We start from the raw sequence: 133,769 nt of genomic DNA, 5'->3' as shown, positions 1-133,769 counted from the left end.
CAAATGCAACATTGCAAGCACCTGAGCTGCGTTAGGGTCATTCTGCCAGATGAAGTTTCCTCCGCCAGCAGAGGAGAAGCTTTGGCACAGGGGGTGGTGGAAACACCTCGTGCACAAGCAGAGCGGGTTAGAAACCACCACAGCTTTTCGGAAATCACCCACCTTTTCCTTTCGGTCTCTGCAGACCCTTTCTTCGGGCAGCGCTACGTCCACGTGCTGGGCCGGAGGAAGCTGTGCCACACCGTGCAGCACGCTGGCGGGGCCGCCGAGCTCAACTTCTTCGTGGAGGGGCTGCGCTTTCCCGACGACTCCTTCCCCGGGCTGGTCTCCATCCACGTCAGCCTCCTGGAGACCCTGGCTGAGGTCGGGGGCTCTGGGGAAGGGGGCAGAGGGAAGGCTGCAACAGCCCCAGGTTACAGGGATGGGGAATAGACCATTAGCTTACCCCAAAAATGATTTCAGGGTAGGGTATTGGGGGCGATAGGGGTAAATGGGGAGTGGGAGGGCCCTGATTTCTGCTCGCCTCCCCCAGGGCATCCCCCACACGCCGATTTTCACCGACACGGTGGTGTTCAGGGTGGCACCGTGGATCGTGACCCCCAGCACACTGGCACCGGTGAACGTCTTCGTCTGCAGGTAAGGGCCGAGGGACGAGACCTCCACGGCCAAATCGGCACTGGCCCCATGGGGTCACCGAGCCAGGGGGCAGATGGACAGAGTGCCTGGGCCAGCCACCCATCCTCCAGCAGCCCTCCATCCCTTCCCTCCCACCACCCGCTCTCCCAGCATGAAGGACAACTACCTCTTCATCAAGGAGGTGAAGAACCTCGTCAACAAGGCCGGCTGCGACCTGAAGGTTTGCTTCGGCTACATCAACCGCGGGGACCGCTGGATGCAGGTAGGTGGGCACCGGGCTGGGGGGGCACAGCCTGCCCTCCCTGATGGGCTTTTCTCCCTGCTTTAGGATGAGATTGAGTTCGGTTACACCCAGGCACCCCAGAAAAGTTTCCCGGTGGTGCTGGACTCCCCGCAGGACAGAGGGATGGAGCGAGCCCCCATCAAGGAGCTGCTGGTAAGAGCAGGGCAGTCGCTGGCGTTGCCCTAGGAGCAGGGGTTTGTGCTTGACCTCTTACCCCAAATGCATTATAACGAATTGGCTGAAAGACAGGAGTACAGCACTGCTTCGTCCCTCTGCATGGAGAAACCACCCCGACACCAACAGCCTCACCCCTGAGCATGGATCAGGGACAGGTCCGTGCCCCGCTGCCAGGGAAGCCCCCACCCTGGAGGCAAGGGGGAGCTCGGACCCCAAGAGCAGCAGGCTCCAGGCAAGGGGTGCATCCCTTCACCCCAAATAGCTGAGCAGCCACAGAACCATTCAGGCTGGAAAAGACCTTCAGGACCATCACATCCAGCCACCGACCTGTCCTAGCGAGCCCCACCACGAAACCACATCCCAGCTCTTAAGTTTTCCAATTGCGAAACGAGGAGTCTCAGCGGGCTGGTTTCTCCTTTCCTCCTCTGCACATGTAGCTATGCCTCAGCGCTCGAGCAGAAGAGGAAAGGAAGGTGTGAGAGGAGTCGATTTACTTGCTCGAAAGACTGCAAGACACAGGCAGCTGCCAAAATCCTCCCCACAGGGCTTGGCTGCCAAGGCGAAGGGCAGGGCACGCGAAGCAAGCTGCTGGGAGAGCAGTGACCCCGACCAGGGCATTTCAGGAGAGTCCCGCAAAGACAAGTGTGGAAAAAATGACGTTTTGAATGATCCCTTTGAGATCTGACCGTGCAGGAAGGGCAGGACAGCCCTGGGGAGCCACCAAACCCTGTCCCGTACGCCCAGCCCTGCTCTGCTCCCCAGCAGTATTTTGGCAGCTCACTTATTTTTTTATTTTTTTATTTTTTTTGCTGCATGCCAGTTTGGGGAAGGTTCCTCACTTTAAAAAAGCATTGAAAGCCACCATTCCTCATGCCAGCAGTGCATGCAGTCCCAGATTTATCAGGCAGGATGGGAGTGCTGTGCTGATCCACTCCTTTGTGAATAAGCTGAGCTCCTACCAGCCCTCCTTAGGAATTGCTTTGCTTCGTATTCAGAGGAGCAGTTTCGGCCTCTGGAGCTGCTAACACGCTATACACCAATTTCTGCTTTCAAGCCTCCCCTAATCCCCAGCCCTATCTTTCCAGTCTCATTTTCCAGCTTGGACCACGCAGCCAAAGGCAGAGCAGGTCCTCCTCCCGCCCAGCCAAGCCCTAAGCCCCCGGGACCCTGCACCAGGGAAAAAGGAAACCACGGGGAATTAGCCCCTCAAAATCCGTCTGGAACTGATAGGGCTCGGATGCTGCCCACAAACCTGGGATGAACCAGTGCTCAGACAGCTGAGCCTCCGCTGGCCCTGCTGTTTATTAAATTGAAATGGGTAGGGGCAGGTGTTTCGTGCTCAATCCCTGCTGCAGCTCCCGGCTTCTCCGAACACCCTTGATTTTTTAAATTTTATTTTTCTAAGCGCCTCCTAGATCGCTTTTTCCCACTTTTTTCACACTTTTGGGTCTTCTCGCTTGTTTTTCCCAAACCGTACATTTTTGCCTGTAACCGCGTCCCACCTCCCTGCTGCGTTTCTGTCCCCCTGGGGCAACACCGAGGGCTTTGCACCCGCGTGCAGCCGAGGCAGGAGGATCAGTGCAGGTTGGGTGCGGACAGGGCAGCACGTCGAGGACAAATCCACTCACTGCAAACACCGCCGTGCCCGCCCGAGTGAACTGGGAGACAGCCTGCAGGAAACCTGTCTCAATTGAAGCACCCCCATGGTTTACCCCCGAGGAAACCCGACACTAATAAGTGATTGAGGTTTAATGAAAAACAACAGGTATCGGATTGTGGCTGAGGGGCTGTGCAGGAACTGAGCTCCAAACCCACAGCGACTTGAAACAGAGAGCAAGGACAAGCAGGATTTGTGTCCCTAGTGCCTTTTTCACCTTGTTTGTAACATTACAATCTCTCGCTCGGCACATCCCAGACATGGCACCAAGGGTTAATCTCCCAACACCTCAAATCCCAGATATATTCAGTCCTGAAAATCAGGCTTAGATGGGATTTAAGCGAAGCCCAGCCCTTCAGGTGGTTCTTATGCCTGGGGAGGATTTACCCTCGAGGGCCACAGCTCATCCCGCTCCACTCCAGCCATCCAGAAACTCTGCTTCGGGGCTGCCCCAGAAACTAATTAGCTTAACGTGGACACTTAAAAAGCAGCTGCGAGATAGCAGAGATCACTCCTGGACTCCATACTCCAACTCTGCTTCTGGCACTTGCCATTTATTGCTGAGCCCAGATGCCCCGGAGACTTTCATCTTCCTGCTTTGCCTTTAGGGCTGCCTCTTCCTCTTCCCCCATCCTTGCTATTTTTACCCACCAGAGCAGGTCCAGGCCCAGCGGGAGGAATAAGGGCACGGATGGACTCACGGCAACGCTCACAGCCGTTTCTCTTTTTGCAGGGCCCTGATTTCGGCTACGTGAGCAGAGAGCCCCTCTTTGAGGCCGTCTCCAGCCTCGACTCCTTTGGCAACCTGGAGGTCAGCCCTCCCGTCACCGTGGCAGGGAAGGAGTTCCCCCTGGGGAGGATCCTCATCGGCAGCAGCTTCCCCACGTAAGAGACGGGAAAAGCACACATTGGGGATGCAAAGGAACCACGGGTGCCCCTAAATACCACCAAAACTCACATTAAGCACCTTCACTAGCCAAATTTTGTCCTTTCTATGGAGGGGGTGCACCCAACCCCATTGTTCCATCTCCGCCTTCTCATTTCCTCCCTCCCTCCTTTCCTCCACCCTGGCTGCAATCTATGTGCATGCATATGGGGACGGATAAAAATTTACTCCTCTTACACCCCTCTCGGGGGTTGTTTTGCCCCCAGACCCGCAGGGAGGAGGATGACCAGAGTAGTGCGGGATTTCCTCTTCGCCCAGCAAGTGCAGGCTCCCGTGGAGCTCTACTCTGACTGGCTGGCCACGGGCCACGTCAACGAGTTTGTCACTTTTGTGCCCAGCCCCGACACAAAGGTACCCTGAAACCTTCTGCTGCTCTGTGGTTTCTCTTCGGGGAAGCTAATCCCTTTGGGTCAGCTCTAGGGAAAATCCCAAAGCTCATTTCCTTGACAGCCCCAGCTGGTGCTTGCTTGGCTTCTCTCCCATGCCCCTAGAAGTGCTCTGAATGCAGGAAGGGATTTTCTTAGCTGTTGTCAACCCCAAGAGATCAGGGAAAAGGTGCCTGCAAAGGGAGACTCATATGAGCTGCCCAGGGCTCGCTGCTGCTCAGCATCTCCCAGATGGGCTGGAAACAGGGGGGAAAAAAGACACAGGAAAGAGCTAGCCTCTGAGAAACAGACTGTTCCCTCTGGGGAAAACCCTTGGCAGGATGGTTCAGAAAAGGTTTCATTATGCACACACACACACCAGGAACCCTCCTTTTGCCTTCATCTAGGTTGTGCTAAGCCCCTGTAGAAGAGATCACCAAGACCAGAGCAAGCTGGGACACCCACAGGGCTCAGACTATATATTCATGATTCCCCCAGTGGCACGGGAACAGCTTAATGCTGCTTTTTCTGCCTGCTCGTGAGGCATCAGAGCACTTGCTCCATCCTCCCTGGCTTCCCCCTGCCTTGTGACACCCGCCTGGAGACAAAAAAAAATCCACACAGAGGTTGAAATACCAACACAGCCAGCAGCAGCACTCCCCCTGCCCTCCCCAGGGCTCATGCACCCCACCAGGGGGGTGGGCAGGATTGGACCCCGCTGCATCCAGGCTGCAGTTGCCCCTCTGCCCCATCCCTTCTGCCTGGGGCAGCCCCAGCAGCATTTGACCCCTTGGGTTAGGTATTTCCCTTCAACACCAGTAGCAGTAAATCACCCTCCTTCAGGTGTATTTTATTAGCACTGTATTAAATACCAGCAAGGACCTCTATGTTTAAGAATATAACCTTAACTACTTCGCAAAGGGCCAGAAACAAGCCAAGGGCAGCTTCCCCAGGGAGGGGTATGAATGCAATGGTTTTGGATAAGCCCCTTTCAGTGACTGTTCTCCCTCCCACCTGTCCCAGAGATTTCGGATGCTGATGGCCAGCCCCACGGCGTGCTATAAGCTCTTTCGGGAGAAGCAGAAGGAGGGCCAGGGCGAAGCCACCATGTTCAAAGGCAAGGGGGCAGCAGGCAACCCAGGGGGAATTGTGCAAATCCCACTGGGGTGGGTGGAAGCGTGCTGATCCCTGTCCCTAAAATAAAGGCTGAGCTTTGATGTAGGGTGAGGCAGCCTGAGGGCGGCAGCACCCGACATGCCTGGAGTGACATGCGGGTGTTGGGGGCACAGGGAAGGGGACATTTTCCCAAACCGTTGCCCTTCAAGGCTGGCAAGAGGGACTGGCATGCTTGTCCTTGGGCAGGATGCCTGCCCACCCTCGAGCCCTATTTTGGGAAAGTGAGTGGGATGTGAGGGATAAAGCCCTCTGCCCAGAGGAGATGCTGGTGGGGTGGGATGGAGCATCTCTGTAAATACCAGCTCCAGTGGAGAGTGACACAACTGGGGGTCTCACGTCACCCCAATGACATTTCAGTCACTCTGGACTGGTAGCCAGTTTGGGCAGCCTCTGACTGAGGTTTTGTTTGGGATAATACTCATCTGTCTGCAATTAAGTCAGGAAAGGACATCCATGCCACCACAGGGCCCTCTGGGACTATGCTATCTGCCTAGGAGCCGAACGTCCCAAAACAAGAGGTGGCTTCTGTGGAGGGGATACCTCTCATCTTATGGAGCTGGGAATTGGGACAGCATAGAAACTGTTATCCTATTAGCTCTATCATCAGGAGGATGGATGATACAAACTTTCCAATGCTCTCCAGGTCAGGTGAAGATATTGTGAAAAAGGCAAAGCTTTCCCTCTTGCTTGGTTTCCCAGTAAGCTAAGAAATGGGATTCCCAGCAGCCTCAACCTCAAGCCAAAACCTTAATCCAAGCTCGGCAAATTGGGATTTTGGGGAACTTTTCCATATCTGTGCCACATCTTAAGCCAGGCTTCTGCAGGCATCCATTTCACCCATCGGGGTTTGCATTTGTAGGATATTCGGGGACGGACACAAAACGAGTGACAATTAACAAGGTCCTTTCCAACAACATTATGGTGCAGCAGAATCAGTACGTTCAGGTAACAGCTGATATTTCTGATGATAACCAATATTTCTTGTGATAACGGCCCCAGGGTGGCATGAACTTTCAAAGGAGGTATTGCATTTTGGCATGTTCTCCTCCTGCATGAGAGTGTCCACAAGGCCACTTGGGGGAACCTTGTTTGCCTGCCTGTCCCCCCAGTCCCTTCTCCTCTCCTTCTAGCGCTGCATTGACTGGAACAGGGACATCCTCAAGAAGGAGCTGGGTTTGACAGAGGAGGACATCATCGACCTGCCAGCGCTCTTCAAGCTTGACAAGCAAGGCAAGGCCATGCCGTACTTCCCCAACATGGTGAGAGGTGTCCCTACTCCTCGCGTTCTCTCCAGTCAGTGGCTGTGTGTTTTGAGCTGTGGAGAGGAAAAATAGCTAAGCCTATGACCATGATCCTCCCATCCTTAAGGATGTCCAAAAAAGCATAGTGCTTTCCTGCCCAGAAAGGGAAAATACCTCCATCCGAGCTCTGCAGGTTGACTATGGTTGGCTGTAACCTTGTGTCTCTGATGCATGTTGCTCATGGTTGGGTTAACCTGAACAGCTTTGAGGTGAAAACCTTTCAAAGTGGTGAAATGGCAAGGTTTAAATATATAAAAAAATAAGGGAAACAGTGCTGGATCTCCTGAAGGGAAGCTACAGAAAGTAACAGCCATAACTCAATTTTGGGAGGATCACCAACTGTTTTCCTTTGGCTTCTCAGCTGGGGATGCTGCTGGGTACCCCTAACACCCCCCGTGTCACCCCACAGGTCCCCATGATCATCCTGGCCAAGGACCTGGGCATCCCCAAGCCCTTCGGCCCAGTGCTGGGTGGCGAATGCTGCCTGGAGCACCATGTCCGCGGCCTCCTGGAGCCACTGGGGCTGCGGTGCCACTTCCTCGAGGACGTCGCCTCGTACCACGGGAGGCTCGGGGAGGTGCGCTGCGGCACCAACGTCCAGCGCCGGCCCTTTGCCTTCTGCTGGTGGCACGCCACACCATAGCCGCGCCGCCACCTCCCTGGCCCGTGGCCGCCTTTTTTGGCGTGTGTTGTTTGCACTTCAGTTAACTAATAAATTTGCTGTGGGAAACGAGGTGGAGCGTGACAAAACGGCGGGGATAAGGGCAAGAGAAGCAGAGGAGGGCGCTCAGGGGGATGCTGGGGCGGGGGCGCCATCTTGGCACCCACCATTTTGCCTGGCCGAGTGCTGAGGCTTTGGAAAAAAAAAAAGAAAGAAAAAAAAAAGAATAAGGGTGGGGATTCAGCACGAGGAGGGCCGTCCTGCTCTGCCAATCCCCAAAAAGGGGGAGGGACGGGCAGCGCTATCCCCCTGTGCCACAGAGCAACGCCACACTCAACATGGCGCCTCCCCGCGCCCGCCGCCACACCCAAGATGGCGGCCAGCACTACCCCTCCCGCCTCCCTTCTCCTCTTTGTCGGCCTGGGCGGCTCCTTCCGCTTCCGGGCTGGGGGGCGGAAGTGCGCAGCGCCAAGATGGCGGCGGCCGTGGTGGGAGTCTCCTTGAGGCGCGGCGTCCCCGCGCGGCTCCTGCGGGCCGGGCCCAGGCCGGTGAGGGCCCGGAGCCGCCCCGGGGCTGCGGGGAGACGGGCGGCGGGGCCTGGAAGCTGGGAGGGGCCTCGGGGTGCGGGGAGGGAGATGGGGAGGGAGCGGGAGGGCGTTGATGGGGGCCGGGGGGAGCTGGAGGGCAGGAGGGGGGTGGAGGGGTCTGGGGGGGGCGTGGGGGTGGCAGGGAGGGTCTGGGGGGGGGCAGAAAGGGGTGAGGAGGGGTCTGAGGGGGATAGGAGGAGGGCAGAGGGGTATGGGGGGGAGGTGGGGGCGCGGGGGGTTGGAGGGGGGCTGAAAGGGTCTAGGGGGCAGCAGGACGGGGGGAAGAGGGGTTTGGGGGGAAGCTGGGGGGCTGGAGGGGGGTGCAGGTGCAGCAAAGGATGGGAATGGGGCTTGGGGCAGGTAGGAGCAGGGGGAGGGGATCTGGGTGCTGGGGAGGGGCTGGGGGTGAAGAGGGCTGGGAGAGGGGCTGGGGAGGGTTCTAAGGGGGAGGCGGGGGCTGAGGGATGCAGGGGGTCCAGGAGGGGATAGTAAAGGGCTGGGCACGGGGACAGGAGCACTAAAGACACAGCCTGTGGGGTGAGCTGGTGCAGGGGGCCTGCAGGGGAGAGGGGCTCCCAGGGGAGCACTGGGAGAAGGGGGCCCTCAGTCCAGGGCAGGGGAGGGCCACGGCTCTCAGGGCAGCTGTGGGGCTGGCACAGCTTTCAGTGTTGTCCTTGAGTTTTGGGATTGTGCCCCCTGGTTCTTGTAAGAGGGGAGAGCCCCAGGACAGAGGAGTGCCAAGGTGCGCCGCCCTGGCAGATCCTTGGAAGGGTTTTCTGCACGTGTGCCCGAATGCAAAGCCAGCGATGGATCCTGCAGCTCTCGCCCCGAAGCGCACAGCCTGGAGACGTTTTGTTGCTGGCTAAAAGCCGCCCAGAGGGACCTAAGGGCCCTTCTGCTGCTGTTCACATGCAGATCTGTCGGGGAGCACAGACAGCTGCTGCGGCCGCGCCACGCATCAAGAAGTTTTCCATCTACAGATGGGATCCCGATAAGCCTGGGGACAAGCCCCGCATGCAGACGTACGAGGTGGATTTGAATAAGTGAGTGCACCTGATTAGGGAGAGGGCTGCTCAGCTTCCCCGGCAGGGAGGTGTGCCAGGGCCGCGTGTGCACGCGCGTTATCTGACAGGCGATAACGCAGGGTGCTGGAGAGGGTTCCAAGTTGACAGCTGAAGGTGTCAGAAGTCTCATTAGGCCTCAGGGATCGTTAAAACGACGTTAGAGCAGTCAGGGAGGCAGCGCCTCAGCCGTGTTACGCAGTACATCAACGTGGGAGAGGCCTGATGTTATTTCTTGATAAATCTTGCTGTGAGCAGGTGGGATTGCTGCCACTCCCTCACCCCGTGGTGACAGCTGTGACAAATACAAGTGTCCCCTGAATGCCAGCGTCTCAGCAGCTGTCAGCAATACAATGGTCACTTCATTTTGTGACTCTGTGAGGTTTCACCTGGGTCCCTGATTGATGTTGAAGACCTCAGTGAATTCGTGGCTGTAATGAGCTATATTTATACGGCAAATTTGGGGGCATGTTCCAAAAGGAAGCAGTTTTAAGCACGGCTCATAGTCCCAGACCTTGGAGATAAGGTGGAAGTTTTATTGTCTCACTTAATTGCTTCTAGTCGGCTGCTCGTATTGAGCTTCCGGCTTGCACACTGGGGTAGCTACACCAAGGAAGCTCGCGTTTCTCCGTGATCCCGCAGGAGGGTACGGGCTGCCCTGTGGTGTAGAAACCTTGGCAGGGGCACACATGCCTTGACTTCCTTCAGCTGCTGCCGTGCTCCTGCCGGAGGAATTCACCTCGGGCCCTTCCTGAAGCGTTCAGATTGAGAGCCACGCAGCGCTGCTGAAGCACCACGTGACAGCGAAATCGAACTTTGCTGCTTTGACTTGCACCAGTTAATAATTTCTGGGTGTTGCCTGCCGTCTATAACATTACTGAAGTTTTGTTTGCTTTTGCATGCAGCATTGCCTCCTGTGACTAATGAGGACAGGCAGACTTGTCAAAACCTGATTTAAGAGGCGAGAAGGGGTAGAGCTGCACGTTGTTTCCAGTTGTGCTGTCTGAACCCTCTCCAGCTGAGCCAAATCTTCTGGGCATCAGCGAAATAAATGGCTCCTGTCCCACTCTGACCCTGGGGTGAGCCGCTGTGCCGAGGCGGGTGGGTTGTGCTGCTGATCAAGCGATCTCTATCTTGTTGCCTGGGATTGGCAAAACAAAGTGTATATTTAATTGTATCCGAGATGAAAGTCCTTTTAGGTGGCTCTGAGTTGGTGCTAGAGATAAAGCAGTGAGGCTGGGGGAAATTATACAGCTTCACTGAGTTTGTTTTCTGCTATAGATGTGGGCCCATGGTACTCGATGCTCTGATCAAGATTAAAAACGAGTTGGACTCCACTCTGACCTTCCGCAGGTCATGCAGGGAAGGTAAGGAAGATGTTTAAGACTGCTAAACTGACTGTTTTGTCCAAATAAAAGCTAACGCTGACAGTGTGTGTGTAACCGGTGGAAAACTTCGGGGCAGACTGCAGCGTACCACTCTTCTCTTCCAGATGTTGCCCATGAAATCCCTCAGTGAATCAAGCAGGGAAGGTAGAGCTCGTGTTCGCAGGGTGTAATCACACAACGCCGAGCTGCAAGCAGTGTGCTCAGACAGCCCCAGTCATTCCTGTTTCTGTCCTAATCTTGTTCATCTTGCTGCCCTCCAGTGACAGACTGCGTAGGGAAGTTTAGCAAGAGAGGTTACAACAGCAGAACTGGGGGGAGAAAGACGTGGCAAACGGGAGTGAAATGTAAGGGGCTGCTTCGCGTGGTGCTGCTGAGGAAATAAGTAGGGGTGGAACTGGAAGAGTGTGAATGACTTCTAGGAATAGCTTCAGGAATCTTTTTTGGCCCTTTGACTAAGCTGAACGATTGAGGAAAAGGCCATCTGGTGGTTTTCCACAGCAAGAGTTCCCGGCTGGTTCTCAGGCAGGTACAAATCAGCGTATTTGTTTAACTGCACTCAAACTCGCCAGTCCGGGTGACGTTCTTCCCTGGGGAGAAAAAATCCTAATTCATGGGTAAGGTCGGTATGCTGAGCTTAAGATGATTGTGGAAACGCAGGAAGGGAGGATGCCTTTATGGAACGACTTTTGATTTAATGGGGTGGGTTTGCAAGTACTGGAAACTTAGGTCTAATTCTCTGATGCCTACAGATATCTTGACACAGATCTAAGTGAAAAGCATCCCTCAGTGCAGCCGTTTCCTGTAGAATCTGCATAGCAGGCAGAGGAATTTTATCCAGTGTGGTTGTTCTCAGTGTCTGATGTTTAGATAGCAGACATGGTTCCTGAGCAGCTGGACATAATTGCACTGAATAGTTTTCTTTGAGAATCTGAAGACAGATTTTTCAAGCTGGGCTGGTTTGGTCTTCTCTTTTTCTGCCATACGAGGGAAAAAAAAAATCTGATCACGTGTTTGTGTTGCTTGCTCATGGGCCCATGTCTGCAGTCTCCAGTTGTCTTGGTTCTGTCTCAGGGTGACTGAGAAATGCTCGTAACCGTTTCTCTCATGGTGGGAACAGCCTTGTTCCATTGCCAGTCTTCGCCTGGCAGTGAGGGCCAGGTTGCCAGTGCCCCAGGTGCCACGGAGGACTGGCTCGCTCAGCACGAGGAGCGGTGGCGTTTCCCTGACTCACGTCAATTGATGCGTGTCAAATCCTCTGAAATTAGTTACGCCCTTCAGCACTTGTTGTCTTTCGATTGCAATGTCTTAGGCATGGGTCTGATTTGGATGCCAGAGCTAGCTCCTGACCTGAGCAGGATCTGTGGCAGTTCTGCAATGTTTTTTCTTGTGAACCTTGCCCTTTCCTGGGCTACATCTGTTCCTTGTATTACCGGGCGATCACGAGCAGTGTCACTTAATCCATTTGTTGAGCTATTTATATGCTGTTTGTTGTGTGAGTGTCCTCTCACCTTTAGGAGTTAATGAAAGCAGTGTATGGCACGACTACAGCCTGCTACAGAAAGAATCTTCTGCCTTGGGAACTTATTTTTGTGCTCCTGACCTTTAGGGATGCTTTTGACCATAACTGTGGGGCTGGTGGGGGACGCATCTGCCTCCTGTGTTACGGTCCCAGCGTTAGCTGCCCCGCGTCAGGCCCACATTTCGAACTTGGGAGCAAAGCTGAATGTTTTCCCCACCCCAAGTAGCACGTACAGCTAGTGCGTGATGTGAAGTGGTGAACTGTCTGAACCACTTGTTTTGCTGTGGAAGGAAGCTCAACACTGAGAATGTGTTTAGGCATTAATGAAAGCGACTCCAGCATTTGTTCTGTGTTTGAATAGCAACGTGTTTGGCTCAGTGGCAACTTCTGGCGTTTTCCTTGTCACGTAGAGAGTTCCTTAACGACAACAGAATGGAAGACAAGCCAGGGGCAGGTTTGGGGCCAAGAGGATCTTTCTCAATCGGGATAAAAGAGTAAATAAACATCTAATGCTTTGTTCTGTTCTCCCACTCAGGCATCTGTGGCTCTTGTGCTATGAACATCGCTGGCGGAAACACCCTGGCCTGCACCAAAAGGATTGACCCTGATCTGGGCAAGATCACTAAAATCTACCCTCTCCCCCACATGTATGTGGTGAAGGATCTTGTTCCGGTGAGTATCTGCCCTCTTCAGCTTGTGACCAAGAGTGACACCATCCCAGGCGGCGTGGGGTTTGGGTTGGATTAGGAGGGATAATGTTGGGAGATGGCAGCAAGATCACATCCCACAACTCACGTCTTAACTCCTGCTGATGCTCTCTGGCTTGGGTGGGTCTGCTTACCAGTGGTGACTAAATCTTGCCTCGTTAGGAGGAATGCGGCAGGTTGAGGTACAAAACACCTTCTGTTGGAATGATAGCAGAAGTTTGGTCTCTCAGACATCAATCCCACTTAATAAATGTGATCTTTTTGCCTTTTGGCTTCTAGGACTTGAGTAACTTCTATGCACAATATAAATCCATTGAGCCTTACCTGAAGAAGAAGGATGAGTCGAAACAGGGCAAGGAGCAGTACCTGCAGTCCATAGAAGACCGTCAGAAACTGGTTACCCTTCTTGTCTACCATTGAAATCCCTTCCAGATAAGAGCAGGGTTAAATGTAGTACAGTAGTTTCTAGTTCCTTTAATGACAAAGCTGTCTGGTACAAAGCCTGATGTGGGTGGAATGTGGTCCCTGAAATGCAGTGTCATGGCATGTCTGCATTGCTAGGGGTAACATTTGCTAATGAAATGCAGAACACAGTTGTGCTGAGGACTCTGACCTCATTTCCACTGTCTGTGCTGCGAAACTTGTGTGTTTGTAAAAACATTGTGATGGGTAGAGACTTGTAATATTCCAGTGGAGATCAGACGCTGCAGCTGATGCCAGGATGTAGGCTGTCAAGCTCAGCACTGTCTGCGTTACCTAGCTGCAGCATGCTAAGCAGTGCTGTCTTGTCATTACTTGCTGGGTTTTACAGCCCTGAAACTAATGGCAAAAGCTAAACCTGCTCAGATGTAGAGACATGCATGATATTGGTAAGAGTCTTTGGATGTCTGTCGTGAGCGCTGCGTTATTTTCAGGGGTGTTCTGGGAACTTGGTGTTCTTGGTTCAAAGCTGCTGCACAAAGCTGAGGGGGCTCTAAGGAACCATCTGAAGAGGTGGGAGGGGATAGTATTTTAAAAAGAGCTTATAGTGCAGGTAAGTTATTGTCTGGATTACCTTGGCTGCTGCAGGAAGTATTGTTAAATCAGCCATTTCTCTTCTGTCTCCAGCCTGTCTTGATGGATCCTTCGCTTGGCAATTTGAAGCTCAGCCTGTCAGTGCTCTGCTGTGATCATTGCTGCAGCGCTGCCACTGAGGAGGCTCAGAGTGGGCAGGCAGTGTAGATTTTGGCAAGCGGTAAAAGGGGTGAATATAAGCAACAGAGAGGAAGGCTGATTGAAGGGGATTTAATGGAAACACATGAGCTGCAGCCTAATTCTCTGCAGTGATGTTTTAAAATTTCCCATTCTGTGTGTTTGCTGTGAAGTTAGCATCCGATGAATAGACTTGTCATGTGCCCAGAACGTCAGTAGCACCATGCAACTACTGCTGTGAAGTCTTAACAACCACAGGATTTTAGTTTCAAATAGCTTCTATCCAAGGGCAGCACTTAGTTTTTCTGCACTGCTTCCTAATGTTATCTGATGGCATATGTAAGGACTAAAGGGATTCTCCCACGCTTTTTATAAAGCAGCATCTTTGAAGTCACCTTCTCATTGAAGGAGAAATAAGCAAACCTACGAGTAGTTGCAAGAGCTGTCTGTGAATCTTTCTGACCACTAGTAGAGTTGATGCTTCTCATCATTTAACTTCCTCTTGCTTTGGGAATAGCTTGTGTGCTCAAGAAACTGTTGGACACAAAGGCAACCAAAAACTCTCACCTTGTTCTTCAAATCATCAACTGTTTGCAATGTTACAATTAAAAATGAGACAAATTTAGAGCAAAAGGTAACCGTGACTTAACTAGTTTGGGCAAGTCCCTAAGTATACTGGAGCAGTCCTTACAATGCAGTAGATTTGCTACAAGTTCCCAGGAGCTTTGTGTGTCTTTTTAAACTAAGTGAGACTCTTATCCTAAAAAAACAACTTTCAGATACGTAGTTTAAGCCAGACTGGACTCTTCTAGGTTGGGGAATTGGTTGAGATAAGACTTGGGAGACTTTTCTGCCCCGTGGTACTTCCATGTACATCTACCTTTCATTTCGTCAGTACCCAAAATAAAAAGGCCTTCAGCCCTGTAGAAAGCACACGATGGCCAAAGGCTCACTCCATTCCCCTTCTGTAAGTGATTGGGGATCCCCTCAACATACATGCTAAGTGATGAGCTCGTCACTTCTCCCCTGGGCTCCTAGGTGGATTTTGCTTGTGTAACGTGGCCTGGAATTGCTAATTGGTTGTGCGTGTGTTCTGTTCTTTGGCCGCTCATTGGGACAGGCTGGAAGCAAGGCAAATTGGTCGATTTCCACTTTTTTCCTCAGTTTTTACTTTTTTCTCTGATTATCACAAAAAATACATATTGTAGGGGCCAAGGGGGAGGATTGTGTGCCTTTTGTTTCAAAGGACCCATGTGTAGGTTTTGCTTTCTGCCAGCGGCAGTTCTTCAGCGTAAGGCTTTCAGAGTCACAGGATAGCATTGGGCCGCTAGAGAGGAAAGTGGTGAAGGAAGCACGTGCTTGTGTAAATCCCCTCTTTAAAAACAAAAAAAGGCTTCATCGTGTTTTTTCTGGAGTGGTTTGACTGTGGTCTTTCATCTGTGTGCAGGACGGACTCTACGAGTGCATCCTGTGTGCCTGCTGCAGCACCAGCTGTCCCAGTTACTGGTGGAACGGGGACAAGTACTTGGGTCCTGCAGTACTGATGCAGGTAAGGACAGTGCCTCTGCATCCCATGGGACTGCTGAGGGACTCCTCAGCTAAAAGCCCTACAAATATCTGCAAGCACAAGTGGGACAGCATGACGTAGTCCACATCTTGGACCAAAATTCCTGGGTTAGGTGTGGCTTTTAAAATATCACACTGATTACTTCACCTTGAAGAATCATTTGGTGTGTCAAATGACACTGACTTTCAGGCCTATCGCTGGATGATTGACTCCAGGGATGACTACACAGAGGAACGCCTGGCACAACTTCAAGACCCGTTTTCTCTCTACCGTTGTCACACTATCATGAATTGCACAAGAACTTGCCCAAAGGTATGTGTTCTTCTAGCATATGTCCGTTCAGGGATTGCTGGCTTATTTCCAAGCACCCTGTTTCAAACTGGTAGGAAAATGCCCCCTTTTTGTTTTCCTTGAGCTCTCCTTGGCTTGTGTGTTTCTTTCACCTTTTGAAACAGTGAGTTCTCAGCCGTTGTGCTTGTGACAGTGACTGTACAAGAGGATGTGGCAAAGTTTTTGTTAGACTTCACAGGAACATCTCTGTTTCCAAGATTGTAAGATTGTGACCGTAACGTGATTATGCAAGGGACGCTGCCAGGAATGGTATAGGGAAGATTGTCCTCTGTGGAGTCTGATCAGTGCTGTTAGCCTTGTGAGGAATATGCTTAACCCCAGCACGGTGCTAGCTTACACTCCAACAGCAGCAGCACTTCCCTGATGTATTGTGCAACTTGCGTAACACAGAAGATTATGGCAAGTTTTCAACGCCTTTGGGGGATGTGTTTTATGCTGACATCCTGCTGTAAGGGCTTTTCCCAGAAAGTCTGTTCTGTCTAGTATTTCAGTTGAGAACTGAGCAGCCTTTCCCAAATCAGAGTGTGCTTCTTCCTCATCTTGCAATGACTTTGGGCCTGTGGTTAGGCAGATAATCAAGTTTCATTTTCCTGCTAGCCATGTTATATTCTAGTCAGATGCTGCTTGCACCTAGTGGTAAAGCAAAATTCTTCTCAAGCTGTGAAGTAATATGAAGACAAATGCTTGAGTGGATCACGGATGTGGAAAAATAAGGTGCTTGAGATCTGGACTGATGAGTGTTTGTCAGGAGCACTGCCTGCTGCTTCTGTGTATTTAACGTGATTCACTGACTACCGATAATCCCCCTTTTGTCTAGGGTGGCTTATTGTGATCTGGTGTCAGACGTAGTTCAGATAAAGGTGAAGGTTCAATCTGAAGATCTGGCTGTACCTAGTGTAGGGAAATAGCACAGTGGGGCTTGGTCTGTCAATTAAGAGATACGTCTATGGTTAATAACACGTTTCCCCTCACAAGCTGTAATCCTGGCTGTTGTCTTGATCAGCTCCGTACGACTGCGTGGTGAGCTATGCACCAGGGTAATTTCCTGTTCATGCTTTGTCTCGTAGTGCTGCTGCTGTCCCTGCAACAATATGGCAGGGTAGTTGTGATCCCCCACTCTCATTTTGAGATTAGGCATGCTTGGTTTGCTAGCACTGCCGCAGGATTAGGGGCCTCTGTGACATGTTTCACAGAAAAACTTTTTTTTGGAAGACATGGTTGCCTTTTGCACAAGGAACATTTTTATCTTGTGACTTGGTATTCTTGCCCACTTCCCCTAGTGTCCTCAAATACACAGGTTTTTTTTTTGTTTCAGGTTAGGAAAAAAAACAAACGCACTTCTTGTGCTATCACTGTCAAGCAGTTTCCTGCCACCAGAAGTCATCTCATAATAAATACCCTTAGAAGTCCTGAATTCAGTCCTGCTTGAACTTCAGAGTTCCTATCACTCAGCCACTTACTCTTCTCTCTGATCCTTGCAGTGCTGACTAAAACCAGTCCTCTGTAGTCAAAAGAGCATTTTTCTTCAAGCACTTCTGGCTCAGCCTCCAGGTGGAGGAGGTGTGCTCCAAGCTGTGCCCGCTCCCAGCTGGAGCAGTGCCAGTCTGACCCCGGGCTGGATGCTCTTCCCTTGTGCATCGAGGCTGGATTGCAGCGAACCTGCATCAGCACGCCTTATCCCAGGGGGCTCTGCGTGCTGCAGTGCCCAGCCTGCCCTCAGTATCCTGTACGCTGCCAGCACTTGAAGTGCAATGCTGGGCTGGGCTCCAGCTTCAAAAAATGGTTGCTGAGCACCTCCTCTGTCAGCTGTTTTTATGAGTAGAGGTGTAGCTGAGAGTTTATGGTGACTTGGGTTGAAGTAAGGTGAGGGAGGATACTCTAACTTGCTGATTTCTAAACTAAGCAGAACTTTCTCTTTTTAGGGTTTGAACCCTGGCAAAGCAATTGCTGAGATCAAGAAGATGATGGCAACTTACAAAGAGAAGGCAGCCGCTGCGTAATGCTGTTTCCTAACTGGAAGTGTAACACGGACATGCTTTACCTGAAAGTAATTTATACCTGGTTGAGCAAGAGAAGTCTCCAGTGGGAATTTTTGATGGTTTTTCCATAGGCTTGCATGTACAATAAATACTGTAAAGAAAAAATAAGAGTTGCTGCTTTACTAACAATGCTGAACCAGTGCCTCTGCCTCTTGGACAAGTGGGTAAGCCTGTAGTTGAGAGTCCCAGACCTTTCTGGTTTGCAGTTCTGAGTGTATCAGAGGATGGGGTCACCTCAGGTTCTGCTGTGGGATGGAATTTAGAAAGTGGCCCCACAGCAGAGATGAATGGAGACATTTCTGTAATGGGCTTCATCCAATATGAAGTGTTGAACTTCAGAGGGAACACAGTGTTCAGGGAGGCCCATAAGCAGTGAGTGTTGTGGTGATGAGCAAGGAGAAAACAATGGCAGTGGCTGGGAAAGAGGGGAGGTGTTGGAAGAATCTCACTGTTCTGAAGTGTACTGGGGCTCCTTGATATGAAGCAAAGCAAGGCCCTGGTGCTCAGAGTGTGCAAATATGTGGCAAAATACTGGTGGCAGTGGCAACTGCCACTGGGAAGGTCTTTGTGTCCTTCCTGAGGTTCCTTACAGCACTGCTGTTGCAGGGGGGAATCCCAGTGAAGTCAGTGGAAATGAGCTGTCTTGACATGGCCCTGCTGAGAAGCTTATTTTTTTCTAAGTCCTAAAATAGCTAAGATTTATCAGAGCATGAAATGGTGTTGATGCTTTCTCCTTCCTCTGCTTTAGCACAAGTGGTTTTAAGCTCCAGATTTCTCAAGCTTGAGATACCCAGAGTAGGGTGTTACTTCATGCAGCCTTTTGCAGTCTTAGTGCTGTGCATGTTAGGGGGAAAAAGAATTTTTGAGTTGGATTTACCCTGATGTGGAGAGCCCAGTCCAGAGCCCTAGCTTTGATGAAAAGCCCGGCCGTTAACTTTCAGAGAAATGTTCTCTAAATACCAACTGTGGGTAGTCCTGACATCCTGATAAGAATGATAGAGACTGGGAGGGGTGGTGAGATGGGAAGGGCTTTCTGTTTCACTGCTTAACAGATCTTTGCCTAGATGAGTAAAGTTCTCTAGAAGTGTCATGATGGTGCACTGCTGCTGAGGTGTGGTCTGGTAACAGCTAGTGAGCAGCAACAGGTACTGGGGTGGTGTAAAAATGCTGCTCTGTACAGCTCTGGAAAGGCTTACCCACAAAATGATTTTCTTTTCCTTACGTTTCTGCCTGCAGTACATGTAAAAAAGCCTTGTGGGTTTCTTAAGCCAGGCTGATCTTTCAATACTCACTTGCACAATTACAGAACTTTTTTCTTGGAGCTACACATCAGTGTTCCTGAGATCTGATGTGACACAGAGTCCCATAGGTCACACTTTTAACACCTACTAGTTATGTCTGACAGGCTGCCTTTCCTTGTCCCTGTTTCCCCTCCCTTCTGCGCCTTGGGTGAGCTGTGGTTAAGGTTGGGTAAGAACCGGTGCTGTACGCAAGTCCCTGCTGCAGGGCTGTGTTGTTATCACTTCCACGACACAGATGTTTGTTTGCTTTGCATCTCGATGCTTCAAAATGTCAACTTGAAGCCAGGGCATTGCCTGGAACAACTTGAATTAAAAAAAAAAAAAAAAAAAAAAAAAAAAAAGCTTTGCAACCAGCTTCCACTGGGAGGCCAAAGGGCTCCTCTCCCAGCGTGTCCTTCTCTTCAGTTACATGGGTTTGGAATACAAATAAACCGGATTTTGCTTTGTTTTGGTTAGAAGTTACACACTTTTGTAGCGGGTGGGGACCTAAGAGCCCAGACTTCAGTAGGTGCAGCCTGCTGGGGGGGCAGATGTAGGGCTGCTTCCCCCGCCTGAGGAAATTTTGGGGTTACTGGCTTCAGCACCCCCATCCCTGGAGCCTTCCCTGAGGGATGCTTGCTGCAGGAGGGGGTGCGAGTAATTCGGGAGGGGGGGATGCAGAGCCTGGTGTGGGTGAGGGCACACAAAGCCTTTTGGGGACACAAAGCCCAGTGCGTTTCCTCAGAAGATGTGGGGACACAAAGCCTTTTGGGGACACAGCCTCGTGTGTTTCCTCACACGCCCCTTCGGGGGCAGACCCCATGCATTACGCTGTGGGGTCACACCGCTCCCCCAACCCCTCCTGGAGCCACGCCGGGCTCTCGAACCCCTTTCGGGGACAGCCCCGGGGCCATCTCCTCGCTGAGGGAGAGGACTACAACTCCCGGCAGCCCCCGCGCGCCGCCGCCATTGCGCCGCCACCGCCTCCCGGTGCGCGTGGGGCCGCGGCCCCGGGGCGGCCGCCTCAGCCGGGGCCCGCCATGAGCTCAGGTCAGCGGGGGGGGGGGGGGGGGGGGGCGTGAGGTGGGGCCGCGTCGCGCGTGGGGGCCGCGGCGCCCCGAGTGGGGCCCGGGGTTGTGCCGGGCACAGGGACACAGGGACGGGAACAGCTTCAGGGATGCTGAGCGTGGAGCCAGGGAGCAGGAGGGGAGGCAGAAACCCCCCCTTGTGGGCTCAGCCCCGGCTCCGTGTCGGGGGCAGGTGCCGGGTCCCACGGGGGCAGCCCCTTGGCTTGTGCCCGCCTCGTCCTGCAGCCTTCGGGGTCAAACCTCGGCTTATTTTTTTTAATTTTTTTTTTTTTTTTACCCAATCTGGGAGGGGAGAAGCGGCTGCCAGGAGATGCGCTGCTCCTGGCTCAGCTCCCTGAGAGGAGAGCCCAGGGGCAGGTGGGCGCTGGGGAAGGCAGGAGCCCTTCACCCACACGATATTTGGGGAAATGCAGCGGGTTGGTGCGGATATATTGATTTTATTCCCCTCGCTGGGCTTTCCCAAGTGGGTGCTCCTCCACCAGAGCCCCTGGGTGCCTGCCCTGGGCTCGGCAGGCGGCTGTGGCTCTGGGCCGGCACGAAGCACGGGGCCATGAGGAGAGATCCCCCCAGTCCCCAATGGGGGAAAACACCAGCGCTGTGCAGACAGGCTTCCTGGAAGGGTTTTATCACCGCCAGCATCGTCAGCACGTGGCCAAGCGAACGCTGCCCGTGCCGCCGCCGCCTTCCCGCTCCTGCGCAATCCCTCGTTGCAAGGTGCGAGCCCAGCCGGGGGGAAATAAACCACCAAAATCCACCTGGGGTAGATTTGGGGCTGCTGCGGGGGCTCCTCGCCTGCTAGGATTTATTTTTCCACCCATCTCGAGCGCTTGCAGGTGGATGAGAGCGATTTGTCCAGGATTACCCGCAACGGCAGAGCGTGAACCCCGTCTTCCATGCACTGACCCTGTTGCTCTTGCTGCTGAGCCCGTCTCACCCTGTTGTTTCTGCCAGCCTTGGGGCTTTTTTCTGTCTGTGCTCCCGCAGCTGATGATGCCACGTCTGGGTCGGACCCGACCGCCTGGAAATACACGTTTGGCTCCGGATGCGCGGCAGGCAGGGTGTCGTGTTTCCCTCCGGTAGCCTGCACAGGGAGTTTATGTTGGAAAAAGTGCTGGAGAGAGACTTGATGAGATCTCATCAGCGTTTAACCCCTTGCTGGGTCTGGCTTTGGAGCCACTAAATATTACTGCGTGTGACCCACACGCTGACACATTCAGTTTTCCAACCCTCATCCCTCCTTGGCTTTCACCTCATCCTGATTTTTTCTGTTTCCCCATCTCCAAGGGCCTGGATGGACCTTGCCAGCCCCCTCGCACCAACCAGCGGGTGCCAGACCTTGTAGGCTGGACCTTCCTCATCTTGAGTGCAACTTCCAGCCCGCTTGTGGGGATGGAGGGAGGGAAGAGGATGCTCAGGAACCCCTGCGTGGAGCAGGGAGCATCTGGTGGGGACCGTGAGAGCAGAAGGAGATCTCTAAGTCCCCTTGGGGTTTGCTTCGAGAAATGTGCACACAAAAAAGCTGCGGCTGCAAAGGGAGCTTGCAGAGGTCTCTGGGACCGGCATGCATCTGGTGTCAGTGTGCGTGTTGCTGCTGGGCAGAATTGCTTTCTCTCAGGGTGAAATTTCAGGGCAGGACCAGCACTGGCATGTGCAAAATGTCCCCAGCTGGGGTTGGTTTTCAGGGGGGCGTTCAGAGCCACGAGACGTGTAGGCTTAAGGTGTCCAGCTCTGGTCTGGTGCAGGACTTGCGCTGGCTCTCAGGGTGCCCTGAGCACGTTTCTCCCCTGTTTTCCCCCAATCCTCAGCAGCAGGAATTGTGTGGCTTCTCGGAAAGGTGCCAGGTGGCACCTTAGAGCAGTGCTTTGGGGTCGGCAGGGGTATTTTGCTCCCGTTCCCTTTGCACCCTCAGCCCCTCACAGTGGTGCTCAGGTGCTCCTGCTGCTCCCTCCTCACCTGGCTGAGTTTGCGACCGCTCCAGAGAGAGAAGCAAGCACTTCCAGCCTTCACCACGGGGGCAAAACACTGCTGCGGGGGCAGGAGGAGGAGGGATGCGGCTGCCCCCGCGCTGTGTTTGCAGACGAGGTGTGGCCGCTGTGATGCAAACTGGTCGCGCAGCTTCGCCGCGCTCTGCCCTCCCTTCTCCCCGTGCCGGATGCGTCCCGGATACATCCAGCAGCAGGCAAGGTGACGAGGGGCATCCCGACCCCGTCCCAGCCCTGCAGCCAGCGGGGTGAGGCTGGGTGAGTCAGGCGAGAGCCTCGCTCGCTCACGGTCTTTGGGAAGCAGCCAGGATGGGTGCAGGAGGTGAGAAAACCCACGGGGATGGGGACGGGGTCGTGCAAGCGTTGGGCTGCGACCAGCTGTGGCAGCGCTCGTGCACTCCTGCCAAAGGTCTGTGGTTTGCAGGGAAGGGTGAGGAAAAGTGAAGCGTTGCTGCAGAGAGCAGGGAGGCGAGGTGGGAAGGCAGCGGTGCTGCGGGGAGCAAACGGGTCGGCATTTTCAGCCATCTCCCCTCCTGCAGCCTGCTGGGGAACAGTCCGACTTTTCCGCTCCTCACAGGATGCACAGCCCTTCCTGTGAGGGCTTTTATTTGAGCTGAACCCTCCCTTGGGCTTCTCGTCCCCAGCAGACGAGCTTTTGGGGCCGGACAGAGCCCTGCGCAGGGCTGCCGGCCGCGCCAGCAATCCGGATGGGGTGGCTTTTCCAGAAGCTCCTCGCAACACCCGCCTGCAGCGAACAAATCCTTAACGGTGCCCTCCTGGAAACCTGCGGCCAGCCAGGAAACCATCCGCTTGCTGCAGGGCTGCGTTTGTGCCACGTGGTACTTCCCCCGCTGCCACTCGCTCGAAGAGACCGCGGCCGCTGCGCCCCGCGGGGCGACGCCTGCCTCTGCAAACAGCGCGGCCGCGGCGTGTGGCTGGGGCATCAACCCGGCCCCGCTGCCCTGGCACGCCGCCCGTTTCGGTCCAGGGTGGATTTTGAGGCTGTTTTAGGGCTGTGAGGGCGTCACACGGCGGGTTGCTGAAGCTGCGGATGAAGTGACAGAAAGCGGCTTTTGTGGCCGTTTCCCAGCGCCCGGCCCACGTCCGGCAGGCGGGAGGAAACGCGGGGAGCAAATAAGCGTGAAAAGCGGCTCGGGAAGGCTTGCTGAGTGCTTGACCTGGCTCTGCACCAGCTCTGCTCCCTTCCCCCTGGCTCTAAGCCGCTGTTTGTGCCAGCTTTTCTCCCCGGGCTCCCTTGGCATCGCCCGCGTGACGGTCATGTGCGGCGGGAGCTGGCACGGGGGTGGCCGGGGACCTCTGGGGTGTCCCCTGCCCACACGGCAGCTGCGACCCTGAGCAGCTCCGGGTTCCTCCCCTCCCTCCATCCAGCGGGGATCTGGAGGCAGGTGAGGCTGCAGGTCCCGGTGCTGGCACTCCCAAGGATGTCTCATAGCGGTTCAGCACGAGGACCTGCCTCTCTGCCTCCTTTTGAGCCACTGCCACTCATCTGGTGAGGCTCTCGATGCCTGTCGGTAACGTGTTTTCCTCCTCTTTTACTTTTCAGACAGCAGCAGGCTGCTGGGCAGCCCACGGCCGGGCTACGGGACGCTGCAGCAAGACGCCGACAAATCCTGCATGGTACGTCCGAGCTCTTCGGTGCGGGGAGGGAGGTGAGCTGGGTTCGAGCTGGCAGGAAACCATTTATTATCAGCAAAAGACGGCTGATTGCAAGCAGTTGAACAAGAGAGCTGTTTCCCGTGGTGTTTTCCTTGCCGTGACGCTGCCCTCGGTGCCCCAGAGCAGCTCGTCTGGTGCCGCGTCACGCCAGGAGGCTTTGATCAATTTAAGATTGATAACATTATTGGGGTTGGTTGGTAAATAAGCCAGCAGCCTGTTGCGGGGCAGATATCGCAGCGGGGCCTGGCTGCGATGGGGGCACGTGAAGGGGCCATGGACGAGCTGCGAGCCAGCCCCCGTGGCACCGTGTCCTTCCAGGAGGTCACCGGCTACCAGACCAAGCCGTGGCGGGTGGCCCTGTGCCACGCGTGCTCCGTGCTGACGGCGGGGCTCCTGCTGCTGCTCTTCCACTGGAAACCCAGCCTGGAGGTGCGGGTGAAGTGCGAGCCCTGCGCCCTGGGCCAGGCAGACTGGGTCATCATCAGGGTAAGTCCTCATGGGGCCAGGGCACGGGCGCAGGGAGCCGGTGGCTGCCGATTGCCCCCGCTCGGACCCTGCCGCCAGCCCCGGGTGTGTTGCAGGATCGCTTCGGGCAGTGCTTCACCACGCGTGTGCGGACAGAGGTGCTGGGCGAAGGCAGGTGAGAGCAGGGCTGATCCCTCACAGCCCCTTTAACCCGAATTTACCCTTCCTGAGACAGCTGGGTGTGCTCCTGAGCAGCTTTTCCAAGCTCCTGGCCTGTCCCCTGTGTTATGTTACGTGAGGGAAGCACTTCAGATCTGTAGCCCTGACTACGAAGGGTTGTGCTTGCAGCAGATGGGGAGGGATTGATGCTTATTTTCCCACCCCCAGCAGCCTGGAGCATCACCCGGGAGCCAGGCCGGAGGACCGGAGAACCAGCATTGCCATCGGCGTGGCAGACGAGGAGGAGAGCCGGGACACCATCCGGCTCCATCAGAAGGAAGAGGTAGCGCCAGCGAACCCACCTCCACCCCGTAAATCCTCTCCCTGGGCATGGGCTGCCCTCCTGTGCCATTAACACCCCTTCTTTCTCCATCCTGCTCTGCTCAGAAGAACGTCTTGCGCTACTACCTCTTCGAGGGCTTGCGTTACGTCTGGATCGAAAGGTGGCAGGCGTACTGCAAAGTCAGGTATTTCTCTCCCCCTCCCCGCCCCGTAGCAGCAACACTCCCCGCATCCCTGCACTGCTCCTCTTGGCCCCTGAGCCCCCCCTGCATGGTCCTAGCCCATCCTAGCCCATGTACGTCCGCACTGGAACTTTTCTCCGTGTTGCAAAGCCTTTGGGCACCGTCCATGGGGCAGCGAGCAGGGCTGTCGCAGTGGGGAGAGGAGCCCAAGCAAAGCTCTTTGGCAGCTGCCCCAAGCAGCTCGCTCGGGCACTGGATGAGCACTGCACTGCTCACAGATCTCCAGACTATGCCCCTTTTGTTCCTGTTCCCAGCCTTGGCACCCACAAGCCATGGCCGAGCCCAGGGAACAAGATGCTCTCACTTTCCTAAAGGGTTTTTTGTCGCCGAGGACCTGGACGTGCTGTTTGTTCCGCCGGGCCAGGCTCCTGCTGATTTTGAATCCATTTCTTCTTGTTTCTCTTACCCCCTGGGCTTGCCAGCGTCCTGGATGAAGGCTGGACCTGTGCGGATCTCCACCTCTCCCAGGCAGGGCTCGACCAGCAAGACCACAACACCAGGTAGGGATTCAGCAGCTTGCTGGGACACCCGGTTGAGATTTTTCCAGGGTCAAGCAAATCCTGAAGCGTGGGATTTTTCTCACAGCCAGCCCTCAAAACCAAGGACAGCCTTGAGGGCTCAGTTACAAGTGGTAATAGACCACTGCATCATCATTTAAATACCTCAAATCTTTACCATGCTTGAAATGAAATGGAGTTGAAAAAGCAGCTTTTACCACCGTTAACCAAATTCCCTGGATATGAGACCACAGAATTAATCTGGGCCATTCCCAGGTGATACACAGAGGTCACGGGGCTACTGTGCCACCCACTCGCTCCCCTGGCCTGTGGAGGGATGGAAAGAGGAAGAAAAAGGGTTTTAATAGCAGCAAGGTGGTTTAGTGGTACCGAGGTGTGCTGGACTGCCCTTGTTTGACTCCTGCATTGCACAGGGTGAGGCACATCAGGTTGGCACTGCAGCTTTTCCCCTGTTTGCTCCCCCTCTGCTCTTTTTGCCCTCTGCAGGAGGAAGATCTATGGACCAAACCTCATCGAGGTGCCGGTCAAGTCCTACGCGAGGCTCTTGGTGGAGGAGGTGCGCACCCATGGCCAGAGCTGTGCTTCCAGAGAGCGACGTGTCCCCGGCTGTGAGAGCCCTGCAAGCGCTCCCAGAGCCTGGCCCTGCTGGCAGGGAGGAGAGGACTTTAGGAGAGGCAGCTTGGGCAGTGATCGCAGCAGGCAGAGGAGGGACCCATCCTGCCCCTTAGCTCAGACAGGAGCATCCCCAGGTAGTTGCAGAGCATCCTCAGAGTCCTGAGCATAAGCAAAGCTGGGGAGGATGGGGGGCTTGGGAGAATTCAGCCAGTCCGTGCCCAGCCCCAGGGAAGGGCCAGCTTCTCCTTCACATCAGCAGTGGGAGCCCAGGGGTCTCACAGCGGTCTGGAGGAAGCTCTCCTCCCCAAAACCTGCTCTCTCTCCAGGTACTCAACCCCTTCTACATCTTCCAAGTGTTCAGCATCGTGCTGTGGGTCTGCGACGCCTACTACTACTACGCTGCCTGCATCTTCCTCATCTCCACCATCTCCCTGGGGCTGTCCCTCTACGAGACGAGGAAGGTCGGTGGTGGGCAGCGGTTGGGGAAAACAGAGGGAAAAGCTTAGCAACCCCCTTCCCACCCTGGGACGTGGGTTATGTGGGGTGTTAGTGGAATAACCCGTGCTCTGAAGCTGCTTGGCATCTCTGCCGGCGCTGAATGCAGCTGGCTGAGCGCAACCCGTGCCCCAGCAGCGGGGCAGCTTTCCTCATCCCTTGCACGTGGTTCACAGCCGGGTGCACTCAAGACCCGATTGTCTTACGGGCACTTTGCTGTGCTCGTTGAGCTTTCCGTTCCCTCGAGGAGCTGCTGATGGCTCCCTCCCTTGCAGCAAAGCACCACGCTGCAGAACATGGCCAAGATGTCAGTCGGCGTCCGAGTCCGCCGCCCTGACGGAGGTGAGCGCGGGGCCCGCGAGCAGCCGGGGGGCGGTGGGCGCCCTGTGGTGGGCAGGCAGGTGCGGGGGTGATGCCTGACACGCCGGGCTTTTATTCCAGAGGAGGCAGTGGTGAGCTCCGCGGACCTGGTGCCAGGCGATTGCATCAGCCTCCCCTCGGATGGGATGCTGGTCCCCTGCGACGCCGCGCTGCTGACGGGCGAGTGCATGGTCAACGAGAGCATGCTGACAGGTGAGAGCAATGGGACCCGGAGGGACACCTCACGTCTCAGCAGCCCCTTTTCCCATCCTCGTGTTCACCTGTTCCTGCTCAAAGGCTGCCGGAGAGGCTGGCTGGATCCTAACACCCTGGGGTTATAAAGCTCCCTCTGCGACGTTCCTCACCGCCGCGGGTTTCTCCTGCAGGGGAGAGCGTGCCAGTGATGAAAACGCCTCTCCCAGCCTGCGGCGAGGCCTCCAGCGCTGTCTACTCTCCCGAGGAGCACCGGCGGCACACGCTGTTCTGCGGGACGCAGGTCATCCAAGCCAAGTCCTACGTGGGCAAGGAGGTGCTGGCCGTGGTCACCCGCACAGGTAGCGGCGCACGGGGGACAAGCCGTCTCCTTCAGGGCAGTGGCTTTGGGCGTGCGGACCTTCTGCCCCTCTCCCGCAGGGTTCTGCACGGCCAAAGGGGATCTCATCACCTCCATCCTCTACCCCAAGCCCGTCAGCTTCAAGTTCTACAAGGACTCTGTGAAGTTTGTCCTGTTCCTCGCCGTCCTGGGTAGGGAGGCATTGCCAAATTCCTCTCGAGGGGTTGAACCCAGGCTCCCCGCTTGGCTTTGTAACGGAGCCCGTTCTTTCTCCCACACAGCTTTTATTGGCACGCTGTACAGCATCCTCATCTTGGTTAAAAACCAGGTAGGGCTGCAGGAGCTGCTCAATTCCCACACGCACGTGTCTAATGGACCCAGCGCCGATGCATGGGCTGCAAGGTGCCCACCCCACTTACACACCCCTTGTGCTCCAGGTTCCCGTGGGACAAATCATCATCCGTGCCCTCGACCTCGTCACCGTCATCGTGCCGCCGGCTCTCCCGGCCGCTATGACCGTGGGCACCATCTACGCCCAGAACAGGCTGAAGAAACAGGGCATCTTCTGCATCAGCCCTCCCCGCATCAACCTGTGCGGCAAGATCCGCCTGGTTTGCTTCGACAAGGTGAGTTTGGGGCAGCGCCGCGCCGCGGTTTCCAGCTCGGAGGCTGGTCCAGACCCATTGCTCTGTCCCCACAGACCGGGACGCTCACGGAGGAAGGGCTGGATGTCTGGGGAGTGGTCCCGCTGGAGAACCACCGCTTCATGCCTATCGCCTACGAGCCGCGCCACCTGCCTGCCGGCCCCCTGCTCTATGCCCTGGCCGCCTGCCACACCGTGTCGCTGCTGCGGGCGCAGCCCATCGGGGACCCCGTGGACCTCAAGATGATGGAGTCCACCGGCTGGGTAAGAAAAGCAGGGAGATGGAGGGCTGCTCTGCCGGGAGAGGAGAAAGGGGGTGTTAAAACCATCCGTGGGGCAGAGCTGGGGTTTGCAAGGCTTTGCCGTGATTTCAGCGCCTGGAGATGATGGAGGAGGATGACGGCGAGCTGCCCAGCTTCCAGCAGTTTGGGACGAAGGTCCTGGCCATGATGAAGCCTCCACCCGAGGCAGAACAGCCGCCAGGCAGGGTGAGCCCAGAGGAGGCTGCGCTGTGCTTCGCAGCCCCAGAGCGGTTGCACCTCCCATGGCAGGAGCTCGTGCCCAGCCCTGACTCTCCGTTTCCCCCCCAGAAGCACCAGTCGCCCGTGGGGATCCTCCGGCGCTTCCCCTTCTCCTCCTCCCTGCAGAGGACAAGCGTCCTGGCAAAGCTGCCTGGTGAGGATGCAGCCCAAGCCTACGTCAAGGGGGCACCGGAGATGGTGGCCAGCCTGTGCAGGAAGGAAACAGGTACGTGCCTGAGCCACGGCTCCCCTCGCTTGGCCTCCACATCCCAGCTTGATTTGGGAGCTGTTGTGACCTTGCTCCTCCCTTGCGGTTGGCAGTGCCCGCAGATTTCTCCCAGATGCTGCGGCTCTACACCACGGACGGTTTCCGCGTCCTGGCTCTGGCTTACAAACCTCTGAGCACGGTGACGACCTTCGAGGAGGCCCTGCAGCTGACGAGGTTGGCGTGAATAATGTTTCTCTCCATTTAGATCCCGTTCACTTTGTTTTCAGGCATGTGTTTGCCAGAGGTCCAATTTAGGGCACGGGCTCGTGAGCTGTTTCCATTAGTGCTGGCTGCCGCTTCCAGCTCTGACTGTAACGTGCTGCCAGGGAGCAAGGGAAAGGTCCAGGGCGAGAGAGGCCAAGTGGCAGTGTCAAACCCAAACCCTCATTCCTGCTGCAGGCAGCTCTGGTGCTTGCAAAATACCCATAAACGCCGGTAACGTGGTGGTGGGCTGGGGCCTTGCGGCAGCAACTCCTGCAAATCTCAGTAGTGGGATCGCCTGCTCTCCTCGAGTATTTCAGGGGATGATTTGTGCTCTGCTGCCCTGCAAGCTGCCCCATCCTGGCAGCCTGCAAGCAATTAAACCCTACCCCATGCTGGAGTAATTGCTGGCTGCCTCCCGGATGGATTGGCCGGTTTACACGTGTCGATCCACTCCTGTTGCTGAAGCCAAACAGCTCGCTGTATCCCCACAGGGACTCTGCAGAGAGCAGCCTGACCTTCCTTGGGTTCCTCGTCATGAAAAACGTCCTCAAGCCAGAGTCCGAGCCCGTGATCCGCCTCCTGAGGAACGCCAACATCCGCCCCGTCATGGTGACAGGTGACAATGCTGGGGGAACAGGGACACTGGGCTTGGGGGTGAGATTGGGCACAGAGGGGCCGTAATCTGCAAGGGATGAAGGGTTTCTCCACCAGAAATCAGTGGCCTGAATGTGGCAGGAAGCACAGCGAGGGCTCCCGGGACCTTTTTTATGTGCATCCCCGATACTTGTTTGCATTGTGTCCCTTTTGGCCGCCCTTGTTGATGGATTTGCAGCTGTAGAGAGGTGGGGATGTGCAAGCCCCTTTATGACCAGCGCAGCATTAACCCTCAGACCTGGGGTTTGCTTAAGCAGCAAAACTGCTCACTGTCAGACCCCTGACAGCACAAATGCGGATGTCCCGCGAGCATCCCGATTTGCACAGCTAGCAGGGCGCTGCAGCAAGGCGAGCAGCACCTGCCGGGCTTCGAGGACCGTTGTTGGCTTGCAAACACCACTCTTGATAGCTCCACGCCGCTGCCCCTGCCTGCAGGAGACAACATGCTGACAGCCGTGAACGTCGCCAGGAGCTGCCGCATGGTGGAGCCCAAGGAGCAGGTCCTCTTCGTGAGCGCCTGCCCGCCCAGCCACGACAAACCTGCTGCCCTGAAATTCATCCCCGCCGAGCTCTCACAGGGCGAGGAGCAGCCCGCGGAGGTGAGCCTGGAGGCAAGGTCTCGGGGGGCTGTGCCCAGCCCAGAGCACCGGGCTTCTTTCCAGTGCTGCTGTCTTCAGAGGCGAACGGGAGTGCGATGCTGCCCCCTTATTAAATACCTGCTTTAGGAGAAGGTTACCTGCTCCTTTCTCTGGGAGCATGTCCCAGAAACAGTGGCTCAGAGCTGCTCCAAACGCCCTCGCTGCATGCAGCCTGCCCGGTGCTCCTCAGACAGTGCTCACACAATGCTTGTGGGGCTGGGCAGTCGGCATGGCAATCACCAAAACAAGCTTTTTGTCCAAAATCAAGGCAACGAGCTGCTTTCCCTGCCGCTCAGTGTACACTGAGGGAGCGTTTTTCCTTGGCAGGGTCTGTACCAGCAGGATGGGTGCCTCCCGCAGCCCTGCCACCTGGCGCTGAACGGCAAGTCCTTCGCCGTGGTTCGCGAGCACTTCCCTGAGCTGCTGCCCAAGGTTTGCCCGTCCCCATCCCACCTGCAGGGAACCCTGGGATGTGGCGCCAGCACTGAGCTGTCCCCTCCTTGCAGATCCTCGTCCGAGCAACCGTTTTTGCCCGCATGTCGCCCGACCAGAAGACTCAGCTGGTGTGCAGCCTGCAGGAGCTCAAGTAAGTCCCTGAGGCCTGAGATGCAGGGGGGATAAAAGGGGACAAGTAGACACGAGGAATTTCTTGTGTGCCGGAGGCTTTCCCAGCTCGATTTTGCATCCCAGCCCCTCCCAAACACAGGGACTAACTCAAATACCTGGGTGTGACCTTGAGGACTCCAAAGCCCCCAGCTCTCCCCGTGTCCTGGTGTCACTAACCGACCCCTTCTCTCTGCAGCTACTGCGTGGGGATGTGCGGGGATGGGGCCAACGACTGCGGAGCGCTGAAGGCGGCTGATGTGGGCATCTCGCTCTCGGAGGCAGAGGCATCCGTGGCATCGCCGTTCACCTCCCGCCTTGCCAACATCGAGTGTGTGCCCACGGTCATCCGGTGAGCAGCCAGCAGCTTCGTGGTGGGGATAAAACCAGGCGGAGGGGTCTCAGTGCCTCTGTCCCCTCTCTGGAGTGTGGCTTGCAGCACAGTGGGCCTGTTTCTCTCTGCAGGGAGGGCAGGTGCTCGCTGGTCACCTCCTTCGGGGTGTTTAAGTACATGGCCCTGTACAGCCTGGTGCAGTTCGTGTCTGTGCTGCTGCTCTACACGGTGAGTCAGTCTGTCTGGGCAGGAGGTGGGCACGGGGGGATGTGGGAAGACCGCTCTGGGCAGCCAGCAGGACGCACCGCACGGTGCTCGGGGCTGCCTTTGGGTGCTTCCCACTCACCGTGTCACAGCTGGATTTTAACCCGCCTGGCTGAGAGCCGCTGGTTTCTCCCTCCCAGATTAACACCAACCTGAGCGACTTCCAGTTCCTCTTCTTCGACCTGATCATCACCACCACCGTGGCGGTGCTGATGGGTCGCACGGGGCCCGCCAAGGAGCTGGGAGCGGAGCGTCCCCAAGGGGCGCTGATCAGCGTCCTCGTGCTGGGCAGCCTGCTCCTCCAGACGGCTCTGCTCATCACCGTGCAAGTCCTCAGCTACTTCATCACCGTCTCGCAGAGCTGGTACGGGACCCGGCTGCCCACCTCAGTGTGGGTTTAGCAATGGGGACAGCGTTGACTTTGGCCAACCCCGAGGAAGCATCAGGCCACCTGGCTGCTGTGTGCTGATGGAGCAAGGGGTGGCACAGCATCCGGACTCTCTTCTCACCTGTCCTTTCAAGCCCCCCTCTGATCCCGTTTTCTCCCCTGCCTGCCTTAGGTACGTGCCACTGAACAGCACGGTGACGGCTCCCCAGAACCTGCCCAACTATGAGAACACGGTCATCTTCTGCGTCACGGGCTTCCAGTACCTCATCCTGGCAGTCGCCATGTCCAAGGGGTACCCGTTTCGGGAGCCGCTCTACACCAATGGTGAGGATGAGGCTGGCTGCGCGGGCAAGGGGAGAAATCAAGCCTTCAGCCTCTTCCACAGCCCTCTCCCTTCTCGCCCTCAGTGCTCTTCCTGGTGGTCCTCGTCATCCTCTTTGGCCTCATGATATGGCTGACCCTGTATCCGCTGGGCTTCCCCAAAACCCTGCTGAAGCTGCAGGGCATCGACGACTTGAATTTCAAGCTGCTGCTGCTGGGAATCGCCACACTCAACTTCTTCGCCGCCTTCGTGCTGGAGGTGGGCACGAGGGCATCGGGCTCACGGGGGTTTTGCAAAGCCCATCCCATCCCATCCCACATGCCTGTCTGAGCAACCCCTTCAAATCCTCTCCTTCCTTTCTCTTTGCTGCAGACCGCCCTGGACCACGGCTTGCTCAGCTGCTTGCGCAAGCTGCGCAGGAAGAAAGCATCCAAAAAACTTTTCAAGAGGCTGGAGAAGGAGCTGAGCCAGCAGCAGCCATCTTGGCCACCCCTTAACGAACCGCTCTTCGCTACTCCCAGGCTGTCCATCGCCGTCAGATAGCAGGCACCGAGCCTCCCTCCTCCCTGCTCTGTGGGCAGGTGCTGCCCGCCAGTGCTCGGCTGCCACCATTTATTTATTTGGCCTGGTAGCAAGGCCAGCCACAAGCATCCGTGCCTGGCTCCAGCGTGACCCGGAGGCGTCTGTCCCAGGCAAGGGATGCAGCAGGCGGCTGAAGATGGGCAGCACGGCTCGTCTTCCCCACAAGGAGACCCTCGGCATCTCAGCTGTGAAGCCACGCGCTGCAGAAAGGTTGTGGCCGGTCTTGCAGCCGCGTCCAACTGAGCCCTGGCCGAGATGGGGTGGTGGGAGATGCTGGAGGAGCACAGCGGGGAGTTTTGCACGGGGATGCTGCCTCCCTTCTCCCCCCGAGCCCCACGCCCTTCTGGCTGGTCAAAGCCACGAAGTCAGGGGTCCCCTCTCCTTCTGGCGGTGGTGGCACCCACGCTGGCCTCAGGGCTCTGCTCACTGTGAAGAACCCGCTTCCTCCTCCCCCTGGGCTGCCCTGGATGTGTAGGAACTGTTTACAAACCGCCCCAGCTTTGCGAAGGATGCGTCTTGAGCCAGCCATCAGCCGCTGTGTCCCACTGGGGGGCTCGGAGTGTTTCACACAGAGCCGAAGCAGGTTTTGCCCTTCGGTTCACCAGAGCAGCTGGAAGGGCAGCATCCCCTGCCCCGAGCTGCAGGAGGTTTCAGCATGGGATCCCGCACAGTCCCTCCGAGCCCTCTTCACATGAACACGGTGGCGATGCTTCTGCAGAGCGCTCCCGCCGTCAGCTCTGTCAGGCAGGAGCTTTGTAGCATTAAAAACCCCGAATATCTATTTTTTAACTCCATTCCAGTGCATAGAGGTGTAAGTGCAGTTGGGAGAATGGCGTGCCACTTCTGGTTTTCATATGGTGCTGTTGTGAGTGTGTCTAATAAATTAACACTATTTTCTTGACCACTTTGCCTAGGCTGGCTGGTATGAGTGGACTGCTGGGATGGGGTGGTGGTGTGGAGAGCATCGAGCGGAGCAGGTGAGAGGGGTTTGGGGTCACTTGGTTGTCCACCAGGGCAGGAAGATGCTGTGGGCACTTTGTCCCTCATGCCTGAAAGCAGAGAGCCCGGGGACAGCACCGCTGGGACTTTGGAACAGGCAGCAACCCAAACCAAGCAGTGGCGCAGCAGCTGTGAATAACCCCCAGCCTGTTTCCAGCTGGAATTTCCTAGAAAAAAGAAAAAAAAAAAAAAGAGAGAGAGAAAAAGAAAAACATAATTGCTGGAAAAAAGCAGATGTCCTCGCCAAGACGGCTCTCCGTGCAAAAGCGCTCATCGGGCAGCGTGTCTTCCTGCAGCGGAGGCGCGTGGAAGTCGAGAGGAGCCGGCAGATGGAGGTGCCGCGTCTGGAGAGGGAATCGCCGAGCTCCGCAGGTGGGGAGAGGGAAGGGGCAGCTCGGTGCCACCGGTGCCGAGGGGTGGGGGTCTCTGGGTTGCCCCTCAGCCCGGCTCCAGGCAGGGAAAGCTGTGAAGTCTGAGCCCCCGCAAGCACTAGCGGTGCCTCTCTGCCCTCCCGGAGCTAGGGATTAGATCAGGAAATGAGGCACAAGCAGAGGTAAGAGGTTTCCTGAAATCCTAGCCAGGGTTTGAGCTATTAAACCAGGCTTCCTGAGCAAAAGGAAAAAAAAAAAAAGAAAAAAAAAAGAAAGAAACCCACAGAGATTTTGCCTGGGCAGGGCTCTGGCAGCATGCACTGGATGCAGGAGTCAAAGACTCGAGCATCACCCATCACCCTGCCTGCCACCCGCACCAAAGCGCCCAGCCCAAGCCGAAGCTGTTGGGGGCAGCGGCAGCTCCCAAATTCCCACTGATTTGGCCCCAGCAAGCCCAGGGCAGGATCAGTGCCAGCAGTTTCAGTCCCCGTGCTGTCCGGCCTGGAGCAGGTGCCCAGCCACGCTGCTTTTTGCCTCCCCCCGCTCCTCGTTTGGTTCTGTGGGGTGTTCCCAGGTTAGCAGCCCCCGGGCGTAAAGTGCATGGAGTCACTGGGAGAGTTTAACGTGGGGCAGAGCTGGGGCCCAGGCCTTGGGGGAGGCAGAAATTCAGTGGCAGCAGCTGCGAGATGTGGTGGGAGCCGTGGATTTATCCATCCTGCAGAGCCCTGTGTTAGGACTGGATAAAAGGCCTGATGTGAGATAGGAGCACCCTAAGCCCCTCACCCACCCTCACCCCTCCTCCTTTTTCTCTTTCTCATCTGAAACCTTGGATTTTCTCATTGTTTTTAGAGCTGTCGGCCCCCCTCCTTCCTGCAAAACACAGCGAAGGAATCATCCGTAGGCATTTGGGGTGCCAAAGCTGCTGTGGGGCTCCCCTTCCTCCCCACCCAAAACTGCCTGCTTCCCTGGGGGGGAATCCTGTTTGTCCCGGGGGGCCGTGCTGCTCTGCGCTCTGCCTCCACCCAAGCCCCCAGGCACCCTCCAGAGCATGAATTTGCTCGGCAGCTGGTTTGGAACACACCTCAAATTTGCAGGGTTTTAGCCCAAAGCACCGGGATCAATGTTGCAGCGGGGCGAGCACCATGGGCAGGGTTACAGGGGGACTGGGGGAGGACTGGGGGGGGCTTTGGGCTTTCCTTCACCCCCACTGCAAGCCGAGCAGCCCCCATCCTCATGGGGTCTCGCACTGCCCTGTGCCCCCACTGGCTGCCGGAAACCCGCCGGCTCGGGGGAAAGGGGCCCCACAGCCAGCAGCAAACGCTGCAGCCAGCGCCCATGGCCCCGGGTGGGAAAAGGGGAGGGGGGGCAGTATTTCCACCCACCCCCCTTCTCCAGGATAAACCTATAAATCTGCTGTGCCTTTGCAGCTGCAGCATCCAGGTGCAATGGGTGCTGTGGCACCCACGTCCCCCCCTTCTGCCTCCCATCCCCAGGGACAAAGCGGGGGGCTCACCCCCTCCATTAAAAGCCTGCCCCCCCTCACCTCTTTTTTTTTTTTTTTTTTTTTTTTTTTTACAATGAGGGGCAAACACAGCAAAACCCCAAATCCGAGGGCAGCACCCCAATTTCTTGGGGTTGCCCCAATTTTTCAAGGAGCAGCTGCTGCAGACCAGCACCCACACCACGGACCCCCTCCCACGGCCCAAAACTGCACAAAGTCCTCCTCCCGCCTCTCTCCTGCAATCAGGTCAAAATCCAGCCGGATTTAAAAAAAAAAAAAAAAATACCAAAGTTTCGCACAGCCCATTGCATCAATGTGTGCTCATTGATTTATTTTTTTTTGTTGTTGTTATTCTTATTCTTAATCTCTCCCGGCAGGCAGCATCTGTCTGGGCGAGGAGGAGGAAGGGGCCGGATCAGGTGTCGCATTAGGACCCAGTGGAGCCCCCATGTTGGAGGTAGGAGCTTTTTCTCTCATTTCGGAGTTTTTGAGCCCAGAGAGAAGAGACCAAGGCGTTGGGCAAGGGCGAAGGCAGCTCATAGCATCCGAAGCGGTAAGGAGTGAGCGGAGTCCCCGGCACTGGGGGCAATGCCCCCTGGCCCCGCGCATCCTCCGCGTCCGCGCGTTGGTGGCCCCAATTTCGGGCTGAACCATGTTTTTGGGGGCCAAAGTCCGTTTTGGGGGCTGAAGCCTTGTTTTGAGGCCAAAGCCCGTTTGGGGGGCCAAGGCCTGTTTTGGGGAGCAGAGGCTGGGGGTCCACTGCTGGCTTAGCCAGCTTGCTTTGAAAACTTCCCGACTTCATCCTTGGGGCAAGGCGAGCGCCCCAAAGCCGCTCCCAGCCCTTTGAGCTCCTGGGAAGAAAACTCCCACAAATTTTGGGGTTCTGGAGAGGCAGCGACAGTTTGGGGGACCCCAACTTCGGAAACTTCGCAGCCTGACAGCTGCTGTGGCCCATTTGTAACCGCTTCAATCAGTCTAAAAATACCCCAACGTCTGAAGGAAACTGGATTATTTTACTTTTTTTTTTTTTTTTTTTTTTCCTCCCCCCCCCCTCCTGGAACCAGCGCGTACAGACGGGATTTTGAACACTTCAGTCATGTTTTATTTTATTTATATCCAGGGGGGACAGGCGAGGAGGGGGACCCTGCTGGAATTGCGCTGTGTGAAAACGGGGAGGCGTGCAGGGGGGAGAGCGCAGCAAAGTTTTTTTTGTGTTTTTTTTTTTTTAACCTTTGGTCGGGGGCCAGAAAATTTGAATCCTTTCATATTCCCTTTGTTCTCGCACTCTCTGGCAACTGGAGAGCTTTAAAAAAAAAAAAAAAAAAAAAAAAAGGAAAAAGAAAAAAAAAAAAGCTGGGGGAGGGGAAAAAAGGCTGGGGAAGGTGGGGTTTAGCAGAATGAAAGGCAGAGGCTGTGGTGTTCTTTCTGCGGGACTGATTGTTCCCAGATGTGCATTGCAAAAACATCTGGCTCGGGGCAGCCACCGGACCCCCGCTTGCTGCCTGCGCCGAGGGGACACAGAGGTCCCCCCGCCGGGGCACCTCCGGGGGCTGATGTTTGGAGAAGCCCTGGGTGGGCGAGGGGCAGGAGGGGGGCGGCTGTGCCCCCAGCCCCGTGCCTTTTTGTGGACACATTTTGGAAAGTCTCGGTGTCGGGTGGGCGAAGACATCAAGGCCGCCGTCAGCTTCGCTCCACACATCTCCCAAAATGGGAGCCGGGGTCTGGAGGCGGTGGTGGTGGCACCGTGTCCCCAGCGAGGATGCAGCAGCTGGCACCATTTCCCAGCTGAGCCCCACAAGCTGGGGATGTTCTCAGCAGGGCCTAGGGGAGCAGAAGATCCCCGGTTTGGGGGGAAATTCAGAAATTGGGTGCTCCAAGAGATGGGGCCGTGTGGGAGGACGGCTGTGGTGCCTCCAGAGGTGGGCCCCGGGCCTTGCCTGAGCTGTCCCAGGCAGGTCAGGGTGGTTTGGGGACCAAACCCAGACCTTGCCCACCCAGTCTGGATAAGGCCTCACAGAAGCCCGGGGCTCATCCCCACACGATCCCTTTCAGCCCATGTTTTGTCTGGGTTAATCCCGGCTCCAGCACTCTGTGGGACGTGAGATGGGGCAGGGCTGCGGGTGGCAGGGCCCCGGGGACACCCCAGGGGACCAGGCTTCATTTGGGGCCCATTCGGCCAAGCGTGGTTCTCCAAGCTCAGCTCAGGCAGGGCCCGGCTCCATGGATCTCCCAGAGCCTGGTCAGGTCTGGAAGGCAACGACTGCAGTACCTACAAGCCTGGGGATGGGGGTGGATGGGAACCATAGGGGCTGCAACCCTGCTGGTGGTGCAGGGCACAACTGCTGGAAGATGCAGTGCTTGGGTGAGCCCAGGGATGAGGTCCTAGGAGGTGCTGAGCTCTGCTGATGGTGCAGGATGCGGTCCCTGGATGGTGCAGCAGGTCTAGGACACGGGCCCCAGAAGGTGCAGGCTCTGCTGGTCCCACGGACCCAACCTTCCCCAGCGGGGACCACAGGGAGACAGGCAGCATGGGTGCATGTGTGGGACCATCCTGCCACGGATAGGCTATTTCAGCCCAAATTTTGCAGCCAGAACAAGACACGGTGACTTGGGCTCCCCTCCACCCCTGCCTCAGTTTCCCATCCCCATCAGCAGAGCTGGAAGGGGTCCCCATCCCGCACCAGGGAAGACGGCATGCTTCGTCCTGGACAGACAGACACATTTGGTTGCATTTCCAAGGAGGGCAGCCATGAAAGTTTTTTGGCAGGCTTTTTCTTTTTCTTTTTCTGTTTCTGTTTCTTTTTTTTTTTTTTTTTCCCAGTTTTCCCTCTCGAGCTGGCGTGGGGAATCGCTGCTTGGAAAGCACTCAGCCCTTGGAGAGCAAGGCAGACGCGGGGCAGCCGCCGCCAGCTCCTCCCCATACCTCCCACCCACCTTTTGCTCGAAAGCAGGGTGTTTTTTTTATTTTCCCTGTGATTTTAGGCAATCCATGCTCTCCCTGCAGCGAGGGCCCTTTGCAAAGAGCCAGGCTGGAAGCTGGGCTCCCTGCAAACAGCTGGGTTTTAATGGGAAGTGGGGAAAAAGCCTGAGGGTGAGGAGCAGGGAGAGAAATGGAGTCTTTCATCATCCTTTTTAGTTCTCTTTATTTTTGCCCCCCAAGACCAAAGCCCCAGTGCAGCCCTGCACCGGAGCAAAGCGAGCATCGCTTCCACAGTGCCACCCGCAGAGGGGAGCACCACAAAAACTGGGGAGTGTTTGAAGAGCAGCACCACTTCGTGCCCGAATCCTCCCTCCCCGTCCCCGTGCATGATGTTTGACGGCTGCACTGGTTGTACCGAGGGTTCAAAACCCTGCGGCGCCTTCCTGGGCTCCGGCTGCAATCCCGGGGGGGCTGAGCTCATGTTTCCCCAGCCCCACTCATGGCTCTGTTAGCTGGGGGGGTCCAGATGACGGGTCGCATGGGTTGGGAGGTCGCCAGCTCCAAGCCCAGGCTCCCCGGGAGGTCTCGCCATCCTGCCCGCGGATATTCCATGTGCTTGTTCCTCACAATTCCCATGGGAGCAGGGCTCTCGCACGCACTCGGGGCGGGAAGCCCAGCCTGTGCATTGGCTTCCCACCATTGGGAAATTTCTTTTTTTTTTTTTTTCCTTTTCTTCTTTTTTCCCTTTGCTTTTATTTTTCGAGCAGCCAGCCCTCACCCCTGGGTACAGCCTCAGCCCTCAGGGATGCTGACACCCGTGTCACGAGCTGCATTGCTGCTCAGCGCCCTGCTCCTGCAAGGCTTTTTGGGGGTATGGGGGGGTATTGAAGGGGTGCATGAGGGTCGAGGGGGGCTGATGCAGGACATGGGGGGCCCGGGGTTGTTGCTAACCCCACACCTTTCCCCCTGCCCAATCCAGACTGCACCGCACTCCTGCATCTACCTCCCGGCCCCATCACCATGAGAGCGCTGTGCCTCGTCCTGCTGGGCCTGCCAGGTGAGTGCTGAGCCCCAAAACCACCCCAAAACTGTGCCGGGTGTCTCCAAACCCCAGAGACTGCCTCTGGCTAGGGTGGGGGTTGTAAAGGGATCCGGCACCATGCAGGGAGCAAAGCTGCCAGGGGGTGGGGGGGCACGCATCGGGAATTCCCCCCCCCAGCACTGCGACCAGGGAGGGGGCCAGGAGGTGGCTCCCAGCCCGATTCTATTTGCAACCCCTGGGGCTGGCAAAGGCCCTGCTGAAAATTAGGAGCGAGTCAGCGAAGCCGGCAGCCCGGAGCCAGGAAAACTTCAGGCGAAAGCAGCTCAGCACAAAGTCTGAAAACAGCTGGAAAACATTACCAGGCGAGGCCGAGGGATGAGGGGGACAGCGGCGGGTGGGGGGGGGACCCGGGTGATGCCAGCCCCCCCCAGTGCTGCAAGACACTGGGTGAGGAAGCTGGGTGAGGCACCGTGGTCCCCAGAGGTGGCAGGGGTGCTGGGACCCGGCGGTGAGCATCCCACTGCCCTCCACCTCTTGGAGGAGGAGGAGGAGGAGGAGGATGGCCATCGGACCATCACCTGCTGGGAAATACAGATGGAAATCGAAAAGGAGCCGTTGCCCACCCAGTGGATGCTCCATGGGATCCTGGTCCTTTCTGGAGAAAAGGGAGAGCTGCTCGGGATTAAAACTGGAAAAAGAAAAAAAAAAAAAAAAGGAAGAAAACAGGGAGCAGCCCCCTTTTGCTCCCACATAATGGTGTGGGGGAAGGTGTGGGGCTCATGGCTGTGGGGCAAATGCTTGGTTTCCCCCAAAAGTAGGATGGGGAAGAGGGGTTTAGAGCTGTGTTGGCCACTCCACTGATGTCTGTGCCCCCCTGTGTGCTCCCAGCAGCGCTCCTGGTCCAGGGCCAGTACAGCAGGTTTGAAGGCATCACCTACCCTGAGCCGGTGCAATATTCCCAGTACGACCAGCAGGCAGGTGAGAGCACCTGTGACTGGGGGAGCCTTCGCCTCTCTCCTCCTCCTCCTTCCAGCTTTGTTTTCCCTGTACCGCGCTCCAATGCTTCTTCCCGCATCAATCTCAATGCTCTCTGCTCCATCCCTGCCCCTAACATTTCCCATTTCTCCTTCTCCTTGATCCCATGTGCAAGTGCCTCCCCATTTCTCCATTCCCCTCCTCGATGTCAGCACTTCAAGGTGCCAATTACCTCCTAAGGCCTTCATTAAGGCTTTACAAACCCCGTGTGGCTGATGGAGGTGACTCCACGGGACATTTTCCAACTGGTTGCAAAACTTTGGGGAGCTCCTTGCAACACCTTGCCCACGTGCAGTGCCTCACCCTGATGCGCTGTTTCTCCCTGTGCCATAAAATAAAACAAAAAATACTCATCCTGCTTTTCTCCCTTGTTTCCTTAGAGATTCAGGATTACTACGACTACCACGGTGAGTGCTTTGCCACGGGATGCCAGGTAGGCTTGGGGGTGAGGGTGCGCACCCTCACGGCTCTGTCCCTGCAGATGTGACCCCCCGCACCCCTGAGGAGCAGTTTCGGTACCAGTCCCAGCAGCAGTCCCAGCAGGAGATCGTGCCAGCTCCAACCCCAGGTGGGTGTGATACCACGGCCACATCCCCACCACGGTGCTGCTCCTGAGCCGAGCAGCATCCCAGGCACCAGCCTGAGGATGCTTCATCCCTAAAGCCTGGGCAGGGGGCAGCGGGATGCTCTCCTTCCCTCTTTAACCTTGTTCCCCCCCAAATTCTGCTCTCCTTCCCCAGCTGCTGCCCCCGAGACTGAGCCCACGGAGCCAGGACCCCTGGGTGAGTGCTCGTCTCGCTCCTCTCCTTGCTCAGGGCGTGATGCTGCTGCTGGTCCCATTGACAAAAAAAAAATAAAATAAAACGGGGCAAATTGAGTCATTTTCCCCATATAAAAATTCTGTCAAGCAGCTGGGCTGGCAGAGTGCCGGGGACAAGCTGAGCATCCCTTATCCCCAGGGGGGTTTTGTCCTCCTTTTGAGTAGGGATGGGGAAGAACGCGCTGCTGAGCCCATGCCAGCAGCTCAGGGATTTTCCCTGGATCTGAATCTGGCTGCAATCCGAGGTGAAACACCCCAAAATGATGCCGGCTCTCCTTGCAGACTGCCGGGAGGAGCAGTACCCCTGCACCAGGCTCTACTCTGTCCACAAGCCCTGCAAGCAGTGCCTGAACGAGATCTGCTTCTACAGGCAAGTGCAGGGGGCTGTCGCCCCACCCCAGCCTCCCCTGGGGGAGTCCCGCTGCTTTTTTTTGGTGCTAAACCCTCTGCTTTCTGCCCCCCGCAGCCTCCGCCGGGTCTACGTGATCAACAAGGAGATCTGCGTCCGCACCGTGTGTGCCCACGAAGAGCTGCTGCGGGGTAAGGGACAGGAGGGGACGCGTCCCCCACACACTTTTCGGATGCCCCCCCCGGGTGGCTGTGCCTCGATGGCGAGGAGGATGCTGATGTTGCGGGTAGCTCCGTGCATCGCTCCGCCACCAGTACAGACCAGTTTGGGGGAGGGGGGAGGCAGCATCACGGTGTCCCCCCCACTAAGTGCTCACTGATTTTCGCCTCCCCGCAGCCGACCTGTGCCGTGACAAGTTCTCCAAGTGTGGTGTGATGGCCACCAGCGGGCTCTGCCAGACCGTGGTCGCGTCCTGCGCCCGCAGCTGCGGCGGGTGCTGAAGCCACCCCCCCCCTCGCCGGGACCCTCCGAGCCCCTTCCCCTGCCCGCCGGGCTCCGGCTCCTCACCGTGGTGCTAAAGAAACAAACCGTGCATGAAAGAGCATAACAAAAAAAAAAAAGTCCTTTTTTTTTTTTTTTTTTTTTTTGGTGCACATAAGAATAAAGGGGGGGTGATTATTTTTATTACTTTTGTTATTATATTGTACGGGGGGGGCGGCGCCAGCCCCCGCCGCCCCATTTTTCTGCGTAGAGTATCCAAGAGAAAAAGCGTAAGGGTCACTGCGGCTCCCGTCTCTTTTTTTGTGTCCCTGATCTTTTGGGATCATTAGGGATGGGACAGGGACAGGGACCCCAGCACCTGCTCCCTCCATGAGCTTCCTCATCCTCTTCCTCCCTGCCATCCCCATCCCAAAGACGGTCCTCAAGCCCTGCACAGGGGAGGCAGCGCTGGTGTTAGCTGGGCTGTGAGGTTTTGGGGTATTTTAGGCTGTTTGGGGCAGTTCTCAGGTTCTGCTGGAGGAAATACAGCAGCACTTGGGGCTGCGCTGGAGCGGTTTGGGGTGTTCCTATAGCAAATGGCGTGGCAGCGGGGTTCCAGGCAGCTCCTGGGTCTCTTGTAGGAAATGGGGTGGGGTTGGGTGTTGCGTGCTGGGACGGCCTCCAGTTCCCTTATAGGAAATAGCACGTGTTCATCCCTTACACCACAGTGTTACAGTGTTGAGCTGAGGGCAATTTTAGGGCAATCTGCTAGAAAAGGCTGGGGTTACTTTCTGGTTCGCTTATAGGGAGCAGCTCGAACTGTAAGGGTGCTGTATAGGGGCTTGCTCCAGTTCTCCTATAGAAAAACAGGGTGCAGCTCTCATAGTGTGCAGCACCCGTACAACCTGTAGCTCTTACAGTGTTGTGTCAGCCTTACACAGCATGTATGGCTCATGGAGCCCTCACGTGGGGTGTGGGGCTCTTACACAGCGTGTAGGGCTCATCCAGCCCCCATACAGGGTGTGGGGCTCCAACACGGCGTGCAGTGCTATAGCAGGTCCGGATCCAGCCCGTAACCCCCGTGCCATCTGGTACTGCACAGCACGCAGCTGTCCTACAGCGTGCAGCTCACATTATAGTGTAGTTCTCACCTAGGTTGCAGCCTGTGTGGAGTTTGTCCTTACATCCTGGGTCCTTTCCTTGCCCTGTGCAGCTCCTGCAGCGTGCGTAAGCCCCGTTGTGCGCGGCTCACACAGCGCATCCCTTACGGCACAGCTCTGCTCCCCTCGCGTGGAGCTTTTTGTGCAGCTCTCGTGTAGCTGGTGTGCAGCTCTGCAGGGTTCAGGGGGGTGTCTGGGGGGTTTCCCTGGGGCTCTGGTACAGCCGGGGTTTAATTTGGGGCAATTTGTGTGCAGGAAACAGGTCAATGAAAACCAGCATCGTGTTCCCCGTTAGGGTGCGTGCCACCCTGCTCCCTCTGAGCCAGGCAGCCAGCTCCCATTGCACTTCCACCACTTTGTAAGTGCCCGCATGGGCAGGAGCCCCAGGTTTTATCCCCGATACAATTCCCAATGCTCCAAACAAGGAGCAGCGCCCCAAAATAGGGTGCTGAGACTCTCCCCTTTAGCCCTTGCGCAAAGCGCTGCAACTCACCCCCAAGGAGGTATAAATAACAATAATAATTTGTTACACATCCTGAACCTCCACCAAAAGGCTGCCATTCCAAAATAATTCACCACAGGCTGCCCGTTTGGGTTTCTGCACATTTAATAGAGGGTTAGAGGGGATGGACAAGGGTTGGGGCCACGCTCATGCCTGCTGCTGGCTCAAGCTCCAAATTCAGACCCCAATAGCACCAATAAAAAAAAAGTCTCCAAAAATAGTGGTAGAAAAAAAAAATAACAATCCCCGTCCTGCATGACTTGTGCAAAAAAACTGGCACAAACTAGTTTTTGTTAAAAAAAAGAGGAGTGTGTTAGGAAAAGTTAGGAGCCGTTGAGCACCCCGCCACGGGGTCAGCACTGGAAGCTGATCGCTCGGGTACCACGGTGCTCCTGCTGCTCCCGTTGTGTGCACGTGGCACCCAGGACTACAAAAAGTCCTATTTCCAATCCCTGGTTAAAAAAACTGCAGTAGAAAAAAAACAGGGGGAAAACCCTACCTGTATCAAAAATACTCTAGTGTTGTCTCAGCGGTAACACGATGCTTTTTCTTTTTGTAGAAGAGTGGGATTTGGGAACGTCAAGAAAAAAAAAATCCAGAGGTGTTTGCTGAGCTCAGCCCCTCACCCGTGAGCTGAGTTGCGCCGGTCTCTGCTCACCCCGACGGCCCTAAATGCTGCTGGGGTGGCGGCGGGGCTCCTGCGCCGCCTGCTCCTGCCGCAGCGCAACCTGCACGGGGGGGGTGAGTTTGGGGGTGCCTGGGTGGGCTGCAGGGGGGGGACACAGCCCCGGCACCCCCCTCACCTGCTGCTCCAGGGGGTGGTGGCCACGGTCATGGGCATCCAGCGCCCGCTGCTGCTGCTGCTGCTGCGCCGCCCCGGAGCTCTGCTCCAGCACCGACACTCGTGCCTGGGTGAGTTGCAGGGGGGTCACCCCAAATCCAGGCGCTGGGTGGCCCTAAGGTGGGGAGGAGCCCAAAAGAGCCCGGCAGCACCCCACTGTGAGCACCAGCATCTCCCCACGGTGGGCTGAGCCCCATAAAGAGCCCAGCAGCACCTCTGTGCGAGCACCAGCATCTCCCCGAGCTGAAGCAAGCCCCAAAAGCAGCCCAGCACCATCCCCCTGCAAAATGAGGGTGCACCAAGCAGGCAAGCGGCACCCCAGGGTGCCACTGCCTGCCCCCAAAGCGAAGCCGAAAGCTTTGCACGAGGCCACGTCCCCTGCCCGGGGGCACCCACCCGCAGCACCTGGATGTGTTTCTGCGCCTCCGCCAGCTCCTGCTCGGCCGTGCCCAGCGAGCGGTGCAGGCGGCCCTTCTGCACCGCCAGCCGCAGCGACTCCTCCTGCGTCTTCAGCTTCTCCCGCGCCAGCTGCGTGCACAAGGAGCGGGCACAACGCGTTGCTTTGTCACACGCCTCGCTCCGGTGCACTAAACGCACGCGTGCAGGCGCACACACCCGCTGCGCAGCCGTGCCCCCGTTGCACGAAGCGCATTTTGCGCTCGGGAAATGATTTTGTGCTATTAGGACATTTTTTATAGCCATGCCCAATCTGCTTCTGGGCGAACCAGTCCTGGGTACCCAGCCATTGAGGGGGCATGTTTGTGTCCCCAGAGGTGCAAGGGCGTGGGGGCAATCCTGAGAGCACCCAAGGGTGCCAAGAGGGGCGGCGGGCGCTCACCTTCTCCAGGGTCTTCTTCAGGGCGCTGTTGTCCTTCTCGAGGCGCAGGGAGGAGCGCTCAGCCTCACGCCGCTCGGCCTCCAGCTGGCTCAGGGAGCTCTGCAGGCTGCCCACGCGCTCCTGCAGCCCCCGCTTCTCCGCCCGCAGCCCCCGCAGCGCCGCCGCCTCCTTCTCCTCCTGCTGCAACAGCATCTGCAACGGGGGGGCAGGATCGGACACCCCGCAGCTCCCCGGGGGGAGAGAAGGGGCTGCGTGGGGCAATAGGGGGCTGTAAGGTGGGGCAAAAGGGTTCAGGGAGCTGCAGGGGGGGTGTAAAGGGATGCATGGGGGAAAAAGGGGCTGCAGGGGGTGGGGCAATGGGGTCTGCACTGGGGGGAAAGGGTGCTTCAAAGGAGGGAATGGATAAAAGGGTGTTGGGGGCTGCATGGAGAGGCAATAGGGTGCTGCATGAGCGCAAAGTGTGCTGCAGGGAGGCAGAAGGGTGTAGGGACAGGAAGGGTTGCAAGGGCATGCTATGGGGGGCAGTGGGGTGCTGCACAGAGAGGAAGGGTGCCATAAGGCGGGGGGGAAATGGTGCAGGCAAAAGGGTGCATGGTGCTGTCGAAGGGGCAAAGAGGGCTGGAAGGAGGTAAAAGAAGCTGCATGGGGGCAATAGGGTACTGTGCAGGGGCAGTAGGTTGCTGTATGGGGTGGGCAGAAGGGCACAGAGCGCACCCCGGGGGTAAGGCCAGCAGTCTGGGCGCTCCCACCTCCTGCAGCCGCCGGACCTGTGCCTCCAGCTCCTCCTTGCGCAGCTCCAGCGCCGCCCGCTCTCCCCGCAGCACCCGCAGCTGCTCCCGCAGCGCGCTCTTCTCCTCCCGTGCCTCCGAAAGCGCCCGCCGGGCCGCATCCAGCATCTCCTGCCGGGGGGACGCACACGGTGACACGGAGCCCAGGGGGTCCCCGAACACCCTGGGGTGCCTGTGCCCACCTGCAGCATCCGCCGGTCGAGCTCGCCAGCGGTCAGGGCGCTTTGGAGCTGCTGCAGGCGCTGCGGGGCCGAGCTGCCGTCGGTCAGCGGCGAGCCCTGGGCACGGTCCTTCGAGCTGCTCTCGGCCTCGGCCACCAGCACCGTGCTCAGACGCTCCACCGAGAGCTGCAAGGTGCTGGCACGCTGCTCGCTCTCCCTGAGCTGCACCCAGAGGGGTGAGAAACCAATAAAAACCGACGCAGCTCAGTGCAGGAGGCAATTAATGGGCACGGGGATTGCAAGCCGGCCGTACCTGCCTCTGGAGCAGCTCAGCGCGGTCCTGCAGCACCCGTGCCTCCGCCTGCTGCTCGCCCAGGGCCAGCCGTGCCCGCTGCAGCTCGTCCTCCAGCGCCTGCCGCTGCTGCTCCAGCCGGGCTCTGCGGCTCTCCGCAGCCTCCAGCCCCTCCTTGAGCCGCCGCTTGTCCTCCTCCAGCTTGGCCTCGCTGGCTTTCACCATGCTCATCTTCTCCTGGAAGGGATGGAGCAGCGTGTGTGCAAGCTTGCAAGCATTTTGTACACAAACCTGCGAGCAGTGAGCATGCAAGCCTGCATGCAAGTGCAAGCAGCATTCATGCCGTTTGTGTGCACGCTTGCAAGAGTCTTGAGTGCACTTTGTGTGCACGCTTGCAAGCAGCACGTGTGCAGTCTGTGTGCGAGATTGAAAGCAGTGTGCGTGCAGTCTGTTTGCAAGCAGCTTATATCCATCTTACATGCAATTTGCATGCAAACTTGCAAGCAGTTTGCATACAGCTTGCATACAAGCTTGTGTGCGAGCTTCCAAGCAGCTTGCAGGCAGCTCACACTCTGTGTGCCAGCACCTTGCACGGAAGCTTGTGCGCAAGCTGGCAAGCAGCGTGCCTGAAGGTTGTGTGCATCTTGCATGCCAGGCTGCGTGCAGCTGGGGGGGGTGGGAGAGGTGGGGTTTTGACCCAGGTGCCCACCTGGGCGGAGCGGCGCTCGCCCTCGGCGGCGTGCAAGCTGCGCTCCAGCGCCGACACCTTCTCAAGCAGGGCCCGGCGCTCGCGCTCGCCCCGCCGCAGCGTCTCCTCCTGCAGCAGCAGAGCAGCCTGCGCGCTGCCCAGCTTGCCGTCGGCGCCCCGCCGCCCTGCCGCAGCCACACCGAGGGTTGCAAACCTCAGATGGGGCTTGTGGGGCGCGCACGGGGATCTGTTGGGGCTTGTGGGGTGCACACGAGTGGGGTCGGACAGGTTTACCGGGGTTTGTGCGGGATGTGTGGGGGTTTCACCGGTTCTACCGGGGTGCATGGGGGGGGTTCCAATTTTACTGGGCTTTACGGGGACTCTATACTTTATTTTGTTATGTTTTTTTAGTAGTTCTGCTAGTATTTTGGGATGTGTATGGGAAAACCCACAAAGCATGCAGCATTTGAGTGCAGCATCACCACCCCCGCCCCATTTTCCCCCAAAGCACCCACTGGCCACGATGCTCCGCCGCGTGCCCAAATCCCAAGCAGCCACACGTCGCAGGGAGATGAAACCTGCTTGCAGCACCCAAAACCGAGTAATCTGGGGGAATCCACCCCAAAACCACCCCCATCACCTTCCTCACTCTCAGCCACCAGCTTCTGCAGCTGCAGTGCCCGGGCACCGGCACCGTCCCGCTCCGCCTCCGCCTCTGCCAGCCGCTGTCCCAGGCTGCAGACCTGCACCCGCAGCTCCTCCTGGGGTGAGAAAACAGGGCAAGAAAGGAGCTTTTTGGGGACATGCAGGGCAGGGGCAGGAGGAAGGCCATACCCGCTCCCGCTGGGCGTCCTGCAGCTCACGCAGGAAATCCCGCAGCGCTGCCCGCACCACCTCGGGCTCGGTGGCCGCATCGGGGTCCGGGGACGAGCCAGGGGTCCCCGTCCCCTCCGTGGCACCGCCTGGAAGGAGAGGGATGGGGTGGCACGGGGGGGGGACATGCCGCCAGATGGGGCCTTAAAGCAAGGTTTAGGGTGCAAGGGCAGCCCCGGGGTGCTCTCACCCTTGCCCGGGGAAGCAGCACGGGCCCGGCCGATGCCCATGGTGCGGCGCAGGGTGGACTGGAGGCTGCCCAGGCGCGTTTCGGCAGCCCGGCGCTGCTCCTCGCCGCGGGCCAGCTCAGCCTCCAGCCCCTGTGCCCGGCCCTCGGCCGCGCTCAGGCGCAGGCTCAGCTCGGCCGCTTCGCTCCGCGCCGCCTCCATCTTCAGCTGCAGGTTGCGGGCATCGGCCAGCAGCTTCTTCTCGTGGCCGCGGGCCTCCTCCAGGCTGCGGGACAGATCCTTCTCCCGCTGCTGGAACTCGCCCTCCGCCTCCGACAGCCTCTGCTGCAGGTGCTGGAGCTGGGGGAAGGAGGCGAGGGGGAGAGCTGGGGTGCGGGGCAGGGAGAGACGGGGTGCTGGGGGCGTGGGGAGGGAACGGGGAATGCCCAGGGTGCAGGGGACAGAGCAAAAGGGTGATGGAGATGCAAGGGATGGAGCGATGGGGCATGGGAGACGCCCAGGGATGCAGGTGGCAGGTGATGCGGGGTGACTGGGATGCAGGGGATGGGGCAAGGAGGGGTGGGGACCCCCAGGGACAGAGCAGCAGGGCAATGGGGACATCAGGGACTGAGAGGGGATGACGGGGACACGCACGGCACCAAGCGACGGAGCAGCAGGGGCACCCACGGGGACACAGGGTGGGCGTGGGGGCGATGGGGACACTTGGGGACCCCGCGGGGCCGAGCAGCCCCCACCTCCTTCCTGGTGGCCTCCATGCCAGCCTCGCTCTCCACCACCTTCCTCCTGAGGCCGAAGGCTTCCCGGCGGCTCTCCTCCTCCCGCTGCTCCTCCAGGGCCACGCGCGCCTGCAGCTCCTCCAGCTCCCTGCTCTTCTTGCTGTTCTCACTGTCCAGCGCCTTCACCTGCCCGAGGAAACAACGCGGGGCTGGGGGAGGCGGCTCCAGACAGACAGACACAGACACAGACAGACACACAGACACCCACCCACACCCAGCACTGGCCCAGCCGGGGCGGGGGTCCCCCCGCCGCCCCCTCCTCACCTGCCGGCGCAGCTCCTGCAGCTCGCGGCGCGCCTCGAGGCGGTCGTGCTCCAGCTGCCGCAGGGCCCCCCGCAGCCTCTCCGTCTCCCTGGCCGCCGCCGCCTGCCCGCCCGCCAGCAGCGCCAGCCGCTGCTCCTTCTCCTCGCTGGCCCGCTTCAGGCTGCCAAAAAGGGGGAGAGGGGCTGGCGGAGGAGGGGGGCTGGTGCCCGTCCTCCCCGTCCCCCCGCCAAGGCATCACCTTGGCCACAAATGTTCGTGCTGACCCGCCAAGGCGTTGCTCCATCCCGCACATTTCCCCGTTTGAGCAGCCCCCTGTCCCAGGCATCCTGCCCTCGGGGGTCCTCCCATCCTCATCATCACTCCGACCCCAAGTGTCACCCTCCAAAGCATCTCACCACCCCAAGCATCTCCCAAACTGGGCGTTCCCCTGCCCCGAGCGTTGTCCCCCATCCTGAGCATCACCCTGACCCTGAGCATCATCCCGACCCCAAGCATCACTCCAAGGCACCTCATCACCCCAAGCACCTCCCAAATGGGGAATTCTCCTGTCCCAGGAATCCTCCCCAGCCTGAGCATTGCCCTCCAAGGCACTGCACCATCTCCACCATCTCCACCATCTCCCAGCTCAGCCACCCCCTTGTCCCAGGCATCCTGCTCAGCTTAACCCCCCACCCCGAGCACCCCCCCAGTCCCGAGCATCACCTCCGATGCCTTGCACCACCCCTTGCACTCCCCAAACCGAGCATCCCCCGACCCCAAGCATCACCCTGCAGGACACCTCCCCCTCCTGCACCTCTCCCAACCCGAGCATCCCACTCCGGGGAACTCCCAGCATCACCCTCAGCCCCGAGCACCCCTCACACCTGATGCGCTCGCCCTCGGTGCGCCGCAGGGCCGCCCGCAGCTCCTCGTTGGAGCGCCTCAGGGCCTCCTTCTCCCTGGCCTCGTCGCCCAGCGCCCTGCGCGCCTCCTGCGCCTGCCTGCGCTGCGCCTCGCGGCCCTCGCGGCTCTCCTGTGCCACCCGCTGCGCCTCCAGCAGCGCCTGCTGCCCCGCTGCCCGCGCCTCCGCCACCAGCTGCAGCTGCGCCCGCACCTCCTCCGCCTGCAGCCGGGGGTTCAAGGGGTGGAGGAGGCTTTTTTGGGGCAGGGTGGAAGGGATGGGAGCAGGGTCGGTGGGGGCAGAGGGGTCTCACCTCCCGCAGGGCGCCGTCGCGCTGCTTGGCCACCGCCATCACCTGCTCGCGGAGAGCTTTGGCCTCCCGCTCATGGGCCTCCGCCGCGGCTTCTGCCTGTGCCCGCAGGGTGTGCAGCTCCGCAGCCAAGCTCTGAGGGAGGGGGCACAAATATCTGAGCCCCCCCCCCAGCCCCCCTGCCCCGGCTGGGCACCGGGGAGCTTGCAATGGGGAGGGGGCAGCTGGAAACTGGGGGGCTCGAGATGGGACTGGGGTGGGTGGCTGGGGGGGGGTTGTAATCGAGAAGGGTCTCGGGGGGGTTGCAAGGATGGGGAGATGGGGGGGGGATTGCAAATCGCGGGGGCTTGGGGAGCTCACAGCAGGGCAGGAGGTGAGGGCTGGGCAATGGGGGGACGCCCAGACGTGGGGCATTGCAACGAGGGGGACACCGGAGCACGGGGTTTGCAGTGGGGGAGCCTGTGCCATGCCCGGGGGGGTCCCAGGCCCCCCTCACCCACCTGCTGCTGCTCATGGTGCCCAGTGGCCTCCTGCCGCTGCCGCTCCAGCTCAGCTGTGGCCTCGGCCAGGCTCTGCTGCAGCCCCGCCAGCGTCCCCGCCAGCGCCGCCTTCTCCTCCTCCTGCAGCGCCAGCGCCTGCACGGGGACACGCTCAGACGGGGCTGGGGGACACCGGGGACACGGTTTGGGGGGAGGCCCCGACACCCACCTGCTGCTTCTCGCTCTCGGCACGCAGCAGCCCCTCATCGCGCTGCGTCCGCGCCGCCGCCAGCTCGGCCGCCAGCTCCTCCTGCTCCCGCACCAACCGGCCCCGCTCCGCATCCAGCTCCCGCTGCGCCCCAAAAGCAGCACCAGTCCCACAAATTCAACACCGAGCCAAAATCGGCATCAGCCCGAAATTTGGCAAACTCCCTCTCCTCCCCCCAAAATGGCATCACCTCAGAAATATTGCTCCAAATTCTGTATCGCCCTCCAAAATCAGCACTGCTCTCCAAGTTCAGTATTGCCCTACCCCAAATCAGCATCTCCCCGGAGCCCACCGGTGCCCACCTTCTCGCCCCGAAGCCTCTCGAGCTCGTCCTCGCGTGCCACCTGTGTCCCACGCAGGGTCACCGCCTCCTGCTCTGCCGCCGCCAGCCGCTGCCGCACGGCGCCCAGCTCCTCTGCCGGGGCCAAAATTGGGCGGGTGGGTGGTGGGAACGAGGGCTCCAAACCCCCAAAACTGATCTAAGTGATGCGACTGAGGATGCCGCCCCAAAACTGGGCAGAAAAGTTACGTGATTGATGATCCCGCCCCAAAATTGAGCCGATAAGTGATGTGACCAAGGATGTTGGTCCCCAAAATCGAGCTAAGTGATATGCCCAAGGATGCTACCCCAAAACCGAGATGGTACGGGATGCAAACAAGGCTGCCGCCCCAAAACCAAGCCAGGAAGCGCCGTGACCAAGGCTGGATGTGACGGCACGATGCATCCCCACTCCCCACTCACCCTGCAGCCCCTCCTTGGCCACGCGCAGGGCCCGGCCCTCGGCCTCCAGCTGCTGGCCACGTGCGCGGAGCTGGCCGAGCTCCTCCTGCGCCTCGAAGAGGCCGGTCTCCAGCGCCGCCTTCTCCGCCCTGCCACCCCGGGACGACACACGCTGCCAAAACGCGGCCGGGCCGTGGGCAGCGGGCAGCGGGTCGGGGCAGGGGGCACCCACCTGAGGCCGTCCGCCTCCTGGCCGCGGGTGCGGGCGTCGCGCTGTGCGGCGGCGAGCTGCACGGCCACGCTGGCCGCCTCCTTGGCCAGCCCCTCGCGCTCCTGCGTGGCGCGCTCCAGCGCCGTGCTCAGCCGCTCCTGCTCGCCCCGGGCCTGCGCCAGCGCCTCGCCCGCCGCGCTCTGCTCCTCCAGCGCCTGCGGCCGCAGCACCACGGGCACCCCTCGCCTCCGCCCGTGGCCACCGCGCGCCCTCCCGGTCCCCCTTGCTCCCCAGGAGCCTTCCCCCGTCCTCCGAGTTACCCGCTGTGCCCGCCCCATTGCCCCACGCACCCTCCTGGCTGAGCTGAGCATCCTCCCAGTTGCCTCCAGCATCCAACCCCTCCCTCCCAGTTACCCCCTGCATCCCCTCAGTTCCCCCAGCACTCTCACAATTGCCCCACGCACCTTCCCCGTCCCTCCCAATTACCCCGTGCACCCTCCCAGCTCCCCCAGCACCCTCCCAATTGCCCTGAGCACCCTCCCCACCCATCCCAGTGACCCCCTGCATCCTCTCCATCACTCCCAATTGCCCTTTGCACTCTCCCAGTTTCCTCCCACGCTCTCCCAGTTCCCCCAGCACCCTCCCAGTTGCTTTCTGCATCCTCCCCACCTCCCCAAACTGCCCCACGCACACTCCCCATCCCTCCCAATTGCACCCTGCACTCTCCCAGTTCCCCCAGCACCCTCCCAATTACCCCCAGCTCCCTCCCCACCACCCCCAATTGCCCCCAGCACCTCCCCAACCCCTCCCAGCCCCGCACCTGCCCCAGCCGCTCCCGCAGCTGCTGCTGCTGCCCGCGCAGTGCCCGCAGCTCTGCCCGCAGCCCCTCGCAGCCCCTCTCCGCCGCCCTGCGCGCCCGCTCCAGGCCCAGCCTCTCGGCCTCCACGTCCCTCCGGCCTCGCTCCAGCTGCCCCAGCCGTGCCCGCAGCCCCTCCAGCGCCCGCGTCGCCTCCCCGGCCGCCTCCCGTTCTTCCTCCAGCCCCGCCAGGGTCCGGCTCAGCTCTCGTTTATCCCGGGCCAGGCTGGCCGACAGCTCACTGCCCCGTGCCAGGGCTTCCCGCAGCTGGGCTGCCTCCGCCCGCGCCTCCTGCAGCTCTGCCTCCAGCTCCGCGCTGCTGCCCTGCGCCTGCCGGGGCCAAGAACAGGGGTGGCCCCAAGGAGGATGCACAGAAGGTTTTGGGGATGTGGGTGTCCCCTGGGAGCATGCTGGGGGGCTGGGGATGTGGCCCAAGGGACAGCACCCGCGGGGTTTGTGGATTCACAGAAGGGTTTGGGGACCTGGACGTCCCCAGGGAGGACACACGGGGATCTGGGGATGTGCATAGCACCAGGGAGGATGCACGTGAGGTTTGGGGATGCACAGAGGGGCTGGGGGTAAGTGCATGGTCCTGGGGGGCATGCAGAGGGGCTGGGGGTCCCCAGGGAGGGTGCACATGAGGTTTTGGGGACGTAGGTGGCCCCAGGAGCATGTAGGGGGGATGGGGACGCAGATGTCCCAAGGATGCAGGGGGATGTGGGGCTGTGGCTAACCCCACAGGGCATGCAGGGGGATCGAGGGTGCAGATGGCCCCCAGGGAGGATGCGCATGGGGTTTGGGGACCTGGATGTCCCAAGGGAGAACACAGGAATGCTCAGGGTCATGGCTGCCCCCAGGGACACACATGTGCCATTTGGGGATGCGGCTGTCTCCGGGGGTGATGCACACAGGGTCTGGGGACACAGACGTCCCCGGGGAGGACGCGGGGGCTCTGCCACCCACCTGTGCCAGCGCCTCGTCCAGCGCCGCCCGCTCGCCCCGCGCCACCTCGGCCTCCAGCTGCGCCCGGCTCAGCGCCTCCCGTGCCTGCAGCAGCTCCTGCTGCACCGCCGCCCGCTGCCCCTCCAGCTGCTCCAGCTGCTGCTGGCTGCGGGCACCCACGGGGGGGCACAGATTGGGGGGGGGCACACACTGGGGGGATGCACCCACTGGGAGGGGGGACCCATGGGGGGAGAGCACCCACTGGGGGGTACCCTGACAAGGGGGGAGAACACATGGGGGGGACCCAACAGGGGTGCAGCACCCATTGGGGGGCACCCACTGGGGGGAGAGCACCAACTGGGGAGGGGCAGCACCCGTTGGGTGGGGAGGACCCACGGGGGTATCACCCACGGGGGGGCGGGCAGCACCCACGGGAGGGGTGAGGCACTATTCTGCAGCCCCACGGGGGGTGTTTCAGCACCCTTTGATGGGGGCAGCAGCCCCTTTTTGGGGAGGGGGGCAGAGCAGGGGTAGGAGCGTTGCTTTGCTGCGCCCACCCGGGGAGGGGGAGCAGTCGGAGCTCCCACCGACGGGGGGGTCGCGGCACCGGGGGGGTCCCCACCTGTGCTCCAGCTGCTGGCGCGCAGCCTCGGCGGCACGGGCGGCCTCGTCCCGCTGCTCCTCCAGCCCCCGGCCCCGGCGCTGCAGCTCGGCCTCGCTGCGCTGCAGGACCCCCACCCGCGCCTGCTCCGCCACGAGCGCCTGCTCCACGCGGCTCCGCTCGCTGCCGGACAGACGGACACGCCATGGGGACAGGCAGGTGGAGGGTGTGCAGGGACAGAGGCCACGGACAGACAGACAGACAGGCAGGGGGTACCTGCGCAGGAGCTCGATGTCGGCGCGCAGGCGGGTGGCCTCGCGCAGGGCCTCGTCCTGCGCCCGCCGGCAGCCCCCAGCCTCGGCGCTGAGCTGCTCCAGCCGCTGCTCCAGGGCCGCCCGCCGGCTCTCGCTGTCCCCCAGCTCCCGCCGTAGGCTCCCCGACGCCTCCCGAGCCTCCTGGGGGAGCAACGGGGTCAGCGGTTGTCCTCCGTCCTCCCACCCTTCTGTCCCTTCTCCTCCATCCTTTCTCTGTGCATCCAGCCACCCGCCCTCCCATCCACCTGACCCCGTGTCCATCCATCTATCTGTCCTCCCATCTGTCTGTCCATCCATCCATTCTCCTCCATCCATCCTCCAGGCATCCATCCACCTGCCCTCCAATCCATCCAGCCCCCGTCCATCCATCCAGCCCCCTATCCACTGCCCCCCATCCATCCATCCATCCATCCATCCATCCATCCATCCATCCATCCATCCATCCATCTGTCCGTCCGTCCGTCCGTCCGTCCCCATGTCCCTCCATCCGTCCATCCCCAATTCTCCTCCACCCATCCTCTGCGCATCCACCCACCCATCCGTCTTCCCCCACATCCACCTTCCTCCTCCTCCTCCTCCTCGCTCACCTGCAGCTGGAAGTGCCGGCGCCGCAGGGCTCCGTGCACAGCCCCCAGCGTGGCCGCGGCGGCGGCGGGCGAGAGGCTGCGGCAGGGGAGCCTCGGAGGCTCCGTTGGAGACCCGGGGTCATCGGCCAGCACCGCCTGCGAGGGACGGGGACAGCGCTCTGCTGTGGCTCCACCACGGGAGGGGAAACTGAGGCACGGAGAGGGTGGCAGCAGTGGGGGTGAAGGGGAGGGGCTGGGGGCACCTGGGTGACGTCCTGCAGCGTTTGGTGGAGCAGCTCCACCTCCGCACGCAGCGCCTGCACCTCTTCTGCTGATGGCTCCTGAGCACGCGAGGCCTCCTGCGAAACACCACGGTGAGGCGTCACGCACAGCTGGCATGCAACGTGCACCACGCCCTGGGTGTGCAGCGCACCCTGGTGTGCAAAGCGCCCGGCGTGCATCGTGCCTTGCACCCCCAGTGCACATCACGCCTCGCACCCCGGTGTTGCACACTGTGTCCTGGCTGGGCGCAGCACCCCGCACCCCCATGCACATCATGATTTCCTACACGTCCTGCCCCAGCGTGCACAGGGTGCTGGTGTGCACTGTGCGCAGCACAAAGCTTCCACCGTGCCCCGGTGCACCGCCCATCCCCAGCGTGTGCTGGGGGTCACGTCTGAGCACGCACTGCACCCCAGCACGCACCGCAGCCGGGCGCACAACCCTTCCCCGCGCACCATAAACGCCTCCCCCCACACTCACCATCTTCTGCAGCTGCAGCGTCAGCGCCGCCACCGCCCGCTCCTTGTCCCCACCTTCCTCCCGCAGCCGCTCCAGGGCCGCCGTCAGCTCCGCCAGCCTGGCCGAGGCGATGCCCAGCACCCGTCGGTGGGCGCTCAGCTCCTCCCGGGCAGCCCCACACCCGGCGCCCCCCCCGCGGGACCCCCACCTGTCCCCGAGCGCGGTTTTCTCCAGCTCGGCGTCGCGCGCCCTGGCCGCCAGCTGCTCCTCCAGCTGCGCCAGCTGCTGCGCCTGCTGCTCCCGCGCGGCGCCCGCCCGGCCCTCGGCCAGCCGCAGGTGGGCTCCCAGCTGCACGCAGGCGGCGTGGGCGGCACGGCCGGCACGGGACACCTCCTGGCTCAGCTCCGCCAGGTCCCTGCGCCAGGGGGTGGATGGGGATGAGAGGGGTGCCCCACCACGATGTCCCCGTCTCCCCTGCATATCCCCAGCTCCTGCAGCCCCCGGACCTCTCGGTGGCGGCTCGCAGCTGGCCGAAGTGTCGGCGGAAAGCCACCGCCTGCCGCCAGAGGGTCAGCAGGCGGCCGTGCTCGTTGCTGAAGTAGGCGTTGAAGGACTGCGCGGGGATGGAGAGGTGGCGGGGTCAGATCGGGGCAGGAGAAAAGCAGCAGGGTGCCCTCCGTGCTGCACCCCTCTGCCCCACAGCTCCCATTCCTCTGAAGGCAGCCGGGCGGCACCCCCACATCCCTCAGCCCCTCGGCCCCCTCCCTGCGCCGTGCCCTGAAGCCCCCAGACCCGCTCCCAGCACCGTGCCCCGCTCCGTGCAGCCTCCCCCTGCTTTGCATCCCGCACCCCACAGCCCCTCTGCATGCGGCATCGCTCCTGCCCCGCATCCCCTCCCCGTGCCACACGCCCTGCAGCCCCAAATTCTTCTCCACGCAGCATCGCTCGCGGTCCCACAGCCCTCCCCACGCTGCACCTCTCTGCCCCACATCACTCTCACCCCCCAGCCCTCCCCACACAGCCCCCCCGCTCTGCATCCCCTAATCCCTCCCCATGCAACACCCCCTGGGGTCCCACAGCCCCATATCTTGCAGCACCCCTGCCCCCCTCCACCTCGCATCGCCCTCAGCCCCATCCCTCCCCGTGCAGCCCCCCTCTGCTTTGCATCCCTCTGCGCCGCATCCCCCGGGGCCCCAAATTCTCCCCCCGCAGCCCCACATCCCCGACCTCCTCCTCACGCCTCCACTCGGCCTCTCGCTGCTCCAGCTCGTCCCGTGCCCGCGTCCAGTCGGCCGTCAGCTTGCGGATGTCCTCGCTCAGCGCCGCGTTGGCCACGTTGGCTTGCTCCAGCTGCTCCCGCAGCATCGAGTTCACCTGCACCAGGCTGCTGCTCCTGGGGGGGCGCAGGGCCAGGGGGTGATCCCAGGGGGGTCCCGCAGCACCCGGCACCCCGGGGACCCCCTCCTGCACCTCTGCTGCTCCTCCTCCAGCCGGATCAGCGCGTTCTCCAGCTCGTTGCTGCTCTCCTCCTCCAGCTGCGAGCTGCTGATGTCCAGCTGGCTCTGCGGGGACATCAGCCCCTTTGAGGTGCTGGCGGGCAAAGGGGGGGACACCGGGACACCCAGGGCAGGACCCCCCCATTCTGCTGCTCACCGTCAGCCTCTCCTGCTCCAGCTCCGTCGCCTTCTCCAGCAGCTGCTGCTCCACCTCGCCGCATTTCTTCTTGTACTGCAGCACCTGGGTGGAGGGGACGGCGAAGGGGACAACCACCCTTGGTGCGCGTCCCCCCACCTCAAAACGCCCCCGTTCCCCCGGCGGGGACCCACCTTGGCCTGCAGCTTCTGCACCAGCTGGGCCTGCCGCTGCTGGCCCTCCTGGTACGCCTGCAGCTTGCGCTTGTAGGCAGCCTGCTCCTCGTCCAGCAGGCGCCGCAGCTCGATGTTGTGCTGCGCCAGGCTCCGGCTCTCCGCCGCGTCCCGCTCGCCCGCTTCCAGCCGCAGGGACTGCTCCAGCTGCCGCGGGGTGCAGCACCCCCAGCGCCGCTCGTTTGGGGACGTTAAAACACAAAGCACCACCCCCGGCCCCCCTCCGTGTGCCAGCACCCCGACCCGGCAAATTCGGCCTTGCTTTGGGGTTGTCCTGCAGCTGCAAACCCCGCACGGACAAAGCGAGCAGAGACACACACCCCACACCCCCCACACACCCCACACACCATTTTGCAACAAGAATTTGCCTTTGAGAAATAGCCCAGCCTCAAGGACTTGGGGCCCAGCAGCCTGGCACCAGTTTTGCTGGTGAGTAAAGCATCTTTCAGCACTCTGGCCACAAGGGGAGCGAGGCAGCAATTTTCCCTTTGGGTATTTTGGGGCTGTTTGCTTGGGATTTTAATAACCAGGCACGCACGGAGGGGTTTGCACCCCAGAAGGCCAGGCAGCCCCCCAGCTTGGGCTGCCCTGGCCGAGCTCAGCGTGCACCGGCCAAGTTTTGCATCTCCCCAGGCAACGGCTGCCCGGCCAAAAGCCTCGTTCTGCCCCTGTCACCACGGTGCAGAAAAGAAGGCAGCGGGGCGAACACCACGGGGGTGGCACGGGGATGCTTTGTGCGTCCCGCAGGACAAGCCCCAGCACGCCGGGCGCCGACATCTCCATCACCGGCACGTTGTGGGCACCCCGGCACCGCCCGGCGCCAGCAGCACCTCCCGGAGATGCATTTTGGGGCCAAAACAGGTGGATTTGTAGGGCCGGGCGGGCAGCCGACCTACCCGCTCGCTGATGGCGTTGTACTTGATGGCCAGCTCATCGCGCTCGGCGCGGCTCTGAGCCAGCAGGTCCTCGAGGCGCGACAGCTCCTGCTGCAGGATGCGGTTCTCCTCCTGGAGGGACAGCAGCGAGGACATGGCCCCGGGGACGGCCGCTGCGGGAGGGGACAGGGCTCAGGGGACGGATCCGGCCGCAGGAGGGGTCCCTGCGCCTGGCCACCACGAGCTGCTTTGTTCCCTCACCCTCTTCTCCCCCCAGCTGCAAATTCTTCCCCCCCCCCAGGCTGGGTCCCCCAGCGCAGCTCGGCCTCACTTTTTGCAACCACAGAACCCGAACCCTGCAACTGCAAAAACCGCGGGGGCTTTTGGGCAGTGGCAGATTTGCAGCGGGTTTCGCCGTTGCAGTTTTGTGATGGCAGATTTGCAGCAGTTTTGGGCCATTGTATTTCCTGCCATGGCAGCCTTCACGACCGCAGGTTTTGCAACTGCAGATTTTTGCAAAACCCGCTGCAAATCTGCCGATTGCAGCACCAAAACTGCTCGGCGGCTGCTCCCGCGAGAGGCGCAGCGAGTTCCCACCTCGATCGCAGCCTCCGACTTCGGCGTGCTCATGGGCTCCCCCCCTTTCCTCTGCTCTCAGCAGCCCCGTGCCCCCATCCCAGCCTGGTTTTTGGGGCTTTGCTTCCGCTCTGCAAGCGGAAAGCGGATGCATGGCCAGGATTAGCCCGAAATCCTCGCCTTCCCCTCCCAGGCTGGGGCCCTCCTCTTCCTGGCCGTGTCCGCATGCCTCGGGGGTCCTAACGCCTCTGCCGAGCGCTGCTGCAGCCTTTGCTGAGAAACCACGGGATATTTGCAAAGCCAAAGTTTTGCAAATCAAAACAAGCAAGGGAGGCTTTTTGCTTGCAGAGCAGGAAGGGAGGAGAATTCTTTGGTAGGGCAAAAAAAAACAACAAACAATACCAAACAGCAGCGCCAAGCACCCCCCGTGCCCCGAAGTGGTGGAAACGCGCTTACTTTGCTCTGCCATCCCCCGCTGCAGCTCCCCAAGCTTGGGATCTCCTGGTAGCCTTGGGGAGAGGAGCCCTTTCGTTAAGCCCTAATGAAGCCCGGCCTCGTTAAGCTCATTAAAGCCCAGGAGTTTGCTCTGTCAGGAAAAAGCTCCGGGTCGAGCATGCCAGGTTGCTGCGGGAAGCCTTTTGCTCGGCGCTGCCATCTCACCTCCTCGGGGACAGAGCCCCCAACGCAGCTCCCCCACCGTGACTGCCCCCGGGGAGCTGCTGTCACCCCGAGGGAACCACGGGGCGCCGCTTTCTGCCCCCCGGCGAGCAAAGTGCCCGCAGGGTGTGTGCCCAGCAAGGAAATGCTCTGGTCAATCCATCAGAGCTCAAAATCCCCTGCGGCACCACCCCTGCTGGGGGCTGCAGGGCAAGCATTGTGGCTGGAGGCATCCCCGCTCTGAAACCATCACTCCAGCCTCGGGTCCCACAGGGGTTCACCCTCCTGGCATTTCCCAGCCTCTGTTTGCCCCCCCTCGAGGAGGGAATGTGCCCTTTCACCTCCCCGCCACCCCTTCAACCCATGGATTAACAGCAAAGGAGAGAGCACACCAGGGCAAGCAGATGGGACTGAGGATTTACACGTCCTGCTGCCGCAGACAGCTTTCATCTCAGGTCCTGGTTCTTAAAACATCCGTCCAGGAGCTGCCCCGAGGCTCCCTGATGGGCTCCGGGGACACACGAGGCCTCATCTCCCCGCTTCTCCCCTTACCTGCTTTGCCCGCAGTCCCTCACGCCCTGCAAAGCCACTGCTAAGCAACACCCGTCTGTTGTGCCTCGCTGGCGAGTGCCCCGCGCCGTTTCCTCGACACCAGGAAGGAGGGGACAGCACAAAACCATTCCCAAGCATCTCCTCCCCACCTCGGGAAGCCTCACAGCCGCTCCGACCCGCACGGGCAACTCCCTGGGTGTAAAAACGTCACATTTGGCATCCAGATGATTTTATTGTTCGCTTTGAAGTGTCACATCTCTCACCTGGTCCCACGTGCTGCCAGGCAAAGTTAAGCTCTGAAATGCAAATGCTTACCCTCCAGTTGAAAAAGGAAATAATAAAAAGTCTGAAACACTGAAAAAATAGAACTTCGTGCTGTGGAAGGCCTTCACCTTAATATAAATAGGTAAGAAAATATTTATTTTTTAAAGAGGAATCTCAAGCCCAGCTCTGTTAAAGAAACCAAGTCTGTCCTTCATTGCATATATTTGATTAATAAAATGCCTGCAAAAAGTAAAAATATATCTTCAAAATAGAGGGGAAAAACCCTGATTGGAGCAAGAAAGAATTTCAGCATTGCGCTCGCCTTTCTCTGCAGGCAGCAGCCCTGCTCCCCCCTCCCACAGCAGGGACGCTCACCAGGGAAGTGCTCAGAAACCATCAGGTGATGCTCAGCACCCCGCAAGACGCCCAGAGCAGGACACTTGGCACAATGCAAAGGCACCTCCAGGAGCAGGAGATAAAGCAGGACTCTGCACGCAGGAAGCCTCCAGGAGGATGTGCCCTGCTGCTTGGCGGAGAGGAAAGATTTCACAAATACACGAGGAGAAAGCGGGGAAGTCTCTGAGGGGGCTGTGACGGAGGCAGCCCTATGCTGCACACCACAACACGCCTCTATTGCATAGGCTTCTAGTAAAAAATTGCCCAAATCGGCCAGCAAAGGCACTGCAAACAAAGGGGAGCCCTCCAGCAGAGCTCTGAGCACTCTCCCGCCCTCAGGCCGTTAAGGACACGCAGGGCCATGAAGCTGCTGGCTTCCTGCAGCCGTGTTAGTGCAGTAAGAGGGGAAGGAAGGCACAGAAAAGATCACTGAAGCCTCACAGGTTCGCTGCGAGCCAGGCAGAAAATAAAAGAGCCCCCACGTTTGAGGGCGCTGGCACGGAGTGTTTTAAGGCACGTGCTCGTTTGCTCTCCAGCTCCTACTTCTGCATTTTAACCCCAGCGCCGGGCTTGGGGGGTCTCACTTCTTGCCTGGGGAAGACTAGGGGAGTACAATGCCACCAGAAACGAGGTGCAGGGTGTCCTGAAGCAGCATGCTAGCTCTGAGGGGAAGGGAGCACCTCCCTCCCCTGCTTTGGTCCTGTGGAATCCGCGTGATCCTCCCCCAGCACCCGCACGGGGCACAGCGGACGAGGGGGCTGGCTCAGAACTGCACCCAGCCGGCATTCGCCTGTGTCTGGTTAGACGCTGACCTGGAGGGAGAAGGAGAGGGAAGAAAAGCTGTCAGATACCTCACGGGGCTGCAGCCTGCTGCTTGAAGGGCCAGGCACGCAGCACAGTGAGGAACAGGTCCTCTGGTGCTGCCCCGTAACTGCTCAGCACCCCCCAGCCCCCCCCAGCACAGCGCAGCACGCCCCCAGCCTGTGATCATCCAAACCCTGCAGGGGTGGAGCAGTGCCCCCGCCCCGTTACGTTATTCCAGCAGCAGTAAAACCAGCAGGATTTGGCCCGGCCAGGTGTGTCCTAGTGCTGCAGGTACGGCCCCACACAACCCACAAGCCCCACACGACTCACCCTGAAGCTTTGGTGAAGTCGCCCCAGGCGTCGGTGGCAGGGGCAGCGGGAGCAGCAGCGGGCTGCGGCCAGGACAGGAGGGAGTCTGCCAGCAGCCAGGGAGGTCAGAGGGGCAGAAAGAAGGGAGAAAAAGAAAAAGCTGTTGTTGCCGACTCGTTTCTCAGCTCGAGGCAGCACCTTCACCTTCCCAGCACCAACGAGCACGCAGCTCTGTGCTGCGCACAGATGGTCAAAGACCAGGCAGGAGGGGTCAGGGTTCGTGCAGTGGGGTTCAGACCCCACCGGCTTTTCAGCTGCAAAGCGTCTGCTTCCCAAAACTCTCAAAGCAAAGAGCAGCTGTGAGCAGCTAGGGGACGTCAGAGAGCTGGATGCTGCCTTGGCTCTGGCCTGGCAGGCTGAACAGCTTTGTGATCACTTCTCCTTGCTGTGCCTCAGCTGCCCCGTCAAACAGGGCACTGACACCACCTCCTCCTGCAGGAGGAGCTCTACAGCAGCATCAAGGCGTGCTATTGAAGTCTTTCCAAACAGACCTCGATGGATGAAACTCAACTCAAAGAGCTTTGCAACCATTTCCAGGTGACACAGACCTGTGATGGGCGTGCCTGGAAGCTGGACAGGCACAGAGAGCGAGGACGACGGCTGCTCTCCAGAAGGAAAAGCTGCAGAGGAAGATTTGCCTCCAGGAGGTGGCGGGAGCAAGCTCAGGCCCCCAGGACCTGCGGGACGTGGCCTGGTGTTCCCCGTTGCTCCTTCCTTTTTCTTCATATTCTGAAAGGGGACACGAGAGGGGAACTTAGGTGGTACCACATTTAAATCCAGAACTAGAGGGTGATTCCTCTTCTCCCTCCCAGCCAAGGCTTACAAGCAAGGGGGAAAAGACTGCTGTGCTTTGTTGTCCCACTGCTAGTGCAGCAACTGGGGTGAAACCAAGGATGTTTTTTTTGAATCTGTGAATCCCCACAGACGGTTCTGTGCCTGGGAGCTGTAACACACCCCTCTGTGCACCACTGCGCACAGCGTGCCACCGCCAGCTCTGAGCAGGCTTCCTCCCACCAGGGGATTTCAGCACCAAGTTGCTGCTTCCTCTTGTGCCGCCCAACCACAGCAGCAGGGAGAAGCAGGCTGTGAGGGCTGAGCATGGCAGCAGACAGCTCAGCTCAAGCCTGCAGCCCCAAGAAGTAATATTTCACATCTGACAAGAAACGGGGCTAGCAAGAGAGAGCAAGGGAATGTCCTTCACGCTTCCTCTTCCCGTTATGCTAGGAAGAAAGGAAGGGGTTTGGTGATGTTTCTCCTCCACGTTTCTAGGACGATCATCAAAACCACTGGGTGTTATTTTTGTATGTTGTACTTCATATTTATCTGTCTTTGGAACATGCTTGGATCCAATCAAACTGCCCAAAGAGAGCTAAGAGCTGGTGAGGCAAACCAGCAGAGCCACGCAGGACTGCAGACACCCATCTGAAGCAGCAGGCTCCCTAAAACACCTCAGCTACAGGCCAGCAAGGTGAGATTCCCCCTGAGGAGCGTGCGAAGGACAATGTTTGGAGCAGATTTAACCAGCAAAAGCCCTCACCGCAATGTTCAGTTTGATGGTCTGCCCCTCCTTGAAGCTCAGGTCCAGTTTGGGTCCCTGGTCAGGGTTCTCAGCCTGCTTGGCCAGCTCGCTCTGCTGCTTCACCCACCTGCAGGAAGGAAAGAAAACAGAAAAGGACGGCTCAACAACCTGCCTGCTGCTCTGCCAGGCAAGCCCTGCCCAAATCCTGCCAGACAAATCTTCCCCTGCTCTGAGGGACTGGCAGCAGCTCTTTTTAACAGCTCTTTTCAGCTCTTTTTTGGGTGTGATCTGGGACCTTGTCTGCTGCTGGAGGAACACGCCACAAGGCAGCACGGAGGCAGCGATTCCCACCCGTCAGTGCAGCCCACACGGTGTGTCAGCACGCTCCAGCCACACAGCGAGCGAGCTGAGCTGCGTCCCAGTCCCTCGAGTGGCTACTGGTGAAATGAAGGGAAAGAAAGGAATGGGGGAATTTACCCAGTCTTGGTCTGGGTAACTATTTGGGAGTCCACTAATACAGACTGGGGAATATCAGAGACAGAAAGCAGCCTGCATAAAGGCTGAGCAGAGAGAGAAGTTTCCACCTGTAAACCTCTTGGTGCCGTGCTTCCTTGCTCGAGTGAATCTGAAGCAAACAGCTTCCTTGCCCCCAGCACTTCTGGTGAACACCTGCAGCCACCACGCGAAACCACCAAGAGGACAAAGGGAAAGGCCCAAACTCACTTGAAATGGTCCTGCAGAGCTACGTTGAAGTCAAAAGCATCCCCTCGGTCGACAAATCCGACTCCAATAAAAGCACGGCGGCCTGGGGAACAAGAGCAAAGGCTGGAATCACAAAACATGGCAGGAGCCAGGAGCCAGCCCGCTTCACACCCCCCACGACCATCATCTCCTCCAGCAGGAGCTGAGAAGGGAACCGTGATGCCAGCAGGACAGGAGCCAGACGTCTTCCTTCCTTCTCCACAGAAAGGGAACTGCCACCAACTTCCCAGGAGGGGAAGCAATTTTATGCTGTCAGCAGGGCTTGTAACGCAAGGCAGGAAGAAAATTGTGACTGTGCTTCCAGATAGCCAAGCTGCATTTACATCATTACTTCAGCCTGCTGGCTTGATTTATAGCCCTAGTAAACCCAGCTTTAAAATCAACGTGAACGAGTCAAGGCCGAAGCTGGGATCACAGTGACAACTGCGCATGCAGGTGCACCCTCGCACTGACTGATTAAACTGGGTTTTGTTAGTGAAGGACAGCGCAAGGAGGACTGAGGTGATGTGTCCCTGTACGCAGCCCTCAGAGGAACCCTTCACACGGAGGACGGGCTCTGAAGACGTTCAGGGATGACTCCCCCCTGTCCGGTAGTGCTCCCGCAGCCCCACACCGTTCTCGTCCTCGATGCGGATGACGAAATATCGGCTGGAGTCCGTCACGCTCTCCACCGCGATGCCGGGGAACTGCTCCACGGGCGCCTGGGCGAACAGCTCTCCTGCAAGCAGAGAAGGGCCAGGGTCGAGGCGCGGCACCGGCCCCTCAGCACCACCCACCCGCGGGGAGGACACGGGTGGGCACCACCCCACTCCTGAGGAAAAAACGAGGGATTTTGGAGCCCGGGGAGCCGCGAGCTCGACCCCTCAGCCCCCCCACCCCCAGCTCGGAGCCCCCCTGACCCGAGGCCCTGTCCTCCAGGCGGATGAAGGCGGTGCTGCCGCGGGCGGTGAGGCGCAGGCGGCCGCTCCATGCCGGGCGCTCCAGCTGCCACTCGGCGGCCCTGAGGAGACAGGAGGAGGCTGAGGAGGCGGCGAGGTCCCACAGCGGGGCCGGGGAGGGGACCCGGGGCCCCCCCGCACCTGTAGCCGCGGTTGGAGGCCCGCGGGGGCAGGCGGTAGACGTGCACGGCCGGCTTCACGCACAGCACCGCCTCGTAGGGCTCCTCCGACGCCGCCATCGCGGCGGGAGGGCGCGGGGCTGCCTCGGGGAACCGCCCCGGGACCGCCACCGGCAGCGGCACCTGGCGGGGGGAGGCCGCGGGCACCGGCAAACAGCAGTGAAAGGAAGGTGGAAAAATAAAAGGAAAGGAAAAATAAAAGGAAAGGAAAAATAAAAGGAAAGGAAAAATAAAAGGAAAGGATTGAAGACATAATAAAAAAAAAAATTAAAGAAATGAATAAAAATGAAATTAAAAAAAATAAAAAGTGTTGTGCCCCCACTGTGCCTTCTTCCCAGCAGGCAGCCCAGCAGCCCCTGCCTCCAAACAGGGGACCCCAGCCCAAAACCCACCCCCGGCAGCAGGCTGCGGGCACCCCCAAGCCCCGCTGTGCCCCCAGGGGGCCACCTGCATGGGCGCTGCCCCCCTTGGGTGCTGCCCCCCCGGGGACAGGGGCTCCAGGAGCCTCCTCCTGGGGTCGGTCACGCTGTGACACAAGCCACCCCCCCGGGGAGCCCGAAGGCACCAAACGGGACAAAATGTGGCACAAGAGAAGGCGGCGGAGTCACGAGGCCGAAGCGCACCGTGAAAAGTTTAAACACATTTATTTAAAATACAATTTATAAAATGTTTATCTGCATACTTAGGCGCACTCTGACGGGGCGGCACCGGCTGCGTCCCAGGTGCCGCGGCGGGAGAAGCGCTCGGTGCCCCCGAGAGCGACGCGTCTTCGGGGCGAGCCCCGGGCAAGGCCGCGGTGCTGCCGCCGGGATCACCACCTCGCCCTGCCCGCAGGTCGGAGGCGTCCCGGCCGTGCCACGGGCACGGAGCAGCCGCCGAGGCCACCGGCAAGCGGCTTAACGCGCAGTCGGTGCTGGAGAACAAGGTCGCGTGTGCAACGAGAAGGGGTTGTAGGCACCTGACGTACAGGAGAAGACGTCTAAGGTTGGCGGGGCAGCTGAAGCTACGCCGGGAGCTGGGCTCTGTGGCTTTCCGCCAGCCGCTGGCCCTCTGGAATCAAAGCTATTTGAGCAGTAGTTAAGGAAAGGCGCGGTGACTACGGTTATTGCTAATGTCCTTCTGCCCTCCCGCTCCCCACCGCCTTCCCTCTGCAGAGCCGCTCTTCCAGGGACTCTTCCTTGCCACCAGCCTGCAGGGAGGAGGAAATTTAAAAACAAAAACAGAAAGACCCAAAAAACGCTGCCAGCCAAGCAGCTGTGGATGCCTCCAGCCTGAGAGGGAGCTTGGTAAACAGCAAGACTACAGCCTCCGACGCCGTGGAGATCTGGGGCCAGGCTCCTGGGGGGACAGCCTCCTGCCCTTCCCCACCTCGCCATCCTCCTCCACCAGCCGCTCGGGCTCGCCCGCTCGGGGGACCCACGGGGAGGGCAGCACAGTCCTCAGCCGATTAACATTCTAGCAGATTCCGTCTGTTTGTATACAGGTAGTTTTATTTTACCAGTATGTTTAAGCCGTATTTCCGTACGCGTCTTCCCGTACGGGAGCCTCCCATACAGCGCGGCGTGGCAGGCATTTCGTGCGGTCGCTCCTGTATGGGCAGAAGGCGCTCCGTGTGCTCGTTTCCAAACCTACCGAGCACGAAGCAGCCGGCAGCACCCATACAGAGCAGTGCTTGATGGCCAGAAATCATTTCCCAGGTACTGAGCACGCAGCAAGCCGCCGGCCCGCAGCCTTCCAGCTGAAGGAGCTGTCGGGGTCCCAGCGACAGGCAGAAGTGGCCCCGAGCCTGGAGCCGCTCGCACGCGAGCGGCCGCTGTCAGCATCCATCCCAACAAGAGCTGTAGTGTTCATCTGATCCCCGGAGACAGCGACGTGGAGATAGGTCAGCTTGGCTAGTGTGCAGAGCCGGACAGCACAACAGGACGGACAGCGCCGGGCACGAGGCAGCACCCAGGGTCAGCAGCGTCCTGTGACACGTGGCTGGCGGTGCCGCGCGGCTCTCCTCCGCCACTGCCATCCGGGGAAGTTTTCAGCCCGCGAGCTGCCCGCGGCCCCGTCCTCTCTGCAGGAGCTGGAGCAGCAGGAGCCATCCGTTCCCTGAAGCCAGCTGTCACCGCCCGCAGCGCACAATGTCAGGAGGGTTCCAGACTTCACCAAACACGTTTTGCTCCCGATGTCTGTGATTTCTGGAAGGAAATGCGCCAGGTACAGCTCGTACCGTAACAGATCAGAGCCTTCGGGTCCATCATAAGCCACTTGGGTTCGAACCTTTGGAGCAGCAGCCATCTCGCTCCCTGCCGTGACCCCAGCCGCCGGGTGAGCGTGGGCTGGACTGAGCGGGGCTCCTCGCGTGGGTTTACCTCGTGGAGCAGAGCAGAGCTGCACAGCACTCGCTATTCCCCTCCTAGCCTGCATGTCCAGATGCAGCAGAGCCCTAGTTCCTCACCACCCCACTCCGCTGCAAGCAGTAACCATGCAGCAGGCATTGCCAAGGGATCCATCTACGTTCCCTTCTCCCCAAACACAAAAAGATGTACTTTAAGTTTTTCCTCAAGCCAGCAGAAAACACTAGCCAAGCTTAACAGGTGCAATACGTAAACCAGGTCATCGGACTGCGCTGGCTCCCAGGCCTAGGCGACCAGAAAGGCTGGGTAGCCGGGAGTCCGCTTCCATTTGCTTGGCAGCAGTAGAAATACAGAACAAGAAGCTAAGCTTGCCAAACCCTAGCCATTAAAGTTGCAGAAATTCAGTGAAACTCCTTTTCAAACACTTAACTACCTCTCTCAATTAAAACAAACTAAACTGTTAAAACCCTTCCCATGCACTCCCTCAAAAGTCGATCTGATATACAAACAAAACAAAAAAAGAAGAGATCCTTTGAAACCAAACTTGCTCTTAAAGTGATAAAGACAACATGCGCATCTGGGGAGGCTTCCCATTTTTTTCCTTAAATCCCAGGTTACGAGTACAACAAACATTATTGCTGGCGCTAGCTTCAGCCAAAGTGGCACACACGGCTCTCTGCACCCGTCCGAGTCCTTTACACCCCCCCTCCCCTTTCCATTTGCAGTGACTGGGGACAGCCCTTGGCGGTTTGCCGATCACAGTGGGTGGAGCGGGGAGGTCACAGTGCGTGGGGTTGGAGGTCACAGTGGGCAGAGCAAAGGGGATCACAGTGCAAGTAAACCGGGGAGTTCCCTTTGCTCAAGTCCATTTGTCCGCCACGGCAGTGCGACCCGCGGCAGCTGACCCTGCTTCCTGCAGCATCCTCTCGTGCCCACGTTTATCTGCGCTGTTTGAAGCCTTGTGAACCGTCAGGACCCAGCGGCTGCCTGATCACATTATTGGGCTGTCTGGTGTCTTCCGGCTGGGAGATCCTCGTCGGCCTGCAAGGAGAAAGGACATCAGAGACGGACACAACATGCAGCGTCTGTGTAATGCAACATGCACGCCTCCAACAGACGCTCCTGCACCTGCTTTGGTGGAAAGCCACTGCCATGGGACAACCATCACAGGCCTGCTGCACTGCTCCCTGGGATGGGGAACACGACCAGAAGTGAACTAGCACTTCATTTCTGTCCTAAAGTCTTGGAAGTCTTACTCTCCAAGACCCGCACCACAACCACAAGGGACAGCACAGTGCCTCCAAGCCACCTGCGTTCATTTAGGAGCGCTTACACCCCAGTCTCCCACCTGCAGGTGAGAGCACCTCAAGTCAAAACTTCAGCAGAGATGAGGCTTTGTCATGCCAGAATAGTTCTGGTTGCCTGCACTCCTCTCTGCATCCCCAGAGTGCTCTTTCAAGGGCACAAGGTAACCTTTATTGCCTAACCAGGCAGAAGCAATCCCTTTAGCTGCTGCATATTTGAGTTTCACACTGCCACGCTTGTTAACAAGACACTCCTTCCTCCTCGCCTCTCACACTTTATGCTGGAAGGTGCACGTCCCCCCCTCCTGCCAGGAAGGGGTTTGCAAGGAGCCAGCACAGAGACAGCATGATGCCAAGGCCACTCTCACCTATCTAGAATGGGTTTCTCCTGCTCTTCCTCGGGGCTCGCGCTGCCCAGTATTCGTTTCCTGGCTTCGGCGTACTCTGCCTCCCTTTGTGCCAAGGACTTCACGGGGAACGCGGGCCTGGTGGCCGAGTTGGGGTTGCTGAGCACGCCGTTCGTCGCCGGCCGCTTCAAGATCCGGATCTGTGGGGGAGGACCCGAAGGAAGGCTGTCGTCCTGAATCACGATCGGCACTTTAGGAGGAGATTTTGATTTTCTACTGTTTAAAAAAAACAAAACACAATGCACGTTTGCTCAGTACTTGTTTTCTACTGCGAGCATGACTTTAGCTCTGTGTGTGAATTCCTCACAGTCAGATGTCATTCCCATGACTAAGCAGCCTGCAATAATTAAAGACCTTGTTATATTTGTGACCCTAAACTACAGGGTCAGGCAGGTTTGTAGGAGATTAGCTCAGTAAGGGATGGAAAACATCAGCTTTTGCTGTGCTCTACATCTTAAATTTGACCAAAGGCAAGGAAATCAGACACAGACCAAAGATAATTTCACTTTTGAACAGGTGGAGAGAATCTGAAGCTTGCTGCAGGCACCTGCATTAAGAACCGAGTTCAGATTCAAACACCTGGACAGCCAATCGAGTCTCCTCTGATGCAGGAAGCGGATGCTGTGCAAGGCACCTTACACACCAAAGTTGTTCAAAGAAAAGCTTCTACACATCTTCAAGGATGCTGGTGCAAGCACCTCGATTCCACTCCTTGCCCGGCCTATTCGAGCTCCTCTCACCAGGATACCTGGTGACGCCTCCTGCTTCCAAACCCTGCCATTTCACTCCTCGGAGCCTGCCCCAGCCCCAGTCTCAGCACTGAATTCCTACAGTCCCCTTCCTGCGTGGGAGTCCCAGAGGAGTCACACCATGACCATAAGCAGCCGACTAAAAGTCAGATGGGGAAAAGAACCAACAAAACAAGAGACTTGTCACAAGTGACCGGAAACATTTGTGCTAGGACACAGTAACACACACCCCCACCTGAACCTAAAGTAAGCAGGAAAAGAAAGTCTTACTGATGCAAGACCCCGCAAGCCACTTTAGGGCTAGGAGTTGGGATCACCTGACTCACCCATCTCTTCCTCTGAGTGTCTTTTTCTTAAACTGCTTCCCCACAGCTGTAGCTACATCATCTGGAAGACCCATTTCTGAAATAAAATCACTCTCAAGAACTTCTCTGCTCCTCTGCTACGGATCGGAGGAGCCACCTAGTGGCACGATCACAGAGCTGCCTAGTGCTTATCTCCGACCTGATTCCCGATCAGTTCACAGTGGCTCCGTTTCCTCTCCCCAGGTTTTCAGACATCCAGTAGCCCATCAGGAAAATAAGGCTTTCCCAAACTGTGCAGCATCATTACCTTTCCTTCTGTGTGATCTTCAGCTTCTTTTCCAACCGTCTGTCTATTTCCTACAAAGGAAGAAGGAAAAAAAACACATGAAGGCTCATCTCTGAGGTCAGAGGTTGAGTCTGTCCACAACCACCCTGAGTTTCCCTCTGGCCCATAGCAATGCCCTGCTACAAAGGGCAGGCAGAGCACATCTCGAGCAGAGGCACTATGGACGTTCACCAGGTCCTTTGGCAAACCTACAGCCGGTGGAAGATGCCGTGTGGCACGGTGACAGGGCAGCTTCGAGGCACTCATCTCCCCCGGAGAGCAGCTCTCATTTTAGGGACTTGAGCTGGCAAGAAGGCCCCGTTACAGGCAGCAAGGAGCAGCAGAGGCGCATTCAGCAAGGTGCTCCCGGGCACAGCAGGCACTGGCACCAAACCTCCCTGGCAGAATCCTCGTGAAGCAACAGCAGGAGGCGGCTGGGGACCCGCAGCAGACCACACGCCTGATCTCAGCGGCGCAGCTCGGCCCCGGAGCCTGCAGGTCTGCATTCCTGCTGCCTGCTGCAACAGCCCTCCCTCACAGCAAGTCCCTGGGTGCACGTCAGGCAGGGCAGGGACTCGCCGAGCCTCGTTAGCCAACTCTGCTTTTTCCTCCTCAGCTTCTTGGCTTTGCAACATAGCTGCCGAGTCAGTCAACACGCGGAAAGACGCGGTAATTACCGAGCGCCAATAATGTGGCTTTAAGCATGTCAACCTCTGTCGAAGGCTTGCACCTATCTTACCAAAGGTGTTTACGTTATGCAATCAGAGCAATTACACAGAGAAACCCTGCTGAAGAGAAAAACAACGCCGGCTTTCAGCTCCTCCAGTCTCTTTTGGTAACCTTCCGCAGCGAGCTGCGCCTCTCCGGTATCTTTAGGTTCCCCTGCTGAGCCTCCCAAACAGCAGCGAGGTTCTGTCAATTATCAATGAAGGGAAAAAAAAAGTACCTGGGAGTGTCCCAGCTTCACTAGCCAGTAACTGGCAATGCTGCAGGAAATTTCGAGCTCCTGGCAGGCCACAGTCGCTCTGCTTTTCAGGTCAGTTTAACTACAGCACAGCTGCCAGCGGAGCCTTCCCCAGCAGGCACAGCCCGGGTCCGAGCCACGCTGCCCCACGTCCTCACCGTGGCATCTGTTTGCACAGCAGCTCCCCGACGCCCCAGCAGGCAGGGAATAAGTGCAAGTCCCAACCAAATGCCAAATTACGGGGCTTTCTCCCGGCCACGCAGCCCACAGTAGCCTCCCTCTACCTAGAAGAGGCAGTTCAGAGCCACTCCAAAGAGATACAGCTGGGTGGGAGGTCAAATTTTCCACCCAGCTCCATACAGCGAGGCCACGTCGCTCCCTAGGGATGAAACCAGCCAGGGCTTTAACAAAGCACCAAGCCACAGGCCAAATCTCCACTGAAGCCTCCCGCTGAGGGCAAACACACCTGCAGCTTCCTTCCTCTCCGAGAGGACACATTTCAGAGAAAAATCCCATCCCTGTGCTGCTCTGGAGCACGGAGCCTCCTGCCCACATGGCCAGGAAAGGCAGCAGGGAAATGGAAATCCCGGCCGAGGATGGAAGCGCTTCGGGGCGGCTGGCAACAACCAGGGACAGCCCAGTTAAGGCAAGGGGTGAGCTCACCCGTCTGCCCTGCACCACGAGGTTACAGCCTGCTATAGAGGAGTCTAAAACACATCTTCAAGCTCAAGTAGATGTCTGCGCCTCCCCAGGGCTGCCTGGAAGGAAGCTTCCCCAAATAGCCCCTGTGAAACATCTCGCCGTGCCGGGGAGAGGGCTGACAGGGAGCAGCACCCCAGGAGCACCTTCAGTCCTGTCTCACAGCGGGCATCTCCCCCTGGGAGGATCTCCACCAGCGCGTGGGGCCTCGGGCACAGCTCCTGACCAGGGAGCACGGTGCTGAGCCCCATGAGCCCCGAGGGGTCTGCTCTCCCCTCTTCCCCTCCTGGCAGGGGAGCAGTGGCTTTGACACAAGCCACGTCCACATTTCTATGTTCCTGTACGCTTTGCAGGGCAGTCCGGGGGCTAACGTCGTGTTCTTTACCTCAGCCTGCCAGGTCCTGTAATTGCAAAGCGTCACTTCAACCTCGTCATCTGACAAACGCCCTGATTAACGCGACTGCCCGTGACCGAGCGCTGCTGGACAGCTCTCCACACCCCTCCTACGCCCGGGACCTCCTCCACCTCCATCCTCCGCTGCCAGAACCTGCAGCTTCCCCTGCCAGAAAGAAACAGCTCTTTTATTTGCTCAGCACACACAAGCATATTCCAAGGAATCCTTCAAACCCTGCCATCGTTATACCCCAGCAGAGCCCTTCACAGTCCCACAGCTCCACTCTTTCCCCCCAAGCACTCTGTGTTGAGGTTTCCTTTACACACAGGGCTCCCGGCAGAACACCACTGAGCCACCACTCCCACCAAATACACACCCCAAATTTCTCTCCCACCCCAAAGAACTGTTAGCCCTACACGGCCCTAATAATCCTGGCACTGCCGGGAGAGCTCTGCCTTCCTCCAGAAGGCTTCAGTGGAGTCTCCAATGTTGTGTTTAAATCAATGGCCAGCAGAAAAAAAAAAAAAAAGTAGCACCCTGCTTACCCCTTGATTCATTAGAAATTTGGTTTGGGGGATTATTTTTTTTAAACGCAGAGATTGACTGTGTTTTCTCAGCAAGTGCCACACCCCTGCCAACTTGCTACAGCTATATTTTGAATTACAGATGTGAAGGAGTTCACGTTTGAAGAGCCTTGTCAATTCAAGTGGATCAACTTCACGCAGCTCACGATGGGCTCACACAGCTACGGGTCTGAGGAGCACCAACACCTTGACACAGCTTATGGTTAAAAAAAAATCCCTGCTGGTGCTGTGTGCAGATCTGTTTGTCTGCCGATGCCATGCCGTTCCCACCGCTGTCTCCTGTGTCACCCTGCCACCGGGCTGCGGGTAACAAGATAAAATTAGGAGCTGACTTACAGAGCCAGTGCCAGAAGCACTCCAACAACCGGGAGGCACAAGCACAGAGGAGAGGCGAGCAGGCTTGGCATCCGAGGCCACGGAGCTGCACGTACCCAGGAGCTGGGCAGGTCACACTGCACAACCACCAGTTATTAATCTGCTGATGGCGTGAGCCTGGTGAGGAGGCTCTCCCAGCCTTCATTTCCCAAATGAGCAGGTTTATATCCAGACACCACGCGCCCTTTACGCCCCCGTTCTCCACAAAAACACCCTCCCCGAAGATTAGTGGAGAATCTCAGCAGCCTATTTTTAGTGCTATTATGTCTGGATGCTAAAAGGGACCCAGCACGCAGCGCGAAGAAGACGCTGTTCTTTGACATTTAAGCTGCATTTGTGGATGAGGACGTCATGGAAGCCGAGCTCCAGCCTCGTCGCAGCCGCCCCAACAAAAACAGCAACACGGATGGGATGCTGGGGGTCGGGATCCAGACGGGGTCAGGCACCCCCTGGCCAACCTGGCTCCCCCAGCCCGTGGCAAAGCACAGGCAGAGCCCCCCCGTTAGCCCCCTGCTGCCCAAAACACTCCTGAACCTCCACACAGCTCCCAGCACAGGCTCTCCAAAGAGACTCAAAAGCAGCAGCTCCGAGCTCTGCGGATGCAGAAGGAATGGCAAGGTAACTGCCAGCATCCTCCTCCCCCCAGGTTTTCTGAGCAGCTGTGACAATATTTTAAGGAAGGCAAAGCCTGGGCTCCCCACAGGGCTCTCACACTAGGTGTTTCCCCCCCTCTGCCTCTGTACTTCAGTTACCGGGCAGAAATCAGGAGGGAATGCCCCGAACCTTCACAGGAACACTGCTAAAGGAAGCTGTGATCTCTCAGACCCGATGACATTTCAGATACAAGGCTCCAGGCAAACATCAGCCACGCTCTGCTGCACGTTACTTCTGAGCACCTCTGCCCTGCCCACCCGAACCACCAAACCGGAGATCAGACCCTGAAAGGGGGAATCGGGTCTGGGGCTGCTCCCCCCACACCAACGCCGACCTCATCCACTCCCTAAGCACACCAGCGGGTACCCTGGCACTTCGTGAAGACCCAGGGACAAGCTCCAAGGCCTGCCAACGCTCTCTTTAGAAAAAAGCAGGGTTTAACATCGGAGGTTACCAACGCTGCTGACGGGTACCCAGCAGCTGCAGCTGACTCACTGCTTCACAAGGTATGCCGAAAATACCACCAAGCCAGAGCAGAAGTGGATAATCCTAAGATAGCTCCGAACGGACTCCTCGTTAGCTACCTCTTTCTTTCCTCTGAAGATAAATTAATCTATTAATTACTGGAACATTCCGATTCCTGAGGCTATTGGGAATCGGCCTGCTCCGTTAATTAATTCTCCAGTCACTCTGCTTACATTAAGCCCTGGCAGCGGACCGTGGCCCAGGCAATGCCAGGAGAGCCGCAGATGCTTTCAGCTGCGCCGGCGTTTCCATCTCCCCCTGGCAGATAACGCTCCTCAGCAGCTACGAACCAGACACCGGGGTATTTTTAGGAGCAGACCTGGCAAGGCTCCCCTCTTCTGCCAGGCACCACACGGTATTCCCGGTGCGAACACGTGATGGAGGGAGGGGGGAAGCACTTCACAGGGCTGCAGCTTCTCCCTCCCCAGCTCCTGGCCACACAGACACCTTGCAGGTCCCCTCCCCAGACCCAGACATGGAATTTATTGAAGTCAATCTTGAAAAAACAGAGGCCAAAACCTAGCAGAAGCCTTCCTCAGCTCTCCCAGCTGCAGGCTTGTCCTCCCGCTACACGCAACAGCATTTTAACACCAGCTCATCACACCGCACCTCCTCATCCAGGTCACCCGAGCCTCCTGCACCCACAAACGGGGTCAGGCAGCAGGGCCAGGAGCTCACCAAGGTCACGGTGCTGCAAGTGGCAGCGAGCAGAGGCTGCTCCCTGGTGACTCAGGCAGCCCACGACCCACGGCAGACACTCACCTCGTGGCATTTGGTGCCTGCTCCTTCCCCGCCTACCAGCATCACCTCTCATCAGGCTGCCTCCGCCTGGGCAAGGCAGAGCCAGCAGAAACAAGTTTTTGTTTCCTAGTTTAGTGATTTCGGGGCCAGTTACAAACATGTAAAGCAAATATTTAGTAAATATTTTACAAATATCACCGTAGTCCAGTGTCAGAAGCCATCCTCCCAGTGCTTCTCCCCACAGCAGGAGTCGGCAGTCAGCCTCAGGGCTTTCCTCCAGGGCACAGTCCTGGAAGGGTGCTGAAACCCCGCTGACTTCTCCCCGATCACACAAGAAGCTCACAAACTTCACAGACCGGAGGTCACAGCTTCGTGGTCTGAAATGTTTCCCTCCTGACTTGTGTACTTTGATCGCATTTAGCAACTTGAAGCAACAGCAGCCAAAACCCAGATTCAGCCCTTTCCAACCCCCCGATTCACCTCGCTGAAGGGTGAAATCCAGAGCAGGAAGCCCAGCTTCTGCCGGCTGTTTGTGCATCAGCCTGATCAGAGGCAGTAGCAACGGGCTTTTCTGCAAGCCTCAGGTCCTCCAGCAGCGCAGCAGCACGAGCAGATGACAATCCCCACGCACACAAGGGACAAAGCCCACATCCTCCCCGAGCAGCGGGCACAGGGTTTGCAGGAGCACGGTGCAGGATCCCAGCTCTGGCCCACAGCGGGGTGCTGGCAGGCTGCAGGTGGGAGCCAGCTGCTCTGCACGGGGCCCGACAGCAGGCTAGGCACAGAAAATCACACAAAATGACTTCTTTTGAAGTTACTAAGACAACACCGACAGGCTCTGACTCTAGCTAGCTGTGCTTTTGTGACAGGAACCGGCAACGAACGCAGCCGAGGAGCACCGAGGTGGGGCCATGCAGTACCTCTGGGATCCCCGGCCACTGGGGCACAGCTTCCCACCTGAAGCTTAATTATTAGTTTAACCTGGTAAACAGGCTGAGGTGCAACAAATACACCTCCCATTTGTGATTTCCCTCTTCCCTGAAGCCAGGTAAGCCACACAAAAGAGAAGTGAGCCATGCATTAAGGCACATTAGTGCTTACTAACCCAGACCGGGTCTTTGAAGCCTCACACTTCGCTCCTGACCCTGCCACGAGTCTCCTGGACAGCTCACTCGTTACTCACACACCAGTTTTCTGTCTGTAACTCACAGACAAGCAAAACCTCTCCATCTCCCAGACATTTCAAACACCTGTACACCACGCAGTTACCTAGCACAGAGCCCTTTTAGCCAGATCTACCAGCCCCACGGAGCTCTGCTGCCACAGCCTGGGGTGAAGAACCCCACGTCCGCCCTGCTGTGCCTGCACAGCTCCTGGGTGGGCAAAGCCGCTGGAGCTGGGGGCAGCTGCTTAGCGTGCGGTCACTCGGGGGGGGCACACGCCAGACAAGAAGCTCCATCTTTCTGGCAAGCACCGGGCAATTCTGCTGATAGAAAAATGGGAGACAAAGAAGCCACGTTAAAGAACAAGATCACGGATTGCTTTTACAGCTGCTTGCCTGACCACGTCTGAAGGAGGAGGTGTGCCAGGCTCCCTGGGCTTTCCCCATTCAGAGGGCGCCCGTCTGCCAATTAAGATCATCGTGCTGCTTGTTTTGAAAGGCAAATCCACAAAAGCTACATGAGGTGACATAATGACTGGGGAGACCACAGCGTGCACAGCAGCCCCAGCCTGCCTCTTGCTGAGCCACCTTCCTCAGCACCTAGAGGTGCTGCCAGCAGCCCAGCACCAAAAACCACACACGCACACGGGGAAGGATGAGTGCTGAAGATCTCAGCAGCCTTTCTGTTCCACACAGAGCCCTCTTGGTGGCTTACTGCCAGATGACATACCCAGGAGGCAGCTTGCCTCAGAAGCCCACCATGGATCCCTTTCGCTACCTTTCTCCTGCTTACACGTGTGCTCAAGGGTCTGAGAACTCACTACCCAGATCTCAACTGCATACATATAGCGTTAGGACAACAGGATGTGTCAGAGCTGCTCCCTGGCACGCCAGCTTTCATCTTCAGTGTTTTCTTGCACCTTCCTCTGCATCGTGCCTCTGAGTTGGGATCCACCTCAGATCTACGTCAAGTAAGACATGGGTGGAAAAAAAACAATGGAAGCTCCTTAAAACAACAAGAAAGATACCGTGATTACAGGATCAGGCCAGCTCTTGCACACAGTTTTTCCTCACCCTTTCAACAGAAGATTCACCTCGTTGAGGCTGTCCAAGCCTCCCTGCCTGCTAACTGCAGCAGGTTTTCCACAACGAAAGGCAGCTGTGCCTCCTAACGAGCACCATCAGTCACGCTGTCTGCCCTACAGCCGAGCCTCTTCCTGTGCTCCCTTCCCCTTTCTCTTCTCTGGGTCTCTCTGCTGAATCTCTGGTCCCTCTGACTGCTGCAGCAGCCCGGAGAGCCCGCGGAGCCCGTGCTGCACGAGCACCCACCTGCTCGAAGCAAAGCGCCAGGCGGGACGGGGCTGAGCCCCGCGCGGGTCCATGGGGCTGCCTGTTAACTTCCTGCGGCCACAAGCAGCAGCAGAGGGTCCCCTTCCTGCCAGCCGCAGCTCCGAAGCGTGACCTTTCTAAAATACCCCGGCTGCCAGCAGGCAGCATCCATCTCCCCTCTTGCATAATAATAACTCCAGCCGGGGGCAGCTCGGCTTTCCCCGCGCCCCGAGCGCTTTCACAGACACCCAGCCCCCGGACAACTGCAGCAGGCGTGGCGGCGGCTCCCCCAGGAGCCTGGCGAGCGCCGTGAAGGGACCCTGAGGAGGATGAACCGCGGGGGGGTCCCCCTGAGGGCCGAGAGCCCGCACAGAGCGCGGCCGGGGAGCGGCTCCGGGCCGGGAGCGGCCCCCAGGGCCCCCCCCGGCTCCCTGTGGGGGCGGCCGCGCGGGGCCGGGGGCCGCTCCCGTGCCCTCCGCCGCCCCCCAGCCGCTCCCCGCCGGTCCCCCCAGCCCCGCCGCCGCCCCCCGGTTGTTCCCGAGCCTCCCCCGCGCTCTCACCCCGCTGTCGGCCGCCTCCTCCCAGCTCTCGGCCACCTCCTCGTCCTCCATTTTAGCGCCCCCCCCTCACCGCCGCCACAGCGAGCAGGGCGCATGCGCGCGCCGCCTCCCTCCCTCCTCCTCCTCCTCCTCCCCACACGCAGGAGGCAGCGCGCATGCGCAACGCCCGCGCGCGCTGCTGCTGCTGGGGAGAGGGGAGGGGGGAGCGGCGCGTGCGCGGTGGGAGGGGGCGGGAGGCCACGTGCGGGGAGGGGAGGGGAAGGGAGGGGGCGCCCCCTGGCGGGCGGGAGGAGCGGGATTGGGATGGGGTGGGGATGGGGATGGGATTGGGGTTGGCATTGGGATGGGGTGGGGATGGGATTGGGATTGGGATGGGATGAGGATGGGATGGGGATTGGGATGGGAATGGGGATGGGATTGGGATTGGGATTGGGATTGGGATTGGGATTGGGGTTGGGATTGGGATTGGGGTTGGGGTTGGGGTTGGGGTTGGGATTGGGATGGGGTGGGGATGGGATTGGGGTTGGGATGGGGTGGGGATGGGAATTGGTGATGGGATTGGGATCCGGATTCGGATCTGGATTCAGATCCGGATTCAGATTGGGATGGGGATGGGATGGGGATTGCAATCGGGACTGGGGTGGGGATGGGAATGGGGATTAGATCGGGATTGGGATGGTGATGGAGATGGGGATAAAGATTGGAATGGGATGGGATGGGAAGGGGATTGGGATGGGGATGGGGATTGGTATTGGGATGGGGACTGGGATCAGGAATGGGATGGGATGGGGACTGGAATTTGTTTTGAGATTGTGAAGGAATGGGCTTGGAATGGGGATGGGATGGGTATTGGGATGGGGATGGGATGGGGTTGGGAGGGGGATGGGGATTGGGATTAGGATTGGCATGGATGGGATGGGAATTGGGATTGGGATCAAAATGGGGATTGGGATCTGGTTTGGGATTGTGAAGGGATGGGGATGGGTTGGGGATTGGAATCAAAATGGAGAAGGGATGGGGATCGGGATTGGGATTGGGACTGGGATTAGGATGGGGATTGGGATGGGGTTGGGATGGGGATTGGGATCTGTTTTGGGATTGTGAAGGGATCTGTCTTGGTCTTGGGATGGGGGTGGGGATGAGGACGGGTTGGGTATTGGGATCAGGCTTGGAATTGTGATGGGATGGGGTTGGGATGGGGATGGGGTTGGGATGGGATTGGTATTGGGATAGGGTTGGGATGGGGACTGGTATTGGGATCAGAATTGGGATTGGGATGGGATGGGGATTGGGATGGGGATGGGGATGGGTTGGGGATTGGGATCAGGATGGGATGGGATGGGACAGGGGCACCCACCGCTAAACGGCTGTCACTGACTCAGCACATATATCGCCCCCACAGCTGCGCCCCCCGATCAAACACCAACCCAGTGTTTAGCAGATCTGTCCCACAAAGCCAGGAGGGAAGGAGGGGGCTGCGGGAGGCACAGCATGGGGTGATCCCCCAACGCTCGCCCTACACCCAAAGGACCACAAGGCCATGAGTCGTGCCGGCGGTTCTGTGGGGGAACCAGCCTGCCCGCAGCAGCCTTAATCGTTAAGAGTTAATCTGCACGGACAGAAACACACCTGAGGGCCTGTGGCATCTTCCAGTCGTACTTATTCATATCACTTTACATCCACGTCCTGGGTGCTTGCTACTCTTAGACGTGGCAGGTGGGGTAACTTCAGCTCAAACCCTTTGGGGTTTCCCAAAAGTAGAACTGGCTGATTGAGCTCCTTGCTCCTGTAGCCGGGCTGTTCGGCACACCGAGGTACTGCTCTGGGCCTGGGATGACACAAAGGGGGCTGGGGTCGGGTCTGCTGAGGGCAGATCCACCTGCTGCAGAGGTGAACGCCGCCTCCAGCACCCTAAACAACAAACGTTCAGACAGGGAGTTACGGAAACTTTCCTTTCTACCCCAAATCTGGAACTCTTCCCCTGAACTCCAGGCAGAAGGACACCCCTTTCTCAAGCTGCATTTTGCCAGCAGATGGCGAGCGGCTTCTTAAAAAACTCCAGCTAAAAGCAGAGAAACACGCAACCTTTGCGGTGAGCCCTGCCTCCTGCCAGCAGCCCTGCGAGCCCCTCGCTGGCCTTCCCCTGCCCTGGTTTAGCCCAAGAGGCAGCAAGGGCGTCCTCCGGGCGGTGTTTTGGGGCATGGGATGCTGTGCACCCACACACGAGCTGTGGTGGGGTTTGTGGGGCGTTCAGCACTGCAGCAGCGCTTGTCGCTGGGTGGGGACAGGATGGGGACAGGCCCAGGGTCCACGCAGGCGACACGGAGGCTGTGTGAGGACGGGAGGAAAGGGTGCAACCTCGGGCTGTTCCTACCCATCCTCTGGCTTTTTCCAGAAGGAAACAGGAACTGTGCTCTCGAGCAGCCGGTGCCCAGCATTCTTGGCTCAGCACTGGCTTGCAGGCAGCACGTTCGGAGCTCCAGCAGTGTTGCTCTCGAACATGCCCCCGTCCTGCTGGCTTTGCCCTCACAGTAAGAAATCCCACCTCTTCAGCCCCCTGCCTGTTTGCAGCCCCCAAAGTGCTCATTATCCCCAACCCAGTGATGAGCAGCACTATCCTAAACAACTGAAGTACCATTTCCAAGAGTGACTGAGGCACTTCAGGCACTGCTGCCTCTCAGTTAAAAGCCTGAGCTAATTTTCTCTTAAAAATATCATGCAGCACTTCAACCCCAAGCGAGGATTGCAGCACTTTGCCACTTGCCACGTTCGGCTCGAGCAGCCAAAGGGTTTGCAGAGCTGCTCTCGAGCCCTGCCTGGGCTCAGCCTCACAAAACCTGGGCTGTGTGGGTGCACCGAGGCCACGGAGCAGCCATCCTCGAGCCACCCCCATGGGAACCGAGAGCAGCCCTGAACCAAGGTCTCACGCAGGCACTAAGGGACTTTTGGCAATGTCATCCCACACCTGTGCTGGCTGTGTTTCTGGTCTGTGCCTACACGTATCCTGCTCGGCAGGGGGCTGGGCTGGGCCATCTTCAGAGGTGCCCCTCCAGCCTCAGCCACCCCGTGGTGCTGTGGGGCTGTGGTGCTGTGGGGCTGTAGAGCTGTGGGGCCATGGGACTGTGGGGCTGTAAGGCTGTGGGGCTGTAGAGTTGTGGAGCTGTGGCACTGTGGGGCTGTAGGATGGCGGTGCTGTAGGGCTGTGGAGCTGTGGGGCTGTGGGGCTGTAGAGCTGTGGGGCTGTAGGATGGCGGTGCTGTAGGGCTGTGGAGCTGTGGGGCTGTGGGGCTGTAGAGCTGTGGGGCTGTAGGATGGCGGTGCTGTAGGGCTGTGGAGCTGTGGGGCTGTGGGGCTGTAGAGCTGTGGGGCCGTGGGACTGTGGGGCTGTAGAGTTGTAGAGCTGTGGGACTGTGGTGCTGTAGGGCTCTGGTGCTGTGGAACTGTGGGGCTATAAGACTGTGGGGCTGTGGTGTTGTGGGGCCGTGGGGCTGTAGAGCTGTGGGGCCGTGGGACTGTGGAACTGTGGAGCTGTAGGGCTGTGAGGCTGTGGTGCTGTAGGGCTGTAGAGTTGTAGAGCTCTGTAAGGCTCTGGGGCTGTGGAGTTGCAGTGTTGTGGAGCTGTGGGGCCGTGGTGCTGTAGGGCTGTGGGGCTGTGGAGCTGTAGAGTTGTAGAGTTGTAGAGCTGTGGGGCTGTAGGGCTGTGGGGCCATGGGACTGTGGGGCTGTAGAGTTGTAAAGCTGTGGGATTGTGGTGCTGTAGGGCTGTGGTGTTGTGGGGCCATAGAGCTGTGGGGCTGTAGGGCTGTGAGGCTGTGGGGCTGTAGGGCTGTAGAGTTGTAGAGCTCTGTAAGGCTGTGGGGCTGTGGAGTTGCAGTGTTGTGGAGCTGTGGGGCCGTGGGGCTGTAAGGCTGTGGGGTTGTGGAGCTGTAGAGTTGTAGAGCTGTGGGACTGTGGTGCTATAGGGCTGCGGTGCTGTAGGGCTGTGGAGCTGTGGTGCTGTGGGGCTGTAAGGCTGTGGTGCTGTGGGGCTGTAGAGCTGTAGGGCTGTGGGACTGTGGTGCTGTAGGGCTGTGGCGCTGTGGGGCTGTGGTGTTGTGGGGCCGTGGGGCTGTAGAGCTGTGGGGCCATGGGACTGTGGAACTGTGGAACTGTAGGGCTGTGAGGCTGTGGGGTTGTAGGGCTGTGGAGTTGTAGTGTGGTGGAGCTGTGGGGCCATGGGGCTGTAAGGTTGTGGGGCTGTGGAGTTGTAGAGCTGTGGGACTGTGGTGCTATAGGGCTGTGGAGCTGCAGGGCTGTGGAGCTGCGGGACTGTAGGGCTGTGGAGTTGCAGTGTTGTGGAACTGTGGGACTGTGGTACTATAGGGCTGTGGTGTCACGGTGCTGTGGTGCCATGATGCTGTGGGACTGTGGTGCCATGGAGCCGTGTCCCCCCGGTGCCTGCAGCCCTCTGCAGCCCCTCACGGCAGACCCACGCTCCGGGCACCGCACAGCCCCGTGCCGGTGCAGCGGGCGGCGGCCGGGCCGCGGCTCCCTGCGGGGTACAGGAGGGCGGTCAGGGAGCCGCCCCACACCGCGACCTCCCCAACATGGCGGCGCCCCCGCGCCACGCCGAGCCCTGCGCGCCTACAACTACAGCGGCGCGGCGACCTCCCCATCATGGCGCTCCTCACGTCACCCTCCCGCCCCTTTTCCCCTCCCCAATCACATGACGCGATGCTGGGGGGCGGCGCACGCGCAGTGCGCGCTCGGCCGCGGCCGGAGCGGCGGCGGCGGCGGCGGCGGCGGCGGCGGCCGCGGCGGGGAGGGAAAATGGCGGCGGCGGCGGCGGGAGCCGTCACCGGGGCGACGCGGCCGGCACGGCCCCGGCTGCCCTGAGGCCGCAGGTGAGGCCCGGCCCCGGCGTCCCGGGGCCACAGGGAGCGAGAGCGGGGCCGGGAGGGACGGAGGGGAGCGGGGAGGTTGTGGGGGGGCAGCGCGGGGCCTGCCCGGTGCTGGGGGCGCCCCCAAACCCCTCAGGCCTGAGGCGCTGCCCCCCCCATCCCCCCCCCGGTGTCACGGCACCGCCCCGGTTGGAGCTCGGCTGAAGGGCGGCGGGGGGCTGGGGGTGTTCCCCGTGCCCTCAGCCACCATCCCGCCTTCCTTTTCCTCACGCCCGGGGCCCTGCAGCGGTGCTGCCCCTCAGGCCGTGCCCCTGGGGGATCCCTGTCAGGCTGCCCTGCTGCAGCTCCTTTCTCCCTGCCCGAATAAATGGCATCAGAGGGAGCCCGCCCCGCTGTGGCTGTGGTGGTGACACCTCGCAGGGGGAATTTGGGGCAGTTGTGCTCGCGAAGCACGCCCAGCGAGCTGGGGATGGAAGAGGAAGGAGCGGCACCTGCCCTCCTGCAGAGCCGGTGCTTAGACCTTGCCCGCAGTCACAGCAAGGAGGCTGCTGTTGTTTTTTTTCCCTCCTCCTCATCTTCTTGATGTTTTTGTGCCTTGTAAAGACCTCCTTGCAGCAGGGGTGCTGCTGGTGGCCTGAGCACACAGCTGGGTGCCACTGGGCAGTTGGAATACAGCTGGGGGGCCCTTGCTGCCACAAAGAAAAGGAGCCGGGCAGGGCCGGCCATCCCTGAGCTTGGGAGACTTCATAAAGGTGTCCATCAAGTGTGAGGATGGAAACCGCGTTAATTATTGAAGCTCTCCTGGGTCAGAGTCTAACAGGGCAGGTCCCCACCTGGCCACGCTCTCCTTGTCCTGGCACAGGGCTGAGAGCGAGACCTGGGCACGGGCAGGATGGGCACCGAGGTCTGCCGAGGCTGGGCAGTGGTGCAGGAGGAGCTGCAGGTGCTGCTGTGGGGTCGGTGCCGTGCCTTTATCACCGCTTTGGTGTCTGCGTGCACACTTCTAGCAGGAGCAGAATCACAGCTGCTGGTGGCTTCACCCGGCGAAGGTGTCTGCGCCTGTTTTCCTTCCGGTGCTACCTGGTGGTTTGCCGCCCAGCTCCACCCAAGCAGCATTTTTTCCATGGTGGCAGGTGCAATTGTCTGCAAAGCCCTCGGGTGCGAAAGGCACAGCGCAGCAGCTCGGTGCTTGTGCTGCTTCGCAGAGCTGTGCTGGTTTATTCTCCCCGGCTCGTAGTGGCAGCACGAGTCACTTGTAAACAGAGTGTGTCCAGCCTGCAGGATGGAGCTTTCTCTCTGGCTGTTGGGGAGGCCCAAGGATGAGCCTCACCTGCATGCCTGTGGTTAGCTGCTGGTGCTGAAGGTGGGTTGTCTTTTACCCTGGGACTTTAAGGAGCAGTGGGGATGTGCTTGACCGTTTCCATGGTCCCAGAAAATGCAGCCAGTGTCACTGCCATGCTCAGTGCCAGGAGCGGCACCGAGGCTGCTCCTGGAGCAGGAGGGCACGCTTTGGGCAGAGAGGGGGATGCTCTGTACCCAGACCTTCCCAGAAGGCGATTGATTTTTAAATGTATGTTCTCGGGGCTTCGGAGAGCCGCGGGCTGTAGCGCAGCCTGCTCTGCTCCTGCCAACTGAAGCCATTTCCACAGGATGTGACTGAGCGCGGCTCGAACAGGGCTCCCACTTTCTGTGTAAACAGAGCTGCGCGTCTGAGGGAAGTTATTTTCCCTGTGCATTTAGCCATGGCATGGTTTATTGTACAGCGCTGCTCCAGGCTTTGCCCTCACCGATTTTTAAGACTGAGCGTGGGTAAGCCGAAAGCCCTCGGTGTGGGGAAAGCTGCGGGGGCACGCAGGGGGTGTTGGGGCCAGGAGCCAGCGCTGGGCACTGCACCTTGGTCCAAATCCCAAGGAAAGGCTTTGGGAGGAGGCCTCTGGTGGCTCTGATGATGGGCTGATAAGCGGGTGTTGCTCCAGAGAAGAGCCCCTGTCAGGGTGGTTTCGGACACACAGGTGCCCTGCATGGCTGGTGGCATCCCTGCGAGATCCACTGAGGTACCCGCGGCTCGGCCAGGCTGTGCTGCCGCTAGCAGCTTCCCGAGGTAGAGCAGGAATCCAAATCAAAATCCCTTTTGAACCTGCTTATGTCGTAGCTTAAAGAAGAGCAGGGTGACACATCTGTGTCGAAAACTGCGGCTGGAAACTTTGGTATTGTGCAAGATGCAGAAAAGGCGGCTCTTGCCTCCGGGAGCTTGCTATTTTGGGAGCTGCACATGTGCTCTGGGAGCCTGGGTTAGTTCACACCGGACTGCGTTCACTTCCCATTTCTGTGGCGGTTTTTAAAATATTTCTCTGCTAGCTAAACACCTACAAAACATCTGTGAATGACAGTGAAAACGTTCATCTTGCCCCTACTTAATGCAGTCCGTGCGACGGTGATTTGTGCCTCTGACGAGCCGAGTCTCTTTGTGTGTTTCAGACCCAGTTCGAAGTGCCTGTCTTATTTAGGTCTGGGCCAGGTTCACAATAGTTTGGGATGTCGAGGGTTTGAGGTAGGTTGGTTGAGCTGCTGGATTTGTTTGGGGCTTGCTGCTTCGGTACCGAGGCTGCTCTCCCTCCACCCCGACCTCACCCCAGCTCAGGGCTGTGAGGAGTGTGCGAGGGCTCCCAACGTGCGGTCGCTCACAGCGAGCTCTGGGGCTGGGCGCTGGACACACGTGGAAGGAACAACTCTGCAAAACGCCTGCAGAGAAGCTGTGTCCTCCTTCCCCTGGTGTTGTACCGGTCTCGTCCCAGTGGTGCTGTGGTATCGCCGTGGGTCTTTGATGCCTGCAGACCGCGGGGCACCAAATCCCTGCGCCGGCACACGGCCGTGCCCGCTGAGCCCCCCCAAAGGGCAGAGCCGAGCAGCGGCGGCTCTGTCTGTGCCATTGTTGTCACGGCCATTCTGTGGCCGAGCAGAAGGAGCTAAAATTACTTCGTTCCGTTCCTCATGTGTCCGTCGGGCAGCCACCTTTAATCTGTCCCGCTCAATGCGCTCCCTTCCTGCGTTTGTGTTCGGGCTGCCTGTTTGTTCCCCGCCGCAGCTGCTGGGAGCAGCCCTCACCCCTCTGCCCGCCGGGTGTGCTGCGGGCTTGGTGCAACATCCCCAAATCCAGGGTCGCTGCTACCTGCCGTGACGTGGGTTAGATTTCTTTCTTTCCTGGTTTTTCATAGTGTTTAATCCCCTCAGCAAGCATTTGCCAAGAGGTTTGTCTCACGGGACGGACAGGTAACCCCTGCTGGGTGCTGCAGCTCTGCCTGGCAGCGGCTTCGCTTCGTGGTGCGCTGCCCGTTTGGTTTCTCAAAATAAATTCCTACCAGAAAGGGCAGTGGGTTCTCAAAGAAGCGTGGAAACAGCAGCAAATGCTCCCTGACCTTGCTGGCTGGGTCTTCTGGAGGTCTGTGGGGAAACCGGCCCTCGGGGAGCCTGCTGCCGGCATCGCGGGGCTGCGCCTTCCTGCAGGTGGCTCGGTTGCTCGCCGCGTGCATTCAGCATTGCTGCTGGGCTGCTCGCTGCCCTGAGCTGGGCTCGGACGTGCCCCAGGGCCCTGCCCCCAGCTCTTGGTGCTTTATGGCCCTGCTGGAAGCTGCAGTGGTGAGGGGATGTGGGGCAGACCCTCCTGCCCCATGGCAGCCCGGGCTGATGGGGCCGCAGTTGCCACCCTGCTGTCTGCTCCCCATGCTTGCGTTTGTCCTTCCCTCGCCATTGGCTTCTCCTCCCGCGGCACATGAAGGATCCTTCTGGCTTTAAACACCTCCGCTGTGTGCTGTGAGCCCGCCTGCTCCCTACAAGAGGTGGTTTTATGGGGGAGGCTCATCCGCAGACGGATTTTGGTGACGGTGAGCGACGGAGGCGCTGCCCGGTGCCAGCTTGCAGGCTCAGGACGGTTCCATGGGCCCTGGAGCTGCCCTCCCTTCGGTCCCCTTCTGCTGTCACCTCTCGGCAGGGTGCTGGCCGTGCCCTTCGCTGGCACCAGCACCTCGTGCTCAGGGCCCCGTTGGCCTTTCTCCGCCCGCGATGCTGCACTGGGGGCACAGAGTTCGGTGTTGGCAGAGCGCGGCGTGCTGGCTGCCCTCCTGGTTAGCGTCCTAACCCAGCGGTCATGAACGCAGCCACGTTCTGGGTTTGTGCACAAGAGCCCTCCTTACGAGCCTCAAGACAAGCCCTAGAGCTGTGTGCTGGCTTCCCTAACATCTCGCTGTTCCCGTCACCCCCTTCGATCAGCACACCTTTGTGTCCCAGCTGGCTGTCACAAACGAGCAGCTCTTGGTGCCTGCAGCACAGCTCCTACAGCACGGGTCAGGGCGGCAACCCCAGCGGGTTTTGGGTCTCGTCTCTGTGTCAAGTCCTTTTCTCCAGCTCTGAGAGGAACCAGGTGCTCCCTGTGGTGTCACAGTCGCTGTTTCACAGGCAGCGCACAGCCAGGGCTGGGTAAGGATGGAGCAGAGAGCTCGCTGGGTGCCTGACTCGGTGGTCAGCAGCTTTCACCACGGGCTTTGCGTGAGGAACCGAATGAGATTGTTTGCAGCGGGTGAAGGAACGTGCTGAGGTTCAGCAGGCAGGCACCACGGGAGCATCTCCTGAAGGCATCTGTGCCCGGTACCCTGCGTGCTGACAAAACCACGGCATCAGCGAGCTCCCGTGCAGCCAGCAGCGCGTCTGAGAGCTGCGGGCATCGATGGAAATCAAACCTTGGCTGCCGAGCCTACGCTAACACATGGCTTTTTCCAGCACATCCTTTTTTTGGCCTGAGAGGCAGTACCTCCGAGCTCATCCCCGGCTTGGATGAGCCGTGTCAGGGCTGCTCATCACTTCGTTTCTCAGCCAGGTGTGGTTTTATTTTAGAAAAAGAACAAAATCCTGACCGCGGGGAGCAAGCAGCTGATGGAGGCTGGCAGGAGATCGGGAGCAGAGTCACCCAGCACCGTTGGGTGGCTGCGCTCAGCTCGTAGCTGCGTGAGCAGTCCCTTCTCCCAGGTGCTTTGTACGTGGCATGGTGTTACCTGAACAGGATTTCTTGGACACAAGCAGGCTTTGGGGTGTGTGGGAGTGTAAATCCAGAAGCAGTGCTCCCAGGTTGTGTTTTCAGACTGACTTCTCATACATTCAAAGCTTGACTGGTTTTTAGGTGCCTTTTCCTGATGGCTGTCAATTTGCCTGAAATCTGTACAGGCGCTGGCTGATTCCCGTGGCTTTGGTAGGGCTGTGAGATGCCAGTGGAAGGGAAGGAGTGCTGTGTCATTTGTACGGGCTGTCCCCCAAATGATTAATTTAAGGACAGGGCAGAAGCTTGCAGGCAGTACTTGTAAACCGTCTTATGGCAGGAGGAGGTGGCCGTTCCCAGTAGCTGCTGGTCGGTGTCATCTAGCGGGCGGCTTCGCTGATGGATCCCTGCGAGCAGCTTTGGGTCGGTGCTGAAAGTCGTGTCCGGGCTGGGGGCATTGATCGGGGCAGCTGTGGTTTTGCCCTCGGGCAGTGTGTGCTCCAGCACGCCTCCTCTAAAATCTGCTGGGTTGTGAAGTCTCAGAGCCTTTTATTTGCTCGCTTTGAGATCGTTTTTCTTTTCTGGCTTGCGTCCGGATTTACCTTCATTTTGAATTTCATTGCGTGTTTGTTTTTTTGTGCTAGAAAAATTTCAGGTGAGGATAAATTTAACGAAGGGCTCGCAGGGATCCAGCAGAGGGAGTGCGTGGGCACAAAACGCCGCCGCTTCCCGAGCCCCCGGCATGTGGGGTGGTGTGGGGCGGGTGCATGGGTGCAGGAGCAGACGCAGCCCGCCCGCCTGATGGCTGCAGCAGCTTCCCAAACCGGCCAGCTCTGGGGTCAGCTTCCTGGGGCGGCCCCGTCTGTGTGCAGAGCCCCTGCTGGCGCCCAGGCCCGCTGCTGTTTGGCTGGGGCAGTGTTGGATGTGGGGGAGTGGACAGAAACCACGTCTGTAGGTGGCTGGGTCACCTCTGTCACCTCCGGGTGGACGTGGTTGGGTTTGGGGGCTGTCGGCCAGCAGCCCGCGGGTGAGCTCGAGCAGTACCCGGCAGGTACATGACAGCTGCTGTGCTCTCGGTGCTTCTCACGCCAGCTCTGTCCCCTTGCAGAGGTCTCAGCGGGTTTTGCACACCCGGAGCTGTTTCCAGGGCACTCACACCCCCAGGAGAAAGCCGTCAGATCCCCCTCGTTGTGGATGCGCCTGGTTTTTAGGACGCGGTTCCCAACATCACTTACTTAGCGGCTTTCTGCAGTGGCAGCTGGTCTCGGTGCTCGCACTGCCCGGTCTGGTTCGTGGTTTGTTAATATTTTATGAAGCTCTTAGGCCAGTTCTGATGCTTCTGGCTTCCTCCTGTTTGTTCCTTCAGCAAATCCCAAGGACCATTTTCCTTCGTACCCTCGCAGGGCGGTGCTGTCAAACCCTGCAGCTTCCTTTTGTTCTCAGGAGCCGTGGGCTAAGTGAGAAGCATGCGACACACGGGCTGCCCGGGCTAAAACCCAGAGCAAACCCCATCTTTGTCATTGCCAGTGCTTCAATTCTGTAGGAAAACCTGGCCTAGCAGGCTAGGCATGCAGCAGGAGGTTGGAAACCTGCGGGTGGAATTTAGGAACCCTTTATTTTCAGGGTTGGAGCTAAGTCCCATATGGAGGAAAAGACAATTTCCTGTTGAAAAGCAGCTCGGGGGAAAGGCTGTGCTTCAAAGAACCTGTAATTGCCTGCTCTGGGGGGTGGCAGGAAGGCTGGGTGCAGGTGTCCCCGCGGCCTCGCTCCTTCATCCTTCCACTGCAGCCATTTCAGGGCCGGTGCCCACACAGCAGCACAGGCAGGATATTGCTCATCGTTTTGTTTCCCTGAGGCTTTTTTTTGACTAAAATTTGTTTGGTTTTTGTTTATTTTTTTTTCCCTTGCTGAACGTGTCTGGCAAATGCTTTTCATGTGAGCTGGCTCTGACTGCTGCGAGTGTCCGAGGGCCTGAAGCGCCGCGCTATTAAGGTGCGTTTAGCTGGGTTTCCCAGGAAACGTGCTTCTGCTCACCGTATCCCTGCCCCAAATCACAAGCAAGTAACTGTGCTGATACCGTTTATCAGCTGAAGCAGTGCTGGAAAAGTTTCCACTCCTTCTTAGTCTTCCTTGCTTGCGTGCACACCCTTTGCTTCGCTCCCTGTGCTGCTGCCCTGGGAGTGCCGTGTGCTCGGTCTGACTGCCTTGGGGCTGGTGGCCGAGGGCAGCAAAAGGCAAGCTGGTGGGGAAGCTGCCACGGCTGCTCCAGAACCCTCGGAGCCTTTTTTGACCTGGGTAAGCAAAGAAGCCCAGGTGGTTTTGCTGCCCTGCCGTGCCGCGGGGCTGCTGCCAGGCAGGGGAAGCAGTTGCAAAGTATGAGGAAGAGTCTGGAGCAGGTTGGAGGCAGTTGCTGTCTCCCACCCCTAAATTAACTCTGTAACTGCGGATTGCCAAGAGCAATTAAACGTTCCGCAGTCCCCTTCTCCTTCCAGCCGGAGCAGCCACCAGCAGGGCTGGGTCCTTTAACACACCTTCATTTTTTTCCCAGGTGAGAGCACAGCTTCCACGGTTCTGTTTGGACAGCGAGCTTTTTGTGGCATGTGAAAATGAGCATTCCCGTATGAGTAATGCGCTGTGACTCAGTACTATTGCACGGCTGCTTGTTTTCATTCAAGAACTTTCCCTTAGAGGGTTTCTTTCCTAAAATCTGTTGACTTCATAAGACAGAAAAAAAAAAAAAAAGAAAGTCAAAAACTCCGCGGGTTCGGGCGCTTCTTCGACAGCTGAGCCAGTTCTGCAGGGAAGAGGAGGTAGCTCGGGATGGGAACCACCGATGCCACCCACGCCTGTGAGCTGGGGTCCTTGGGACCCGGAAAGGTGCCTGCAGGTAGGGAAACCTTCCTGTGCCGAGGGGGTTTGCGCGAGCAGCGTCCTTACACTGCAACCAGCCTCCGAGAGGTGCTTGCGCCTGGCAGGTTTTTGGTCTGCATTTAATGCTCCTCATCTGTTTGTTCCTCTGCAGTGGCTAATTACTTCAGCAGAACAAATAGCAGGTTCTTAAATATATTCAGGAGGGGAGGGAAGGAATATTGAAGGGCTCAGAGAGGAGGAAAAGAGTTATAAAATGTTTTGCCAACTGGCAGAGCAGCAGCTTTTAGGATCAGCCAGGCAGACGCGATCGGCACTGGCAGAGCTCTGTTCCCATTGTCCTTCAGCGTTCCTGTAGGTGGTATTTTAGGCTGTCGCGATTCTCCGTTGGTGAGGCTTTAGGCTAACTGTCAAACACTAAAACATTGCTGCTGCTGGGATCTAGAGGCTGTTCCCCTGGCCTGGGGGCTGTGAGGTACGAAACAGATGCTTTCGGGGTGCTCGTGTTAGCCCTCACAGTGATCGGTCCGAGCAGGACGGGGCTGCAGGATCTGTCCTGGCAAGTCGATCACATTGCACACGCTTCTTGATGAGCCCCAGCTGTGTAAATCCCTTCCCTGCAGCTCTCCAAGTGCTGGTGTTGCTCGGGTAGGAATTGTAGCTGGATACCAGCTGCAGCTCAGCGCAAACATCGCGCTCGGTCCGAACACCAAGTGCAGGACGGGATGCGAGCCGCGAGGGGAGCACAGAGAGCTCCACGCTGCTCTTCAGCTAGCTGCTAGAAACGCTGCCCTGGGATTTCCTCCTGCTGACTGATGGCTGTAGGAGCTGGCTCCTGCCTGCCTGGGGTGTTACAGCCCTTTTTGTTTAGGATGCTGGGCAGGGCTGGAGCACAGGGCTTCTGCCCTCGGTGTGCAAAGCAGACCTCGCCCTTCAGGGGTCGTTATTCCCAGCCCCCTGGTCCCCTGCCACGTGAGCAAGACCCACGGCCGTGGCACATCAAGCTTGAAGGGTTTTGGAGCCAGCTGCCTTTTGGGAGCTGAGCTTATTGATGATCTTTTCCATGAGAAAAATAACACAGTGTGGGTGTGAAAGCTTGGAGGGCAGTTATGTGTTGTGCAGGCACTTGAGGAATGAGGATCTAGCAGAGCAGATGCGTTTGTGTATTCATAATACTATAAAGTGGTCTGGTAGAGCAAGCTGTAATTAAATCCTGGATGGTCTGTGGTCATTTTTATTTCTTTTGGGGGAACGCAGAGGAATTTCCTCGCTCTCCTGAGCACAGGCTGCCATACAGCTGCCCTGCCAGCTCCCTATTCAGCCCGCTTCCTGCGATTTTCCAACAAGAGCTTCAGGACTGCATGTGTGTGTTTAATGAGCGTTACAAGTAAGATGTCTGGGAGAGATGTGCACAGCAGGAAGCTGTCTTGGGAAGCAAACTTAGGGACTGATTTTAATCTGTGCGGTATCATGCACCCTGCCTGCGGGAGCGAGGTGCTGCTTTCAGTTGGCTCAGCCCCATACGACCATTGGCATCGATGCACGTTTGTTATCCCAGGAGGGATAAAAGCCATCTCTGCAGGAGGCTTCTGGAAGAGGGTTTCGATCCAGGTCTGTTTCCTTACTTTCTCCCTTAAGGAAGCCTTCCACAGCCAGGCACCACCGTTAGACCTTGTCCTCCCTGAGGGCAGAGGACCAGGCAGAGCTCAGCGGGGCTTCTCCAGCCCCAGAGCTGCACGCGAGCGCCTGCAGGACCCGAGAGAGCCCCAGGAGCTCTTCCTGCTGCCCCTGCCTTTCCAAAAGTGGCCTCGGAGGTGCTGTCCTGCACCAGCTCCTTGCACGTGATGGCACCCTTAGCTTGTGTCTTCTCCCAGGTCACGTAGATGGGTCCGTGCGCTGTGGTTAACCAGTGTGCTGTAGCTCCTGAGCCTGCTCCCGAGGATCGAAATTGGGATGTAATAATTGTGCTCTTTCTAGCTGGGAAAAGTCCTCGTTAGGAGGGCGTTCGTTCTTGCGCTGCTCAGCTGTCGTCCTCCAGCAGGTTCTGGATGTTATGTGAGCAGTAAATAAAAGCTGTTGGGAAGCACACAGACGTGACCTTTGCATCCCAGCCCTAACAGCAGGTTTGTGCCAACCTGTCGAGCCGAGGCTTATGCTCAGCGCTGTCACCTCCAGGTGTCTCGTTGCACCGGCCCCGGGTGCGCTTCACTCGGCTTTCCTAGCACGCCGCACGCTTCTGGGGTGTGAAACACCTCCGTGCCACCTCTCCCGATGTGCTGCTCCATTCCCCCAAGCTGTGAGGCCGGCGCTGACCCTGTTTCCCCCGAGCTCCCCGGCTTGGGCACGACCCGAGCAGCCAGGGCTGCGGGCTGGGGAGCCTCCGGCTTCCTGCAGCACTGCCCGAGGTGGAAGGAGGCACATATGCTTCCTGCCTGGAGATGTTTTTGCTTGGAAAAGACCCAACCCGCTGCTTTTTAATTATTTTTTTCAGTGTGATTCTTTTTTTTTTTTTTTTTTAGTTTTCAATTTCTTAATCTTTGGGAGTTTGTGCGTTATCTGCTGTGTAACGCAGCCTGCTGACGCAGCAGCACTTATGTCAGCGCGTTTTGGTTTCAGGCTTTCTTTGTCATAACATTGACTCCAGGAAGGATTTCTGACACCGGAGAATTTGCAGAGCATCTGGTAGCGTGATAACTGGAAGTTTAATTTTGACTTGGTTTCTGCTGAAGATTGACAGCCCCCAGGATTTTCTGAAGCTGCTTCATCAGGGAAGCTGACAGGAGCGGCGGTGACGCTGCCTCGCGGGATTTCTCTGCCTGAGAATCGGTTGTCACGGCCAGCTCTGTGCTCGGCGCCTCCGGGCTGCTGCCACACGGCTCTGCTGCCGGAGCTGTGCCCTGGGTTTACCTGGGGAAGGGGCAGGCTGGGGGGGACAGTTTGCATCACTGGAAGTCCTCTACAGCAGCTGAGGTGTCAGGAGGCAGCCAGGTAACTCAACCTCCTCCTGCCTGTACCTGCCGTGGCACTAAGAGCTGGGTAAAGGCGAGGTGGCACAGCTCACAGCCAGCCTCCTGCGCGTTGTCTGAGCTGAATTTGGGCAATTTTGCCTCATTTCCCCTCGTGAGGAGCAGGTCTGCTCTCTGGGTTCGCTGTAGGTGGAATGTGTCCCGTAGCCTGGGGGCCACAGGCTGCAATGGGACGGGGATTTGGGGCCTTTTGGTCCTGCACTGGTGGGTGCTGGCGCTGGCTGCTGGCAGACAGGGGCTGGGCTCTGCTTTGCAGCAGCCGCCATGGGTTTGCTGACAGCCCGTGAGCCATGCCCGTAGCCAGGCTGGACGTGGCTGCTCGTTAAGGTGGATTTACTTTGGGATGGATTTCTGTCATCGGTGCTGAATGCTCCAGTCATCCAGAGCACGCAAGGCAATGATATCCCAGCCTGTCATCGGCAGTAAATCCTGTGTTGTTTTTTTCCTGACCTACCCCGAGCAGCCACTTGTAAGTCCCATAAAACAAAGAGGCAAACGAGGGGTGCTAAAGGAGAGCGGGATGGGGCCGTTCCCCCTCTTCCCACAGCAACGTGTGCTCCCTGGGAGTCCCAGCACCACACGGAGCAGACTCGCTGCCCAAACTGGTTCCTCAGGGGAGGAGCGGCTGCGAGCTGTCCCTCCTGTCCCGCCTGGCTCCCCGGGGATCCCGGTCCTGCCCCCAGCCCCGTGCCAGGGCCCGGCACCTCCTCACCCCACAGCTCGGCACTGCCAAACCACGGGCAGCTGCGGGGACACTGCCACCACCGCGTCCTGCCGGGGCCTGCAGCACGGTGGTGGCAGGGGGAGGCCGTGGGGAGCGGGACTGTCGCAGGCTCTCATTCCTGCGGTGGGTTTTCTTTCTTCCTTTTTGCTCTCCCCGGTGCTGTCCGCAGGCTGAGAGCGGTGAGAGATGAAGAAGTGGCCTGGGAAAACGCTCTGCGGCCAGAGAGCGGCGTGACGTGTTTGCTTTCCCAGCAGAGGCGAGCCTTGCCCCGCCGATGGTGGTGGTGGTGGTTAGTGTTTGTTTGGGGGAGGAAAGGTGCCGAACCTTCTGTCTGCACGCACCGGCAGCTTGGTCTCGAGCTCATTCCTAAACTGCGCGCCGCCCGCTTCAAAGCCCTGCAAAAACCACGGCCCTGACCCGGAGCTCGCTGGTGCAGGGCTCCGTGCAGACCTCTCGTGTAACGTGCGCGGCTTGCAGCTGCCTTCCTGGTGCTGGTGGGTTTTGCTCTTACCTCGGTGTTGTCTCTCTCCCCAAGCTGTGAAGTGGAATGCCATGGCCAGCTCCTCAGACAGTGAAGATGACAGTTTCATGGCCGTGGATCCCGAAGAAGCTGTGGTCGAAGGGACGATGGAGCAAGATGACGAGCCCCACGCTGAGCTGGAGGTGGAGGAGACCAGGCATAACAGATCGATGTTGGAGCTCCCCGAAGAGGTTTTGGAATATATCCTGTCCTTCCTCTCACCGTACCAGGAGCACAAAACTGCTGCCCTTGTCTGCAAACAGTGGTATCGACTAATCAAAGGTACAGATGGCTGTAGTGAGAATGCGTTTTTTTTAATTGTGGGGATGTGGCTTCATGTTCCAGCTGCTCTTTGCTTTGCTTTAGCCTTGCCTTTAGTTTCTCCCTTTTAACTCAGAAATCTGACTTCTGCAAAATGCCTGAAAAGCAGCTGAAGCCTCGCCTTGCTGCTGTGTTGCCGGTAACTCCAGTGCTGCAGAACGGAGCCCCTCAGCCAAGGCAGCTTCCTGCCATCAGGCTGGGTGTTCTCTTTTGAAATAGGAAAGAGCAAAACCCCAAAACCCCCACGACCGGGCTGCTCGCTTAGTACTGCTTCTGAACGCTGCCCGTACGCTGCTAACGAGTGGTGCTCCTGACCTTGCGTTCAGGCTTCCTCTCCAACACGCACAGCAGTGCCCCGCTCCCGGCATCCCATGTCTAATGGGGCTGTAATTGTGCTTTGTTTGCATCTTGCTCAATAATTACATTCCCAAAGCCTGTGCTTTTGGTTGGGAACAAAACCGTGCCCGGTTCTTACAGCTCTGCCGAAGATAAGTGGCAAAGCGTAAACTGCATCTACATTAATAGAGATCTGCATATGCAGATTTCCTGAAAGAGTAGCCCTGAGATACAGATACTTCGCTTTGCCTCTGCGCAGCATTAATTCTGAAGCCTTATGGGGATATTTTAATGCTAGATATATGTGATACGACAGAGCCCTGCTTGTAGCCTTGCGCAAACCCTGCCTGCCTCTTGGCTTCCAGTGCTTCTGCAGACAGCGGCGACTTCTGGTACATCAGGCTGTTGGACACATGAGGTCTGTTTGCAGGCTTCATAAAAACAGGCGCTGGGAGAGACAGCCCCGGTTAAATCTGTAGGAAATGAGGCAGGCTGCTGCGCTTGGGTGACTTGTTTCTTCTGGGAAACGCAGAGCAGGTGTCAGGTGAGAAGGGCCGCGCTTTCTGCCTTTGGCGCTGCGTAGGGCTGGGCAGGTGTGTGGGGTGATGTCTCACTTGTGGACTTCCTTGCACATGTGAGGCATTGCTGAGATTCCAGGGATTCTCTGCCTTGCCCGGAGTTTAACAGGCTGGAGGTTGAACCAAAATGCAGCTCCTTCAGAAGTAAGCATTGCACAATTACTTTTTGGCATAATTTTGGGCCCACGAACACGCAGTGCTCCGGTCCTGCCGGCCCAGCGGTCTGCACCTCTGCTGAAAGGTTTTCAAGTGCCCATGGCCTTGAGTTGCTGCTTTCTCACACGTGCTTGTTCCTGAAGCAGCCTTAAGAGATGCAAAGGATGCAGCTGGAGTGAGCAAGCAGCCGGTGATTCACCCCAACAGAGACTGTGGGAAACGTCCTGGAGTGTAGGGGAGGGAAGAGCAGCCCAAGGCGCCCCGTGACATCGGCGTGAGTCTGGGTGGCGAGAGGTGCTGGGCAGCCACATCATCTTTGTGGTGGTTACAGTGCAAAGGGAGCGTAATCACCAACGTGTGCTCTGCGGAGCAGAGGTTACTCAAGGTAAATGCTTGATTTCTTTGCTACTGGTCAATTTTTCCTGTTTGTCAGGATACATCTGCTCCAAAATCCTACAGTTCAGGTTACGTTTCCCGTGTGTCTCTTGGGGACCAGCTGCTTGAAGACCCAGGGTTTCATTTTTTAAAGCTTCCTGCTGTGTATCCCTGAGTCTGATTTCTTGCCGGGGGTGTTCCTGGCACAGGGCTTACGGTCAGCAAACTGTCGGGGAAAAATCCCAGCAGGTTCTGGCACCTTGAGTGCAATTGCTGCCATAGCCAGGGCTGCCAGCGAGGACAGGCACAGCGAGGCTTACACCAGCCTGGGGGCTGGATGCTGGCGTTGGAGGTTCTGTTAGCACCCAAGTGCTAGAGGTAAACGGTGTTCAGCTAACCCAGGATCTGCTCTGCACGCTTTCTTTCTCAAAACTGATGTTTTGCTGCAGAAGCGTGACGGGCTGCATCCTCTCCCCGCGGCTCTGTGCTTTGAGGCAGCAGGGCTTGTGGGCGCAAGGCGGAGCAGGTGCTGGGGCCACAGAGCATCTGCTGAGCTGCTGCAGTCACAAGGCTTCACCAGCCCCTTTTCTTCCCACGGCAAGCAGGCTCTGGCCCTTCTCTGCACAAGCAGACACACGCGCTCCGTGCACAGGATTAACTGTGGCTCTGCTGCTGGCCTGCACCACAGGAGCTGGAGCCACCTCCCGTAGGACAGGTCAATGCCCTGGCAGGCTACGAAGGAATATTTTCACCTGACACGTGCTGCCTTGTGTCACTGGCTTCCCCTCTCATAGTTACTGTAGATTACTGTCCAGTAGCTGCAGGCATTCTCTTAAAAGTTCATTATTATGTGCTGTTTGTCCTCAGTGCTCCTTTAAGGCCTGTGTGCTCCTCTGGCAGAAAGGTGCGCTTACATGCAGCATTAATTGGGGTGTGATTAGCCTTGTGTTGCAGCAGAGTGGGCCAAAACCCCCCCTCTGCGAAGACATGTCCCTAATACATGGGATTTGTGCTTAAATACGTGTTTACAGTGACCTGAAGAGTGCTGTGTGTAGTTCCATGCTGAAACAGTCCTGCTGGCACCTTGGCTTCCCACTGCCTGGCTGCGGCCAGGTGCTGGGCTGTTGGGATGCCAGGTTCGGCCTCTTCTCTCTAGAGAGCTTCCTTGGCAGCAGGTGATGTTTCTGCTGTGCTGACTGCGGGCTCCCTGCCTCCAGCTGAGCCTTCGCTGGTTGTTACTGCTCGTGGCAGAGCACCTCGGTCCAGGAGAGTTGTGTGTTAGCAGCTGCCTCCTGGCAGCGGGGCAGAACCGCAGCCTCACACACACCTATCCCAAAGGCTTGGCTTTACCAAGCACAGCTGACAAATAGCAAAGGTGTGGTGAGTATGTGGAGTGAATGTTGATTTCTGCGTTTGCAGAGTCTGTGTTCTTTATTCTTTTGACTCCCCTGAATATCCACCAGCGTATTTATAGCCCAAATACAGGGGTTGTTCTGTAATTGCTATCGTGCTGCTACTCACCGCACACCACCGAGTGATAATTTGTCATTTGCTTTGGCTTCTCCAAGCTCGCTGCTTCCTACAAGGGCTGTCAGGCGGCGTATACACACGCTGCTTTATATAGGTGTGTTATGTGCTGGCTTTGGATGCACTTGTGCAACTGTGCAGACACTGTCTGTTCTTAACATGCCTCAAATTCTGCTGACGTCTCGTCTTTTCCCTAGGTGTGGCCCATCAGTGTTATCACGGCTTTATCAAAGCGGTGCAAGAAGGAAATATTCAGTGGGAGAGTCGCACTTACCCCTACCCAGGAACCCCCATCACTCAACGCTTCTCGCACAGTAAGTAGCTGCCCAGAAGGGCTCCGCTCGCCCCTCGTCAGCTCGGAGTTACCGTGGGAAGCTGTAAGGAGGTGTTTGCATTGTGTCATTCGGGGCGGAGTGGTGGCGCACGTGCCTGTTGCTGCAGCAGAGCCTTATCTGCCCGGTGTAACGCGGCAGCTCTGCCAACACAAGCACTTTACACAAGAATAGGGATTCAGGAGCTGTTTGTTGTCCTGGGCTAGAAAGAGGAAATGTTAATGGAGTTAGGAAAAAAAATCCCACCCTGTTTTTTGCAAATCTTACATGCAGACTTTACACAGCTCCCCTTCAAGTCTGAGCCCTGTCCCCTTCAAGAGAAACCTCCAGTCCAGTGGCTGTTGTAGCCGGTGAGTTTGCCGACCCGCTGCACGTAGGGATGTACGCTGGCCGTTTTACGCAGCACATCGTCTCTTACGCCTGTGAGCAACAGCCTGGAGGAGGCTGAGCGTGGTGTGCTTCAAAACAAAACAAAGGGCTGCAGATGAGAGGGACTGAGGCAAGCATGCTTGTCGTGGGTGTGATTTGCTGATAGAAGTCAGCAGTTCAGTTGACAACATTGCTTAATTTATGGCTGAATTTTTGCCCTGCTTCCAAGTTTCTGGAACAGGGAACGGGTTCCCGTTGAGGGAGAGCTACTTAAATAAAACTTATTTGTGGTGCAGTGGCTGTGCCAGGCACCATGTTGAAATATGACAAAAATTCAGTCCTTGTGGCTTTGTCGCTGGGTCAGACCTCTATGGGAGACGGCTCTTCCGGGGAGCAAACTTTGCGTTCACAAAGGTAAATAAACATGATGTAAGCGGTGCAATTCCAAGAGCAAGCAGTCATAAAATTTTCATATTCCCGAGTAATAATTTATGGAACAACCAACGCACAGAATGTGCAGCCCAAAAAAAGCCTAGGGGATGTTCTGGTGGCAGCATTCTGCTCAAGGATTTCAGTGTCCTCCTCAAACTTCAAAAAGGCACCACGTTTCATCACTCGTTTTGAAGTAGCGATGTTAACAAAGTGCTTCCCGATGATGTGCAGATTCACGGGTGTTTTCCCTCAGTTAGCTGGTGGTGGCGTCCGTCCTAACTGGCCTGTTCCTGAGGGGGTGTCTCACCTGCACCATTTCCACCCCAGTGCCTTGGAACAGCTTCCTCGTGCCTGGCGAGCTGTAAGGCTAGCAAAGAATCACCCAAAGAAGGCCCAAATATTATGCCAAGGACTCGCTGCATGTGCTTTTGTTTTTTCTGCTGCCCAACAGGGGCTTCCTCTTGCCACTTGCTGCAGCCTGAGTTGTTTCACCAAAGCCACAGCTCTCAGAGCCTCTGATCTCCGTCAGCCTCAGTGACACCGTCCTGGCTCCGCTCAGCCCTTGGTCACTACAGAAGCGTTATTAATGCACTTGGTGTGCAGAAAGCTAATCTGGATTAACTTGTTTGCTGGTTTAAAACGAATTATTTTTGAACAGTTCTCCAGATCTGCGGTATCTGCTTTCCCTACAGCAAAGCCGCGCGTGTTTGTGGGTGGATTCCAATATCAGAGCCTGGAGGAAGGTCTGATCAAAGCCGGGCTGGGCTGAGATTCCTTTCTGAGCAAGAGGCTAGAACTGAGGCAACAAATCATTAATCACAATGCAAAGAGGATCTGAAAAACCTGTGATCTCAAGTACTAATATGCAGCGAGGCGAGCTAAGAAGGGGAGGTCTGGGAAGGGGGAGTGAGGGAGGGTTCGCAAACCATTTTTTAGGGGTGAGTCGCCAGGTTTCATGGGAAGACGTCATCTGCTGGGTATGAGTGCTTTGAAGTCAATGGGCAGCGGTAGCATCGAAGGATTGGCCAGGGCTGTCTCTTTTTTTTCCAAGATTTATTAGAAATATCTCAGAAGTGCTAATTTGGAGCCAATATTTAACATGTCGAGTGAGAATTTTAAATAGTTAGAGGTCATCGTCTGCTATAAATTCTGAACAATGTAATTGAAAAAGTGTTCGATAAGGAATAACTAATGGGGTTACCGTTGTTTTATGGGGAGGAAGCATTTGTCAAGGCCTTTGATCATACGACGAGTGTGGCTGATAACAGGCTTTATGGATGGGCTGTAGCTTTTCTAAAGGATTTAACCAGAGCTGCACAACACTATGCAATTATCGGCAATGCTGTTCTTTGGGATTTAAACACAGGCTTAGTGGAAGATGTGCTTCGTGCATAGGTCTCTGAGATGAAGACCAGCGAGGTGTCTGAAGGTGGAAGGTTTGCAGTAGTCATCTAATTGTTGTCTGTAGCCCTAATGTATAAGATCATACCAGAGCAGTGACTCATGCAGTTAAATAACTGGCTGCCCTCGGAAAGTGATGTCAAAAGGTGGAGGAATGCAGAAAAGGAAAGGCAGCAAAGGAATGTCGACCGTTGAGCCAGAAATATTGATCCTTTGATGGAGGAGGTGGCTGTGCAGTGACTAATTGTAACTGAAATGTTTCCGCACGGTCTGGGGCGCATGGTACCAAGGTGATGACTAATTAAAGCAAATTTACCCTGAAAGACGAGGGGAAAAACTGGAAAGATGTTTGTTTTACAGGACGGGCCACTTCCCAACCAGAGCAAGGGGACCGAGCAGCTTCTGTTATCTCCCAGCTTTGCTAAATATATCGCTGCCTTCTGACTGTACCGAGGCCCTGGTCTGACTGCAGCGGGGAAATTGTAGAGAAGAGGGGGTAGGTGCAGGATTTCTACACACACACACACACACACCCCACGCAGAGGTGGAAGGCAGTTGCAGAGCTGAACTTCCCGAGGTCCGGAGCATTCTCATCGTGCCGCAACTTGCGGCGCAGTCGGCGTAAACACGGGTGCCAGCCAGCGGGCCCGGGCCCTTTCATCCTCAGCCCTGCCTCCCGGCGCTGCGCTCGCGCTGCCTCCCGTGCCAAGCGGGCTGGGCACAGCCAGCTTCTCCCTGCGCAACCCAGCGTGCCTGGAAGGATGCTGGCAGCTCGGCAGGGCGCTCCTGGGAGCACCGCTGAACGCAAGTACAGGGGCTGTAAGGCTGGGGTCGCGTTTGAAGGAGGCGGGGAGCTCTTCTGCACCATCTCGTGGTGCTGCATCTCCTGCCCTGAGCTAAGGAAGCACGGCAGCTCCTTCGGTCTGGCGCCATCAGTAGCTGGTGGGGCCGTGTTGTGGGGCAGTTTCGGAGCCAAGATGGCCTGACAACAGTGAGCAGCAAAGCTGGGGTGCTATTTTCAGCTGGGAGCCATGTAGCAATGGGAGTTCAACAGCCAGCTGACTTCTCCCCCCTCTCTCTGATGGGGAATCTGACCTCTGAACTTGACTCCCATATGTATAGGTTACTTTATTTGATGTAGTTGACGTTTAAAAAGTCAATGCCCTCTAATTATCACAAAGGGCATGTGTTTTGCATTCAGCTTTCCCTTCCCAGTTATAGTCCATTGATCTTTATTTTGGTTGTCTCACACTCTGGGTGAAAAAGCTCTGATGCTTTGTTCGTGGCTGTTGTGCAGCACAGAGGGAAAACAGGAATGTGTTCAAAATAAGCTGCCTTTGCAGTCTGTTTGCGTATCGGTGTCTTCAAACATCAGAAATATTTATTCTTTTAATTTCCAGTTACAAAAGCACGCCATCTCTGCAATACTGAAACTCTGGGACGCACTGAATTTTACTGGAATTTAAGTCCTTTAAAAAGAAATAAAAATCCATCCCAGGGTTTCAGCTTCTCCTTGCTTTCCACCCAACAAAGAGCTGAAAGCACCACGGATGCACATCTTCCTCCCAGGGTTTGTTCTGCACCCTGAAAGGCTGGTATCAAACCGGAGTTTTCAGTTGTGCTTGCGTTAATTACTTTTTCTCAAACTGATCTGCCTGCCTTGGCTTCAGAAGCTTTGAATGGCTTGCTAAGAAGAAGCAGGAAGGCAAAGTTTAAATTATTTTGGTCTAGGATTAAAATACACGCCGTGCGGACGTCATGGTGCCTGTCTGGCTGGCCGGTTTTTTAAATCCAAATAGAGGAGAGGAATGTTGCCACCTCCCCTCGAAATAATAAATGAGCTGCGCTCTGTGTGAAAGCAGGAGTCGCCAAGGCTTTGGCGTGGGGAGGAGGTGAGGGGCTCTCGACCTGTCACGATGAGGTAGCGATCAGATTTCTAAGGCAACAGTAAGCTTTCAAGAAACATTGAGCAGATCCCCCCAGAAGCACGTGTTGCTTTGCACCAGTTGCACCAATTGCACGTGCTTCGGGGGCGGCACTGCCTGGTACCCTCACCTTGCTGAGCCGTGGCAGCCTGCGAGGGCTCGTACCGTGCACAAATGGTGCCGGGGCTAGGCTTGGGGAGTGGGTGAGGCTACAGAAATGCTTTTGCTCATTACTCCTGGTCCCACTCCTTATTCCTTCCTTGTTATTCCCGGTTCTGCTCCCGGGAGACGTGCTGGGGGGTCGTGCAAACCTCCTCCGCCCGTGTCGGTGCCAAGGCAGGCCAGCTTGCATCCCAGTCCAGGTACCTCCTGCAGCCCGCGCAGTTCCTGCGCCACTATTTACATTGCTCAACGTATCCCCCACCCGAAAGGCAGCTCCACAGGTATTTCGCGTGGCGTAGGTGTGTATTATACAGCTGGGCGAGATGTGGTTTGAGATGAAGCCTTCAGCTGCAGGTAAGGACCCCGTGTGGATGCACACGTGGGGTTGCTGGGTGGTCCCACGCTGCCCTCGCACATCCCCCGGCCCCGCTCTGTGGCCAGCTCCGTGCCCCGGCCTTCCCAGCAAGAGCCAAGGGCGTGAGGGCGGCCGGCTCCTCGGCTCTTTTCCTCTCCCTGCCCAAGGGAGGCCATCAGCCCCTTGGTTCCCTCCAGCCCAGGTGCTCTTGTAGCAGTTCCGTGGCGGTACGAGCTCCCCCGGAGCAGTCTGGTGTCCTGTCAGCTCAGCTAACCCAAATCTATTTTAATTTTATGGCTCGTGGAGCTGGTGAACAGCCACGTACAGCAAGTGTTGTGGAGACAGAGCAGGAACGGCGCAGCTCGCACCCTGCCCTGCCCGCACCTCAGCTTTGGCTTCAGCACGGAGTAATGCTGGCTGCTGGAGCTGCTGCGCTCCTGTGCTGAGCTTACAGACACAGCGAGCTTGAATTTCTCTTTTACATTTCTTTTTTTTTTCAAATTCCCTTCCCAGCTAGAGCCCTGCCCTCCCCGTGCTGCTGATTTTGCAGCCTGCCTTGTGCTGGTTAGTTACGGAGTCGCGTGGTCCTGTGCACAGACACCCACCCTGGAGGGGCTTCTGCGTGCCCCCGTGTACTTCTCCACATCGTACCCAGGGTTGTACGTTGCCCTGCACCAGGGGCTGCCTGCCTCAACTTTGCCTTTTCCTTTTGCTCTTTGCTGCTGTGCGATATATTACGCTTGTCATGGTGAGGGCGATGGTTCCTGCTCCCTCCAAGCCCCAGGTGATTCCCTCATCTGAACACATCCAAGCAGGTGGGTGCCCAGGTCGGAGCACGCTGCATCCCTGGCACAGCAGGGCTTGTGCTGAGGGACCACAGGAAGGATTTAGTGTTTTGGGACTATCTGTGTTGAGTTTGTGGTGACTGGGGGCTGTTAAATATGCCCCTGGAGATGCTGTGACCAGCAGAGCAGCTCCCTGCTAGGTAGGTCAGGCTTCAGCAGCAAACTTGTCCTTCCTGCCAAAGCCGTGTGCTTTCCTTTCCAGAGCTCTGCAGGAAGAAAGGGAAGACTCTTTGAGAAAACCCAAGAATTGAGATTTTCAGGCTATGTCAGGTCAAGGGAGGATTGAATTGCTAAAAGCAGAACGCGGCTGAGGCGCGTACCTGCTGCTATGGCTCCTCTTTTCAGGTCAGAGGATTGGCAGGTGACAACGCCTGTGCCAAAATTGCCCATGGAAATTTAATCCTTGCAGACTTAGAGTCAGTGTGTGCGTGTCCATCAGAGCCACCACCAAAGGACGAGCTCCTTCTCCCTGTGCCACTGTCAGGCCCCGTGCGCTGTGCAAGGTGACCCCAGCGGGGTCCCTGGGCCCTGCCCGTGAGCGGTGGGGGAGCCCCGAAGAGCCGCGAGCATCCCACGGTGCGGGGCTCAGCCCTGACAGGGGGGTGCTGTGTGAAGTCGGCGGGGCTGGGGCTGGTTGTGAGAGGAGGGAGACCAGGAACCGGGGAGCGCCGCTCGTATCCTCAGCGCCTGTTGTGTTAATCGCAGTGGTTTGACTTCCTGAACGCGTCTGCATCACGCTGCAGTGCTCACACGCATCCTCCGAGGCAGAGGAGCTGCACCATCCCCGTCTGCTCCGTGTGTGTGTGTAATTCAGTGCGTGTCAGAGGTGCCTGGGTGCCACGGGACACAAGCTGGCTCAGCACACTGGATTTTTTCGCTGCTGAGTTCGGCTTTGGGCCAAAAGCTCTCTCTTCCCTGGGTATCTCAGAGGGGTTGTCAAGTGTTGTGTTTCCTCCCCGTTCCCCTTCGTGCTGCCTGATCCTGGCCCCTGAGAAGCAAAGGGGATGCTCGTGTGAGATGCCTGTGTTTCAGTGGCACTGGGTTGTGTTGAGATAAGGAGAAATGCTGTCAGCTTTGGAAAAAAGGAACAAGCCACCAGGCGTAGGTGTACAGGACTGTCACTTAGGAAAATTTGGCAGCCCTATAAGCAGTGTGAAATAGCTTAGAAAAGGTAAGCGTGCTGAAAGCGCTAATCATAGCTAATCTAATTAACTGTAAGCTTCTAAGGCAGCTTTCTTTGCACTTTCAGGAGCAGGTCTGCTTGAGGGGATAATCGTCTTAGAAGGTTCTTGCTGGAGGTTTGCACTGGTCGGGGATACTCCTGAGCTGGCCCGTGGTTTTGGGGTTGCTGTAGCCTCTTTGCTTTTCTCCTGCCTGAATCCCCGGACTGGGGGGAGGAAATCTTCACCCAACCCATGAAGACAGGAGAAGGACAAACTAATGGTGGGTTTCTTTTCCCTAGGCGCGTGTTACTATGACGCCAACCAGTCGATGTACGTGTTCGGGGGCTGCACGCAGAGCAGCTGCAACGCTGCCTTCAACGACCTCTGGAGACTCGACCTCAACAGCAAGGAGTGGATCCGGCCCCTGGCATCAGGTGAGGGGCAGCGCCCGGCCGCCTTCCCTAGCCCTTCTCCTGCTGCCCTGCTGCTAAAACCCTCATCAGATCTCATCTGCAGGGCTGCGTGGTCCCAGTCTGTGTTTTCCCACATGTTTTATCATTGAATGGTTTTCAGGTCATGTCCTTTTTTGCCAGCCTGTGTGTCCTCTTGCCCGCAGCAGTGCGCTGTGAGGCAGGCTGAGTTGTTTCTGGTTTTCCTCTTTGTCTGGAGAAGGTGTTCAGTGCTGGTTCGTGCCACGTGGGATGAGTGCCACTTAACTGCAGTCACGAGAGGCTGTGCCAGTAAGTGGTGGTGTCCCAAAGCTGAGATTTTTTGAGTGTCTTCGGTAGTTGCCACTTAGGTATTTTGAGGAGTGGATGAGACATGCCCGTGCTGGCTACCCACAGCAACCAGGAAAGCGTGGGAAAACAGGTACGTTCCTGCAGTCCTGCTCTGAGCGGAGCAGGAAAATGCCACAAATGATTTCCCACACTGGCTTTGAACTCCAAATGTCACACACGAGATGTGTGTTTTTCATATATTGCTGAATTTGACTAACATAACTTTGACAAAAGCAGAATTGGGGGAAGCTCGGGGGGGAGGGGGGAGTATAAAACTAGCCATTTTGGCAAAAGCTTTACATTTAACGAAGAGAGGGAAGAACAAAAGGAAAAGGAGCTCAGCACCCATCAGGCGTTCCTTGCTGAGTTATCTGCTTGGGTGCAGACTCCCTCTGCCCCTGCTTCACGCGCTGTAAGTATTGTGCCTCCAGTATTGAAGATTACTTAATTGTTGTTTCAAGATGTGTTTTCCTGTCTAACATTTTTTTTTGTTACGAAGTTCTGTGAAATCAAGATGTCCTGCGTGCTGGTGTTACTTGAGAACTGGTCAGATGTAACTCGAAGTGTTAATGCGCGGCTTGGTGTTGGTGGGATATATGCCTACACAGGCTTTAAACATTTCAGTTTGATTTTTGAGTCTGCCCGTCCAGTGTATTACGTCTGCAGGTGAGAACTCAGCAGGCTGGGACTTAAAATGGAGGAAGAAAATAAAGCCCAGTGCATGCTTGTGGAAACTGGCTCTTGCTCTTCCTCCTTCCGTGCCGTAGCGCTCGCCTGCTCGTCTCCCTCTGCTCAGGGTGGAGGAGAGGCCATGGGTAGCATAAACAGGATACTGGGCTGTGCAGACCTCTGGTGTGACCCGGGACGACTATTCTTGCAGCCCAGCGAGTTCTTCCGTCGGATTGAATGTGGGGCATGACTCGCAGTTAGCGCTTGCACCGCGTTAATGAACCCAGCCGCCGGCACCCAGCTCCGCGTCTCAGTCACTCTGTTGGTATTTCACAAAGTAGAATTCCCACTGCCTTACTAACAAATAGCGCCGTTAAAAGAACAAGTCCTGTGGGAATATGTGTCAGAGTTAAGTCCCATGGGAAGATCCCCCGAGGAAATATTTCTGCATGCTGTCATGAGCGCATGGAGCAAGATCAGATCGCAACTGAAACTTCAGGCAGTCTCACCGAACAGAGAGCGCTCTTGTTCGTCGGTCTTCAGAGAAGATGAGTCACCCGCGCTTGTGCCGGTGGTGGTTTCTTGCACATAGCTCCTTTTTGGTGCCCTAACCAGGGTGTTGGCACCCGCTGCCTGGGAAAGAATAGTGGCTGGAGGGGGCAAAAGCAGAGAGCTTTGAAACTTGGAGTCAGATGTAAATAACGCAGGAGGGATCTTAAAAGGAGAGCTGACGTTGATTGATTAACGCCTGCTCCAGCACGGGGTGTGTGCGAGCTAATTGCTCCTGGAGGTTGAGGAGGAATTCCCACCCCTCTGCTCTATGCTCCGTGGGGTTTGTCTGTCCCCAGGGTGTGACGGTGGCTTCTCCACCAGGCCACTTCTGGCTCGGAGAGGTGCCATCGTGCACGGTGACCCGTGCCCTTAACCAGGGGGTCCTGGAGCAGGAGCGTGGCACTGGGGCTGTGCTAAAGGCCTTGGACCCTGCCCAGGGCCGTGGCTGCAGTGAGCTGGAGCAGCTTCATCCCTGCCCCTCATGGGGCTTTGCCAGGAGAAAGTTTTTGTTGTTGTTGTTGTTGTTCTCCATACCTGCTGTTTTCATTTGGGTTTTCTTACTTGCGGGCATCAGATGAAATGACATCAGAGCTGGGTAATTCATCCCCACCGTGAGCTGCTGCACTGAACCTAGGAGTAAATATTTAGCCTTCAAAGAAATAATTGGCCCATGTTTCTTTAGTCTCGGAGACGGAGGAGGTAGGTAATTGCTTCAAAAAACCCTAATTTTTGAGGTTTCAAAGTGCTTTTTGCTTAGATCTAAAACAATGGCATTGACTTTTTACTTATTAGACCGGAGCAGAACAAGGGAGTTAATGCCCAGCTTTTATGTAGCGCTTCTTGCTGGTGGGGTGTGAGGCTTCCCAAAGGCGGGTGGGCAGCAGCATCTCTATTTTAGGAACGTGAGCAGGAATGCCTCTAAACTCCTCTCCCTCAAGCTCTCCTGGCCACTCGGAGTTACTTTGCACCTCCTGCACTCCCACACGCAAATCCTGCTGGAGCAGGAGGGAGCGCAGGGAGGGATTATGGATAGCCCTTGTGTGTGGGAGCCCTGCAGGGGAGTTACCGATGGAGACAGGCACGCAAGGGTGTGCAGAGGCAGCTCAGCCCTCGTGTGGTGTGCGTGGATGTGGGGCGAGGCCGGCCGCAGCCCGAGGGCTGTGTGTGTGCTGTGTGTGCTGTGTGTGCCTCTCCAGGGCAAGAAACGTGCAGCAGGGGCTGCCTGGCCACGGAGGAGAGGTCCTCGTGTGCTCTCAGCGCCTGCTGCTGGGATGTAAAATTCGTCATTCCCAGCTGCAGAGGAGTTGAAGCGTGCACAGGAGCTCACAGCGTTTCCTACACAGGGCAGCAGCACCGGCTCGTGCTGACGTGTGAGTGCACAACTGCAGCCACAGCGTCCTCCTTGGGTCGGGGACCCCCCAGGCAGGTGCTTTTCTCCATGAGTGCTTTCCTCCAGCATCAGGGATGCTTTCTTTGCCTTCATTTGCATCATTAACCCAGGCTCTTCTTTGATTTTTGGCCCCTCTATTTGCAGAGGCGAACCTGATCGAGGGCTGGAGGTGGCTTAAGCTGGAGTTTGTTTATCCAGCTGGAGGCAAGGGTTAGTCTCAACTCCTCTGCAGCTCAAGCCACAGCACGCTGCTCTTGCAGCAAGGGCCCAGGCAGGATGACGTTGGTATCAATAGTCCTCTGGTGCTCCCTGAAAACAATTTCTCATGCAGCTGAAATGGCTGTGGAAGGAACCAAAAATTGCTTAAAAATGGAGACTTCACAGCCCTGGCACAATGGGGCAGTGCAGGAGCTGTGAGGCCTTTGGCACAGGGCTGCTGGCACGTGGAGGTGGCCAACCCAGGGCTCAGCCCCACGCTGGCGGCAGGGAAGACTTTCCCTGTTCCCTGCAGGTCTGTGAAATGCTCTTCCTTGGGATCCCTTCTGCCTCTGTGCTGTGAGATCTGTGTGGCAGCTCCTGGGAGAGGCTGCCCCAGCCATCAGCGCTGACCCAGGCCCTTCAACGTCATCGTCCCCTCGGTGTTTGGTGTTCGTGTCATCCTTGGGCTGCTGCGGGTAATTTATAGGCAGGATGGAGAGCGTACCCCCAGGCAGCTGTCTTTCTGGCTTGCCCCTGCTATTTCAGGCTCCTGAAGCAACCGTGTGTTTCTGCAGCCTTTCTCCTTCCTGTGTTTGTTGGGTTCTGTTCCTCAGGAGCCCTGCACTTGGCCTCTGTGTGCCAGAGCCGTGCGCTGAGCTGGGAAGCACCTTTGGACCTTTCGCAAATCGGAGAGAAAAACGCCAATAGCTTTGCCTGTGCTCCCAGAGGCTAACTGGGCAGAGGTAGACAGCTTTTTTTTTTTTTTTTTTTAAAATCAGGGTCTTGTACTGTGCTTATAAAATAAGGAAGGACAAAACAAAGACCAGGTCTTTGCAGGGAGAGGAGCGCTAGCCAAAATCATGAAGACCCATCCTCCCTGCTGGGTCTCCGTTACCACCCTGGGCCGAGCACCATCCCCTCCTTCACTGCCATTGTCCCTCCAGCCACAGGAGAAGGCGAGAGCCCCAGGAGTCGCAGTGCCACCCTCCAGCAATGTCTTTTCCCATTGCTCTGCTATCAGAGCAGCCCCACAGCCCCACGGCTCGGCTCTTCCTGTTTGCTGCGCGCAGCCTTGCCATGCAGCAGCCCGGCCGCCCTTCCTGCAGGAGGGCAGAGCTTCCCAGCGCTCGTTTCCTGGTGCTTTTGTCTCCGTGCAACGAGGCCGCCTTAGCTTTGGCTGGGGAGATGGGAGCACTTCTCATCTCTCCCAAGATTTCAGATTAAAACAGGCTGGAAGGCGATGCTCGGTGGTGGATGCTCTGATCCTCTCCGTTCATTTTAGGACATTGGCAGTGCCAGGGCGCAGCGGCCGGTCCGTCCTCCCTGCCTCTTACTGCTCCAGCCCGAGCGAGCAGGCAGCTTCAGCACCAAGTCTGTACTAAAAGCATTTGGGGTAGCCTTCATGTGACACAGCAAGCGTGCAAAAACCTCTCCCACCTCTGTTGCTCCAGCCCTGCTGTATCCCCAGGCCCCGCTCCGTACCGCTTCAGCACTGCCGGCTTCTGGCCCGTGTTTCGAGGCAGAGTTTGGAGCTCGGGTTTCCCCTCGTGAGCCGAGGGGAAGGTGCCTTTGATGGTGTTGTGTCAACAGAAGGAGCAGACGAAAGGAGGTAGGAGAGACTGCTGTCACCTGTCCAAGGAGGCTGTATCAGATGTGGTCCCGGTGCAGTGGGAGGCTCTCTTGGCTGCAGCATGAGAGCCCCAGGAGCCCGCCCGCTGCGTTCAGCGCAAACAGAGCGCCTTGCCCTTGCCGAGGCTGTCCAAAAACCTTGCCCCGAGCAGAAAGCCCTGTTTTTGTAATCTCCTTTTGGAAAAACAGCGGCAAGTTTTCAAAACAGTCGGTGAAGTTTCATAACCCTGGTGCTGATACGGGGCGAGCTTCCTTTTTCGGGGCCTCCTGGTGGCTTCGTGGAGCTGAGCCCCCAGGGCTGTGGGGTGGTCTGAGGGAGCAGTGGCATTTCTGAAGAACAACCAATTGTTTGAACAATGGGAACGGTCTCACGTCTGGATGGGTTTAGAAGCCGCTGTGTCTGAGGATCTCCTGAGATCGTGCGGATTGTTCAGTCGCTGTCCTTGACTGCGCTCCATCTTTTTTTCTGTAGCAGTCCCTGCTGAGGCTTGTTACTGAAATACTCTGCTCTGACCCTGTACCGCAATGCTCCCGTTCCCATTGCTGAGCGACTTGCCGTGGATCAACGCAGCGAACAATCTAAGGCATGTCCTTGCTTTGGAAAAAAAAAAAAAGGAAAAAAAAAAAAGAGGGCGACATCCTGACCTGCCCAGGGCAGCAGTCTCTAAAGCAGTGCCTCCCAGTCCGTGCGCTGCTGCTGGTCCCGAGACACCAGCAGGTAGCCTGTGAGGTGCTCCTGAGCAAAACAAACACGTTCCCCTGTGTGGAAGGAAGGAAACGAGGAGAGGCAATTTTGAAAATAAACTTTCAAAATTTAGCCCAATTTGTTTCCATTTACAGCTAGATACCCTTAAGGGGAAGGCTGCGAAATGATCTCTGTGTACGTGTGCGTTTCTAAGCTTAGTGCAGCGCTGAGCAGCCCCTTTTAATTGAAGGCACCCCTAACTTTTTAATAAAAACTTGGGATCACCTTGAGCTCTCTAAAGCCATGTCATAGCTCCGGGCCTCCTGGGAATCAGAAGAAGTGAAAATCTGATACCTGGCACAGAACGGTGTCTCTAATTATGACTGCAGCTTCAGGTGTCTAATACTTCAAAGTAGAGCAGGTTAATGAAACCTGTGGAAATTCCTCGCCATATGTGCAGTGTCTTTCTGGATGAAAATGGCAGGGGATGGACCTGAATAAAGAGCGCTGTTGTAGCGCTGAACCCAGCCTGGAAAAGAGGAGGACGCTTCCTCCAGGTGACTTTACCTGATCTGGTTTGTTTCTTCCTTATTCCCCTTTGGGTTTAGTAATTACAGGTCCTGTTCCTGCCTTTGCAGACTAAAACTTTCCACGTTATCCCAAGCCTCTGTCCTTCCTGACTTTGCCACAGCCGAATGCTGTGTGAGCCCTCCAGCCTGGAAAGCCTTGACCCCTGCGGAAATTCTGCTTTAATTCTGGTAGCTCTGCAGTGCTGCCAACTGTGGGATTGGAGCGTGCTTATCTCATACCTGATTACTGCCCTTCTGAGATGGAGCCACGAGCTTCTCAGCTTTGTACCCGTGTCGATGCCTGTGTCTGTAAGGTGCAGCCACTGACGCTGCTGCCACTTGCAGCACTCATCACGTTCGTGCCATCCTTCAGGACAGGCGCTGTCACAGCACAGGTTGCTTGGAATTGCTTTTTCCAATTAATGTATGGAGCTTGTTCCCTCTTTGAGCTCGCAGATTTACCAGCAAGGGGGAGCGCTGGCGCTCGTCTGTCAGGCTGGGAGCGCCGAGGAGCACCGGGGCAGGCAGCCTTGCGAGAATGCTCCACTGCAGCCTGGAAATAGGAGGCAAAGAGCATCTTCTGAAGAGAAACCTGGCTGACAGTACACAGAAATGCTTCAAAGAGCAGCACGCTGTAGTTACGCAGCCATCTGCTGCTCCCAGGGGCTTTGGGAGTGAAAACTGCACTTGGGCAACATCTACACCAATTTCTGTTGCAAAATGCATCCTTGCAGGGAGCGCGCAGGCAGACGGGTTTGCTGCGTTTGAGAACAGCAAACTGCGCCCTTCTCTGCAAAGGAAGCAACGTCCTTGCACGTGGAGTTTAACTTCATTGCTGCCCCTCCAGAGAGCAAGCCCAGAGCTTGTTTGGCCAGCTCCGAGCTGCAGCTCCATCAAGCTCAGGTATTTCTTGGTGCCTCTTGGTCCCTGGGTTGGTCTGTGCGAGGCAGACAGGATGCTAATTTGTTTCTGTCTTCACTTGGGTGGTTTTGAAAAATGTCTCTAATGAAACTTGTGTTATTAAATATGAAACGTTTCAAGGCCAAGAGAAAAACTGGCAGGTGAAGGGCTTTTTTTTTTTTATTTTTTTTTCCCAAAGCTGTGACGAATCCATCTGCTGCCGCCTTATTGGGAAAGTATTGCGTGTGCGCGGAGGGCTGGTTTCCAGGACGTTAATCCATCACTGCTCAGGTTCAATAGGATCGCTCTGCGCTGCCGATTAGGTGCTTAATCTGCACGGGTTTTGGTTTACGACACACACCTGTCCTCGCTTTGATTTGCCAGGCCCCGTCCTCCATTCCCGCGGCCTCTTCTGCTGTTTGTGTTCAGCATCTGAAAGTGGATTTTTGGTCCATTTCCCCCTGAAAAAATTTGCAGGGATCTGTCCTGCACATGCATTCACCGAACCAGGCAGGAAGAGCCCGAAGTCTGCTGCCTCCTTCCCTGGATTTTCAAGGGCTCTTGGATGTGTTCTGCCTGTGTGCCTGCTTTGAGACAGCAGTCGTTAAATGAAAGCTTCAGAGGCAAAGCCTTGGGTTCTGTAGCTGGTCGGCAGAATGGGAAATGGCTGTGGTCTGCCTGTACCAGGGTTAAGAAAGGAAAATACCTGTGCCTCCACACAGCTGCAGCACAGACAGGGGAGCAGCTGGAAACCTGCTCACGCATCGTGTTTCAGAACAGAGCTTTAACCTGCAGCTCTAAAATGTGTGCCTGTCTGTGAGCAGCTGTGCTTCTTGTCCCCACCTCCCTTGCGGGGAAGGGGATGGGATTTCATTCGGTGCTGGTGCTGCTCCGTGTCCAGCAGCGGCTTGCTGGGCGCCCTGCTCCCTCCGTCCCCGCTGGTGCCTGGCTGCGGGCGGCCCCCAACCCACCTGCACCTCTGGGATCCCATCAGTGTGCACGGGCTGGGTGCCCACAGCGCTTCCGTGCACTGCAGTTATGGAAACAACACCATAATTGCCACGGGGTTCATGAAATCACCCCATAACCTCATTCCTACATCCTCCTTACAGCTTGGGGATGGGGGGCAGAGCCTGTTAGGAAGGTACAATCAGGATCCCATCCTCGCCTTGTTCTCAGGGCCACTGCTGCTGTCGCTTCTCCATTGTTGTTGCATGCAGCGGTGCAGGAATGCGGTGCCAGAGGCAGGTGGCAGGCGCTCTGAAGGAGCTGGGAACGGGCTCAGGGCTCGGGGCTGGCTCTTGTTGCCCATGCAGGCGCTGCCTCTGCCCGAGGGGGCACTGAGCTCGCTCATGGCAGATCCTGCCCCGGTGTCAGACCCTCACCACGCAGCGTAAAGCTGGCTTTACGACAGCAGGCCAGAACACCGGGCAATATCTGCCTTCCTATTCCTGCTCTCAGTGCACCGCATCCATCCTGCTGTCCTGGGAGTTCAGCACGTTGCTGTCTGTGTGCACAGCTCAGGAAGGCAGTCCCTGCCATGGGATCCTCGCCGTGACAGCTAGCCTGCATCCGTCAGCGCATCTCCTGCGGTGTCAGCTCTGCGGGGACAGCTGCTTTGCCCTCCTGTCCTGTGTCTGACAGCTGGGCCTGACGTGGTAGGAATAAATGGTGGGCTGGAGCTGGGGGGCTTTCACAGGGGGAAAACGGGATGGAGGAGCACGGGACAGAAGTGGTTCAAAGGGAGATGGGTGTTGTAAGCAGGTCTGGTTCTCCTCTCGCCTTAGGACTGGCCCAGGGACTTGAGGTTCTCCTGCAGGCCCTGAACTGCCAGGGAAGTGCTGAGCAGCTGCGTGCTGGTGCAGAAGCGGAGGCAGGCAGAGGAGCTCCCAAGCATCTGCTCATCCCCATCAAGCACAGGGCTAGGCTTCAGTCCATCACACGCCAGGTCTTTCATCGAGATCTCAGACGTGGAGGGCCTGGGGCTCCCCGCGGGCTGCAGCCAAGGCAGTCCTGGCAGCACCTGGGTGTGCCGCAGCAGGGAGCCCTCCAGGAGATGGTTTTCCTTGCCCGTCCCTGCTGTGCTCCACGGCTCACTGGCTGCCTCCCCTTCTTGCTCGTGTCCGGGATAAGATACCTGGCAGGCCAGGAGCTGCCGCTCTGTGCCCAGTGCTGTGCTCAAGCGTGCTGGAATTGAGTTTCCCAGGAGTGTTTGCCCGAATTGGAGCTGGCAATGCTGTCACAGTAACAGCAGCAAGCCTGCGTGCAGAACAGAGCGATAGACATGATAAGAAATTATTATTTTTTAACACTGTCTCCTGGGTAAATGCTGACGAGAGGGAGAGCAGTTTAAAAATCAGGGCTTAAAACCCACCTGGACAGCATTTGTCTCTCTAGAAACATTTTGCAGGGAGGAGCCCTTTTATTTTGGTCCTTGGCTGATCTGCACGCCCCTGGCTAACCGAAATGTGGATGCAGACGAGAAAGGAGCCCCCAGACCCCTCCAACACACCTCCCGTGGGGCAGTGAGGCCTCTCCCAATGCCCTGGGAGCCGCACGGTGCCGCGAGGACAGCCGAACCTGCAGGTCTGCTCGTTCCCTCCCTCGGTCCTTCCTTGTATTCAGTTTCTTATCTTTTATCTCTGGGAGCACTCGCTCATTTTTTTCCCCAGAAGCACGGGCCAGAAAACAGACCCCTCCGAGGGCATTGTCGGCGCGGGTCTGGCGTAAAGGCTTGACAAATAGTTTGTTGCTTTAACCCCGTCGGATTTAGACTCTGAGAGAGGAGGTCCCCGGGCGCAGATCCCTCCAGACATTAGCGGAGGAATTTTTCCCACTACTTCCTTCATCAGCCTCCAGGGCCTGTGCAGGGCATTTTTAGCCTCTCTGGTCCCCGTTTTCCCCGAGCAGCGCACAGAGGGAGCCCCGCGCAGGGACGGGGGCTATCGAGGGGTGCGTGCTGCTTTTCAGCGCCGCAGGTTACACGCTCTCATTTTACGTGTGACTCGAGGCCATCTGAAAATATTGCTGACGAGCCTGTTGTGCCAAACTGGGGAAAACTATTTGTGGCCCTGTTGGTAAATAAGATGACCACGATCTGCAAAAATAGGTTCCCGATGCCAGGAGGCCTTATATAGACGAATCCATAGCCCGGCTGTGTTAATGGTGCTGGGCACCCGGTAGTTCCCAACGAGTTTGGGAGCTTCTGAGTGCCTTGTATGTCTGAGATTTGGGTGAAATTTTGAGCACATCCTCTTGAAATTTTGCATGTAAATCTCCATTTAGAAATACTCATTCCACTGCTTGTGAAAGCAAGCACTTGGAGAGTGCTTTGCTTTTTAATGGCCTCGAAAGCACAGGCCTGTCATTTTTCAAACTGGTGTTTCCATAAGCAGAAGTTAAGGCTGATTTTGGAAGAGTTTTTTTGCTACACAGGTATTCGGGGTGTTAACACACTGGGTAAAAGCTGTGACAGCCTCTGTGCAGGGGACTTCTTCCTGATTCTTGATTTGACAGAACTGCAGAGAATTTAATTTCTGCGGGATGTTTGCTCACCCGAATGTGGTTGACTTGAGCCAAGGTATTTGCAAGCTGGTGGGAGGCTGTGAGAGCAGCCAAGGCATTTGTGAAATCTCATTTTCTTCTCTCATCTGGAAAGAAGGTTTAAAAATGCCAACAGGTGCAGCGGCCGCGTGTAGCAGTGCTCAGCGCGGTGTCGCCTCTGATAGAATCAAAGCATTGCACAGGCAGAAAGCTGAGAGCCTGAACCTGCTCCTCCTGAAGGTTGGTGCCGAAATCGGGGGCGCTGCCCTTGCAAGTGGTGCAGGTAACAGGCACAGCTCCGTTTGGGGCTTTTATTTCAAAACCCTGCTACCTGGATGGATTTACGACAAGGGAAATAAATCCTGTCGGCTGGGAAGGAGCTCGGAGGAGACTTGGGGAAGGTCCTGCTTGCGAGGCTTCGGGCAGGCTGTGCTGACACCTATCGGCAAGAGCTCCTCGCAGGGCGTGCTGCTGTGCCTGTGCCTTGATGGCCCCATCCACGAGGTCACATAGGTAATACTCAAGATTGAACACGCAGTAGTGACTTCCTGGTGTGTACAGGCGCTGGTACGAGGTGCTTTCAGACAGAACTCAAAATGCTCATGCCTCATAACCCGATTCTACATCTTTCACAAAAATGCGTGCTTTAAAAAATCTCTTCTTAAATCCGGTAGGCACGTGGAATGACAAAGCACTAGATCATGCTTGTCTGCAGTCCAAGGATTAGTATTTATTCCTTGCATGAAATATTTAGCAAGTTTGGCATTAAGCGCTGGAATTACTGGAACAAAGGAGAAAAGTGCGCTCCTCGTGTGAACAAAGCACGGTGCAGACACCGATGGCTTTTGGAGATCAGCCTGAAAACAAAAACCGGGGAGACAGTGAGCACGGGAGGAGCAGGTGAAAAGGCAGATGCAAAGAGGTGCACTGAGTGCTGAGTGTGGTGTCTGGGGACCTGCAGTAGGCACCCCTGGCCTGTGCAGGTGCCTTCTCTCCCTACCCACTGTGGTCATGCTCGGGTGCAGCGCACAGGAGAAGAGGCAAGTCAAGATCCTAGGGCCAGGTTTTCAGTAAGTACTTGCATTTTCTTTGCAGCCACAGTTCTGAAGTGAGCATAGCCCGGCTCCTCCTGACGCTGAGCTGTTTGTGCTTGTTTTGGGGAGGTTTCTCTGACTGTGCACACAGGATGCTCCTTAAAGGAGAGGGATGGTTGAGGTTTTTTAGCCTCTTGGTAGCTGTAACCTCACCAAATTGCACAGCAGCCATTTCCTGAAACACCAGTAATTTTGTGTGGGGCTGGAAGGGGTTCTCAGACCTCTGAAATTGCCCTGCCATGTCCCTCCTGTTGTGGCAATGAAACGGGAGCTAACTGGGAGCGTGACTTGAGTGAAAAGTGTGGAGCTCAGCACACGCTCCTCTGCAAACCCACACATACTTCAGTCCCTTCCCTACAATTACTGTTATTACCACATCGTAGTCTGATACAGCAATTTCCATTCCTCCGTTTGCCTCCTTGAGGGAAGACGAGTAGCAGGAGCTGATCAGCCCTTTCTCCCTCTGACGGCTGAGCTCTTTAATTAGCATCAGAGCAGTTTTGTGTAGGACGTCGGACTGTTACTCAAATCACTTGAAAGTCTGCAGGGTGCAGTATCACTGAGGCGGGGGAAAAACACGTAATAAAACAGAGAAAGGTGGATAGCTCGTTGTCATTCTGATCCCACCTACCTGGAGGGAAAGGGAGCTTGCAACAGCGCTACCATTTACGGCACGGCCAGCTTTGCATTTCCCAAAACCCGGTGAGGTTGCAAAGAGGATGGGGGTGACCTCACCGTGAGCAGCACTCGGCACCTGGGAGTGACGCTGCCGGTGACAGCGCCGTGAGAAATGTTCCCAGCCAGGATAGGCACCAACAAAAACCCCTCCTGCACCGCTGTGTGCTGGGCAGGGTGCAGAAATTGCAGCAGAAATTGCACGGTGCAGAAATTGCATCCTTGTTTTCAGCTATTAAGAGATAAGGGGCAAAGCCCCGGGGCGTTCTGGCACCCTTATCTTGTTGCCGTTTGCCCAACACTGCCGTTGCTGTGTAAGGACGTTTCTGACTAATGCTAGCAAAGGGTGACTCAGTAATCCTGTTGCACAGGGTTCACAGGGCACTGCCTCTCCTTTTAAACAGCGTTGTGGACACTAAAGTTGGGCTGCGTGAGAATTTCCGGGGCAAAAAGATGACTGTGACATTGCAAAAGCCTGGAGGTGACTGATGGGGCTTTCTGACTTCTGCCTGCCCGGGAAAGGCTGCGGGACGCTGGACCTTCAATTCAACGCCCCGAGCCTTTGCTGGTGTCGGGTGGAAATTCAACACTGAGAGCTCAGCCGAGTCTTTGCGGTGTGACAGCTGCCCTAAGCGTCAAGGGGGAGTAGGTTCTGTACCCTGAATTTTATATTCTTGCAGAAAACCTCCGCTCGTTCTGCAGAGGTGCACGGATTTCTCCCCCCCACGCGAACTGAGCAGGCAGCAGACACGGGTGCCTGCAGAGGCTTTGATTGAGGCAGGCTGTGCCTGTTGGGAAGGCGACTCAGATCCTGTTCAATTTTTCTTGAACTCTACAAAGCTCTGCGAAGCTGAAGTCCTCTCTGTGGCACAGATCTCTGTTCTCATTTAATGCTTCCTGGCAAAAGAAAGGAATTTTTTTGAACCCAGATTGTAGGGAACACTAAGTCACATGTGGCTTTGGTAAGGGAAAATGATACTTTCCTGGCTCTTAAAAGCTTTAAGGTTTAGCAGCCCCAGTCAAAGCTGGTCTTGAAAACGTCCCTAATCCCGGTGCCTTGTTTTAAACGGGACAAAAACAGGTGAAAGTCAGATGCTGGATGCGGGGCAGCTGAGCGCTGCGTTACAGCGAGTCCTGAGTGCTGTGGTTTGACTTCTGGAGAGAGCCAGTGTGAGGTGTGCCACCGAGGTGCCCGCTTTTCTCATCGGGGGGCTCCGTTGGCATCTCCCAGTCGTGGTGCTGAGGCTGGGATTGCCTGGGGTGCTGCTCCTCTGCCCGTAGGCTCCTCGTTGTCTCGCTCAGCACACCGCTGGGGAAAAGCTTTCGGGCAGATCTGCAGACTACTACGGAAAAATCCGGGCTGGACCGTGAAGCCAAGGGATTTTTTCCTTCTCTGGTTTCCCTTCCCATAGAGGGAGAAAGATTTGGGGATTTCATGCTGTCAGACAAGTTTCAGGATACGCTGAGCAAGGCAAAACGCGACCTTCCCGGCGGCAGGACAAAGCCGCTCCGCACGAGCGTGGTCGGGGTTGTGCCTGGGCCGTGGTAGATAACGCGCCGGGGCGGATGAGGTTTCCAGATTGGGGCTCACCATTTGGTTCCTTTAAGTCTGCTGGCCTGAAAGCCGGGCCAGGGAACCCAGGCTGAGCATCGGGGCAGCTGCTGCCCGCCGGGAGGCTGCAACCCCAAAAAGCCGTCGGGGAGAGCAGGAGCTGCCCAAGTGGTGTGAGCGCAGTGAGTGTGAGCCCCCTGCCCCTCGTTCCTGCCAGGAGCCTGGCAGCCGGGTGGCCTCTCCTTCTCCCCTTCTAAAGAGCAATTTGCTTTTGACCGATTCTTTGCAGTTCTCTGTAAGCACAGCACAAACTCCTCGGAGCAAAAGCCCGCGCAGCGTTTCGTTCTGCTGAAACACCGTGACTTTGCAGAGCTGCAAAAAGCTCGGGAAACGCCAGGTTGCTGGCAGAGGTCGCCTTCCGTATCTGGCTGCTGGAGCCCAGCATCTCTCTGGCTCTTTCCCTGGGAGTAATACATTCCACTGATAACGTCCCTGCGAGATTAAGTGCATCCGTGTAATGGGATGTAATTTGTTGAACAAATTCAGCTTGCTGGCGAGGCGAGGCCGGCTTCTAGAGGAGGGTTTTTCCCCGTTCTGTGGCTGTGGCCGTGCTGCCCGTGGTGCTGCTGCAGCTGCGAGCCCCCGAGCCTGCCCTGGGCCTGCTCCCTGCTCCCCGGCTTTCTGCGCGGGCCGTGGGCGGCTTCTGAACCTGGGGCTTGGCTTCCTTCGCGGTGAGTGCCCTGGCTGCTGGACGAGCCTGCTTTAATTTCTCAGCTCGCCCTTTGAAATTGGAAACTCGGCTCTGGGACTGTGTTTGTTTATCCCGTCACTGCTTGGAAAGTGAATCAGCTCGGGATGACTGCGATCGGCTCGCTGGAGCCCATGGAGCAGAGCATCCTCTTGCTGGAGCCAGGGCTGCTTGAGAAATCCATCGGGCCCGGCAGCAACGGCCCCCAGCCATCGCTAGGAGCACTTCTCCCATCAGTCCAGAAAGCTGAGCCTGCCCAAAGAAAATTCCCACAAAATTTCTCTCCCTCATAGCACCCAAGAGCTCCTTCCATGTCTTCCCCTCACCCCGGAGACGGTGCGAACGCCTGGCTTCACTCCATCCCCTCTCCTGCAGTATTTCCCCATCTGATGCTGCTCTGAACCAATTCTTTCATCTCTGCGATCCCGTCCCAGCAGGCACCCAGCAGCTTTTCCCTGCGTTTTTATTTTTGTCTTTTAAGCTCCGCTTGATGTTTGTTATGTGCCCCGTTTCTGGAGTTGCTCGGGGCTGTGCCTGACTTCGGTAAAAGGCTGGTCTGGAAATTCGTGTTAGCGTGCCCCTGGAGTGAGGTTTTTCTTTTGTGGCTGCTGATCTCTGCGCGTGCTGCTCCAGTGGCATTAGAGGGCTGAATAAATGGGCTTTAAAAAATGCTTATAAGGACATATCATAAATAGGTGGCGTTCAGAGCTCGTGTCAGAAGCGATCAGAGGCTGGCGTTTCTCTTCCACACGTCCACGGAAGCCAGAGATCTTTTTTGTTTGTTTGTTTTTGAAAAGTATGTATCTGCTTTGTGAGCCAGGAAAATCCATCAGCTGGAAAAAAATAGCTCGACTGGCTTTTAACTCCTCATCTCCACGGAATAAACAGCGTCAGCTGTAGAGAGATGTTCCCCTCTATGTTCAGAAGCAGTTAATTGCGCTGCACCCTCTGCGTGCTTGGGTTTTTATCCCCAAGGAAAGATAATCTGATAGAGGGCTCGGTGGTGTTACCGGGGTGCGGAGCTTGGAAACACGTTCTGTGCTCGGCGAGGAAGGGCCCTCTGCACCCACCAAGGAAAGGAGGCCGTCGGAGCGGGTGCAATTAGCAAACGATGCCCTTCTGCAGGCGCTGCTGTACTTCGGTCCGCGGCAAGGCACAGAGGCCGTTTCATTTGCAAGTGTAATAGCAGAGCGCTCCGAGCAGGTCGTGACAGCCCCGAGAGGAGGAAGCCCTCCTGTCGGATCCTTGCTGGCAGCCTTTGAGCCGCCGCCCGGCCGGCCTCTGAAGCTCGGACTTTGAGCTGCGGGGCCCCGGGAAGCGGAGCCGTGTCCCTTTGATGTTGCTGGTGCCGTACCTGGCTCCGCGCTCCGCATACTTGAGACCTGAAGTCACAAAGGCTGCGGCGCCTCTGCCGCCACCGCCACCTCCTCCCCCTCCTCCTCCTCCTCTTTTTCTTCCTCCCCCTCCTCCTCCTCGCCGCCTTTCCCGGTGCTGCTGCACCCCTCGAGGTGCTCCTGCCCTTCCTGGGCTTGGTGGGAAGGTGGCAGCGAGCTGGCACGGAGCTGTGCTCAGACACCAACTTCTACCAAAGCTGCTTTTGTACCATTTTAAACCCCAAACTACAAGCCTCGGCTTTGAGCAGCACCCACTGTTGCTACAAAGCTCGGCGGGGTTTACTTGGAGACCTCCGACAGCTGCTGGGGCAGTCGGGTTTGCAGTCCGTGCCCGTGCGTGGTCATGTTGCAAACATTTTTATCCTGCCATGGCTTTTGTGCCCTGCCTTAGCGATAAGGAAGCGGTGTTAATGCTCCAATATTCCCTCTCCAGGCTGCAGCCACCCTCGTGCACGTTTCTGGCCGAGCGCAGATCAATGCAGTTGAGCCGCCTTTATAGGACAGGCACTGAGCACAGCAACCTCGCAGAGAGCCACCTCGTGCTGCGACATTTCCCCCATTTCAGCACACTCCACCCGCGGAGCAGAGTTCACGGCTGGCCCCAGGACATCGCTCCCGAGCCGGGCGGACGCCGCCCCGCAGTGCCCGACCCTTTGAAGCCCCGAGCACGCCGCGGCCGCCTGCTCACCACACGGGAAGAGGCTCCGAGAGGCCAGCTCTTCCTCTGGCTTGTGAAATTCAGATTTTTTCCTGCCTAGCAGAACGAAACTCTGCCTTCGTTTACACCCGCGCAGCGTCCGATAATAGGCAAAGCTTCCTGAAAAACCGGGGCTGGCCTCTGCCTTGGGCTGTTTACATGGTTGTTGTTGGCTCCTTTGGGAACCGTCTCGGTGTCTGGGGCAGGGGCTGGCCTTCAGGTTGCAGCAGGAGGCAGGGGGCATTTCCCACTGCCCGGCAGCCCTGACCTTCCTGAGCAGGGCGCTGGGTTGTCCCTCCAACCCCAGCCCAACCTGCACAGGCACAATTCTAGCCAAGCCGTCTGTTTAACACCAACTCCTGTCCCAGTTTAAAACCAGCACTTTTTGCATCTCACTGGTGTCCCTGCTGCAGACAGACCCGTGCAGCGACCTGCTGCGTGCCCCGTGCTGTCCTGTGATGTCCTGGGCGGATAAGCAGAGTGGTGGGTAAGGGAACACGCAGACAGCCGGCTTGTTCTCTACAAGTCAGGTAGAAACTTTGCTGGCAATCGGCTTGCCATGCCAAGCCTGGGAGAGCGACTTTCAGGCTCTGCCAAGGAAATACTTGGGTTGGAAACCTGCTGGTGTGGATTAACGAATTGCACACAGCCTGGAAAACTGGAAGTCTGGAATTTGACTGGGAACAAAAAGTAACCAAACATGACCCTCTCGTGGCCCCTCAGACTTTGAGGAGATGTTGGGTACAGTCCTGGCCATGCCGTGTACCTGTCCTAGCAAAACAATTGTTTCCTGAACAGCTTTATTCCCCTCTTCCCCCATAGCTGCAGCACCTGAGAGCAGCACCAAAACCTGCTTTGTCCCTAGAGAAAGGTGGCAGCAAAGCCCCTCAGCCTCTTTGTGCTTGGCTGGGGGTTGCTTTTTGGCTTGGCTCTTACCACCCACCACCTGGAACCCATCACAATCGAATTGCTTTTCTCAGCTGCAACACCTTAAAATAGCTGCTCTGGTTTCTTTTAAAAATAGGCTCGGTGCTGCATGTCATTACCTGCTAAAAATGCTTCTCCTGGTCCTATTAGGACATCAGAGGAGAGCAGTCGCTTTGTTATCTCAGCCTTTTGGAGAGGGTTTTGGAGAGGGTTTTGGAGAGGGTTTTGGAGAGGGTTTTGGAGAGGGTTTTGGAGAGGGTTTTGGAGAGGGTGCTGATGCTCCTACAGCCACGTGTGCAGCCTTGCCCTTGGGTTGCCCCTGGTCCCGCACGGCCCTGCTTTGGGTGACACATTCAGGGTCAGCTGAAAACATGCCTGCAGAAGGTGAGATCAGTGCCTTGCTGCGTCCTGGGAAAACCCTTGGGATCTGTGTTCTGAGCACAGAGCATCACAGCAGCAAGAGGCCGCATCTTGCTTTTGCACGTAGCACTCCTGCTCGGGAGGTACCTGGCTTGAGCAAAGCCTTCAAGCCTCCAGCCGGCTGGGTGAAAGTCCCTCGGTGATTTTTTGGAGGAGCGCTGCCTTGTGTGAACTCGGGGAGGGGCTGTCAGCTCCCGCAGCAAAGTGCTCGGGGTTTGATTGTGCCGCTTTGAGAAAACGGGATTGGGTTCCTGCCGCCGCCTCTGAGCTCCCCAGCGATCCGCCACGAGCAACGCCGGATGTGTTAGAATTAGTATTCATTCTCACTCCGTCCTTGGGGAGAAGTTAGTAGGTATTTGGAGGTAATTATTGCTTTTATTCAGTGCTAAAGCAATAATTTAAAGGGATATGTTAGAAAGCTAGTAATTTCCTGCCAGTGACTGACAGATGTTTTGCCATACATGAAATGTGCTTTCAGGCTCCTACTAATTACAGTGACACAAATTGGCAGTAGTTTTCTTCCCAGGCTCCCAACTCTAATTTTGCCTTCTTTGCTGCTTTTTTTTTTTTCAAAGGTGGAGCCTCCGCGTCACCTCGCTTTGGTAAAATTCCTGTAGGGTTTGATGCCTGTGTTTGAGCCTGGTTTCCTAACTGTCCCCCTTCCTGTCCCTGCCCAGGTTCGTACCCCTCTCCCAAGGCTGGCGCCACGCTGGTGGTCTACAAGGACCTGCTCGTGCTGTTCGGCGGGTGGACGCGACCGAGCCCCTACCCTCTGCACCAGCCAGAGAGGTTCTTCGACGAAATCCACACGTACTCGCCCTCCAAAAACTGGTAAGAGAACCTCTGGATTCGAAGCACGGGCTTTGATCCCTGGAACAAGTGTCTGCAGTGCCCGAGCGCTGCCCGAGGTGTCTCCGCAGGCCCGCCGGGACTGGCTGGCAGGGACAGGGGGTGCCAAGGTGTGGCTGATCCCGGCGTGTCTGCGAGGCTCCCTTTCAAACAAAGAGCAGGCAAGGCATCGCTGCTCTGGCCCAGAGACTCGCACGCACTGCTGTCTGACACCTCCTGGGTGGTGCTCGCTTCCGTGTTGCTGTTTTACCAAAAGGCTGCCAGCACCACCCCAGTGCTCTTTGGAACATCTTCGGGGCGGGCAGAAATCTGGGTGCGAATATTCCCAGCGCGTAACTCATCTGGCTGCGAGCTCGAGGTCGTCCTGGGGAAAGTAAGGGAGAAAGCCTTAGCTCCTGGAGGTTTCACTTTTTGGTGGTGGTGATCCAAAATTCAGGGGAAAGGCGATAAAGCAGGGGTCTGTGCTGCTGCAGAAAGCTTTCTGCCTCTGCAGCTCCAGCAGCGAGCGAGGAGGTGGCAGGAATTTTTCCTTTAAGCAGCATCCAGCTGATTTTAGACCACACTTTCTCACTGATGCTTGTGTGAGAAAGGAGCAAATGCTGTATCAAAGCAGCGAAGGTTCTTGCTCCTCTTTCATTGAGAACTTTTAATCATCAAAAGTGTCAATTACCCGATGCACTTTGGGCAGTGTCGTTAGAACACTGTAATTAAACTGCGTTGGAAATAATTCAGGGCAAACTTAATTGAAAGGGGCGATATTTCCAACTTGGCCTTGTGACTTTGTCATGTTTTAAAAATGTTGAGCACATTAGTATTTCTAATTAGTTTCGTTATTATTTGGATCTTTGTCGGTTTTCCCTGAGGTTTTCCTCTGTAATGCTTTCTCGAGGACTCTGCTGGCCCGTGGGATTTCTCATTTTGCCATTCATCCAGGACCATCCTTTCTGCCCCGGTGCTGAATGTCTTTTCTCCCTGTTCCCCCAGGTGGAACTGCATCGTGACCACCCACGGCCCCCCTCCCATGGCAGGACACTCCTCCTGTGTCATCGAAGACAAAATGATCGTCTTCGGAGGCTCGCTGGGATCTCGGCAAATGTAAGTGTGGAGAGAAGGCGTCTGAGGAGTTCTCCTGCGAGCAAGGGGTGTGTTGTGGTGGTCGTGGGGTAGCAGTTCAGAAAGAAACCTCCGAGGGGCTGGGCTGTGAGACCCTTTTCAGCAGGACCCCTCTGCAGCAGTCGGCACCAGCAGCTCGGTGCTGCCCGGGCCGCAGATAAGCGTGCCGCCAGGGCTGTCCGCGCAGCGCAGCGTGACTCAGCGCCGCTCAGAGCAGTGCCCTGAACTGGGGCAGCCGAGAGGAGGTGAGGCGTGTGGGAAGGTCACATGCGGGTGCAGATCCGTGTGTTGATCGGAGGAGTCTGAGATCATCCTGGCTGCTCACCCTGCCTGCCCTCGCGCACTGCTGGGCTGGTGCTCGCTGCCGGCCCGCTGCGGGGTCTGCCTGCTGGCTTGCTGCACCTTTCACTGCCCAGGGCAAATTCCCTCAAGGCACCAGCCTGCAGAAAACCGATTCTGTGATAAAACCTCCACCCTGAATCAGCATTTTGAAGCCCCTGAGGGCCTGGTTGTGCCGTCAGGAACCAGGCATGCTGCAGCCGGGTGCTTGTTTGGGACTTGAGCTGAGCGGCTGTACCTGTGGCTCAGTGTTTCTTCTCTGGTTTCTTCCCCACAGGAGCAACGACGTCTGGGTGCTGGATCTCGAGCAGTGGGCTTGGTCCAAGCCAAACATTTCTGGGCCCAGCCCTCACCCGCGAGGTGGCCAGTCTCAGGTGATGCTCTCCTTCACTGACTCAGCTCCACGGCAGCATGCACTGCCAAAGATAAACCAGAGAGAAACCAGGCACAGCTGAATTTCCAGCTTCCAGGCAGCTCTCTGTGGGTCGTCTGAAAAATAATGCCCAGTTTCTGAGTTACCTTCTCAGTCTTTTGCCCGCCAGGCCCTTGTTTTCTCTAGCCAGCTGTTCTGTGAGATTGCACTTTTAATCTCCCCAACGCTCTGGTAGATACTGCGCTGTGTCTTGCACATGACTCAGAACCGTAATGAGCATTTCTAGAAAACAAATTGCTGTTTTACCCATCAGAGGAGAAACAGCTATCAAGCCCCGTGGCGTTTACAATCAATTAGGTGTTATCACATGTTGGTTTTGCTTGGGGCCCCTTTAATTGCTCCGGTCTCCTGATCCTTGGTTCAGGTGACTATAGATTGCACCCGCTGAGTGCATGGCTCCGGTGGTGCCTGTTTTAGTGCCTGCCTGGGGCAGGGAGCTTGTGGGAGTCACCGGGCTCAACACAGGCGTCTGTTGCAGCTGGCAGTCCTGCTCCCCCCCTTCACAGTCCCCAGGAGGACACTCAGGGGTGCCTAGTGCCTGACTGGCCTCAGCTGGATGGAAGCACCCCAAAGAGATCACGTCGTGCATGGGAGTGGCTTTCCTTCCATCCAAAGAAAGGGAGGGGGGGGACTGGTTGCCCACCGTGAGCATCTAACACGCGTTGCTGTAAGCCTGCAGCCTCCCAGGTGGTCCTTTCACCCTTTTTGGGAAGAGGAGCATTGCGTCCTCTGATGTTTGCTCAGCCTCAGGGATGGTAACTGCTCTCCTCTGTAAAAGGGACCGGCTTATGAGCCGTTTGGGACAAGGCAGCGGGGCGAACTCTGCATCCCGCTTTGCCCTGGGCCCAGCAAAACCGGCTTTCCATCCTGGCTCCACTCCTCGTCCCCAGGCAGACAAAATTCAGCAGTGTCTGTGCTGCTGAGAAGCCGTAACCCGGCTCTGCACTCAGAGGCCTTGCCGAGAGCACAAGGGATGGCTTCGTGTCCTTCCTGCTCTGAAACGCTCTTCTTTGCCCCCACAGATTGTAATCGATGACGAAACCATTTTAATCCTTGGTGGCTGTGGTGGTCCCAACGCAGTAAGTATCCTGCGGGGAGCAGGGGCACAAGCCACAGGCATCCTGTACCTGTGAGCCCTGGGTGCTGGCTTGGGCAGCGGGGGGCTCTGCACGTGACCTGGGGGGCATTTTTTTGTCCTGCAAACTAGAGCTCACGGTGTAGACGTCCCAAAGAAGTTGTTACTTCTGCTGGAGCTGCCTTTCGTTAACAAAAACCACCCCGCGAGCAATCTGAGCAGCTCATTGAGGTTAACTGGAGGAATTGTCCCTGGTTTTGTGCTGGGGCAGCAGGCGTGGATGGAGGGACTTGTCCGTGGCCACAGTAGGGTGCAGGCACCCCTGGGTGCTCAGATCCCAGTCAGCTCACTGTCCCTCTGTCTGCAGCAGCGAGGCAGCAGCACAGCTCCGTTTCTGCCCCCGATGAGATGACCCTGGCAGCAAGCTGCTCTCCTGCATCTGTCACGCTTCTCTTCACAGCTGTTCAAAGACGCCTGGCTGCTGCACATGCACGCGAACCCCTGGACGTGGCAGCCGCTCAAGGTGGAGAACGAAGACCACGGAGCCCCGGAGCTGTGGTGCCATCCTGCCTGCCGGGTGAGTGGCTTGGGACGGAGGCAGCGGGGTCTCTGGTCCGTCTTACCCCCTGTAGGCCTTTGCCCAGGATGCCCCAAACCCCTGCCTTTTTGCCCCAGTTCCTTCCCCAGAGCTCGAAGGGCCGCCCTGCAGCTGTAACGCGTCCCCTCCTCTCCCCTCCTCCAGGTGGGACAGTGCGTCGTGGTCTTCAGCCAGGCTCCCAGCGGGAGAGCCCCGCTCAGCCCTAGCTTGAACTCTCGCCCCTCTCCCATCAGCGCCACGCCGCCCGCCCTGGTGCCCGAAACGCGGGAGTACCGCTCCCAGTCTCCCGTCAGGAACACGGACGAGGCTCCCTGCGTCAACGGCCGCTGGGGCACCCTGCGGCCCAGAGCGCAGCGGCAGACGCCCTCGGGATCACGGGAGGGCAGCCTCTCCCCGGCCAGAGGCGACAGCTCGCCCGTGCTCAACGGGGGCAGCTTATCGCCCGGAGCCGCTGCGGCCGGCGGCGCCTCCTTGGACAGCCCCGTGCAGGTGGTGTCGCCCGGCACGCCCGGAGCCGCTGAAGGCTGCGAGCTGAAAGTCGGGCTCGCCCTGGCGCCGAGGCGGGGGTCGCTGCCGGAGCAGAGAGACCTGCGCTTGGGGTCCCTCGACCTGAGCTGGGAGCAGAAACCGGCTCCCGTCGTCTGCCAGACGGACGGTGCGGACAGCAGGACGCTCGGCGCCGGCGCCAGGAACCCCCCCGAGCAGACCAACGGCATCCACACGCCGCCCCACGTCACCGGCTCCCTGCCGGGGGCTGTCTCGCCCGGCGCGCTCCGCAGGAGCTTGGAGGCCGTCAAAGCCCTGTCCTCCAAGGGCGCCTCGGCTTCTGCCGCCCTCAGCCCTCCCCTCGTGGCCTCGCCGGGGTCCCCGGGCAGCCAGGGCGCGGGTGCCGAGGCGCGGCCGGGCTCTGCCCAAGGCGAGGGCCATTCCCTGCCGCCCATCGCCCGCCGCCTGGGCCACCACCCTCCGCAGTCCCTCAACGTGGGGAAGCCGTTGTACCAGAGCATGAACTGCAAGCCCATGCAGATGTACGTGCTGGACATTAAAGATACCAAGGAGAAGGGACGAGTCAAATGGAAAGTGTTCAATAGCAGCTCCGTGGTGGGGCCGCCCGAGACCAGCCTGCACACGGTGGTGCAGGGCCGAGGGGAGCTGATCATATTCGGCGGCCTCATGGACAAGAAACAGAACGTGAAGTACTATCCCAAAACAAATGCCTTGTACTTTGTGCGAGCAAAGAGATAATGTGGCCCGAGCTGTGCACCACCACCACCTCCCCTCCCTCCCCGGGGCTCTCCCTCTCCTTTCTAAGTCTGTCGCGCAGGCACTCAAACTGTGAATTAGGGCACAACAAACCAATAAAGTCCAAGCAAACCTCCAGTGCTGCCCGCCCGTTCCCAGTAAGACCCCAGTTAAGCGAATCGTGTTTACAAGCAGGGAGGGAGCTCCCTGCCCATAGGATCCACGTTGCTGTGCTCACGCAGGAGCTCTCTGCTGTGACCTAGGCCAAGGATTTAGGGTGAGCAGGCGGGAAGCCTGCCATCCCGTAGCCTCTTGAGTTTTCTTTGTGTTTTGTTTTGTTTTGTTTTTTCCTCTTCCAGGGGTTTAAGAGGCCTCGTATCTCTGAAACTCTTTGTGGAACACGAGTAGCAGCGGTTTCAGTAAGAACCAGCTCAATACCTGCAGACAGGAGGCTGTTAGCTCGTGTGCACTGATTGCTCCCATGCTTCGAGTATGGCTCTGTAAGGAACATAACAGCAATACCTGAACAGGAACCTTCCAGCACTGCAAGTTGTGACCTTTGCTCCAAACAAACACGATGCCTTTTTTGCCTCTCACCCCTTTGGCCTGACAGTCTCATTCCTGTCCTCCATGCAGGACCGTAAGAAGGAAGAAAGGACAGTTTTGCGTTGAAATGCCAAAAAAAAAAAGTTGATAATCGGCTGGGCAGGACTCGCTTTCGCAGCCCTCTCCTTGCCTGGCAGCCTCGGTGCTGGATCTGTGGCGCTGCGCGATCCCGGCCGGCGCAGTGGGTACGTGTTTGGGAACGCTCGCAGCAGGGGCACGGCGCTGGCCGCGAGGTTGCTGCTGTCCCCCCGTGCGCCTCGGCGGAGATGGAGCCTCCCTGCTCTGCCCCGGCTCCGTGCCGTGCTCTGAGGACGTGCTGAAACCGGGTCCGAATCTCAGAAATTTTTGGGGTGGGGGTGGTTCCTGCGAGATCCCGACCCGATTTCACCGTCTGACATCTCCGACTGCTGCGTGGGGGGTTCAGCATCGTTCTGGATCCCACAGCAGAAAACGGTTTACTCCCAAAATCACGTTGCGCCACCAAAACAGAGATTGGGCTGCCCATTCCCCTTTAGGCTCAGAGATTCCGTGTCTGTGAACGGCCCAAACACGTACACAGCTTTTCTGCGCCCGCTGAAGCAGCACCTCATAGCCTGGGAACGCTTTTTTTCCAGCCAAAACGATGAATATTGGTAAACTGGAGCATGTGAGCGGCAGGGTGGGCCGGCATCAGCCTTGATAGCAGTAACAAAATCATCTTTGCATGTGCCTCCTTCCGCAAAGATTAAAACAAAGAAAAATCCAAATGGATTGAACCTGTGTGTCCGTCTGGGACAAACTTCCTTCCTTCCTTCCTTCCTTTCCAGCTTGAGATGTGGGGGGTGGAAATGGGCAGACTCTGCTCAGTTTTGGTCAACAGCGCGTGCCCAGCTCCGGCCCAGGGCTGGCAACCGCCGGCATCTCTCACCCAGCGCCTGAAATAGCTGAAAAGTAGGAAACTCGCCCCAAACCGCCGCCCGGCCCGCCGGCAGTGCCATGACGTGGTCCCCGTCCTTCTCCGTCCCCACCGAGCTTTGCTGGCTTTGGCTCGTCGGAGCCGCGTCCCCGGGAGGGCTCAGGGCTGGATGTTTTCTACCAAAATCCCCCCGCCCCGATAAAAGGGGATTTATCCGTGAGCCACTTGGGGCTGGGGCAGGGCCCGGGGCAGGTCGGTGCCCTGGGTGCTCCGTTTGTAGACAGACCCCTGCTGAAATCCCCGCGCCTCGGGAGCGCCCACCGCGGTGTCCGGCGCGTTCCCCCCCGCCTGCATGTCCTGGCATCGCCCCGGAGCGAAACCCAGCAGGAATTTGGGGCCGCCGGCTGCGAGCTCGGGGTGTCCCCATGAGGGGCCATCGGTCCTCGTGCTGCCTGCGCCCTGCGTCCTCCACCAGCCCCAAATCCCCCTCAACCGGCCCCAAAACCGCCCTCCCCTCCCTGCGCGTCACAGGAAGGCATGTTCTTGCGATAAATTCCTCGGAAATTATAAATTCCTCGGAAACGGCCCCGTTTTCCCCAGCGGCGCTGGTGCTGTGAGGTCCCCCCGCCACTCAGGTCCCCCCGGCGCTGGAGGCTCGGCCGCGCGTAGGAACGCGAAGTGATTTCGGTGATATTTAAATCTGTGTACATTTCTTTTTTTTTTATGTTTTTCCCCCTTCCTGGATGAATTTTTAGCAGTTTAACAAATAAAAACTGAAGAAACGGACGGGCTGCCGCCTGTGCTTGGGGTGTGCGGGTGGCCGCGCCGCGGAGGGATGCTCCTGCTGTGCGCCCTGACAGTTTGGGGTGAAAAGGGCAGCTTTTGGGGCTCCTGGCTGGCAGGAAGGCAGGGCTGGGGGCACACACCGCTCCCATGGGGGGGGTGCTTCACCCATTTCCTGCAGCTTTGGGGTGTCCTGCAGGCTGTGGGGTGGGGACCCCAAAGCCAACAAACCTAAGGGCTGTGTCCCTATAACCCATAGCTCTGGGGTTCCTATACCTATAGGGCAGTGCCCCTATAACCAATAGCTCCGTTTATCCTATATGCCATAGG

At 57.5% G+C, this 133,769-nt stretch overlaps 8 protein-coding genes across 16 annotated transcripts in view; 5 read left to right on the top strand and 3 right to left on the bottom strand.

Moving 5' to 3' along the window:
* LOC311422259 (protein-arginine deiminase type-2-like) overlaps positions 1-7,271 on the top strand; it is a 9,180-nt gene extending 1,909 nt beyond the window's left edge. Inside the window, exons 6-15 of the mRNA XM_084495136.1 lie at positions 185-363; positions 533-636; positions 787-898; positions 965-1,072; positions 3,487-3,638; positions 3,906-4,050; positions 5,088-5,181; positions 6,100-6,185; positions 6,371-6,499; positions 6,951-7,271. Of these exons, the coding sequence (XP_084351262.1) occupies positions 185-363; positions 533-636; positions 787-898; positions 965-1,072; positions 3,487-3,638; positions 3,906-4,050; positions 5,088-5,181; positions 6,100-6,185; positions 6,371-6,499; positions 6,951-7,184 (1,343 nt within the window). The 3' untranslated portion in view covers positions 7,185-7,271. The remainder of the gene's footprint in view (positions 1-184; positions 364-532; positions 637-786; positions 899-964; positions 1,073-3,486; positions 3,639-3,905; positions 4,051-5,087; positions 5,182-6,099; positions 6,186-6,370; positions 6,500-6,950) is intronic.
* Positions 7,272-7,636: 365 nt separating this feature from the next.
* SDHB (succinate dehydrogenase complex iron sulfur subunit B) lies at positions 7,637-17,581 on the top strand. The gene is made up of 8 exons (XM_084495135.1): positions 7,637-7,750; positions 8,705-8,832; positions 10,132-10,217; positions 12,293-12,429; positions 12,744-12,860; positions 15,103-15,204; positions 15,412-15,534; positions 17,496-17,581. Exons 1-8 carry the CDS (start codon positions 7,676-7,678, stop codon positions 17,571-17,573), a joined length of 846 nt encoding a protein of 281 aa, XP_084351261.1. The 5' UTR covers positions 7,637-7,675; the 3' UTR covers positions 17,574-17,581.
* Positions 17,582-19,880: 2,299 nt separating this feature from the next.
* ATP13A2 (ATPase cation transporting 13A2) lies at positions 19,881-33,710 on the top strand. 4 transcript variants are annotated; one of them, XM_084494683.1, is made up of 29 exons: positions 19,881-19,942; positions 23,527-23,600; positions 23,958-24,125; positions 24,221-24,279; positions 24,492-24,606; positions 24,711-24,790; positions 25,270-25,347; positions 25,852-25,921; positions 26,307-26,441; positions 26,751-26,817; positions 26,917-27,048; positions 27,222-27,389; positions 27,469-27,579; positions 27,670-27,716; positions 27,826-28,014; positions 28,089-28,295; positions 28,406-28,519; positions 28,622-28,778; positions 28,874-28,994; positions 29,516-29,640; positions 30,114-30,277; positions 30,644-30,748; positions 30,823-30,902; positions 31,119-31,271; positions 31,385-31,481; positions 31,658-31,881; positions 32,078-32,229; positions 32,313-32,485; positions 32,600-33,710. In XM_084494683.1, the coding sequence occupies exons 1-29, from the start codon at positions 19,933-19,935 to the stop codon at positions 32,768-32,770; spliced, it is 3,546 nt and encodes a 1,181-aa protein (XP_084350809.1). In that variant the 5' UTR covers positions 19,881-19,932; the 3' UTR covers positions 32,771-33,710. The 4 variants fall into 4 exon arrangements, with proteins under 4 accessions (XP_084350809.1, XP_084350810.1, XP_084350808.1 ...); XM_084494684.1 differs by lacking the exon at positions 19,881-19,942 and adding an exon at positions 21,732-22,284 and having other exon boundaries at positions 24,495-24,606; XM_084494682.1 differs by lacking the exon at positions 19,881-19,942 and adding an exon at positions 21,732-22,284.
* Positions 33,711-34,125: 415 nt separating this feature from the next.
* On the top strand, positions 34,126-42,626 carry MFAP2 (microfibril associated protein 2). Its single transcript, XM_084495134.1, is given in 11 exon segments — positions 34,126-34,180; positions 36,058-36,141; positions 36,144-36,233; positions 39,580-39,657; positions 40,534-40,620; positions 41,058-41,084; positions 41,159-41,245; positions 41,418-41,459; positions 41,780-41,867; positions 41,964-42,037; positions 42,243-42,626. Coding segments are annotated over 11 exon segments (804 nt in total). The 5' UTR covers positions 34,126-34,137; the 3' UTR covers positions 42,347-42,626.
* Positions 42,627-44,075: 1,449 nt separating this feature from the next.
* Positions 44,076-60,024, bottom strand: CROCC (ciliary rootlet coiled-coil, rootletin). Of its 5 annotated transcripts, none has more exons than XM_084495132.1 (35): positions 59,924-60,024; positions 59,348-59,499; positions 58,413-58,598; positions 58,240-58,323; positions 58,057-58,148; positions 57,814-57,979; positions 57,093-57,199; positions 56,795-57,001; positions 56,608-56,704; positions 56,109-56,204; positions 55,867-56,001; positions 55,242-55,420; positions 54,987-55,148; positions 54,386-54,530; positions 53,387-53,752; positions 52,588-52,781; positions 52,377-52,504; positions 51,937-52,049; positions 51,596-51,718; positions 51,388-51,522; positions 50,891-51,022; positions 50,561-50,799; positions 49,698-49,857; positions 49,392-49,559; positions 48,660-48,996; positions 48,431-48,558; positions 48,237-48,357; positions 47,618-47,781; positions 46,930-47,145; positions 46,638-46,838; positions 46,417-46,566; positions 45,668-45,859; positions 45,226-45,357; positions 44,792-44,896; positions 44,076-44,716 (listed from the first exon to the last, which is right to left on the bottom strand). In XM_084495132.1, the coding sequence occupies exons 2-35, from the start codon at positions 59,480-59,482 to the stop codon at positions 44,657-44,659; spliced, it is 5,355 nt and encodes a 1,784-aa protein (XP_084351258.1). In that variant the 5' UTR covers positions 59,483-59,499; positions 59,924-60,024; the 3' UTR covers positions 44,076-44,656. The 5 variants fall into 5 exon arrangements, with proteins under 5 accessions (XP_084351258.1, XP_084351256.1, XP_084351255.1 ...); XM_084495130.1 differs by having other exon boundaries at positions 45,235-45,357; positions 59,924-60,021; XM_084495129.1 differs by having other exon boundaries at positions 48,246-48,357; positions 59,924-60,021.
* Positions 60,025-61,323: 1,299 nt separating this feature from the next.
* On the bottom strand, positions 61,324-66,461 carry NECAP2 (NECAP endocytosis associated 2). The gene is made up of 8 exons (XM_084495127.1): positions 66,305-66,461; positions 66,125-66,225; positions 65,839-65,943; positions 65,187-65,268; positions 64,482-64,590; positions 63,493-63,673; positions 62,906-62,990; positions 61,324-62,583 (listed from the first exon to the last, which is right to left on the bottom strand). Exons 1-8 carry the CDS (start codon positions 66,400-66,402, stop codon positions 62,535-62,537), a joined length of 810 nt encoding a protein of 269 aa, XP_084351253.1. The 5' UTR covers positions 66,403-66,461; the 3' UTR covers positions 61,324-62,534.
* A 508-nt stretch (positions 66,462-66,969) lies between these two features.
* SZRD1 (SUZ RNA binding domain containing 1) lies at positions 66,970-79,876 on the bottom strand. The gene is made up of 4 exons (XM_084494831.1): positions 79,765-79,876; positions 71,760-71,809; positions 70,360-70,614; positions 66,970-69,728 (listed from the first exon to the last, which is right to left on the bottom strand). Exons 1-4 carry the CDS (start codon positions 79,813-79,815, stop codon positions 69,626-69,628), a joined length of 459 nt encoding a protein of 152 aa, XP_084350957.1. The 5' UTR covers positions 79,816-79,876; the 3' UTR covers positions 66,970-69,625.
* A 4,645-nt stretch (positions 79,877-84,521) lies between these two features.
* FBXO42 (F-box protein 42) lies at positions 84,522-133,442 on the top strand. 2 transcript variants are annotated; one of them, XM_084494811.1, is made up of 10 exons: positions 84,522-84,647; positions 96,824-97,090; positions 100,299-100,415; positions 107,385-107,519; positions 126,184-126,337; positions 127,340-127,450; positions 128,085-128,181; positions 129,263-129,319; positions 129,776-129,892; positions 130,058-133,442. In XM_084494811.1, exons 2-10 carry the CDS (start codon positions 96,841-96,843, stop codon positions 131,156-131,158), a joined length of 2,139 nt encoding a protein of 712 aa, XP_084350937.1. In that variant the 5' UTR covers positions 84,522-84,647; positions 96,824-96,840; the 3' UTR covers positions 131,159-133,442. The 2 variants fall into 2 exon arrangements, with proteins under 2 accessions (XP_084350937.1, XP_084350936.1); XM_084494810.1 differs by lacking the exon at positions 84,522-84,647 and adding an exon at positions 92,533-92,557.
* The last annotated feature ends 327 nt before the right edge of the window (positions 133,443-133,769 follow it).

The sequence above is a fragment of the Aythya ferina genome (genome assembly GCF_964211825.1).
Source record: "Aythya ferina genome assembly, chromosome: 21".
In the NCBI taxonomy this organism is placed as follows: Eukaryota; Metazoa; Chordata; class Aves; order Anseriformes; family Anatidae; genus Aythya; species Aythya ferina.
Note: the sequence above shows the minus strand (reverse complement) of the source record. Positions and strands in the feature narration are given on the sequence as shown.

What these genes read in the sequence shown, in the direction of transcription:
- SDHB (XM_084495135.1), top strand. Translation starts at nt 7,676, where the DNA reads ATGGCGGCGGCCGTGGTGGGAGTCTCCTTGAGGCGCGGCGTCCCCGCG. An exon ending in TACGAGGTGGATTTGAATAA is followed by an intron (nt 8,833 to 10,131) that starts GTGAGTGCACCT and finishes TTTCTGCTATAG; the next exon opens with ATGTGGGCCCATGGTACTCG. An exon ending in CCGCAGGTCATGCAGGGAAG is followed by an intron (nt 10,218 to 12,292) that starts GTAAGGAAGATG and finishes TCTCCCACTCAG; the next exon opens with GCATCTGTGGCTCTTGTGCT.
- ATP13A2 (XM_084494682.1), top strand. An exon ending in CAGCAAGACCACAACACCAG is followed by an intron (nt 25,348 to 25,851) that starts GTAGGGATTCAG and finishes TGCCCTCTGCAG; the next exon opens with GAGGAAGATCTATGGACCAA. An exon ending in ATCACCGTCTCGCAGAGCTG is followed by an intron (nt 31,882 to 32,077) that starts GTACGGGACCCG and finishes TGCCTGCCTTAG; the next exon opens with GTACGTGCCACTGAACAGCA.
- CROCC (XM_084495132.1), bottom strand. Translation starts at nt 59,482, where the DNA reads ATGTCCTCGCTGCTGTCCCTCCAGGAGGAGAACCGCATCCTGCAGCAG. An exon ending in GCGACGGCGCCCTGCGGGAG is followed by an intron (nt 50,800 to 50,890) that starts GTGAGACCCCTC and finishes CCCCGGCTGCAG; the next exon opens with GCGGAGGAGGTGCGGGCGCA. An exon ending in AGGTCCGGCGGCTGCAGGAG is followed by an intron (nt 45,860 to 46,416) that starts GTGGGAGCGCCC and finishes CCCCCGTTGCAG; the next exon opens with ATGCTGTTGCAGCAGGAGGA.
- NECAP2 (XM_084495127.1), bottom strand. Translation starts at nt 66,402, where the DNA reads ATGGCGGCGTCGGAGGAGCCCTACGAGGCGGTGCTGTGCGTGAAGCCG. An exon ending in TCCAGGCACGCCCATCACAG is followed by an intron (nt 62,991 to 63,492) that starts GTCTGTGTCACC and finishes GGCTGCTGGCAG; the next exon opens with ACTCCCTCCTGTCCTGGCCG. An exon ending in GACTTCACCAAAGCTTCAGG is followed by an intron (nt 62,584 to 62,905) that starts GTGAGTCGTGTG and finishes TTCTCCCTCCAG; the next exon opens with GTCAGCGTCTAACCAGACAC.
- SZRD1 (XM_084494831.1), bottom strand. Translation starts at nt 79,815, where the DNA reads ATGGAGGACGAGGAGGTGGCCGAGAGCTGGGAGGAGGCGGCCGACAGC. An exon ending in AAGATCACACAGAAGGAAAG is followed by an intron (nt 70,615 to 71,759) that starts GTAATGATGCTG and finishes TTTTTTAAACAG; the next exon opens with TAGAAAATCAAAATCTCCTC. An exon ending in GAGAAACCCATTCTAGATAG is followed by an intron (nt 69,729 to 70,359) that starts GTGAGAGTGGCC and finishes TTCTCCTTGCAG; the next exon opens with GCCGACGAGGATCTCCCAGC.
- FBXO42 (XM_084494811.1), top strand. Translation starts at nt 96,841, where the DNA reads ATGGCCAGCTCCTCAGACAGTGAAGATGACAGTTTCATGGCCGTGGAT. An exon ending in CACTCAACGCTTCTCGCACA is followed by an intron (nt 100,416 to 107,384) that starts GTAAGTAGCTGC and finishes TCTTTTCCCTAG; the next exon opens with GCGCGTGTTACTATGACGCC. An exon ending in GCTGTGGTGGTCCCAACGCA is followed by an intron (nt 129,320 to 129,775) that starts GTAAGTATCCTG and finishes TTCTCTTCACAG; the next exon opens with CTGTTCAAAGACGCCTGGCT.